A 102582-nucleotide genomic window follows, 5' to 3' on the forward strand; every position below is an offset into this window, starting at 1 on the left:
AAAAGTAAGCAATATAACTATAATTAACCACACCACGGCTGAGTAATATTAGCCACATTTATGTAAAAACAAAGAAATTAAGAGGGAACGATCATACATATTCACCTCCGCCATATTGGGATCGTGGACGGTAACTTTAGTTACCATCATCCGCTTAATAATATGCACATGTGACAAAAATAACATAAAACACATGTACATGTATTTGTTAAACGGCAACGAGAACATTTCATTAAGGACTGACGTTACGCACGGTATTGGTGCCACTTTGCGTTACATAGACGTTAAGCACGTTATTGCGTCAATGTTGTGAAATGCGACAGAGCAATTTGATAAATAGCTCTTCTATCAAAACTAACTAGTTCAGCTTTATGAAATTTATATCCATATAGATTAAGCAGGTATTACTGTTTCCAAAAATATTAAAAATATTCTTTAACTTTTCATAATAGTTTCAAATAATGATACATATATTACCAAAACGTCAAAAATATGCGTGTCAGACGTAACAAATCATTCGCAAAATCACCTTTGCGGGATTTTTTGTGGTCTAATAAAAAGTTTACAATCCGCGAAAATTCGCATGAATGATAAACGTCTAATATAATTTATGAAGCCATTGCTGTTTTTTGTGTTGATCGAACGGTAAAAATTTATTTTTTCAAAAATGAATAATCCTCGCCATGGTTAGGTTTCTGAAAATGGTAAGTTATCAAAATTTATCGCTTTTTAAAATATCAGATGATATAAAATTTTGTTTTTATAAATTATTCCTACAAATGTGCTTAGATAGACCATTTCAAATCCGGAATTTTACAGCACTCGCACCACAAATAAAAACGCATTGGCCTCGGGAAAATGTCTTGCAAGATTGTCCAATGTCTAATTTCGGCGCTTTTTACAAAAACACTGTCAGTTTCAACGTCTTTTTATCAAATATTCAATTTGTAGCATATAAGACAGTGCTTTTTCGTAATTGTGCTTTCACCCCACAATACGATAACATACTTTTTGATAAGCTGTTAAGTCGAAATGACTTCGTTTTTTAACAAATCAAATGTCTTGCAAGTTTGTCCACTGAGGCTGAGCAATTTTCTTTTCGATTCGGGACGCTATACATATATATGTGTTTTCAAATTATTTCTAAAAGTTTGTTCTTTGTTTTTGTGTTAAACACCACATCATGTATAAGCGACATTTGTTGTATTTTATTGACCTGTCATCAAAGGTAGGAGAAGCCGGACATCAGGCGACCTTAAGTTAAAATAGTTGCAATAACTGTCGATTAGGATCGGAGTCGAACAAATCTCGCCACAAGCGTATCTTAAAATTACCATGCTTTTTATCACTTTATATGAACTCATTGGGCCCTTTTCTTCTTAGGCCATCGAATTTGGAAGCAGTTCGTATTATCATATGATATATGAACGATAGTTCATTGTTTTTAAATAACAAGTACGGTTCGATTTTATGTTTTAAGATCAGAGGACAAAACAAAATAACCAAATTACAAATTTCGAAAATAGATAGAATCATAGAAACCACGATAAGAACTGCAATATATAAAAGTAGTTATAATCAAATAGAAAATGAATAATTATCTAAAATGAAAAAAAATTATGGTAATTTGTCAATAAAATAGGTAAAATATTAATTACAGAACAGAAGAATTTCATATCCGAGACAGAGAGAATTAAATATTGTAAAGAGATAAAGAAACTAAAAAGAAAAGAGAAAAAAAATAAAAGTTACAATAAATATAAAGAAAAATACAACACAAGCCGAATCAGAATTCCGAAAAGTTCATTTGCTTGCGTATCTACCAGTAGCAAATATTTCATACATATCCAAGACTTTGAAGTATCCATATCGGTCAAAAATGATTACAATCAAAACGAACAAAGTATACTCGATTACCGACGTAAAACGTCAAATTGACGTTACCAATTGGGACGCAATATCGTGCATAACGTCATAACGTTCCTATATATAAAACGACGTTTTGACGTTGTTCCACGAAAAGTTTCAAACGTTGACCTTCTACTCATGTATGTGAAAATGCCGCTTAAAGTACAGAGATTTTCGAAGTTACTTCTTTAATTGGTTTTATTTTTTTCAAGCCGGTGCAAAAACAAAATTCCATTGAATTAAAACAAAATTTTAAAATACATGAACAATCTTTAAATTTTTGCAAAAAATTGTAGATGCAAATATAACACAAAATAACAATTTGATGTCTTGTTAAATGATTTAAATATATAAAAAGATGTGATATGATTGCCAATGAGACAACTCTCCACAGGAGCCCAATATGACACAGAAATTAACAACTATAGGTCACTGTACGGCCTTCAACAATGAGCCAAGCTCATATAGATATTTGTCACATATTTTTAGAATCATGCCTCCAATATATTATGACCCACCAAGTATAAAGTATGAAATATTAACAGTTCTCGAGAGGTAGAGCGGACACAATTTGTTAAGAACAACGAACAGATGGACAGACTGATGGACTGACCTTTGACCTAGGATGCATACATTATGACACATTCTCTGGTGTTGGTTAATATATATGTTAAGTTGAAAATGTTTGTCAGGTAATAAAGTATGAAATAATAACAGCTGTCCTCTCAAAATATAGTGTGGATCAAATTTGTTAGCGATGGACAGACCAACAGACAGACATACCTTTGACCTAGGAAGTTGTACATACATCATGACACACCCTCTGGTGTTGGTTAAAATGGATGTCAAGTATAATATTTGAAATCATAACGGTTCTCAAGTTATAGAGCGGACACGATCTTCACCACAGGACACGGGGTTGTCAACTGAAACCAAAGGTTTTTTTTCCCTTGACCTTTGACCTAGGAAGTTGTACATACATCATGACACGCCCTCTGGTGGTGGTTAAAATGGATGTCAAGTATAAACTTTGAAATCATAACGGTTATCTAGATATGGAGTGGACACGATCTTCACCACAGGACACGGGGTTGTCAACTGAAACCAAAGTCTTTGACCTTGACCTTTGACCTAGGAAGTTGTACATACATCATGACACACCCTCTGGTGTTGGTTTATAAACACGTTAAGTATTAAGTATAAAATCATAACGGTTATCTAGATATGGAGCGGACACGATCTTCACCACAGGACACGGGGTTGTCAACTGAAACCAAAGTTTTTGACCTTGACCTTTGACCTAGGAAGTTGTATATACATCATGACACACCCTCTGGTGGTGGTTAATAAACATGTTAAGTATAAAGTATGAAATCATAATGGTTCTCTAGATATGGAGCGGACACAAAGTGTAACGGACGGACGGACAGACGGACGGACTGACAGACGGACGAACGGACTGACAGACGGACGGACGGACAGACTGATCACTATAGGGCGACCCGCCTTTGGCGGGGCCCTAATTAAAGTCATAAGAAACGAGTGACCGGTGAAAAATTATGTTCTTCCAATTCTTGAACCAATGCATACACATCATAAACTTAGACTTCTGTGCACGAATTTATCATTTTTTTCGTGTAAATTTCGTATAATCGTCAATTTTTTTTTTCAATCGGTCAGTGTTGTTGTGAAAATATGGCAGGTAATTAAAGTTCGTGTTTTGAAGCCGAAGTTTAACGATAGTCACCTGTTTGTCAACAATCGACAAAAAATAAACAAAAAAACATGGAAAGAGAGCACGTGTTTAACATGTGAATTCAGATAATAGTTTATTTTAAGGACATCCATGCGTATTGTGATCACCGGATTTTTACGAGATGGGTCACACTGAGGTCACTTTGCATACGGAAAATATGTCGGGGGAATTGGTTGCTGGAAGCAAGCATTTAAAATAAAGTAAACTTCTTCTAAATATGAATAAATTAAAGAATTTTCTTCAGAAAAAAGTATATGTACATAAGTTTTATAATGAAAACTATCCATTGAGTTATAAAAAACATATGCATTATTTTTTTTGATTTGAGGTTTCTTATGACTTTAAATGTATTTTTCATTCATATCAGTTAACAGGTGATTAAATTTTGAGATATAGTAGAATTTCGCTTGATAAAAAGCCTCTGAATTATTTTGTCCATCGGAACATTTTATTAATTTTTCTGATATTATCAAAATCCATTTTCGTATGTTATATTTTATGAAATTGAGGACAGAAAGTTTTTTATGGGTTGAGCAGCTAATTGGGACATTTTTTCTCTTTTTTATTTAAACTCTTCTGACGATCCTCCTACTCTTAAAGTTAAAAACGACTATTACTTCATTTAACGTTTAGGGAGCTACCATTTGATTTTTATGGGGGGGGGGGGGGCTGGCTAGGATGAAATTTAAAAAAAAAATAGGCAGGACAGGAGTTTTGATTTAAAAAACTAGATGCTCTCAAGAGCCTGTGTCGCTCACCTGTTACTGTATTTACTGATGTCGATCATCTTGGTTAGTAGGCGGGGTCATTAGACACTTTTTTTTTAAATAGATACCATAGTAATGATTGTGGTCACATTTAGTTTAATATGGCCCATAGTTTTAGAAAAGAAGATTTCAAGTTACAAAAATGACAAAAAGTTGTTCAAAATTGACTATAAAGGGCAATAACTCCTTAAGGAGTACTCTTACAATTTTATTCGTAGATCTTAATTTGCTGAACAAAATTGCTGTTTACAGTTTATCTCTATCTATAATAGTATTCAAGATAATAACAAAAAACTGCAAAATTTCCTTAAAATTACCAATTTTAGGGCAGCAACCCATCAACGAATTGTCAGATTCATCTGAAAATTTGTGAGGCAATAGATCTTATTCTGATTGACATTTAAATCTTGAAAGATTTGCCCTAAATGTCTTAGTTTTAAAGATATAAATCAAAAACTGCATTTTACCAGTATGTTCTTATCTTAGCCATGTCGGCCATTTTGTTTGGAAGGCGGTGTCATCGGACACATTTTTTAAACTATATGCCATAATGATAATTATGGCCAAGTTTGGTTTAATTTGGCCATGTAGTTTCAGAGAAGAAGATTTTTGTACAATTTACAAAAACTGACGAAAATTTGTTAAAAATTGACTATAAAGGGCAAAAATTCCTTAAGGGGTTGACTGACAATTTTGATCATGTTGACTTATTTGTAGGTTTTACTTTGCTGAACATTATTGCTGTTTACAGTTTATCTCTATCTATAATAGTATTCAAGATAATAACCAAAAACTGCAAAATTTCCTTAAAATAACCAATTCAGGGGCAGCAACCTAACAACGGGTAGTCAGATTCATCTGTAAATTTCAGGGCAGATAGATCTTGACCTGATTAACAATTCAACCCCTGTCAGATTTGCTCTAAATGCTTTGGTTTTTGAGTTATAAGCCAAAAACTGCATTTTACCCCTATGTTCTATTTTTAGCCATGGCAGCCATCTTGGTTTGTTGGCTGGGTCACCGGACACATTTTTAAACTAGATACCCCAATGATGATTGTAGCCAAGTTTGGTTAAATTTGGCCCAGTAGTTTCAGAGGAGAAGATTTTTGTAAAAGTTTACGGACGACGGACGACGGACGCCAAGTGATGAGAAAAGCTCACTTGACCTTTCAGGTCAGGTGAGCTAAAAAAGCAGGATGAGACAATTGCAAAAAAAAAGTCAGGACTACAATTTGGGAAAAAAAAAGTCAGAATAAACTAAAAAAAAAAAAAGAGGGAAGGACCTACCAGAGTAACATTTCAAATACATGCATGTGTTATCCTCTACATGTGTATGTGACGAAGTCAATAATGATTAAATATATTTTATTATGTAATTACAAAGTCAAGAAATATTCTAAAGTTCAAATGTTCGAATGTTTACAAACTGTCTTTAAAGTTGAATTGTTCGAATGTTCAATATCTCACACGGGCACGTGATCGTATAGTTTTATAAATGTTCAGTCCTTATGGATTACGTTCGGATATTAAGCGCATGATTTCCAGCCTACCCACGGTGGGGAAGACCTTGGCGGAATCTCCGGTACCAATAGCTTGTACCAATCTGTCCTCTTCAAGTCCAAAGCTGGATCTTATATAGTCCAGTCAGGTCCATAAACATCGGCCCATAGCTAATGGCCGGTTACGTATTCGTCTGGATGTTAAATAATTCTAGTCTATGGTTAATTGTCAAACCCTGAAGGATACATGTTATTTCACAGTAGACATGGTCATTTATTGGCTGCAGGGTATACATGGTATGTCTATAATATTTGAACAGATCGTTATTTAAAAGTGTCCAAAGTGTACATGATTGTAAAATAAAATCATTAAAAATTTACAATAAACAAAAATCAATTCGATCATTTTATATAACCCCTACACCTACATGATACTAATAAAAAAAATTACTAAAATTATATGTGTTACTTTGTTACCAATTGTAATAGTTTTTACTTATTTAAATTTAGTTCCTCATTAATTAATCTTAAGGCTAAACATAAAATACAGACCACATATGATCACATATTTATTCTCATCACTCTTAAAAATAAAATTAAGATTCCATTGATAAAAATTATAACTATATCTTGCGCAATTGGTTACTGACTATATTCCATATTTGACAACAACAACACCAACAACATCTTGTTGCAAAAAAAAATGTTGTTCTTAATCTTTTACATTTTTTCAAAAATAGTATAAAGTGTCCTTATCATAATGATCCCTTCCTTTTTTATATATCTAATAAAAAAAAAATTTTATTTGTTTTAAAATTTCCAACCTACTGCCTATCCTATTTATACATTTCAATACGGCTCAGCGTTAGGGTATAAATTGAAATCTGATTTTAAAACTTAACTAACATCTTAAAAACTAAAACAATTAAAAAAAAATCTATGCCTACTTATGAACAAACTGACACATCGTTAAGATTCTTTATCCAAATAGTATTTTTTCCTATTTATATGTATAGGTAAACAAATAAATCTCGCTGATATTTACTTGTTTATTATTTCATTGCTGATTATTTTATAACTTAGCTGTTAGATTATAATACTAATGTTGATTTAATATATTGATGCTTACCAGAAAACAACCCTGGATTTCTGGTATTAAACAAACAGGGACTCTTCACTGGTATGCTGGACTGGTGAGGTATATTGTTAACAGCAGAAAGTGCAATTTGTTGTTGAATAAAAATAAAAAAAAATAAAAGATTCTTTCTTCAACTCCTTAATTAATTATTTCCTTATTCTTATCTTAATTTCTAATATTAATCCTCATATTAAGGTGTTCATGAAAAATTTCAATTTTACTGTAAAGCTAGTTTTCCTTTAATATCAATTATCTATTTCACTTAAATTTTCTCGTTACGCTCGTATGTCTCTCTCTCTTTTTTTTTTTTAATTTAATATCAATCTACCACAACAATACTAGTATGTAAATCCCTTAGGGCAAAACATATTTATGTGCTATTTTCTGAAGATACGTCTCTTTTCCTATTTACAATATGTAAATATGGCGTAATCTAACACCATAAAAAAAAACTTGCACCATTTAATTACTAACATCACTTATGTTAATCAACCGAAGAAGGGGTTGGAATCTAAAATTATAGACTATTTGTTTTCTCTAAACAAATGTGCGTACACACTACCAACCTACGTAAATCCATACTTATCAATGGCTAAAATACGCAAACAATGTATCCTCAATGTACCCTTAACTTCATCTACCAAAGGTTCTAATTCAACCTTAATTTACACCGGTGCTCTACTAATTTTACGTAAAACATATGTTTTCAAGAATAATTGAGTGTATCTTCAAAAAAAACAACCCATAATATGACCAAAAACCACCATTAAATACGGAACAAAAAATGCTAATGTATCAGACATTTTATCTTTTTACAAATTTACTTTAAACGAAAAACTAGCTTCTCTTGAACTTCACAAAAAAAAACGGTTTATTTTTTTTTAAGAATCATATGTGTAATCTATCCTATTTCTTAAACAATACGTACAGCATAAAAAATAACACAAAAAAAATAACCTTTCATTCTTATCATGAAAAAAATATGTATTCATAATTTTTAAATTGACCTATATATATATATAGTACCTAAAAATACGTAATAACAAAAATCGTGCCAACCACATTTCGTGAAAAAAAAACATCAGATTTTAAGCCTTTTAAAAGTACAGCCTCAATCCCTTTAAAATTAAAAACTTTACCTAATATGTGTAACATCCCTTGAAAAGCCTTTTCTTCTTTTTGTACTGACATAGAAATATCTTGATTTTCCATTAAGAAAAATGAAAGTAACTGAGTTCTTACCTTTTGTATTCCTTCGCGTTATTTTAGACAATCCAAGTCGATCGTGGTCAAACGGCATCAAATCGTGACTTATGTGACGAAGTCAATAATGATTAAATATATTTTATTATGTAATTACAAAGTCAAGAAATATTCTAAAGTTCAAATGTTCGAATGTTTACAAACTGTCTTTAAAGTTGAATTGTTCGAATGTTCAATATCTCACACGGGCACGTGATCGTATAGTTTTATAAATGTTCAGTCCTTATGGATTACGTTCGGATATTAAGCGCATGATTTCCAGCCTACCCACGGTGGGGAAGACCTTGGCGGAATCTCCGGTACCAATAGCTTGTACCAATCTGTCCTCTTCAAGTCCAAAGCTGGATCTTATATAGTCCAGTCAGGTCCATAAACATCGGCCCATAGCTAATGGCCGGTTACGTATTCGTCTGGATGTTAAATAATTCTAGTCTATGGTTAATTGTCAAACCCTGAAGGATACATGTTATTTCACAGTAGACATGGTCATTTATTGGCTGCAGGGTATACATGGTATGTCTATAATATTTGAACAGATCGTTATTTAAAAGTGTCCAAAGTGTACATGATTGTTATTGAATTGTTTAATTCCTTTTTAATAAATTTCCTAATTAATACTCCTTGATAATTAATGATATGAAACACAATTGTGTTACATGTAGAAAAGTGTGGACGGACAGAGGACGTGGTTGTAAGGGGTAGAGGAGGCAGGGAGTTGGATCTGCGGGGATAAAATATCCTTGTCCCTGATAAAATGTCATATTAAAGAGTTAATGCATTTATATATAAACATAACATATTGGTATATATTCTGTTTTCATTCAAACCCGCTATTTTAATAATGTTTTCAATGGCTACAGGTGAGCGTGATTTCCACTGGTTTCAATAAAAAAAAACACTGTTAATTGTTAAAAAAAAGTCTCTCTATCCTGAAACCTATCTATGCGGGGGTGGACAGGGATGTCGAATCCCCGTTGCCCGCCCTTCTACCACCATTCTCCGGCACTCTCAACCACCGCACCCCCACTTTCCCATTTTTCCATTTTCTATTTACCCCGTTTTTTCGTCCGTTTTCTCCCCGTCCCTTTTGCCCCCGCTTTCCGCCCTTTGACCACCGTCCCCCTGTCCCCCCTCTTATCTACTGTATGTTGATTAACAAGGAGGCAGTTATTCCCACTTCCCGTCCCATCCACGATAATACCAAATTTATTAAATCTACACCCCCCCCCCTTTTCCCCTCCGCACCCCTTTATAAAAAAGAACATAAATGGTCAGTGCCTAATATTAACAAAGTGTTAAAAGGTTCTGGAATCTTTTTTCTATTTTTTTATCAATAATTGACACTGTGCATAGATGACTCCACTTAAACACCTGCATTATAGAATATTATAATTGGCATGAATGTATAATAAATAATTCATTGTAATATTTATTATTCATTCATGTCATATTTCATATTTCATATTTCACAATTTCATAAAATAAGGCGGATCATTTATACAAATTTATGCTAATTCTTCTTCTTTCGACTAATTCTTCTTCTTTCGTAAATCCCTCCAGTATTGAAGCCAATAAGATAAAACCATTTAGCAAAAGTAGGCGGACTATTGAAGATTTATTCTAGAAAGATCTCTGCCATGCTAACTTCCAAATTTCAATATTTTGTTCATAAAGGCAGAAAATCTGATACATCGTTTAATATTTTCTCTATTATCTCTCGAATATTTTAAAGAAATTGAATTGAAACTTAAGTGTAATGGATTCCAACCGAAACTCTGAGAGTCCAACAAGAGCCGGACGTAGTAAGTAAATTTAATTTTGATCTTTAACAGACCGCTTCATGAAATACGTATTATAATATTTATTTCATTTTGGTGCTAATACAAATTTATAAAGAACTCTTTACATAATATACGAGTTATATATACATAACATTGTTATCTTATTTTTTTAGGCCCCTTTAATAAATTTTATACTTCAACCCATGTTTAAACACTTGTTTTTAAAGAAGCACTAGTTTTAAGTTATCTCGTATTTCTCTATTGAAAGATTAGTGTTTTAAAAAGGCAGTTTCATTAAAATAAATTATTTTACAGTTACAAGTGGATTTGTCTGCAAAATTAGAAACAGAAAACGGTGTTTGCAAATATTTTCTACAGTCGATTTATTGATATTTTTTTCTGATTTTATAGTAAAAATTTGAAAAAAAATCACAAGATAATGATTTTCTAATCTTTAAATCAACAAAATATTACATTTAGACAAATTAATAAGAGATCCATTGGAAATGAGAAACAATTCTCTTAGTATACAGTATATATATATATCCACTTTGAAACGCTGTTTTGTATATTATCATATGATTTGTATTATATGTCTCTGGTAATGGAGAACACTTATTTTTAAGTTATCAAAAAGATTCTGATTGAATAGATTACATATTCTGATTAATATTTTTATTTTATTTTTTCATTTCTTTCTATTTTCTATATTATATTATTATTGATTTAATTACATTTGTAATTATGCATTTAATTCTGTACATGTTATTATAAAATTCTATTTTATTAAATTTTAAATTAAATAATTTCGTCATTAATAAATGTTTTATCCAAAAATTACTTTAACGATTCACAATTTCAACTTGACTTAGGGGACGACCATTTGATATTCTGGGGGGGGGGGGGGGGAGGGGGCAGGAGGATTTTGAAAATAAATAACTCAGCCTTGATAATCACAAAAATAAATGGTTTGTTCTTTGGTAGTTTGAAAATAAATTACTTGACTTGCAATGTATTGAAAATAAATAACTCAGCAGGTCTATAGCTTCTTCAGCCTTCAGCGGTTCCAAGACCCTTCAAAAAAAATTTTGTCTCGCTCCGCTCGGCGAAATATGCTTATAACAATACTTTTGAAAGACTTTAGAAGCTAGGTAAAACCAAACTTTAATACTATGTATGTATGCAATCCATGTAATGTGTATTATCTTAATATGTTTGTATATATTGTCCTTTTGTGCACAAATATGTTTACGAGGTTATGAATAAAATCTTGAATCTTAAAATTTCTGCAGGAGATAATGATTAATTTTGATTAAATGGTTCACAATAACTTGACTATATAAACAAGAAGATGTGGTAGGATTGCCAATGAGACAACTATCCACAAAAGACTAAAATGACACAGACATTAACAACTATAGGTCACCGTGTACGGCATTTAACAATTAGCAAAGCCCATACCGCATAGTCAGCTATAACAGGCCCCAATAAGACAATGTAAAACAAAACATGTATTATTCATAATTAACAAATATTTTAATAAAAATTGTATGTTTTTCGAATATCATAAATATAGTTGTGAAAATTAATAATCAGTCCCTTGCTTTAATGAAAATGAAAAATCTTGCTTCAATAGTGCAGAAAATGAATAATCTGTCCTCTCAATTTACAAAAATAAATAACCGATCAAAAACAAATCCTCCTGCCCCCCCCCCCCCCCTCCCCCCCCCCCCCCCCCCAGAATATCAAATGGTCGTCCCCTTAGGATAGGTTTAGGAGTTCCTAACATAAGATTCGTCTGAGATAGCTTCGAGACACAACTTAAGAGTGTCCTAAGTCGATCCTAAGTCCATCCTAAAATTGGTCTAAGATGTGTCTTAAGATTCTTAGGATACTTTCGAGAACACCACCACAGAGGCCTAGTTTGCGAAATTTTTATTATCACTTTTTTCTCATTACGTTACGTGAATATTTTCTAAATGATATTTATTGATTAAATTCCCTAAATATTCATGCAACAACCCTATAATATACCAGCAGAAATATACGGACATAGTAAAAATTAAATTGGCAGTGAACTATTTAAAAAAAAAGTCGATAATTTTACTTTTCATATCTCGAAATTTTTACTTCAACTTGAAACTTCCGACTTTAAACTCAAAATTTCGACTTTTTTTAAATTTAAAATTTCTAAGTAAACTTGAAACTTCCGTCTTTAAACTCGAAATCTCGACTTTTTATAAACTTCAAATTTCTACTTTTAGTTCTACTTTTTAAAAAATCGAAATTTCAACTTTTTTAAACAAAATATTTTAACCCTTTTATAATCGAAAATTCGACTTTGATCTCCAAATTTCGTTTTTTCAAATCTTTATTTTAAAGTTTTAAAATGATGACTTTTAAAACCTGGAAATTTTGACTTTTTGTTTTTAAATCAAAATATGGATTAACATTTAAACGGATAGTAGCTATGATTTTCATCAAAATTACCTTTTTAATCTATGCCGGATTTTGTACAAAAAGTGTAATAAAGATGATTAAAACAACAACTGGTTACTTTCCATTTATAATTTAGAAGCTTTTTAACGTTTAACACCTAAATTTATTTCTTGTCTATAGATAATAATTCGATGTTAAGCCCAACCCTTATTCATATGACCTATGTTGATTTGAACTCTTCAGTTCCCAATGCGCAATCGCACATTGTGCCTCGAAGGGAAACTTGTCGGACAGGGGAATGTTATCGCGGAAATGGTGCGTTAATTTACAGTTTCTGCGAGAAAAGAAACAAAAAGAGGTGCAGACAAATTATTGTAAATTATAAATTAAAAACGGCGATGAGATCGATAATTAAAATCACTCAAAACACCTGCGACGCAGGGTAAGTCAAACAGAAGTAGTCGACGGTTTGCGTAACTTGTTTACATTACTTAAAAAATCCAGATCATATGAAAATAAATCGCAGCTTGTTCATTATTGCCAAAAATAAGTTAATAAATTTACGGGCAGGAAATTAATCTCCCACCTTAGAAGAAATTGGAAATCAGCGGCTACAATTTAGTATTATTCTTCACGTGTATCCTTCATGGATGCCCCTATTCAACACACAAGCACGTGTATACGTTATCGGCATGGTTTGGTCCTGAGACTACTATAACTGTGTTATAGTAGTCTCAGTTTGGTCATACAAATGTAACAACAAGTGTATAATATCGCCATTGTTGGCGAATCTTGGGTTGGAATTATATACCGGTTTTTGTTATATTTTTTATTTACATAATTTGATAAATGGCGTCAAATATGTACGTTTAATATAAAGTAATTATCAAATACGTAAGAAAACAAAAAGCACGTGTTCATATCTATTTATATCTTGGTTAGCTCACTCGCTGTGTCGGCAAAGTTCGGGAAGTAAACCCGATGCATAATTAATGAGATGAATAGGCACGCAACACGATATGAATTATCAATTATTAACACTTCTGCAATTAATGAAAACATTCTAGCGATCTTATTGCTTATTTTTAGTACATATCTTTGATTTTTGCAGCTTAAAAACTTGTTCATAATTTTGTCAAGATCGTAGCTACTATCCCTTTAATATTAAAGAGTTTTATTCGGAAAGAACATGCATGTTGACAGAAAAAAAAATGTTTCCCATATTCCATGTTTCCATTCCACGACACTGTCATCGGATATTTGTTTTATAGTGGGTTTGACTTCAAAGGCCTATTTGGTTTCCCAAAAGCAAGTTACAGACTTTGCCCTTTAAACAATGGTAAATCAAGTGGCCAAAATGCCATGAATTATTCAGGACAACTAATGAGGCTTGTTTAGGGGGGGTATCAATATCCCATATCCCATTAAGTTTTTATCCCAATATCCCGTATCCCTATAATGTTTACCCCTAATATCCCAATAAATATTTTTTACAAATATCCCATATCCCTAAAACTATTTTGAAATATCCCAAAAAATCCATAAATTCATTCCCAAGCCCATTTTTTTCCTCATCATCACAACGTCAACAATTTTGACTGGGAAAACAAACTGTGCTAAAGGGAATTTACAGTGCATACTTCCAGTGTTAAATAAGAATATATGTGTCCAAAAGATGAAGTGTTCCATCTTAGAGCCTTGTATAACAATCTCTTTTTATGTGATCTTAAACGATAAATTTAGTGTAAGGGGTCTAATTTCAGACTTTTTTTTTAATTGTTCAAACCGTGATGCATATGACTGTAAAATTTCATTTTGATAGCATTCTTCTTTCATTGATAAGAAACTTCATCCTACATGTTAACCTATGTTGAAAAGAACAGAAGGACTCAACCCTGTCTCTTGTCCGAGATTGCTCTGACATCCAATGGCTGTTTCGCCAGACAAGCTGAGACTGTGGGACGTCAGAGCACGTCCATATAAAAAAGTGGATATTTAGCATGCAAGTTCAATAACTCAAAATTTAACAGAAGAAAGCTTTCTGCTAATGTACCTACATTACACTTAACTGTTGCAATATTTTTACAGCAGGCAAAATTTGCACAGCCCTTGTTTTGCAAAGAAATAACACAACATTTGACTATGTGATCTTGAACTTTATTAATTACATAGATCCCAATATTTTTGTTACTTTTTTTTTAATTTCCTTCCTCACAACAACAGTAAAAGATGTGGTATGATTGCCAATGAGACAACTCTTCACAAGAGACCATGTGACACAGAAATTAACAACTATAGGTCACCGTACGACCTTCAACAATGAGCAGAGCTCATATCGCATAGTTAGCTATAAAAGGTCATGAAATGACAAATGTAGAACAAGTTAAACGAGAAAACTAGCAGCCTAAATTATGTATAAAAAAATTAACAAAAAACAAATATGTAACACAGCAACAAACGACAACCATTGAATTAAAGACTCCTGACTTTGGACAGGTACATACATACAGAATGTGGCGAGGTTAAACATGTTAGCGGGATCCCAACCCTCCCCTTAATCTGGGACAGTGGTGTATTAGTACAACATAAGAACGAACTATACAAATCAGTTGAAAAAGGCTTAACTCATCAGATTGATACAAATAGAAATACATCTAACAAAAACAGAGAGTGGACGTGACCGAATACTTGTACATCTAATCAACAAAAAGACACTAAATACAGATCTGAGAGTACTCGCAGTTACTGACAGCTAGTTCAAAGCCAATTACAACTAATAAAAAGTAATGCATCTGAGACTAAATTATCAATCATTACACATCCAGCATCCAATGGCACGGTACCCATATCCTCACTGTTTAATATCTTCTAGCATTCAGTCCATGTTAAGTTATGGGGAGAAAACTCTGCAATATGAAACCGAATACTAGATGATAGCAAACATATAGACAAGGGTTTGGGAGGGGGGTTACTTTTTCAAAAATACAAATAACACCCAGCTTAGACTAGCAAAAGAATATCTTTTGAAATACCACCAATATGGAAAATGGTTAACACTATTGCCGAACCGTATTCTTACGGCCAACTACCGTAAACGTGGATATTGAAAGGATGACCATTCTACTATGGTCACATGTACATGTACTTCCGCTAGGTAAATTGGCCAATGAGGCTATACCCATATCCTCACTGTTTAATGTCTTCTAGCATTCAGTCCATGTTAAGTTATGGAGAGAAAACCGTCTGCAATTTACAAAATCATACGTGGTAAATCACATAAGAATTAGAAAATACTTCGCAATCACATAAATAATAACACTTTTATTCCCAATACTCAAAACAAAAATGTTTATGAACTTAAATCGTTTAATTGCCATCAATTACAAGACCAACATTAAGTTCAAAATATATAAGCATTAATTCTATAAATCATAGTTACACAACAAAATACAAATTGTATGAAATCCTTCAAATCACAATACTTAGATGCAAACATATGTATTCTAGAACCTATTACCATTAAGATTGTCATTTAAAAAACCCTTAAAAATCTACCTTCTCTCTATATTGTAGTTCAATATTTTCGGCTTGGCTAACAGACGCCGCAAGATTCGAAGCCACAATTTCAGAATCAATCAGTGTATTTACACGACCATAATATTCCGCACTTGCTTTACCGAACCACCCAATGTGATTCATCACTTCGTCAACATTGCTAGCTGAGTCAGACAAAGCCATAGTAACAGTACAACCAGACCGGAAACTATGAGGCGTTTCCCCTTCATATATACCCAGAGTCGACAGATAGTATCGTAATCTCTCATATACCATTATATATATTTTCAATGGCACGGTAAACAACATCGTAAAAATTGAGGATGTGCTATCCCATTTGAAAGAAGTTTTCTACAGGTAGAACCAAACTTCAAAACCAAATCTAGAATTTAGATCACCGTAAGATAGTGCCAAAGGAACATCCCGTACAGAAATTGCTAACAAAAGCACATAAGTTTCACATGTGAAGCACATGAGATGCAAGTAAGAATTGTATGCAAATCAGGTTGCTCATATGTGCAGTTTGGTAGTTCATATGTGCCCACAAAAATCTAACATAATGCTCACATGTGCAATTCAAACCTCAGGTGAGCTTTTATCATCCATGTTGGTTTTATGTTAGTTTTGTACTTTGAAAAGTTTTTCCATTCTTCTAACCATTCAAAACTAACCTACATCATTGCTCATATGAGCTTTTTCAAAATGACATGCCCAGTCATGTACTTCCTGTAAATTCAAATTCATGAAAAGCATGCAATAAATGGAGGTAGATGGATATGGAAAATGTTAAGTCCTATATTGTGCTATTTGAAGAAAGGCATTGTTGAAATCTGATAAAACCAGTGTGGCTGTGGTTAATTATTTGTAAGTTATCATTTCTATTTCATTATTTTCATTTTTGTCTCAGATTTTGAAATATATTACAATTTTAAGTCCTTTATGGGAATATATATACAGGTTGCTTCAAAATAAGTACTACATGTATAAATATTTTTCCTTTTTAAACTTTTTGAAATACAGTACTTATTAATCAAAGACATTCATTGTGTACTAAACTTGCAAGTCCATCTATTAGTTTTATAATGTAATGTTATGTTTTTAGTCATGATCATGATTATTGTTTAAATAAAAAAGAAAAAAAAAATGATATGAAAATCATAATTAACTGACAATAATTAATGAATAACTCTTTTAACATGATGTATCAGTTATTTTATTTTCAACTGAATTATTTAAGATTTTCATTTAAATTTGAAAAATATTCCTTTTTTAAAGCAGCCATTTTGTTTTGGTCAACTACAATATTCACGTGTGCAACATGTGAGCAACTGCTCCTATGAGCAATCTAATAAAATGCACATGTGAAACAAAAGCTCATATGAGCAGTTGCACGTGAGGTTTTTAACATGCAAATTAGGTTAGTTTCATATGTGTAATTTTTTTGCTCACAAAATGCTCACCTAATTTGCATGTTAAAAAACTCGTGTGCAATCATGTTAGTTTCTAACGTGAGCATCTTATGTGCAACTTATGTGCAACATGTTAGCACTTTTTGGTAAGGGTATCACCATCCAAAAAAGGAAAATTAACAATAAGGAACGAAGTATGGAAAGCAAAACAAATACTTTTAAAATTATCAGTACATATGAGCATATAATATCGAAAATAGATCAATACTTTTCGCTTGGGTTTGGATGACTTTTAAATAAAACGACAATAAACTCAATTAAAATCAACAAAGCACTAAAATGACCTTAAATATTAAACTTGTTTGGGCAATTTTATCAAGTGAGATGTAAATATTTCTGTACTTAACTTTTAAATTCCACTTATTTTTTTTTTTTTTCATGTTAAAAATTCAATATCCTTATAAATGCATCAATATCCCATATCCCATTTACTTTTAGGACAGATATCCCATATCCCTAAAATTAAAATGGAAAATATCCCGTATCCCAATATACCCTATACAAGCCTCACTAATGAGCTGCTCAGTTTTCTAGTTTTGAAATTTTGAGATGTTTTTTTTTAATTTGGAAAATTCCAGAAACTTTTAAAAATTGGTATTCTTATGACACAACTATTAACCCTTGTTTTTATATATTATATATAAGTTAACGTTATAACGTTACTGTTTGAAAACAAGATTTTATTTCTAAAAAAAATACCTCTTTAGAATAGTTAAGGGCATACGATACAATTTTGATCCCGTATTTACAGGATGCAAATTTCCATATCTAGACTATTTTTTGCCTGATTTAAATCAAATATTTAATAAAAAAAAATGTACCTCTATGTGCTACTTTTTGAGTTAAATGAGGTCGAAATTTTGTATATTTGCTCAAAATTCGGATTTGTGGCCGTATTTTTCCATTAATTTTTTGTTTTAGTAATTTGTAATTTCTGTATTTTATAAGTATCCTAAAAATTATGCAATTTTTATTAAATGAATGGCTATAGCTATTATTTATTTTGAATTTATTGACCCATATTTATACTCTTCACATTTTTCACACGGGGATGTATATAACTTCTTATTATTGGGTATACGGGGATGTGCCAAAAATATGGGTCATAATTTTGCGAGATTTTATTTTAAAATGAACCTCCTTTTTAATGACATCCTTATATTAAAATGCATTTACGTTTGATAACTGTATATTGATTTGAGGTATGATCATGATGATCTACATATCATATATAAATATGCTATTGAGAATCTTACATTATTAATATTTTATGATCATAATTTAAACTGATATGCATATAAGTAAAGGTTATTCTTTCTTAAATATTTATATAACTATAAAGTCCCCCCCCCCCCTTTTTGTGATTTCACATAATACGCTTCGCGGATTATTGATGTGAAGAGCCATACTGAACACATTAAAAATCCGCTTTTGTAAAATGTGAAGAGTCAAAAATTAATTTTATGGGTCAATAAATTCAAAATAAATTATTGTCACTCATTATAAATAAATTTCTATGGAAAATAAGGCTCAAAGAACTTTTATATGTTATATATAACAACGTACGTACACACATGTTGGCGTATAAATACACAACGTCAGAGTGGGCGTGTTGCCGTAAAAATTATATTGAAAATAAGACTAATACTTTTAACCAATCAGATGACAGTAAATACACCAAATTTATTTTATTCAGAAATAAGTTAACTCATATTTATCAAATGATCATGACGTATTTATTTGCTGTAGAACTATATCTATTAAAATTAAAATTGCACTATTTACAGTTTTATAAAACTTGGTCCACATAATCTGAGAAAGTGAAACAAAATGTCGTTTTAAAAAATAGGAGTCTATGCACTCGTTTTCAAATTAAATCAGTTTGAATGATAAAAATCAGTCGAAAATGCATCTTCTGCCGAAAATAACAATTTACGTTAGCAACGAAAATTAGATCTGGTTCTCTGCTTGCTGATATAATGACTGTGCAAGTGATCATCGCAAACGTATAAATACTGAGGAAAAATTAATTTAAAAAAGTCAAAATTTTGAGTTTAAAAGAACCCAAATTTCATGGTTAGAAAAGGTTGAAATTTCAAGATTATATTAAAATTTCAAGATTATAAAAATTAAAATTTTGAGTTAATTAAGGTGGTATGGGAGTCTTAATTAAAAATGACCGAATTTGTTCATACTTAGTATCTCTTAAATATATGCAAAACGTAGTATCTCTAAAAATATGTTTAAAAAAATATCTTAGAAATTATAGGTCACGTACCCCGCATTTTCTTAAAACATTACTCTTGTTTTTACAATTAAGTTACATTGAGTAGCGAGAGTATAAATACCCCAGTCCCTATTGTCCACAATCGCACTACGATCTGTGAGAAAAATGCAAATTTTGACGACCCTATTGCGATCGCAGTAAGGTCGTGGTGAGGTATTCTAGATAGGGATGAGCGTGGCGCCAACTTTATATATGTTCAAAATAATCGTGGTGCGGTCGTGGCAAAATCAGGTCGTATTAGAATCGTAGTGAGAGTGCACTAAGGTCGAGGTAAGTGCTCATATGCCGCTGTACTATCGTAGCGAGATCGTAGCGAAAGTGCGAGTCAACCGATTCGGAGAGATTGCACTACGATCTCACAGTCACAGCGACGTTACTACAACCTCACTACGACAACAAAATTATATACGCTTCCACTACGACTATTCCACGTTCACACCACGCTGTTCAAGACCACAGTAGACTACAATACTAGCACGCCTATGTCGTCCTTATCACGGGAAGTGTCTGCGTGAATCCACATGCGGGTACTTATAGCCAAATTGCCGTTCGTAGGTCGCTAAGCGTACCCGCATCTGGTTTTCTTGGATAGAACAATATGACAAATCAAACAAGTCCATGGGTTCACCCCTACCTCCTCATGTATGAATGTATGATATCTATTTAAATGTCGAGATCCCCATCCCCTCAACTATATATTTTCTTGCATGGGACAATAAAAGAAATCAAAATGAAATATAGGTGAAGTCCCTGGGGCCACACTTAAAAATATTTTTGTTGGCCCAAACCCTACCCAAAGGTTGAGATAGTGGGTAGGTAGGTAGGCATTTTCTTTTTCTTTTTCAAGTACCAAATGTTTATTAGTCTTCATGCCTATTTCATTAAAAAAAAACTTCTTCAAATCAGGACAATAAAAGAATTCAAGTAGGCAACTTTTTTCTGGGTAGGTAGCGTTTGGGTAAAGTTAAACAAACCTATTATTCATTATGGCCTGGAGCTATCCCATGCACACACTGCTGTTTGAAACAAATGGAAGTTTTTAACTACCTTGACTGGCTTTACAGCCCTTGAACGATCTGCAGTTGAGATCCCCACTAAACAGGTCCGCCGTTCTATCTATAGCTTCGCACCGAAGGAACGGGTTGGTGCCATTGTCACATTGGCATTAATTGGACGATTTTTACAAATTCAACGATTCGCTAATAACACTGTATTATTTAAATTTGGAGTAATTATTTAATATGGAATTTAACTAAATCATGGATTTCATGGATATTTACATGTCAGAACTTGTTACCATGGAAACAATAGACAACCAATTAAATATCACATCATGGAAAAAAATCCCATCCAGCACACAGACCTATTGGTAAATATAAATCCTTTGCACCACACATACCAAGTAAGGATTATTAATCATGTGCGGTGCACACAGCATATGAAGATTATAAATCCTGTGCGGTGCACAGACCTGTTAAAAACTATAAATGCTGTGCGGCGCACAGACCTGTTGAAATATTATAAATCCTGTGTGGTGCACAGACCAAGTGAAGACTATAAATCCTGTGCGGCGCACAGACCTGTTTAAAAAAAAAAAAAAAATCCTGTGCGGCGCACAGACCAAGTGAAGACTATAAATCCTGTGCATCGCACATGATTTGTGAAGATCACAAATCCTGTGCGGTGCACAGACCAAGTGAAGATTATAAATCCTGTGCGGTGCACAGACCAATTGAAGACTATAAATCCTGTGTGGCGCACAGACCAGGTGAAAACTGTAAATCCTGTGTGTTGCACAGACCAGGTGAAAACTATAAATCATGTGTGTCGCACAGACCAAGTGAAGATATATAAATCCTGTGCGTCACACAGATTAAGTGAAGACTATCAATCCTGTGCGGCGCACAGACCAGGTAAAGATTATAAACCCTGTGTTGCACAGACCAGACATAGTAATAAATCCTGTGCGCCGCAGAGACAAGTTGAGGGAACAAACATGAAAAATCCAGTATGCTACATACAACACAGACCAGGTGATAACAAATACTGTACGGTACATAAAATAGAAGACAATAATGTATCCTGTGAAATGCACTTAGTTGTAGTTTGAAATTAATATGAATTTTCATACTTAGGGTGTTGAATTGTCTCATTGGCAATTTACACAGCTCTCGATTTACTTTTTGATCATGAATGTTAAAATTATTTGGTTGTACTTTTAATGTACTAAATTACATGATGCTTCTTTGAACATAGAAAATTACAAAATGTCAGTATTATGATATATTTATTTCATATTTGTGTATTTTACTCTTAATATATAATTTTATTGTGTCACATGTTGAAATTACATAAAATATAGACAACTCTTACTGTAATTAGCATGATTATAATAAAAAAAAAGAATATGTCTTACAATAATAATGATCAGCATTAACAATTCACAGAAAATTCATTTCATCATCAAACTGGTGATGTGAGTTACATAGTAATTTATTTTAGGTAAAAATGCATACGCTGTTTGATCTAAGATATAAGCATGTGAAAATTTTCTAGGGGACATAATATTCAAGACAAAATTAAGGCTGTTTAATTTTTTTCTTATTAATGACTTTGAAAATAACAATTAACAAAACATATATTATGTTTTTAAAACAGTAGAAATGGCCACATGGTGATGTTGCATTATGAAAACACTACAAAGTAATCCAGTCTGAAAAGGGAAATGGTGAAACACTTTAAATATCTAAATCTACTGCATTAAGCTAAAAAAAACTAGCACATGGACCCCTATATTTTACTTTTGCAATAGGCTTAAAATTGCTTCAAAGATGTTAGATCAAACAGCTTTCAATATAATAATTCTGTATGTCAGACATGACAAAATATAGAAATGTAATGTATATCTTCATGTATTCACTGGAATCTCGATAACAGTTTTAGAATGAAAGAAATTAATAAAATATCTTTGAAAGTTAACCATTAAAACATTTTGTTCCTCTTTGCATGTTACAGAAGTTAACCTATAAAGTATTTTGTTTTTTTTTGCATATTACAGAAGTGCACATTAAACTTGACTTTCACTTAAAATTTTGAAAAAAATCTAATTGTAGGATCTTTACTGTGTGATGTGGCTTAAATTTCCAATGACCAAGTTTTTAATACATATTATAACATTTATGACCATTTCATGTAGATATATATGGGGAATGTAATGCGAGTTTAAAAATGAAAAGGAAATTACAGTATTTATTCTACTCTTACTATATACATCCCTGTTCATAGATCAAACAATTTATTGACATCTATTTAGCAAAAATAAATCTGTTTAAGACATTTGCATAAATACAATTATCAGCAAAGTATTTATAAATTAACTACATCTACAATGAATAAAAATATTACTGAATTGATAAGAAATAGAAAATTTCATAATTGACATGGATGTTAAAACTATTAACTATATATATGTACTGTGAGCAAAAAGCTATACTGCCTGCCCCTTGTTTTGTATTTGAAACCCCAAAATCAATTTGAACATAAATTAGAATAGGAGGTGCACAATGGCATTATAACTTGAGGAATTTGAAAAAGTGTCTATAAGATATGATTTGTGTGTTAGGAAGAGTTATGGATACAAAATGTTTATCCCCATCAAAGAAAATAGTCAAGTCCATAAAATTGTTATAATGTGTGTCTTCTTTTATGACAATAACAATGTTCATGTTTTTGGAAAAAATAAACCCCTAAAAATAACTTTTTTTTTCAAACAAAAAAGTAGGTGTACAAAGGTATGATGAAAGAAATAATATCTGAATTGAATGGCTTTGTTGAAATATTCGTATGAAGCATTGCTAAAGTTGAGACATTCATTTGGACAAAATTAATAATTTCCAAAAAATGCATGAAAAAATCTAATACTATAAAGAAATGTTATAAAATAAGACTACAGATACCTAACTCTTTAAAAAAAATCAGCTTAATACAAGTTATACCAGAATAAATGTTTATTTACAGTATTGCTAATTTGTACATTTTTGTCTTTTAAGTCCATTGAATAAAATATTTTTTTTGTTGGATAATAGCAAAAATTTTACGTGATTTCCACTGTTGATCCAAGCCATTTTTTTGTAAGAGCTTTATCTAGAATAGATTTATGAAAATCAATATATCTCTGGGCTTCATCAGTAATTACAATTTCCTATCCCTTAGTTTTTATATCAATATCAAAATTTTTAGGAGCTTTATCTAGAATAGATTTATGAAAATCAACAACTCTGTGGGCTTTCTCAGTAATTACAATTTCCTTTCCCTTAGTTTTGATTTATAAATTACATTAAAGGTTTATTTTACCCATCCAAACCCATTTCTTTTGTTAGAGCTTTATCTAGAATAGATTTATGAAAATCAACAACTCTGTGGGCTTCCTCAGTAATTACAATTTCCTTTCCCTTAGTTTTGATTTATAATTAAATTACTTTAAAGGTTTATTTTACCCATCCAAACCCATTTCTTTTGTTAGAGCTTTATCTAGAATAGATTTATGAAAATCAACAACTCTGTGGGCTTCCTCAGTAATTACAATTTCCTTTCCCTTAGTTTTAATATCAATATCATAATTTTGAGTTGAAGTTTTATGAGCAGGTGGTTGAGTCTCGGCTTCCGAGTCATCTCTATTAGCATTTTCTGGAGCAGGACATTGTGAATGTATATTTTTATCTGACTTTTAAGTCTAAATATTTTTGTCTTTTGTAAGAGCTTTATCTACAACAGATTTTGAGTTGAAGGTTCAGGAGCAGGTGGTTGTGTCTTAGCTTCCAAGTCATGTCTATTAGCATTTTCATGAGCAAGACATTGTGAATAAATGTATATTTTTGGAACATTTGTATCTGACATTTAAGTCAAAGTAAATATTTTTGTCTTTTGTACATGTTGTAAGGGCATTATCTGGAATAGATTTATGAAAATCAATAACTCTGTGGGTTTCCTCGGTAATTACAATTTCCTTTCCCTTAGTTTTGACTTATAAATACATTAAAGGTTTATTTTACTTTTCAAAGCCAATACTATTGTAAGACCTTTATCTGGAATAGATTTATGAAAATCAATAACTCTCTGGGTTTTCTCAGTAATTACAATTTTCTTTCCCTTAGTTTTGATTTATAGATTACATTAAAGGTTTATTTTACTTTTTAAAGCCAATACTATTGTAAGACCTTTATCTGGAATAGATTTATGAAAATCAATAACTCTCTGGGTTTTCTCAGTAATTACAATTTTCTTTCCCTTAGTTTTGATTTATAAATTGCATTAAAGGTTTATTTTACCCATCCAAACCCATTTCTTTTGTTAGAGCTTTATCTAGAATAGATTTATGAAAATCAATAACTCTGTGGGCTTCCTCAGTAATTACAATTTCCTTTCCCTTAGATTTTATATCAATATCAAAATTTTGAGTTGAAGTTTCATGATCAGTCATGTCTATTAGCATTTTCATGAGCAGGACATTGTGAATGAATGTATATTTTTTGAACATTTTTATCTGACATTTAAGGTGGTATACCCAACACTTTCACTAAAATTAATTTGGCTTGTTTAATTTTCATAAAATTTTGACACAGTATTTACTTTGACCCTTTAACAAAAATATAAAAAATTCAAATAATTTGAACCATCTGTTTAATCAGAAAAATTACACTGGTTATATAGCAGTTTGACAAACACTTATTTTGATCATTGAGATGCTTAATATTCCCTTAACAACACAACGTAATTAAAACGTTCTGCTGATTTTACAAAGTTATCTCCCTGTAGTATTAGGTACCACCTTAAGTCAAAGTAAATATCTTTGTAAGAGCTTTATCTAGAATAGATTTAAGAAAACCAATAACTCTGTGGGCTTCCTCAGTAATTACAATTTCCTTTCCCTTAGTTTTGACTTTATAAATTGAATTAAAGGTTTATTTCATTTTTCAAACCCAGTTCTTTTGTTAGAGCTTTATCTAGAATAGATTTATGAAAATCAACAACGCTGTGGGCCTCCTCAGTAGTTATAATTTCCTGTCCCTTAGTTTTGACTTATAAATTACATTAAAGGTTTATTTTACTTTTCAAACCCAGTTCTTTTGTAAGAGCTTTATCTGGAATAGATTTATGAAAATCAATAACTCTGTGGGCTTCATCAGTAATTACAATTTCCTTTCCCTTACTTTTAATATCTATATCAAGTTTTGAGTTGAAGGTTCAGGAGCAGGTTATGTCTCAGCTTCTGAGTCATCTCTATTAGCATATTCAGGAGCAGGATATTGTGAATAAATGTAAATTTTTTGTCCGTTTTTATCTGACATTTAAGTCAAAGTAATTTTTTTTTTAAATTTTGTGGGACAATGTAAAAATGATTTCCACTGTTGACCCACTCAAAATTACATTTCAAAATAAGTTTGTCAACTCCTATCTACTAGTGTAGTCCTCGCTTAATCTTAATTGATTATTCTATTTTTACAAAGAAAATGATATTTATTTTCAGATTATTTTTTTAATCTATTACACTACAGTGTATATAATTGAGGACAATATAATGAAGCTTTTAGAAAATTGTTTAGAAGTGAATTATAAATTACATTAATATTTAATTATTTTACTCTTCCAAAGGAAGTACTTTTGTAAGAGCTTTATCTAAAATAGATTTATGAAAATCAATAACTCTCTGTGCTTCCTCAGTAATTACAATTTCCTTTCCCTTACTTTTAATAAAAATATCAATCTGAAAATTTTGAGTTGAGGATTGAGGAGCAGGTGGTTGTGTATCAGCTGCTGCTGCTTCATCTATGTCGACCTGTTCTGGAGCAGAAACTTGTGACTCTTCACCATTGTTACACACTGTCACTGGTATTGTTGTCAGTGAGTTACAGTAGGCAGTAAAAACTTCTGGTACAAATTTGCGTCTGATTTTTTTTTCTGAAATAAAAGATAAGTATCTAACTCATTTGTTCAAAACCAATGTCTAGATCTTATTTACAGCTCTTCCATAAAAGCATGTAAAACAAAACTTTGATCAACTTGCTTGCTTATGATGTTTGCTTACAATAGGTAGGCAGAGTGTAATTTGTTGACAATAGACAAGCTGAAAATACAAATCTTTTACATTATATTGTGTTTTTTACTTTTAGTTAATTGTAAGGACTCAACTTAACTATAACAGATTTAAATGTGTGATGAATGCGCAAGAAATAAAATTATCAGTAATTCGTATATTTTCTCTTTGATCTTACTGCCTAATATATTCAAGTATCAACTTACTGGCTGTATCACTGAAAATATCAGGCAATACATTGTGTGACGTCATAATTACCGATAAACAGAATAATAGGTAGTTTCGTTTTTGATAATGACGGGCTCGTCTAGATATTCCACATGATATAGTCAGTATCAAAAATGAAACTATCTACTGTTCTATATTTAGCTGTTTTTCTTTTTCTTGATGCAACATTTAGTTTGAGTACAGTTTCTTAATTCAATCCAAACGTCAAATTTTTTATTATGATATGAATATCAAAACCCATAATGCCTCTCGTGCAAGTTACTTTCAGTGTTTTCGGTATCGGTTGTTTACTTTTCCATTGTGACGTCAGATATTTTTTATGACAACGTCAAAATTTACGGGCACTTTTGTGGAGATAGTTGAGAACTTGCTAACAAATCATGCAAATGCCATCGACACTTATAAAACATTTTATAGTACAACAAACATGGAGTAATAATGATCATAAAACTCTTTCAAATTTTCAATGTATCAAAATGCCTCTTTGGAAAATGCTACCATAAATATATATGGAGGTAATGATGCTGTTGTTGGACAATTATGGTATATTTGATTAATAATTTAACTTCTTGATAAAGTTTTTGGCTGTTTTAGTTATTGCATTTTTTTATTTGCCTTACATAAAACTATTGTCAGAAGTATATGATTAAGCGATTAATACATGGCTTTTTCCATATCAGCCTGGGTATCATCCCGAGACCCATATCAACATCTCGACTCAGTCTCGGGCTGATATGGAGGTCTCAGGATGATACCCAGGCTGATATGGAAAAGGCCATGCATTAATCTATATACATTACTTGTTATATAAGTTACTTTGATGTATAGTTCTTACAAAAAAATAGAATTTTCTTATTTAGAATATAAACTATACATTGTTGTTGATGTATGTACAGTCAAACCTGCAATGGCCACCACCTTATGTATGCAATATCATGTGTAAAAATGCTTTAATCAGATACCCATTGTAGTGTATTTTATCTGAAATAAACCCATAAATATAAAGACCACTTACAGTACAATATCACCAGATGTTTGCTCTCCCTTGGAAGATCATGATTATTTAAAACAGGTTTGACTGAACATATGATTCCTATATTTAAAAATAGTTATGTTCTTACCAACTAGTTCTTCAATTTTACTTGACACCTCAGGGTATGTTTTGTAAGCCTCTTCCCAAGTGTTTATTTTTACTGTCTGACATAAAAATGTCTGTAAGCTTTTTCGAGCCTTAATCCTGTCAACAGTTCCAGCTGTTTTTTCCAACCCCTCTTCGGCAGCAAGGCTTAAGTAGGAAAATGTGGCCTCCTCAGAAAGACCTTGTAAAGCCCGAAATAGCTGTAACAGAAAATGGTTTTAAAGGTAATTTAATTAACAAAATTGAATAATTCAGATGATTTAAATAAAAGTTATAGGGTGTAGTAAATTCTTTACATAGAGTGTCATGTGGTGACCGTGTTACCCCTATGGTTTAGTAGGGGTTAGTAAATTTCATAGTGGATTCATGACGTCACTTCTATTGATGTTATCGTGTTTTATTGTTTATTTTTCTACAAATTGCAGCATTAATCAGTGCACAGTAGACATATTTTCTTTTTATTTATATTGTTGGCAGTATTTCATTCCTTTTTTATTTCACATACCTTGTTTCAGCTTGATTTACAAATCAAAGTGTAAAACCATGAACAGTTTGGGTAGGTTTTAGATTATATAAAAAAAATACCATGTCTCAAATTAAATCATTGACACATCATATGTTTGTGAGACTTTGCCAATATGATTTATATACATTTATAGAATGTACAGGTAATAAGTAACAACCTTAGACAGTACAAATCTAATCCAGCCAATTTTGTGAAAGGCACAAACTTACTGATTTTGTTAGAAAATAAACATATATTTTACAAACCTTTTGTGGAATATTCTTATGACATCCCTGCTTAGCTTCAAATCTTTTCACTAAACTTATAAAACAAATATAACATCTCTCAGAGTATGACGCCATACTTTTAATTGTGCTGCAGCTGTCTTCAGTTAAGTTCTGGAGGAAAAAATAAAAATATAACATTAAATGCCAATGTAGAATTAACAAATTTTACCTTCATCCTAAAATTTGCTACAAAGGCTATTTCAGGTAAATACTTCATAAAACTAAGTAGGAGTTATTTGATCCAACTGATTTTAGTTACATATTGTACACATTCATTTTTTATATAAATAAGGCTGTTAGCTTTCTCTTTTGAATTGTTTTACATTCCCATATCAGGGTCTTTTATAGCTGACTATGCGGTATGGGCTCTGCTCATTGTTGAAGGATGTACTGTGACCGATAGTTGTTAATGTTTGCGTCATTTTGATCTCTTGGACAGTTGTTTCATTGGCAATCATAACACATCTTCTTTTTTATATGACCCTTAATATTATGATCACTCTTGTTTAAAATACTGGAAGACTTACATGGACCATGTTCTATACACTCTTCAAAACTTTGACTTCTTGGGAATTTGTCACCATATTTTCAGACTCATGAAATTTATCTCAGATATTTATTATGCATTCTTATGCGAAGTTATTATTTTGCTTTTTGAACAAAGCCATATTCTTATTCCCATAAAACGGCAACACAAGTTGTATTTCGACAAACAGACAGATGATGATTCAAGCTAAGAAATTAAATGAAATCATTTTTGAGACAAGTTCACCTGTTTCAATTAATTTCTAACATAGGGAAACAGTTCCTTTTTTATGACATTTGTGTTTCATATAAAAATAGCTACTGTGTTATATGTGTTTGCCTTGATGTACAAATATTCAAATTTGTTTTATAAAAATTGAAATAACTATATCATGCCATGCTGGGTATATTTAAATCTTGACATGGACAGGCATATCATTTGTCAACATTTCCTCGATATAAATATATTGAAAATATAATGTCTATTCCCATGTTGAATGGACATATATAGATCACAGTATGATACAAGTTAAACTATGAGCTTCTGCTCACTGATGATACCTCCTCCGCAAGTGGATAATTTAGTCTAAAAATAGGTATTAGTGGAAGCAGGAACAGGAAGTTTGAATCTGAAACTGATCACAGTGCATAGCTGACTTATATAAAGATAATTTGTCTCATATTCATCTTTTTCTCTCTCTAAAATGTCGGTCAAAAATTTCTCAGTGACTGCCTAAGATCACTTACTGTTTTATTGATATCTGTCTGCATATTTATTTTTCTTATTTGTTCCACCAAGTCTTTTCCTTTGGAACCTGCTTTAAAATACAACCTGGCCTGTTCTACTTTTTGCTACAATATAAGAAGTAAACCTATTAAACGCTGCATTCTAATGTTTATATAAGGAATGACTGTAATATTTTTTCTGTCTATGAAGAAATAACATAAAAAATTTGGTGCACTGAATAAAACGAGTAGCAGGTTATTTAACAGTGTGCATAACATTTATTATGTTATTTCGAATTGACAGAAAAAGTATTACAGTCATTCCTTATAATTTAATTCTAAATTCCATTTTAAACTGTAGAAAACCATGAAAAAATGTTGATGACGTCACAGTCACATGACTAAATTATGTCTATGGGCTGATGACAAAATAACGTCAGCTAATCAGAAGACATGTTACATCCAAAATTAAATTATTTCTAATTGGTATTTATAGAATAACTAATCGAAGAATTGAAATAGAGAAAAAATTTCAACGAGTGACCGAACAACACATTTATTTACGAATGCTCGATTTCTTTAATTAGTTATTCTTTTGATTACAGTGTCTATTTATTTTTAAAGAAATTAATGTAGAAAATGTAAGGCATATATCTTTTTCCTACTTATTGACAATTTGTTTTGATCCGACGTTATCGACCTCTTGACAACGCCTATAGTTGTATGACGTCAGAGAGTTAAATAACCATGTTTATTTCACATGTGAAATTATCGGTTTTTATTTAACTGGGAGATCAATGTAATTCATTGCAACCAATGTAATAATATTTGTTAATGATTTTTCTTCTTCATTGTATGCTACATGTGTTTCTTTTAGTGTTGGTCCATGCAGTACTGTAAATTATTTGCTATGCACTTCAAATTTTGGACTGAAACTATATGAAGTTCAATTTTGCTATGCTTTTACGAAATATGAAATCTAAAATTAAGTTGATTATAAGAGTGAAATTGGTTATTGGTAAAAAGACTTACTTGCAATGTCACTGGCAAAGTTGACATTTGAAAGTTATGTCTGTTGCCTAACAGTCTTGCTTCCTCTGGTGTTAAACCTACATAAACTGACACATCCAATTCTCTGCAAAGGAATTACTAAATAAATAATTAACATCCAATATTTGTGAGCTAGGCATGAGTCCTGTCTTGCTCAAGTTATGCATGCACACTCTTTGAGTGTTTTTCTATATTTTAAGAAAACTTTTGTGTGTAAAAATCTAAAAACCCTTATCTTATTTTATTAAAAATTCAGCTATATTCATATGCTTATTTTCAAATCAACTCATTTAAAACTCATTGTATGTCATGTTATCATGCATCAGATTACATATAATATAGATCTGATATTGTTGGATTGATGTTTAGAAGAGTTGTATATATATATATATATATGTAATAATAACATAATTAAATTAATTCATAAATTACATGGCTACTGTAAAAGTTAATGAACACAAAAAAGTGATAAAACCAATTTACCCAATTCCTTTAATTCCTTCTTCTTGTAATCCCTTTATAGCAGCCACAAGGTGATTACCACCAAGCAAGTAAAGAGTAAAATCAGTAGATTTTATCTCTGAATTACTCTCTAGAAGTTGTCCTCTAAATTTCTCAGGATCTGAACACTGAAATAAATGTTAATATGCATATCAAAATTTTCTCATCATTTTTATGGTGTATATGACAGCTTAAGTAGTAGAAAAGAATTTTGTATTTTGAAACAGTCGTGTGTGTATTTTAGTTATATTTTGTACTTATTTTTAAAAAAACTTAACCATTAAACAGTGTAAATTATTAATTTACAATCTGCAATCCCGTAACTATGTACAGAGAGATCAATACACTTACACACCCAGGCTTTACAATGATTGTTGTTTTTGGCCCTGAATTCATTAACTGTTGGCCCCATAACCCCTGAAATAAATCCCAACTTTCTACTTGTGGTATTAAACATTGTGGTATAATTTCAGAGCAATCAAAATACTTATACACAAAATATCATCCTGAATCTTGAAAATCACTTAAACTAAAGTTATTGTCTAGAAACCAATGTTTCTTTGGACGACACAGATGATGACATCATATCATTATATTTTGTATATATTGTAATTGATCTACAATTAGAGTGGGCAACCGTAAATTAGATTACAGAAACAAACCAAAAATTCAGCAATTTTTCAATTTGTAAAGGGGGCATAACTCTAGAACGGCAAAAGTGTTGTGACACCACTAAAATTCTATATTAAACTGTGTTTTCTGGTAATAAGCATTAATTTTGTGTTTAAGTTTTACAACAATATGGTTAAGGCAAACTGAAGTTGGAGATCATAAACAAAATTTAGGTTATACAAACTGACAAGGATAAAACTTATTGCTACAGCGAGGCATTAAAAAGTACAACAACATGTATTACATGCCTGGAGTGCAAACCATAAATATTACAATTTTTGTTTCAAATTTTAGTATTTAAAAGTACCTGAGATGGGTCCACTAGCACAGGCAGATGTGTCCCCTGTGGGATTGCTGCTTGCTCACGTATCTTATTTCTTATCTCCACAACCCAGTCCTCTCTTACTGTCCTGCATAAATATTCCTGTGGTGGGCTAGAAAGGGTCTGAGCATCAACAGTAAATTCACCTATTAAAGTACAAATAATTATTTGATAATGACTTACAATAAATTGCATGTAGTACAAAATTTCTATGATTTACACCTTTGCATGCTTTTTAATATGTCCACAGTGATATTATAAAGTCAATTAAAAAAGCTTTATAAAATTGAGAATGGAATTATATAATAAAATACCATTTTATATGCAGATCACAAAATCCATGCAAATATATTTTTGTACATTATCAACTTATCATGCTTATAATGATTAAAAAAAATACAACTAATTGTCTTTAATTTCAGATAATATAATGAAATACAATTACATACATGAATATAAAACTGTAAGAACCAAATTATTTTTAAAGTTCCTACTGTTCATATGCTAGTTCAAAATTTCAAATAAATTACCAATCAATTTATCATCTTCAACAGATTTACCAAAACTGGGCTCAATATGGGTCACTGCTGGCAGCCTGTTCTCTTTTTCTTTGGTTATTTTTCTGGAGGGTTTGGCCTGAAACTTTTTGATTACTTCAATGGAACCTGTATATTTGTCTTTCCCCAGTTTTAGTCCCTTCTTCTGACCAATGAAATAAATCTACAAAAAAAGGAATACATATGCTTATCATGATATGTTACATACACATTATAGAATACAGAATTGAATCAGGGAATGTGTCAATTATGTATATATACCATTTACTGATTTTTTGTTTTCAATAATCCTAATTAATAACAAAATTATACATGTATCTATTGGTCTCTGTGTGTCATTCAAATGCTGTATCCATCAAGTATACAATACTTTCCCTTAGACAGAGTGGTGATTTATTTGTTCTTTTGCATTCGTTTATTTGTTTGATGTTGCTATTGTACTTGTAGAAATAAATTTTAATTTTTGATTTATTACTATCTGTATGCCCACCAAAACATATTCAGAAGATTTGTTTACCATATGATAAAATTGTAAATTTTTTAAAAGAGCCTATGGCTTAACAAATAGTCCCAGTACAGAGGGGGAGAACAGGGGTATCCTTCTCCCTTCTCCCACCCCTCTTCTCCTTTCCCTCTTCTCCTTTTTTTATTTTAATTTACCGGAAAAAAGAGATATTTAATTTTTTCTCCTTTCTCCCAGCCTTCCTCTCCTTTACCCCTGTCCTCCCCCTCAGTACAAGTTTTCTAAAATATAGAAGAAACCAGCATCGATTCGACATTGTATTAATTTAAACAACTACACTTTTAATAATTGTGTAGATAAGGCCACACTTTAAAATATTTTGGTTTGCCCAAACCCTACCCAAAGCTTGAGACAGTGGGTAGGTAGGTAGGCATTTTCTTTTTTCAAAAAAAGAAATTGAAGTATCAGATGTTTACTAGTCTTCATGCCTATTTGATTAAAAAAAACTTCTTCAAATCAGGACAATAAAAGAATTTGAGTAGGCAGCTTTTTTCTGGGTAGGTAGCGTTTGGGCAAACAAACCTATTATTTATTATGGCCTAATTTGCCAGGAATAAACTTCCAAAAGAATTAACATTACATTTACAAATTAATTAACGTGAGGGTTATGTATATCTTTTGATATTTATATATCTTCTAAAAATAGAACTCCATAATAAACCCATGTAAAAATACTTGTTGCTTTATACGATGTAGTCCGGAAACTCCGCCCACATGGGGCTTTGATCTGTATATATATATATTTATTCTTTATTATATAAAAATAGCCTCATATATGTACAGTGATCATATTATCATCAAATTCTTTAACTTTTGTACATCATTAAGGGTGTTATCTTCTTGTTAATAAAGTATGCAAATCAACTAAATGTATGTGTTGCGTACAATATTTTTATGTAGGCACGCCTACTCGGAATTTTTGTAAGTTTAATTTTAACTTTTGACACATGCGCAGGTCTAATTGTTGAATGTTGTCTAACAAGACGACATTCATTTCGACATCTAAAAAGTAGCGATGTCCTGTACTTTAGAATCAGATTATAAATTGGACATTTAACATTTTTTAAAGTTTAATAGGATAAAAATATACTTGAATACTGTGCGAATATTGATAGTTGGGAGCCGATAGTTGTAAATGTAGCGAACTCGCAAGTTCGTGGGCTAAAGCCGATTGATTTCTAAATAATTCTTACCAAATAGACAAATTTACTCCCTTTGACGGATTTAACCTTCGGGTATTTCTTTCCATTTTCATCAACTGCTTGTTTGCCACCAATTTTTAAAACCCCTGCGTCTATCTTCCACATCTTGAGTTGGATTGTTGACAGACGATCAGCTGCACGTGACCGATTTACAACCACAACACAAACAAAGCGAGCAAAGTAGTTCCATCAACAATGCGCGAATTCATATGCTGTTTCCGACATTTAGCATGTTTTGAAGTAAAACGCAAACAATTTATTTCATTAACTTTATCACAATTACATCAAATATATATCTGGAGTAATAATATCTTTAGAAATTACTTATATTACTCCACGAACGAAAATAGAATCTGGAAATCCGCACGCGATTTGACTTCCAGATCGTCTGAACAGCTGAAGGAATATGGCAGATTCTGATGATTATTTCAATTCTTTAGAAGATGCAATAGGTAAGGCTTGGTTCCCAAAAAGCATTTACACATTTAAAATACTGGTATTTCAAATAAAAATAATGTATGGCCAATTAAGACAGTTTGCAATATTCCTGTGGGTAACATTTGATACCAGATACACCGTAAATCGACAACTTGCAAGGACTGAAAGTTCCAATATTTTCCTACAAAACTTCAGTAAATAAAATTTGCTCCTGCCTGTTACAGCTACAAAAAGTTTTTCTCATCCATACAATTAAATTTTCCATCAAAATTTACAATGACGTACATGTAATTATTAAAACCAAACTTGGACAGAAGCTTCTTAATACTGTCAAAAGATAGTATCTAGAGGAAAATATGAAAGAAGCGAAAAAACCTTAGTTACAAATTTTTATAAAAAAAATTGAGGTTATTGCAATATAGCTCTGGATGAATTTTTCACCAAATAAAAACTTAAAAGCAAGAATTATTTGCTTATTTAGTTTAAAATACCCAAAGTCAATGTGCTGATTTGAAATAATTGAAGAAAAAAAACCTGCTAAAATGACCACATGTATAAAACAAAACATAGAAAAAAAGACCTATAAGCCACACTATCTTCACATGTACAAAAGAGGTAAATTTTCCACGTACAGAAACAATAAAAAAAAATGTGCTTTGAAACATAAAAAAATATATGTTTCTAACTCCATAATTTTTTAATGCAATGAAATGAAGGCTTACGAATTGTGTGTATCTTTTAACATGCGCTCCCTTTTGATTAACATAAATTTTACATTTTACATTTTAGAGTTATGTGATTTAATTTTGCATTTTTTGGTTAATGTCTTGCTTATTATAATTGATAGAAATAAACTGTAAACAGCAAAATTGTTCAGCAAAGTAATATCTACAAAAAAGTCAACATGACCAAAATGGTGAATTGACCCCAAAAAAGTTATTGCCCTTTTAAGACAATTTTTAGAATGTTTTGTAAATCTTAATTTCTTATGACAATCTTCCTCTTTGAAACTCCTTGGGGAGGGGGAGTGGGAGGGGTAAATGCATTTTTTGGCTTATATCTCTGAAACAAAAGCATTTACATCAATATGAAATTGGAAAAAAAAATTCATCACTTCAAGTTCTATCTGCTCTGAATTTTAAGACACATCAGACAACCTGTTGATGGGTTGCTGCCCAAAATTGAAAATTTAAGTAAACTTTACAGTTTTTGGTTAATTTCTTGAAAATAATGTTAAATAAAGAGACCGCATGCCCTGCAGGGCACAGCTTTATATGAATGCAAAGGTAAAAATGATAAATCAATTAACCCCACCCCCTTTTTCCATTTTTATTTTAACTCCCCTTCTAATTTCTAATGGAGTTGGCAACATATTCATTTAACTACTCATTTAAATACATCATAAATTATAAAATGTTATACAGTCATGGTTAAAAGTAATATTAATTAATACAGTAAACACTTAAAATCATACAACAAATGATCAGCAAGGCAAGATCTCTTATGTAAGTAAAAAAAAACCGAATAGACTAAGAGATCAGTAATACAAGATCAACAAAATAAGATTTTTGTCATGAATAAAATTGAAAATGGAAATGGGGAATGTGTCAAAGAGACAACAACCCGACCATAAATCAGACAACACAGAAGGCCGCCAATGGGTCTTTGTTGCAGCAAGTAACTCCAGAAGCATCCTTGAGCTGACCCATAAACAAATATATATACTAGTTAATTGATAATGGACGTCATACTAAACTCCGAATTATACACAAAAAATAAAATTAAAAATCATACAAGACTAATAAGGCCAGAAGCTTTTGACTTGGGACAGGCACAGAAATGCGGCAGGGTTAAACATGGTTTTTTTAGATCTCGATCTTCCCGCTGTACCTCTAGACTATTATTGTCTTCAATGTTGGAGAGTGTTCTTGATGTTTGATTTGCACATAGACCAAGGTGAGCAACTTGGGTGTCTTGGCCTGCTTTTTTCATATTTCCTCCTTATCCACTCACCCTGGAAATTAATTGGTAGCTCCTTAATCACATACAAATGTCAAAATCAATGTAATATTTTGTTCTGCCCCTTTATGGATACATTGTATATTGATTGATGTTTTTATCTGTTCAATAGATTCAGATTATGTAAATATCACAGATACATGGATGATGGAAATGAATAGGCCTGATGAAAGTGATAATGGTGAAGGTAATAAATTCAATTAAGGATTTTGATTATTTAACATGATTAACTAAATCAGTGGGGGATCCATAATTTTTCATAAGTGGGGGCCCACTGGCTGCCTAAGAGGGGGTACTGCTTTATTCATGCTTCAGTGATTCCTTATATAATCATCCAAATTTTTCCAAAAAAAAAAAGAGAGTCTCGGACCTCCTGGAAAATCTTCTAAATCTGCCTCTGTAAATTTTTGAATATGTACAACTAATTGATTAATTGAACATATTGTTTAGCCCCAAACTCAATATCACAAATTATATTTTGGTTTGAGTATTCAATTACCTTATTTGACGATATTGTGATATGAATGCATAAAAAAATTAATTAAGTCATGCACAGAAGACTTATTATATTATATGGAGATAAATTTTACTTTCTCGATGTCCAGCTTGGATGAGGCCATTTTAATATTATAAAACGTCAAGGTCATAAAAAAGAGAAATCTTTAAGCTAAAGGATGTCAATTCCTGTCATACGTCGCAGTTGATTACAAAACCATACAGAAGCTGACAATGACAACATTGTTGGGTTGATGTTTAGACGAGTTGTATATACATGTATATATATATAGATATACATTGTAGGAGGATGTGGTATGAGTGCCAATGAGACAACTCTCCATCCAAATAAAAATTCATAAAAGTAAACCATTGTAGGTCAAGGTACGGCCTTTAACACGGAGCCTTGGCTCACACAGAACAACAAGCTATAAAGGGCCCAACAAATTACTAGTGTAAAACCATTTAAACAGGAAAACCAATGGTCTTATCTTTTAAAAAAATGAGAAATACATTTGTTCAAGAGTGGAGCAACATTATTTTTTACCAGTCAGGCCACAATTAAAAATATTTTGGTTTGCCCAAACCCTACCCGAAGGTTGAGACAGTGGGTAGGTAGGTAGGCATTTTCTTTTTTTTTTCAAAAAGAGAAATTGAAGTATAGGGTTTTTATTAGTCTTCATGCCTATCTGATTAAAAAAAAAACTTCTTCAAATCAGGACAATAAAAGAATTTGAGTAGGCAGCTTTTTTCTGGGTAGGTAGCGTTTGGGCAAACAAACCTATTCTTTTTTATGGCCTCACTCATTTCATATAATTTATGAAATGTATGCTATAGGTATAGTTATGTTTTAATCTGTTCAATAATTCTTTAGATTCAGATTATGAAAATATCACAGATACATGTATGATGGAAATGAATAGTCCAGATGAAAGTGATAATGGTGAAGGTAATAAATTTAAGGTGGCTAGGGCGTCTTAATTAAAACTGACAGAATTTTTTGATAACTTGTCAAAATGAAGCTTTTATCATGCTTTTTTCAAATTGTCAGATTTTGTATAGCTTATTCATGGAAAATCAAATTTTGTGTGATAAAAAGAAAACGTTAACGTTCTATAAGAACTTTAAGATAAAATGTGAGAATATTGTTCATATAACATGCTTTCAAATAAGCAAAAGAAAAAATGGGGTCACCGAACATGTTTTCTTGCTACATATTGAAATAGGTAAATTCATAACACTTTCTATTGTAAAAACTACTTTATCAGAGTTATCTCCCCTTATTTGGCAAATTTTGAAAAAATCTAATGAAACAGAAACAAGGTGTTTTTGCAAATTACAACTGCAATTATGTTTAAACACACAATTTTCTTTATTCATATCAAAAGTCTTGTACAAAAATTACATACAACTCTCAAAATTTGCACATTTCACCAAATATATAGACCAAAGATATCTGCTTATTCAAAATCCAAGATGGAGGAAGACACCCGAGTCTCCTTAATTAATGATTTTGATTGTATAAGTAGCAAAAACTTAAAGTTTGTAGCTCCCAATTTGTAATATTATAAGATTTATTCCATTCATAAATATCATCCCCAAATGCATGATTTCCTTGGATTATGCTTTCATGCAGATTACACTTACTACCTTATAACAATTTATACTGCAACTAGTTTGTTTCCTAAATATAGTAATACAGCTATATTTTGTGCAATGAGAATTTCATCATGCAACACTTTTCCACAATCAGGGGTTCCTTAAAGGATGAAAATAAGTTTGAATTTAGTTTTACAATTTTAATAGCTATCATTGTATTAATTTAAGTTGCAGTATAAAAACAATATATAGTCAATTTAAAACAAATATAAATTAACTTAGAGATACTCCTGCTTGGTTACAATTTCTAAAGTAAATTTCTAAAAATTAATTTACTATTTTGAATTACTGTAAGTGAATTTATTTATTTGTCCAATTTCAGACAGCTATCAAGATACAGATGATTCTGACCTAGAATGTGAGTCAGGAGATGAAGTTGTGGAAAATATTGAAGCTTCAGGTATATCCTTTAAAGATGTATGTCTAAGGTTCTATGTTACACAATTAAATAGAAAAAACACAAGGTGTTCTCCTATTTTACCGATTTTTTGTCAAGCCTGCAACTTTTTTTGCAGAAAGCTCGACATAGGGATAGTGATATGGTGACGGCAGCAGTAGTGTTAGCTAACAGTCTTAAAAGCTTTATATTTTAGAAGGTGGAAGATCTGGATGCTTCATACTGTGTATATACATTTTGTAGATGCCTCATGTTACAAATTTTCCGTCAGTCACATGTCCAATGTCCTTGACCTCATTTTCATGGTTCAGTGAGACTACTTAAAAAAGAAAAAAAAATGGTTAAGATTTTTTGTAATGTTAAATTCTCTCTAATTATAAGTAATAGGATAACTATATTTGGTATGTGCGTACCTTGCAAGGTCCTCATGTCCGTCAGACAGTTTACTCTTTACCTCGACCTCATTTCATGGATCAGTAAACAAGGTTAAGTTTTGGTGGAAGGACTTTAAGGTGAACATGCCCAGCTAGCAGGTGTCATCTGACCTTGACCTCATTTTCATGGTTCAGTGGTCAAAGTAAAATTTTTGAGTTTTTGTCTATTTTTCTATTACTATATGCAATAGGTCAACTACATTGGGTGAATGGAAATATTTTATTATCTATATGTCAGTCGCACAAGTTTAATTTGACCCTAACCTCATATTTGTGGTTCATTGCTTAGTGTTAAATACATGTATTTGTGTTTTAGTCCTCATGTTATCATGGTAATGTTTGCATTTCAGCACATAGAAAAAGAGGAAGACCATTTGGGTCTTCTGTTGACTGTCATCTGAATTATCCTGGAGATGAAACTATGGAAACTCCTGTGAGAAAAAGTAAGTAGCATGTATATATAATTATATATATATAGATTTTAACATGGCATTTTTCATTTCAGACCCCTTATCAGCCCTATGTCAACTTGGATGCAGACCATTAATCCCCCCCCCCCCCCTTTATTGCATGTCTACCCATTATCACACACAAAAATTGGAGAATTATTTTTCTCCAGTGGTTCCAAAATGGAACAGTCGTTACAGCATTTTTCTTAAAACATCACAGTCTTCACATAAAACCAAAATTTAAAGGCCCAGCAGCCCAGGCTTTTAAAATTGCTCTTGGGCCTGTAAAAATCATATCTTCAGGGCAAAAGAATGTAACTAAAAAATTTCAAAGATTGAGCTCCAGGTCTGTAGATTTAAAAGTTCATCCATCGTAAAGATTGACATCATTATTTGGCATGTGACGTAAAGCTTTTATATTATCTGGCACATGAAATGAAATCATTATTAAAAAAAACGGGCAAGAAGAGGGTTAAACTAATTAGTAAATTTAATATTTCAAAGGTACATATTTTTCTTACCAGTGTTAAAGAAGTCTTTTCTTTATATCAATATACTTGTTATCAAATTGTTGGAGGGTACAAGGAATGTGGCACCAAATTCATCTGTGTGTCCAATGTAAGACATTCTATGTTTGTGCTTATAATTGCTGGATGCTTGCCTAAGGGACATAAACCAACAACCGTTTTGCACGTGTTTAAAATATTTAGAATCTCTCAAAGGCAACTCATTGACCCACTCAATATATTTTGATATAATATTATATGAAAGTAAAAGTGTATCACATGTTTATGTGCATAAAGCGAGATGATTATTTCTGATGTTTTTAAAGGGAGATAATCCAATTTATGGCTTTTATGTTGTCACTGTGTGGTAAGCTCGTTTTCATTCCATTTATTTAAATTTTGCAGAAAGAAGAAGCCTGAAAGCACTGACATCTTTCGCATACATGGTTTGCTGTTCAATGCTTTGCATGTCAGGATTGGACATTATGACCGCAGAGACAGTTAGAAATAATTTTCAATCCCTGTCTACAAATGAAAGAAGTCAGTTCATTCTGAATTGGCTACAAAGCCATTCTAGGTATATATTCATTGATGCACAATTTTCATCTTTCATCATGTTTATATTTCAATATAAGAAGATTTGAAATGATTGCCATTCAAAATATCAGCAATTACAATACAATTTGTTTGTATAAATGGTTCTGATTGTATGACAGTAAGCGTAAAAATTCCTAATCTCCTATGACATCGTTTATCTAAGGGGCCAAAGAATACAACATCTTTTCATGGAATTTTCTTTATAGATCTCTTAATTATAAGTCAGTCACATTACGGCATTCAAAGTGGAGCCTTTATTCACACAGCTAAGTAATCTGTATAGGACCCAAAAATGACAGTGTAAAACAAGACATGACAATTAAATCAATGTCCAGATTTACATGATAACATATGAATTGAAAATCAAAAATTAAAAAACAACAACAATCCACAGCCATCAAAAATACAGACAACTTAATTGATTATTTGTAATAGGTACATATAGTAATATGCAGTGAACTAGGTAAAATATGAGCTAACAATGACCAATTTTTCAATGGGACTACCTGCTGTATGAATTAAAATGCACTACGGTCACTGATGAGTCTTTTGTAGATGAAACGCGCCTCTGGCATATATAAATTTTAGTCCTTGTATCTATGATGAGTTTATTTTATTATAATTACTATGTGAAATTTTTCCAAGAACACATTTTTCGTGATTTCCTTATAACATGAATATTATAAATACCACACTTTTTAAGTGTTAACATATTTAAGCAATGAATCTGCCGGATGAGTTCCTTTAAATATGTTAATGAGTAAGGCAAGGTGTACATGTTTTGTAACAGCATTCAAAAGTGGCCTGGTGATTTTTATCTAATAAAAAAACAGTGGGAGTGTTGTTCTAGTCCCCTGCTTTGCACATGCATGAGAAAATCTATCCAGTCAATTTTTCGAAAATCAGCAGGTTCAATCAGAAATCCTTGTCCTTGTGCATTCACTTAACTGTCAGTGACTTGGAGTTGTAACTAAGAGGTGGAGTTTAAATCACAATGCCATATTATGTTACAAACATGTTTTATAATGACAAAAATATCTTTAACTTATGACAACATAAAAATGAAAATGAATACTGATTAAATAAAACATGTTCTTATTCTCTTTTAGGATCAATGAGCATACTTGCAAGTATGAGTTCAAGTACCTGATAGGTACATCTTCAGTGTGTCTCTCAGCCTTTCTACTGGTTCTTGGAATCCCCAAATCAACGTACTATAGTATTCAGAAAAAGTTTTATGGTAAATATATAATTGCATCACACAACTTAAATTGAGTATGCTTTCATTTTTCTGATTGCTAGCAGTTATATATTTAAGCCCACTTTTGCTATTTCATCCATTCTAGGAACACCTCTGTTTTACTAAGACAGAATCTTGTAGATTCAAACTTCTATTAAAGAAGTAATGAAAAAAAAATCCAAGCTGTCAACATAACAACAGTTTCAGAATTATAAACCCAAATTGTTTTAACAACATTAACCTTTTAAGTAATACACACAGGTATTTTATCTGGTAAAAAAAAATGTTATGTATGAACATGTTTGAAGTTTCTTGTGTCTGATTGTAGCTACATGAGTAATATAATTCTTATTGTCCATTCCATTCAATTATAGATGGATCAGTTGTCATCAATAAAATTGGTAATCGTCTTGGTAGAATGAAAGCTTCTAGCCAAAGTGCAATGACATGGTTGCAAATGTATGCAATCCAGTTTGGTGAGAAATTACCCAACCAGGAGAAAATACACCTACCACCATGTGTGACAAAAAAGTCAATTTACAGTGAGATGGTTGAATACCAACATGACAAAGGGGAACCAGAAGTTATTTCCATGTCACATTTTATGTTACTCTGGAGAACATGTTTGTGTCATATTGCCATCCCTAAGGTAACAAATCCATTTGGCCTAAAATAACATATCCCCAATCCCAACCGACCCTGCAAAAGCGGTCCTACTCATAAAATTTTATTGTCCAAACTTAGTCAAATATTATTTTATTCATTTCTGATTTTCATGCTTACCAGATTAACCGGCATGGTTCCAGCTTTTAGGAAAAAATAAAATTATTTCCCTACCTACCTACCCACACCTTGCTTGGCAGGGTCGGCATTGGGGAAATAAACAGTATATTAATTTAGGCATAAATTAATGACCTGAATCATTATTTGTATATAATTCTTATAAAACTTGCAAATTAGGGAATACATCGACATTAAAAAAAAAATGAAGTTATAAGTTTTAAAAGGCGAAATTGTTTATTGAAGTGATAACTTAGGAAAGAAAGTATGAATTAGAATTCACAATCAACTACATTTTTATGTTGATATACAAACAAAATCATAACAGAATTAACATCCCATCAACGACATCATTTAACCCTGTGCGTCAGCACTAATTTTGATGATAAACTTGTTATATTTAAATAATAAGAAATTTTATATTCTTGGATCATATATTTAAAACTACAACATATCAAGGTTCAGAAAAAAGAAATTGCCTTTGAACTGTAAATAAAGTTTTTTTTATGTTTCCATGTGATAGATGCAGACACTGTAGAGCCTTCAATAGTGAGCTTATTTACAGAGTTGATTTTTTTTTTCAGGTATCAAGATTTTCCAAATGCAATAAATGCATCAAAATAAAAACTAAACTTTCCTCAACTAGAAGCAAGACAAAAAAGCAAGAACTACAAAGAAGGAGAGAAAAACACTTAAAACAACAAAAGTTAGTGTTGTAGACTTTTCATAATTTCTTAATAATAATAAAATTTTCTCTTGAAATGTTTTAGTTATTTCAGAGATAAGATGGTTCATTCTCTTTGTACATTCATGATTTATACATCATGTACATAAACTTGTTTTGTAAATATATAAACAAACTTATTTCTCCGGTCAAATGTTTAAATCAATTTTGAAACTGGCTTCGATATAACAAGGCACTTAACCCTGGCTTTAATTTTATTCATAACATAACTGGAATGATGTAGATTTAAAATCACTACTTTCCAAATGTGAAAATAAGTTGATAATTGTCAAGAAACTTGTTGCTTTGAAATTTTTTTTTTATATATTACAATTTAATTGAACTTCAAAGTACATTGTATGTTTAATATATTGATATATATTTTTTTTTTTTTTTTTAATACGATTACACAATATTTTTTGCTATTATCAATTGAATTACTTTAACTTGTTATAAAAAATGTGAACATTTACATATGAATGTCAATTACTTAAATAGATTTTATCAAAATCAATCAATTATGATTACAATTACCCCATCCCTTCTTCATTTCCTTTTATTTATTTTTTCAGCATGGAAAGAAGGAAATATTACAAGCATATTCAGAAAGCCAAAGAACAACCGGGAAAATATTTATCTGTTATTATTGACTCAATGGACCAAAGCAAAACTCAGCTTCCACACTTCCTGTATAAATCAAAGTTTACAGGTAATATGTGGAAGCTGAGGGTCCACTTAATTGGGGTTTTGCTTCATGGAATAAGTACATATGGATTTTTTGACTTGTTTGAATATCCTCACTCAGCAAATCTCACAATCTCAACATTGATAAACATATTGGCAGGTTTGGAAGACATCCCACCTGTCCTTTACCTGCAAATGGACAATTGTTACAGGGAAAATAAGAACAGGTTATTTACTTTTATTTAACTCTATGACCATTGATTGAAAGAATGTTACGAAATAACCAAATTTAAGGAAACATATACATAAAAAATGCTGAAATTTGTGCTTTGTGAATTAAATTTATGAAATCTTCAATGAAATTTATCAATTTAAAGTTTGAAAATATGATATGTCATTGTAAAAGCACTGTTTAAAATACAAAAATGCTCAATAAAAAAATGTAACTTGTATTTTTAAGTTAAAAGAGATGAAGAACCTATCGGAAGATATTTTGTTGAGTTCAAATACTGTTCGATGTAGAAATTTATTTCTTATGTTTATTGATATCAAATATATGTATTACAGATTTGTCTTTGGATTCCTATCATTGTTAGTGGAGCTGGGTGTATTTAAAAAAGTGAAAGTATCATTCCTTATGGTAGGACATACACATGAAGACGTTGACCAGGTATTTTCAAGGTACGTAATATATAGCATAATGTTAAAATTTCCTTTTTGCTATCCTTGACCAGAAAAAGGTGTACATGAAAATTCTGGAGATGGAATCAGTAGTGGTCTTAGTAAGGTATTATGCCGAAACCAGTTTGTATTGCCCATGATTAAAATAGAAGAATCGAGTTCCTAGGATATTTCATCACTTGTTTATCAAAAAAAGAGGAGAGTAAATTATAATTCCAAAATATTTTCCTAGGGCTTAAACATTAACCCCAGTCTTCACACTTAACCACAAGTCCTACATCCATGATGTTAAAATGCTGTCTGGCAGGTGAAATTATCCTCTACAAGCCAACATTATCCAACTAAAAATTTGGTAAAATTGAGCTTCCGCTTGTGGATTGAAATGTTTCTCGTGAAAACTGTCACCCTAAATAAACTACTTCTTAGGGTCATGTCTGCATAAATTATTTGCACCTTACATCAATAAAAATGTTTTTTCCTTAGGGTTTCTATGTATAAATTGACTGTCTGTGACAACCATTCCGAATTTTTGATCTGCATCAAATTAAATAAATTGGGGTAAAATTGTTGATCAGCTCAAGATCTATCTGCCCAGAAATTTTCAGACGAATCGGACAACCTGGTGTTGGGTTGCTGCCCCTGAATTGGTTTTTTTACGGACATTTTGCAGTTTTTGGTTATTTTCTTGAATACTATTAATAGATCTAGAGATAAACTGTAAACATCAATAATGTTCAGCAAAGTAAGACCTAAAAATAAGTCAACATGACCAAAATGTCAGTCAACCCCTTAAGGAGTTATTGCCCTTTATAGTAAAATTTTATCAACTTTTCGTCATTTTTTGTAACTTGAACAAAAATCTTCTTCTCTGAAACTACATGGCTAAATTTAACCAAACTTTGCCACAATTAACATTGTGGTATATAGTTTAAAAAATGTGTTCGCCTACCAAACAAAATGGCTGACATGGCTAAAATTAGAACATAGTGGTAAAATGCAGTTTTTGATTTATATCTTTGAAACTAAGACATTTAGGGCAAATTTTTCAAGATTTAAATGTCCATAAGAATAAGATCTATCCCCTCACAAATTTTCAGATGAATCTGACAACTTGTTGTTGGGTTGCTGCCCTAAAATTGGTAATTTTAAGGAAATTTTGCAGTTTTTGGTTCTTATTTTGAATACTTTTAAAGATAGAGATAAGCTGTAAACAGCAATAATGTTCAGCAAAGTAAGATCTACAAATAAGTCAGCATGTTCAAAATTGTTAGAGGACCCCTTAAGGAGTTATTGCCCTTTATAGTCAATATTGAACAACTGTTCGTCATTTTTGTAACTTGTACAAAAATCTTCTTTTCTAAAACTATGGGCCAAATTTAACCAATCTTGGCCATAATCATTACTAGGGTATCTATTTAAAAAAAAGTGTTTAATGACCCCACCTACCAACCAAGATGACTGACATCAGTAAATACAGTAACAAGTGAGCGACACAGGCTCTTGAGAGACTCTAGTTAAGATTAGAATATGAAAAGTAAATAAAGGCACTACAGACACCAAGTGATGGCAATAACTCACACAAACCTTTAAGGCTAAGGTCAGATAACACAAATGTTAACTGTTTTACACATGTCTGTCATTCTGTCCATCTGTTTTATGAATACTTTGACATATTTTTCTGAGCAACTGAATAATAAGCTTTTCTAAAATTTGATATCGTTTATATGAGTGAGCTAGACCGTAATGCTTTTTTCAGATTGACCAAACAGCAACTTCCTGTTTAACGAACACTAACAATTTCTACACATGACCAAAAAGAAAGTAAAATATGTTCTGATGTATGGTTGCTGTTTTTCTTCATGCTACAATTCTGTCTTAATTTAATTGCAGATTTTCTTCCTGGCTGGCAAGACAAGCAGTTCTGACATTGCCCAAACTTATGAGAGCTTTTGAATTTTGTACCACTCCAAATCCAGTGTCTGTTCAAACATCAAAAGTGTGGGATATAGCTGGCTGGATAACTCAGTATCTGAACAAAATGTGTAACCATTCGTACCCCCACATATTTAAGATAATCAAGAAAGATGAGAAAACAAGACTGTTTTACAAAAAATGGTCAACTGACAAGGTATAATTAAATACTTTCAAATACTAAAAAATTATGTAATAAATGAATTAGTTATTTATTTTGTTCGAATGTAATGATTTGATTTAAAGTACTTGGAATTCATCAGTGTAGAATCTTTTGCTGTTTGTCAACCACAGCATTTTCATTTCAACATGTATCTTTAGTGATGGAGGATCCAAGACTTGAAAAGGGGTGCCCACTACTTTTTTTTATCCTGTAAGCAGTAAGGGGAATAAATGGGGGCATCCCGTACAAACTTTGTATAACACTATTTATGAACTTTTAGAAAATACACTTTCATCCTTTTATTTATTTGGACCAACATATGTGAAAGATCTGTAATACTTAAAAATATTCTGTCAAGACAGAATGCCTTAAATTTCAGGAAACCTGGAGCACTTTTAAAGATGTATTATTATTATGTATTTGAAGCTTTGTGGATGTCCATTGGTAGTTTTACTGTAAAAATTTAGTTTATTTGACAATGCATAGTGAAGACAGGTAAACATATTTGCGGCAGTAAAATCACCAAATAACGTTTGCAAAACTTCAAGTTCAATACAGTTAATATCTCTATTCTAATGCAAAAAAATACATAATTCAATTTAAGTAATTCTTTCAATAAAAAGTTTTAAATTAAAAAAATTCTATTTCCCCTACAGTACTTATTGTCATCGGTATGGTTCAGGCATCAAACGTAAAAAACATTCTTTCTTTTTTGCTTCTTGGCCACTTCAGAATTTAATAGAATTTGATGAAAAGAAGGTATTAAGGGGCATCATTTTTTTTTGTTTTTTTTGGCTTATAATTGTAGAAGTTACATGTCAATACATTCAGTAATTTAAAAATGTCTGCTTCCTTATATTATGCTTACTGTCATCCAATCAGAACCCTTGATACACAAATTGCCTTATAATGATTTACATACTGTAACAAATGGGGTTAAAAATGTCAAATATATTTCAGACTTGGCAAGAACCAGAGGAGCAGCTTTTACTTGGTGTTCCAACAGACTCTCCAAAAATAATAATTCCTGACTACAACAAAATAGACCTGACCAAGCTAAAAAAAGATATCACTGGTTCATTTTCATTTTTCAAGAGAGAGGAAGATAAAAAGTGGTGGAATGATTTTTTCACAGATCTTTCTAGTAATGGTCAGTACTAATTTAAGTTTATTTGATTAATTAACAACAAAAAAAATGATTTCTTTATTAATATTCATAATTTTGAAAAATCCTACAGACAAAATAATTTTGGAATATAAACTTGTCATTAGGGCCAAATTGTATGATGTATTCCTTCAATACTACTGTTTGCTCTCCCAAAAAATAAGTGGCAGGTATTTATATTTATACTGTGGATTTTTCCTTGTGCAAATACAGTGGTTAAACGAAACTATCTGCCAAAAAAAGTATCATGTAGCAGAGATTTTAAGATTGAAAACATGTGCTACAACACAACTCAGTATTATTAAGCCTTAATGATATATAAATAAATTTTTCCATGTTAGATTGTTAATATCAGTTGATGTCAGCTACCTTTAGAATTTTATAAATTTTCGATTTTACTGTAATTTTTCTTTTTCATTTATAAAAGGGGGGATTTTTCAGTTTGCGACAATAATTGAAAAATGCTTTCAGCAATTATCAATAATTGTTGGTGAATTGTTTATATCTGTTGATGTCATCTCCCTTTTGATTTTCATAAATTTCAAATTTGACATTGATAAGTAAAAGAACTTTGTTGTTTGAAAATGTGAGGGTGTATCAATATGCTAATGGCGCAGCTGTTTATTCTATTTTAAACATGTAAAGAAAGAATACATATATTTTTTTTTTTGGGGTCACAGAATCTCCCGAAGAAGCAGTGTGGCCGATAAGTGATTTAATTGAGAAAGCCAAGGAACGGGATATGAAAGAAACTTCTGACACTACACAGTTGAGTGACTCAGAGTTGAGTGATGTGTCAGATGAAGATGAACCAATTCCTCAGGTAATTCCTTTTGTATACTAGTATACAAAATTTTAAATTTATAAACTTTTACCAATATTTATAAGAAGACATACGTGACAAGGAGACAAATCTGTATCTAAGACACAATGTAGTATAAAGTATTAAAGCAATTATAGGTTACAGTACTATCTTCAATGGTTAGTCTTTGTTCACATGGAGCCACAAGCTATAAATTTTTAAGACCAGTGTAAAACTATACAAACAGGAAACCCAACAGTCTAATTTACATACAAAAGGAGGAACCAAAAAAACATCTACTCAAACTACCGAAACAAATTTTTACAAGAAATGGAAAGACTCACTAATGAAAAATATTTAATTTAAACAAGAATAATGCGAACATATGTTCTTTTTTCTTCAATAACAAAAAAATGCATTTCAGGAAGTATGCTAGAACAGATAAGGCCTGGTCAGTTACAAACTATATTTGGTTTATATTAAACCTCCTCTCTTCCACAAACAAATGTATTCTTTAACATAGATTTAAACAACAATAATGCTTATCAGGCAATACGTTGATATAATTGGTGGTTTTGAAGAGGACTTATGGAAGTCGTTTTAGGGGTTGTTTATTTTTCCATAGACAACATTGATTGAACTTCTTTTTGTAACCAAAGTAAACAATGTATATATTCATGCACCAGGCCAATACAATGACACGAATACACAATAGAGGTGACAAGTGTGTAAAAATTAATTCTTTATCTCTTCTGTTTAGAATTTAAAAAATGAAATACATTTTAAAGAAATTCATTTAAGGAATGACTGTAATATTTTTTCTGTCTATTCGAAATAACATAAAAAAATTGGTGCACACTGAATAACGCGCGTAGCGGGTTATTTAACAGTGTGCACCACATTTTTTTATGTTATTTCGAATAGACAGAAAAATATTACAGTTATTTCTTATAATTTAATTCTAAATTCCATTTTAAACCGTAGAAAACCATGAAAAAACGTTGATGACGTCACGGTCACATGACTAAATTATGTCTATGGGATCATAACAAAATAACATCAGCCAATCAGAAGACGCGTTACATTCAAAATTAAATTATTTATATATAAACTAGACCAATTCAGACTTTAAAGTTGTTGGCGATTGAATAGGTTGAGTTTATACACTAATAAATTCCCTTGAAAAGGCTTTTAGTCCTATAATAATTTTATTCTAAATTTATGGAAGTTTATAATGTTCTAAATTTTGTTTTAGCTTGTTGTTGGAAAAAAGAAATCTGGTAGCCAAGGAGATAACAGTACAATTACTGTAAGTGTTGGGGAGATGGTCCTTTTAAACTTAGAGGAATATGAAAAGGAGTGGCCTCAAGTTGCCCAAGTCATCAATTTTGATGAGGAGACCTGCATGATCCATTGGTTCAGAGGATCCAAAACCAAACCATGGAAGCCATGTAGTAGAGCGATACAAGGGAAAAAAGGAAAACGGGAAGCCTGGACACAGACCATCAATATAACAGAAATCATAAGGAACAGTTTTTGTTTAACAAAGGGGGGTTTCTTACCTAAAAATGTCAAAGAGTTTTGTAAAAGTCATGAACTTCAAGCCAAGATTTAAGAATTATCAATGCTTAATATTATAATTTAATATGCATATTTACTTTTAGACCAAAACAAAAAATTTGGAAAAACAGTTATTTTAAATTTTGGAAGTTTATCAATATTATCAAAAAATAAATACTTGCAAATAACATGAACATTAACTTTAGAAACCATCATACCTTATAAAATAATTTTAGAGTAAGCTTATATATTATGTGTCCTGCATTTTACCTTCCCAATTGTTTAAGGAGACGAGTTCTTGTCTGTTGAAGATCAATTGGTTGCCTTAAGTTGTTTATACCTTTCGGTTGGGTAGCTGTCCCCAATTTCCATTCCTATTTGATTATTCTTGAATTAAAATATTGTAGCACAAAACTTTAAATTAACTCATATCATATTTATTTCAATAATTTTCTTACCATGTTTTGAAAACAATCTTTTCTATATCAGTCAATGTGGGGAGACAAATTGTTTTTGTCAGGTTCACCCGCTTATTTTCCAAATGATTATCTCCTATATAAATATGGAAAAACTATGAATTTTATACTGTTAGTAGTACAATGCAAATATGTAGGCAATACTGACCCATTCATTTTTGGAATTTCCCACTTCATATTTATATAACGTTTAACTCATTTAAAAACCAAATTTGATGTCCCGTTTTTTGTCAGATATCATTTTCAACATGGAAAAACAGCAAAACTTCCTGCTTTTTTTATTTTAATTTGCATTTGTCATTCTGATTTACAAGAGTATGAGTGCAATCAATTTTTTAATAAGAATTAATTGCTAACATGGTTTGATGATGCAAAAAAACAGGTCTTTTGTATGATGATATCAGGTTGGTAGGCATGAAAAATCAAAAATCTGACAGTTAGACAATATACTTATAGTGTCTTGAAATATGAAATTTATTTGTATGAGGCTTAGAAACGGGAAAATGCGAGGTTCTACCAAGCATTTTCCCGTTTCGTGCCGAACACAAATAAATTTCATATTTCAAGACACTATACGTATATTGTTTTTATACTGAAACGATAAAATAATAAAAAAATAATAAAAATATGAAACAAATATTATTAAAAAAAAGTATTTGGAATTTCCCCCTTGGGGTACCATTTTGGGGTATTTCCCTATGAGCGTAGTCTAGGCGGTAAGCATTGACAATTTACGGAATTAGAAAGGGAAAATGAATTTAATTGATAGCATTTAATAAACATGGTATATAAATTACCAATTTGAAGACATAACAGGTTTAAATTCATAAAAGTTTGACCATTGTTACTACACGTTGTCATGGTTGTGACGTGACGTTGTAAGTAGGCGGGGCTTATAGGTGAGTTGAGGTCATTGACGTATAAAGCTAACAGCTAACGTTTATACGTATAGCTTTATCTGTATAGTAAAATAGCTGATTGCAGTATAATATGAAGTACAAAATGCATTTAATATTAAATTTCTGTAAGGGATTTCATCTAGGTGAAGTTTTTAAAAATTTAAAAAAACCTTTTTTGTCCATTACTTCACTAGTGTTAAAAATACTAAAATGAATTTTCCTATGCCCAAACAAGGATGTTACTGGTAGAGGGGCATTAGATTTTTGGACTGCGTAAGCCTGTCTTTTCCCTTTCATGGTTACACCTTTTTGGGCAAGGTAGTTTTAGAGAAAGTTGAATTTCAATCAACTGCAAAATTAGTACACAATTTGAGCTTGATAAGTCTTTCTAATCTTTATAATCCCTATAGAAAACGATAATGAGAGTGGGGTATCTGTGTACTATGAACAGATTATACAGATTATACTTAATATGCTACATGTTAATGAATGTATTGTTTAATCCTAAAATATATGTTGGTAAATTCCTATTCTTGGCATAAATGAATTGCCTGCTGGAATGATGTTCATATATTTAAATGAAAGCTTTATTATGTAGATGTATATTATGTTAAGAACAGTGTTAAGGGGAGAAAAATTTAGGTAATTTTTATTAGATTAAAATTGTTATACTTGTAAATCTTGATATAACTAGTAAACAACATGTGCTTCATGTTTATGCACAATATTTAGCCTGTGTATTATTGTCATCATTTTCATATAATTATTGAGAGAAAAAAATATGTTATAAAACTACAACTGCATATGGTTTATTTGTTGGCTATTATCATGTTCCAAGAAAAACTTCACATAGAGAATGTCAACAATAAAGATTTGACTACATCATCAAGCATGAATCATTAAAAATACAACCGTAACACTTTTTGAACAAAGATCTAGCAAGTAAATTAGGTAGATGTGGAAAATTCCAATAAGACAACACAGCAAAGTAGAGGACTAAGTACAAACTTACATTTTAGTACACAAAAGAAAGGGCTAGTAAATCAGGAATATGTTCAAATCCCAATGAGTCTAGAATGCAAACTCTTAACTTTTAAATGTGCATCATTATCACTGTAGTACAAATAACTGGCAAGTGATTACAAGGAAATCAGGGATATGTGGTAAATTCAAATGAGACAACATAGCAAAGCTTTTAAATTTTTAAAAGAACAACAATTAAGTTTATTTAACAAAAACCTGGCAAATAAATCAACTTATCTGGATATATGTGTTACCAGTTTAGAAAATTCAAAATGGACAACAAGAAGGGCTTCTAATTGCAAATCAAGTACAACCACGTGCTTTAACAGGATTTGTTTCAACATTTTCTGATTTTGTAGTTGTTATTTGAGTTCTACACAGTATTTATTACCATTCTCACTTCTGTGAATTTGCTGACATCTCCTAATTAAATCTATAAGGAGCACAATATATGTTGTCTTCAATGGCTCTATGCGAAACAATATGTAACTTTACCCTGGTCTGTGCGCAGCACAGGATTTATAGTCTTTAATGAGTCTGCAGCGCACAGGATTTATAATCTTGACTTGGTCTGTGCGGCGCACAGGATTTATTATCTTCATTTGGTCTGTGCGCCGCACAGGATTTATAATCTTCACTTGGTCTGTGCACCGCACAGGATTTATAATTTTGACTTGGTCTGTGCGGCACACAGGATTTACAGTTTTCACTTGGTCTGTGCGCCGCACAGGATTTATAGTTTTAACAGGTCTGTGCGCTGCACAGGATTTATAATCTTCATCAGGTCTGTGCACCGCACAGGATTTTTTGTCTTCACTTAGTCTGTGCGCCACACAGGATTTTTAGTCTTCACTTGGTCTGTGCGCTGCACAGGATTTTGTTTTCAACAGGATTTATAATCTTCACTTGCTCTGTGCACTGCACAGGATTTATAATCCTTACTTGGTATGTGTGGTGCAAAGGATTTATATTTACCAATAGGTCTGTGCTGGATGGGATTTTTTTCCATGATGTGATATTTAATTGGTTGTCTATTGTTTCCATGGTTACAAGTTCTGACATGTAAATATCCATGAAATCCATGATTTAGTTAAATTCCATATTAAATAATTACTCCAAATTTAAATAATACAGTGTTTAATACAATTTGACCTATTATAGTGATAGGAAATTGACCACAAATGTTAATACTGTGATGCCGCAAAATAAATAAGTATTTGTTAATTAACCCCATGGTGGTAGCGCAGATAAATGACCAACAAGCGTGTTAACATGTTCTTGAGAAACTGAGCCGGTATCTTTATAACAGTACACCATATTAAAGAACCAAGTTCAGGTTTAGCTGATTTTTTTTTTGTAGTTTCAGTAGAGCAGATTATTAAAAGTTGTCAAATATGATGAACAAATTGTGTAAAATTGTCTTAAAAGGATGGTAATTGGTAATATATTTTGTCAATCATCTGACTTATTTGAAGGTTCTACTGATTACAGTTTATCTTCATCTATAATAATATTCAAGATAAAACCTGTATAATTTCATAAAAACGAATTAAATATTGCAAGTCCCACCCTTTGATTGGAAAACATCAAACCCCCCCCCCCCCCCCCCAAGGTCAGAGTTTTTTTGAACTGTGCAGTATATATGAGGTAGTTAATGCACACATTTGCTGTGCGTTATCCAGATTATCATGATTATAGTACAAGAAGAACAAAGTGATTTTACCAATGTCATGTGTTAATATAATGTTAAGCAATGTAAAAATCTCTAGTATAATAATATTTTAAAAAGCATTCTCATACTATTACATTGTATTTATGAACAATATTATATTATAGGGAAATATTGTCGATAACCAAGGATTGTCAATAACAGAAGTTAGAGCTTTGCAAGATAAGGAATATCTTGCAAGTCTCACTGCTGACAGGAAGAAGGTATAATTGATTATATTTGTTATTATTTTATCTATGATTGAGTAATTGAAGAATGTCTCATACAGAAATTGCTAAGAAGAGCACACAAGTTTCACATGTGAAGCACATGAGATGCACGTAAGAATTGTATGCAAATCAGATTAATTTTTGCTCATATGTGCAGTTTTTGGTAGTTTATATATGTGCACAAATAAATCTAACATAATGCTCATATGTGCAATTCAAACCTCAGGAGAGCTTTTGTCATCTATGTTAGTTTTATGTTAGTTTTGTACTTTGAAAATTTTGTCCATTCTTCCAACCATTTAATTTTTAATAACATAGAAAATTGCTCATGAGTTTTTCAAAATGACATGCCCAGTCATGTACTTCCTGTAAATTCAAACTCAAAGCATCATTTTGGAGGGAGATGGAGATGATACAATTTAAGCCAAATTTTGTGCTATTTGAACATGATGGAATTGTTGGAATCTGATAAAAACCAGTGTGACTCACAGTGGTTAATTATTTGTAAGTTATCATTTCTGTTTCTTTTTATTTTTAATTATTTAAGATCTTCATTTAAATTTAAAAAGTATCCTATTTTGAAGCAGCCATTTTGTTTTAATCTATAGATTAAATTTAATTATCATCATCTGGAACTAATTTTCACGTGTGCAACATGTTAGCAGCTGCTCATATGAGCAATCTGATAACTGCGCCATGAGCGCATGATACGCCTGACGTCTTATGTGGAAGTTATATGCAATAATCATAAATAGTTTCTGAGAAAGTTTTAAGCAATAACCATATATAGTTTTTGAGACATGGCGGGAACCCCCCCACCCTGGTTTTTTTTTTACAAAAAACTTAATATCACTAAAATAAAATTTTGAATCATCACCAAAAAGTATAAAGATCTTTAGATCAATATAACAAAGAAGTGTGTAAAGTTTTAAGCAATAATCATAAACTGTTATAGAGATACAGCACAACATGTAAAATAAACAGCTGCGCCATGAGCGCATGATACGCCGGACGTCTTGTGTGGAAGTTTTATGCAATAATCATAAATAGTTTCTGAGAAAGTTTTAAGCCATAACCATATATTGTTTTTGAGACACACTGGGACATGTGAAACACCCAACCCTGGTTTTTTTTTTTACAAAAAACTAAATATCACTAAAATAAAATTTTGAATCAAAACCAAAAAGTATACAGATCTTTAGATTAATATAACAAAGAAGTGTGTAAGGTTTTAAGCAATAATCATAAATTATTTTTGAGATACGGCGTGACATGTTAAAAAACCTTCCCCTGTTTAACAAAATACTCAATAACTCAAAAATAAAGTTTTAAATCATCACCAAAAAGTATACAGATCTTAAGATTAATATAACAAAGAAGTGTGTAAAGTTTTAAGCAATAATCATAAATTGTTTTTGAGATACGGCACAACATTTTAACCCCCCCCCCCCCCCATTTTTTACAAAATACTCAATAACTCAAAAATTAAATTTTGAATCATCACCAAAAAGTATACAGATATTAAGATCAATATAACTAAGAAGTATTTAAAGTTTTAAGCCATAATCAAGAATCGTTTTTGAGATACGGTGCGACATGTGAAAAAAACACACCCCTGTTTTAGTTACAAAGTGCCGCAACTCAAAAAGTGTTAATCTTATTTTCACAAAAAAGTATACAGATCATTTGACCATCATAAGAAACAACTATGTGAAGTTTCATGAAATTTGGATAAGTCGTTCTCAAGTTACGGTACTACATGTTTACGACGGACAGACACCGGACATTTGTATACCATAATACGTCCCGTCAAAATTTTGACGGCCGTATAAAAACCCTCCCCCTTTTTTTTACAAAATACTCAATCACTCAAAAATGAAATTTTGAATCATCACCAAAAAGTATACAGATATTAAGATTAATATAACTAAGAAGTGTTTTAAAGTTTTTAGCCATAATCAAGAATCGTTTTTGAGATACAGTGCAACATGTGAAAAAAACACACCCCTGTTTTAGTTACAAAGTGCTGTAAATCAAAAAGTTTAAATCTAATTTTCACAAAAAAGTATACAGATCATTTGACCATCATAAGAAACAACTATATTAGGTTTCATGAAATTTGGATCAGTTGTTCTCAAGTTACGGTGCGACATGTTTAAGGTCAAGGAACAGTATACTATAATTATTACATTGGTTGCAATGAATTACATTGATTTCCCAGTTAGATAAAAACCGATAAATTCACATGTGAAATAAACGTGGTTATTTCACTCTCTGACGTCATACAACAATAGGCGTTGTCAAGACGTCGATAACGTCGGATCAAAACAAATTGTCAATGCGTAGGAAAAATATATAGTTCCTTACATTTTCTACATTAATTTCATAAAAAAAAGCCATTTGCCAATGTAATAAAAGGAATAACTAATCGCCGTATTTGAATATAAAAAATAAGACCACGCGTGACCGAACGACGCATGGATTAAACGAGTGCGCACTCGTTTAATCCATGCGTCGTTCGGTCACGCGTTGTCTTATTTTCGATATTCAAATACGGCGATTAGTTATACTATAAATATTTGTATAGAAAGCACATAAAATCGACGAAAAACCTTCTAAAATTTGTCTTTAAATCGCCAAATCTCTAATTCCAATCCATAGATTTTTCTTAAAAAACTATATATTGTTGACACATAAATTTCTGTTTTAATGACATAAAATAATCATAGGGTCACCGACTTCGTTTTTTGGCTAATAATCAATTTGTTACCTTGTTGGTGGTGAAAAACGTCAAAAATCAACGTAAAACGGCCTGCAACGCGATAACGTTACGATTATTTCGACGTTTTGTAAGATTTTTCCACATAGAACGCAACTTTAAATGAAGTATACCGTAAAAACGAAGTCGGTGACCCTATCTTTATTTTGCATCATTATAACGAAAATTTATATACCAACAACATATAGTTTTTTAAGAAAAATCTATGGAGTAGAATAAAAGATTTGGAGATTTTAAGACAAATTTTAGAAGGGTTTTCGCCGATTTTATGTGCTTTCTATACAAATGTTCATCCATTTTGTAAAAATTCAATCAGTAATATTTCAAATGATAATTGAGATAAATGCAATATTTTTTCGATTTTCAGTTGAAGTTCATCGAGCCAGAGTTGTATGCCAAATTTTACTGAAATCTGTGACATAGCTCATTTACTGTAACTTGACCTTAAGCCAGACAGACTGACAGACAGATGGACGGACGGACACCGGACATGTGTATACCATAATACGTCCTGTCAAAATTCTGAGGGGCGTATAAAAATGCACATGTGAAACAAAGGTCATGCGAGCATTTGCATGTGAGGTTTCTAACATGCAAATTAGGTTAGTTTCATATGTGCAACTTTTTTGCTCACAAAATGCTCACCTAATTTGCATGTTAAAAACCTCATGTGCAATCATGTTAGCACGTTTTGGTAAGGGATTTCAAATTTTAGAACCACTTGCATGTATTAAGAAATATAACAGTCATAAAAATTAATTTGAACTTGTTTATTATCAGTCTACATCTCCTTAACGGTTATTATTATAGAAGATATCTGGTAATCAAGTACAGCAGGAATGACAATTTAGGAGAAAGTGAAAAATACAAAAAAATATTTTTTTACTTGTTAAACTTCCTTTTTCATAAAATGAGGGTGGTTAATTGTTTTACCTTGAAAAATCAGTAAAAACAAAAGATTTTTTTCTCTCATGGAAAGATTGCAATTTTATTTCAAGTTCTTCTTTGCTTTACATCTCTCTATTAGTGTTTCATTATATTTTTTGTAATGATTGTTAGGATGAAGATAGAAGAATTGGAGATGAAAGAATACTGCAAAAGCAGAATGATGGGATAGAACTAGAAGAGGTAAAATGAAACTAAGTCTAAAATGGCCCTGTTGTTTCAGTGTTTGTATAATTTGTAAAATATCTGATATAAAAACATAAAAAGGTGTTGCGCTTCTCCTCTAAGTCATGAAAAAAGGGTAAAAATGCATCTCTTTGAACAATTATATGTATGTTCTATGAGTTTGAGATGTATTTGTTTAGACTGTTCTTATATTGTATTGAAAATATTTCAAGACAGGTCAATACAAAAAAATGAATTGTCCCTCCTACCATTTAAAATTTTCAACTGGCTTTAAAAAAAAACTAATGTATATGTGAATGAGTAATGTGGAAAACTAAAATTGAAAAGCACAACAGAAAAATATCTGAATTCCAAAAAAATCCTGAATATTTCACACATTTCCAAAATTGAATATACTAAGATAAGAATAGATCTCATACATCAATGAGGACTGGAAAAAAGACCATAGCAGAGGTGGATTCAGGGGTGGCCCGGGCCACCTCTTTTTAGAAAAAAATTGGTTGCTTATATTGGGAATCATTGAACCGTGACTGGAGCGGGCCCCCTCTTAGGTCAGTCAGTGGGCCCCCACTTATGAAAAATCCTGGATCCGCCACTGCATAGTGTAGTCCATCTTATAGTCTAAAGGAAAATATTAAGTATCAAAGATATTCAGATACAAAAATTTCTGAAATGGATATTTCAATTATTATTTTTTTACAGTTGATTAAAAGAAGAAAGCAAGATCTTCAAGTTGAACCAGGGACAGGTTTTATCATTAAGTTGAGGACAGGAGAAAGGAGAAGATTTAGGAGGACAGATTCGGTCCAGGTACATAATAAGTCCCTCTCTATATTTCATCATTTCAGAAAGGTTAAATGCGGTCTCTGAGAAATCATGAAAATGCTTCAACCCCATTGAACCCATTTGAGGAAAGTGTGTCTTTGTAGAAGTCTGCGTTTATCACATGTAAAAACTGCAGATTCTTTGCATAAACATTTCCTATCCATGCATATAATTAAGGTTTATGTACTCTTCTGTAGCCATTTTTGTACGAATTCTTCAAACATCAATTGTATCAAAACTATGGATATAATGAATAATATAATGAATAATAGAGACAGGCCATTTTGAATATATACTAGGGGGAAACTTGATGCAAAGCATTATTATTTACTGTTGCGTTGCATTTAATAGAAAAAGAGTACTTTGTGACAAATTGAAATAAATCAAGATTTTTATAGAAAATCTACAGCCTTTAATACAGGGATTTTTGTTATAAAATTTGAAACATAGATTACTCACTTGCTTTTCTGTGATGTGCTTGTGTTTATTTTTTGCAAAAAGTTCTAAACAACCTGTATATTCCAAAATACCTCTTGATGAGTCACTAAAGTCGAGCACACCCTAAAAGGTGTACTTGATTTGGTCCATATCTTTATTAACTACATTAATAAACTTGTTTTAAGGAAATCAATGCTAGCACTGCATGCAATAATCCTATATCTATCAGTCATCAAATTGCCAAATATGATAGAACAAGGATAAAGGCTGTGGATTTTCTATAAAATTTCCATATGATTATCTTTGAAGCAAAAGAAGGGTACATAATCCTTAATCTACAGATCCACTCCTGACCATTGTTACAGTAAATCTAAAAAAGCTTCTTTGAGGTACCTGATGTATTCAATGGGTCATCGATCACCTATCAGTTAAATGTATGTCACTGATCAGTCAAGTTCACTCCAGACCGTTGTGAATGAGATTGCAAGTGTAAAGCAAAATAATGTCCTATGAAATATTTTCCAACAAGACAATATATCATGACTATGTACTATGAAACTCTGTCCTCATCTATAAAATTATGTCTTGAGATGGACAAATTTTTATAGTGGAATTTGGTCTGTTTAATTACAATAATTCACAGATAAATAGTATGAAATTTTGTCCTGCTAAAGGGAAGTAATCATTTGTTTATATTAGGGAGCAACCATTTGATTTTTAGGGGGGGGGGGCTAGGATGAAAAATTTTGTCCTGCATTTTTTTTAGTTGTAATCTCTGTCCTGCCTTTTTATTTTTCACTCTATCCGGTCCTGCTTTTTTTTTTAGTTTATCCTGACTTTTTTTACATAAATTGTCATCCTGACTTCTTTTTTTTTGCAAGTGTCTCATCCTGCTGTTTTTTTACTCAAAACTCGTGTCCTGCCTATTTTTTTCAAATTTCATCCTAGCCCCCCCCCATAAAAATCAAATGGTAGCTCCCTTAAGACAATATTTCATAAAAAATTTGTCTTATGAAGGGGAGGTTGTCATCATATATCATTATGGTTAAAAATATCATTAAAGTGTTTTTCTTCAATTGAAAACAACAAAAAAGAAATAATAATAAATAGATACAGGTATAAATAGAAAACTAGTTTTGTCATCATGGATGGCAAGGAATATAAAATACTTTTCTCAGTCTAAAAATGTTACTGGAAGGAATTTCACAAAATCAGAAGAGAGTAATTAGAAGAAAGTCTAATTCCTTTTGAATAGAGAGCAATGAAATTTATTTCAAATGTTTTGATAAGAAATCAAATGAAGTTATGAAAAGACTTGTGATTCATGAAGAAAAATTAGAAGGAGTGATGTATCTATATAAATATATATACAACACGTCTAAACATCCACCCAATATATCCGATGGATAAATCTGTTGTAGAGTTGTCACTGACTCAGACGTACTTATAAATATATATAAATATTAATAACCAAATAACAAAATATTTTTTTAATATTATTCAAAAATCTGCATGCTGCATGTTTGTGTAATGTAACTTGTATTAATTTGAACAAGAATTTTTATTGTGGACAGTATTCTATAGGGAAAATTAATATTATGCTGTTGACATATAATATTAATATATAATATTGTTAGCAGACATGTTTTCATTAATGATATATTGTCATAGACAGAATTTTTTAAGGCGGTGACAAAATTTCATGAACAAGCACAATATTTCATAATGAAATGGTGTCTTAAGACAATATTTCATATAAAATGACAATATTTCATGGAGGACAATATTTTAGGTTACACAAGTACTGTAATTCTACGTTATTTTAAAATACAGAGGGTCTGTCTGCTAACACATATGTATTTAGGGGATACCTGAATTTACTTTATGTAAAAGGAACAGTTTTAAGATTTCAAATTAAAACCAGGAAAATTCTATCTAATTGATTTCAACATTGACAAGCTTCCAAAATGTTTATTGTGTCGACTCTTGTAGTGCAGCATTCAGTTTACACTTCAGTGTGATAAAAAACTTACTAATGTGTAACCATTACATTTTATAAAATTTTGTTGAGTCCTACATAAAATATATAACATTAAAGACTATAGCCTGTGCATTAGCAATTTTGTCCACAATTTTAAACAAAACAATTAATTGTACCATGGCGAAAGTCTTGCAAAAGTATGATTGATGAAGCCAAAACACAACATTAAAATATATTTGAAGGCCCCCCATGAAGGTTTTGTAAGACTATATGAGCTACAATGTATCTTGCACGTAAAACAACCTTAGGCATTTTGAAAAGTTGGCATGTATGGAGTTGTCACTTTAACTTCCATGCATGATTCTTACATGGAGCTGTACTTACATGCATTTTGTCTAATATATCAAAAAAAAGTTTTAAAGCAAAATAATATCAAAGTTCATTTGTTTTGGGACATATGACAAAAGGACAAATAAAGCAATTATTTTAATCTCCATTTTTTCTGAGGGCCTTTAAACACTTATATGGTATATAAATGATTTCATAATGATTGGTTAATCTAAATGTTTTTTTTTCTTTTACAAATTGTGACTTGGATGGAGAGATGTTTCATTGGCAATTATACATCATATTCTTATATTTATTGAAGACTACATAACTTCAGAGAGTAAATGAATTGAAATTAATCATTGCAGGAACTGGTGAATTTTGTTGGTTCTCACTCTTTTTCAACAAAAGGTTTTGAAATAAGTGTAGCTGAAACTGATAGAAAAATCAATTCTTGGACAAGCCAAGGACAACTTATGGAATATGGGATATGCCACTCTGCCGTTGCTGAGGTTCTGTGGAATGTTGACAAACCATCAACACTGATGCCAATAATAAGGTTTTTTATCAAACACATTTTCAAATAGGACAATCAGTATAGATTATAACATGCATGCCCTTTTCCATATTGGCCCTGGTATCATCCAGAGACTCCCATATTGGCCTCAAAGCTTTAGCCAAGGTCCGATATGGTCAAGGGATGATACCAGGGCCAATATGGAAAAGACATGTTATAATCTATTTATCACATATTTAAGTTCTGCAGAATTGAAAGCAAAACAAATCAATTATAACTTATAATTGATATTAACAATTTAATGAAATTAACTGGTAAAATCTTAAATTTCTTATCACAAAAGTGTTAAAAATTGTTGTTATGTACACAATGACATCACATCATTTGGAATAAGGGCACAATATCCAAAAACCTCTTTTTTTTGCCACAGACAATTTTGAAGTTATTGCATATACGTATTCGTAACAAATATGTGATAATATAGGGAATATTGGGGAATATTGTCCTGATAAGAATTTTATATTGTACGAGCTTGTGAGTGCAATATATATGTTCTACAAGGGACAATATGTATTGGGGAATGTTGTCCTGAGTAGAATTTTATATTGCTCGAGCTTGCAAAGGCAATATATGTTCTTAGAAGGACAATATTCATGCAATAACCCTTTTATTGTTTATCAGTATAATATTTGAAAGTAAAAATTGGTTTAAACTAAGATTTTATCGTTGATGACTTCCATCAATTTTGAAGATTTATTGCACTAGTGCAATATTGGAATTTATTGCTAGCTAGCTTTTGGTTACTTTCTGTGGGAAATATTATATTGCTATGCAATAACACACAATTCAACATAATCTAATTTGGATGCAAACATGTATATATACTTATATTTACTTGTATATAGAAAACAATACATGGCAAAATCCTTATCATATGTCGTATCATCCCGAGACACCAATATCAGCCCAAGGGCCTTCAGGCCCGAAGGATGATATTGGTCGAGGGTGATACAGCATGTGATACAGATTTTGCTATGTTTTATACGCTTTATGATATATTTCAACAGGAGAGTATTATATCATATATATGAACTGTTTTCTGACCCATAGCACTGGGTTAACTTCAGTTCTACTTTTGTCTTGTTTCAAAGACCTTACAAGAACTTCTCAATTGCTTATCCAAAGCACCTGGGTTACCTTACAAATTGCGTGCTGATGTTTTAAAAATATTTTGTTTATTATTGTATTTTTTTGTGTGTTTTGTATTTTTTATAGTTCCATTTAGTGTGCCAAAAAATATGAAAACTTGATGTCACAAACGTCATATATTAAACAATGACGTCATTCAATAAATTGCGTCACGACCGAAAGACCGTTCTATTGGACTTATTTCGAGGAAAATTTTTCTTAAGCAAAAAAAAACCAGACTTGTCGTTTGTTTATGTGTTACATATTTGTATTTCGTTCATCTTTTTACATAAATAAGGCCGTTAGTTTTCTCGTTTGAATTGTTTTACATTGTCTTATCGGGGCCTTTTATAGCTGACTATGCGGTATGGGCTATGCTCATTGTTGAAGGGCCTTCGGGCCAGGTGAGCTAAAAAGGAGGCATGTGATATATGTGATGTAAAGGGTTTGCGATAAAATGTGCGCATCAAAGTTGCGGGATAAAGATTAAACAGCAGGCTATTTATCAAATATGCAAAACTACTGTATTTACTACTAAACATATGATAGATATATATCTTATCTCTGTGTTAGCCAAGGTTATGTGTTGAAGACCTATGATTGTTTACTTTTACAAATTGTGACTTAAATGGAAAGTTACCTTATAGCGGGTTATTTTCGCGGGGTGCAAAATTTCGCTTATTTTCGCGGACAGAACTTAATCGCCAAAATAAATTCCGCCAAATTAAAAGTGTACATACAAAGGTATTAATAAAAGTTTTTAATCCGCCAAAATAATAACCGCCAAAATATTTTGTATACCTTGTTCAATTAAAATCGCGAAATTTTACACCCGCGAAGATAACCCGCTATACAGTATTTCATTGGCACTCATACCACATCTTCTTATAACTATATGGTCGATATATTTGTATTTTTATAAACATGTCATTGTTCATATCAGATGTATTATCAAGCCTTGATCAATATCAGCCCTTATTAGTCCTTTGTTTATGTTGTTCTTGGTCTGATATTGAACACAGAATAGAAGTTCCTTCATAATATAAGTTCCGATTGGAAAAACTATTCTGGAATATTATTTCCACAGGAATAAATATTACAATAGATGTTCCTAACGGAATAAATAGTATAGAATATTTGTTCCGACAGGTACAGGTATTATGACATTGTTTATAATAAAGTTTCCACTGGAACTTCTGTTAGGTGGAACAAATATACGTTGACAGAACCATGGGCCGCTGATACATCAGATAAATCATGAGACAAGTTATTACCATGTTTATCCTTAGTATATGATAATACTAGTACATTCAAAATTGTGTCTGAAATTATTGATGTTCATACATATGAAACCCAATTAAAAAAGTATGGAAAATAAATCACGATAAACATAATATTTAATTAAATTTTAAGAAATTATAAATAGTCTGCATCTTTATTTATGAAGTATTGTTTTAAGGACATATGAAGATTTGATGGCAAGTACATATGACAGTGATGATTATGAGATGTATGATATTGCTGCTAATAATGAGCAAAACCAAGATGATATTGCTGTTAATTATGAGCAAAACCAAGTAACAACTGAAAGGTATTTTTCTCTTATTTGCATTCTTATCAGAAATGATTGCATTATGACTTAAGTCGTAACTCATACTTGATATTAGGTTGTCCCAGTCAAGAATATGTATGAAATAATAATAACAACCAACAATCAGTTAAAGGATAAACCAACATGCAGACTGGATAACATCATGCCCCTCTTTACTATCATAGGTTGGGATAATAAAACTGTTCATAATCTAGAATAACTATATACTAGGATATACTTGATGAGAAAAGATCTAATTAAAGCATCAGGATTATGACATTAATGTTGAGGATTTCCACAGTCACTGGTTAATTTATAGACAAGAGGAATATTGATTTTTCTTGTAATATGTTAAAAAAAAAAATTTGGGGGGGGGGGGTAAACAATATTCTGCATTTTTGTTGGGATATCTTTATTAGATCCAATCCTTCATAAATATATGTCATCCCTCAAAAATCTTTTAGGAAATTAACATATGTGTATTTAGTTTTGTGGGATTTTGTTTTGTAACTTCAGTGTGTGCTAAATGTTAACTTGCAAGAAATTATATTGACTAGCTTTGCTTAAACGAAACTCGAGCTCTTATTCAATTACAATAGGTCAGAAGAAAATACAAAGGACCTCTTGATTGATTGGAGAATTAGGACCATTGATTTAGAGAACAGTCAAAAAATAGTGGTTTCGAGACAGCCCAAATCTTTATGGGACCACTCTTTAAGGTGTTTTAACAGAGAACACTTTAAAATAGACAAAACATTAAAGGTATGTCAGTTACTATATTAAGGTGGTATGGGTGTCTTCCTCCATCTTGGATTGAATAAAACAGAGAACCAAAGGTCCATATTTTCTATCAAGTTAGCTAAGTGTGATGCACGAATGCAGATTTTTAATGTGAATTTTCATTTAAAAGAACCAATTTATAAGAATATAACTTACAAATATTAATATTTATGCAAATGTTGATAAGTTTTGGTTGTTTTTATTTAATTTTTTTAAATTGGCATTTCAAGGGGAGGTAACTCTAAAACAGTGCATTTTCTGAAGGATTCTACATGAAATTTTCCTATTTTGTATTTTAGCTGGAAAAAACATACAGTGACCCTATCTTTTCTTTTGATATTGGCAAAGTATGAACAAATTCTATCATTTTTATTTTAGACTCCCATACCACCTTAAACGTCACAGTAGGTCCAAGACCACAATTGTCGTCCCTTAATTTTCGTTGTTCACGAATACAGTCCCTAGTGTTAACAGCGGGTTACTTGCCATTGACTTTTATACCCCTTTCAAATTTATATCTCTATGTTTAATACCTCAAATTGCAAGAAGGGTGGTGAAATTAAACTGTAAAAAAATTGGGTCCCGAATATTAAGGTGGCTCGTGGGTACAAAAATTTTAGCAAAAAATTAAACCTTTATTTTTTCATTACAAATTTTATTTATTACACTATTAGTTGTTACTTTATGATATGTTACAAAAAACAACCCAAAAAAATGATTTGGTTTGGCCCCAGATGACTTTAAAAATTGAAAACGCTCCAAATTATCTCCCTTTGGTGCAAAAATGCCATTTTTTGGCCTTAAATTTGAAATATCTTTTTTAACTCTTCGGTGACCTACATTTTTTATTATTGTTTTCAAATAAGCTGTACATAAACTAAATAATTGTAAAATTTAAGCGATTTCTTATATTATGTTATTTTTTTATTTCCTGTTTTTCTCCTATTAGTTCAACAGAAAAAAAGGACATTAACAAAAATGTATGCTTCTTCCAGAGGCAGATTTTAGCTTAAACAAACGGTGACCCCATTTTTTTATTTCATTTTTCTTTTAAGTATAGGATAAAGTTCATTTATGAAAAAATATAGCGAAATCCTACATTAGAAAAAAAAAATCATTTATACCCAGGAGCCCCCTTAAAGGGAAGTAGTGATTTGGTCCAGCTGAAAAAGGTTAAAAATTAGCACTTTGGAAGCTGTCAAAAGATTTCAAGAAGCCCTAAACATAAAATTGTCTATATTTTGAGTTAGAGCCGATGAAGTTTTCTATAATTTTGATATAATTTGTTCCAAAAGTAGTGCAAGACTCTGTAAACATTTCATTGAGAAAGCGCCGGTGGGATTTTTTAAATATCCATTTATGTTCTAAAAGAAATGCACTACAAAATAAATGTGGTCTTGGACCAATAGCAAAATTGCCTTTGTACCCAAATATACCTATTTTAAACTAGAAGCTCTCAAAAGCCTGTGTCACTCTCCTTGTTCTATGTGCATATCAAACTGTATTCAAACAAAGGAAGCAGATGGATTCATGACAAAATTATGTTTTGGTGATGGTGATGTGTTTGTACATCTTACTTTACTGAACATTCTTGCTGCTTACAATCATCACTATCTATAATGAACTGCCTATAAAGGACAATAACTCCTTAGGGGGTCAATTGACCATTTTGGTCATGTTGACTTATTTGTAAATCATACTTTTCTGAACATTATTGCTGTTTACAGTTTATCTTTATCTATAATAATATTCAAGATAATAACCAAAAACAGGACAATTTCCTGAACATTACCAACCCAGGGGCAGCAACCCAACAAAGGATTGTCCGATTCATCTGAAAATTTCAGGGCGGATAGAGCTTGACCTGATCAACAATTATAACCCTTGTCAGATTTGCTATAAGGCCATAATAAATAAAAGGTTTGTTTGCCCAAACGCTACCTACCCAGAATAAAGCTGCCTACTCAAATTCTTTTTTTGTCCTGATTTGAAGAAGGTTTTTTTAATCAAATAGGAATGAAGACTAATAAACATCTGATACTTCAATTTCTTTTTTTGAATATAAAAGAAAGAAAATGCCTAACTACCTACCCACTGTCTCAACCTTTAGGTAGGGTTTGGGCAAACCAAAATATTTTTAAGTGTAGCCTAAAATGCTCTTTGTCTTTTGAGTTATAAGCCAAAAACTGCATTTCACCCTATGTTCTATTTTTAGCCGGGTCACCAGACACATTTTTTAAACTAGATACCCCAAATATGATAGTGTTCAAGTTTGGATTAATTTAGCCCACTAGTATCAGAGGGAAAGATTTTTGGAACAGATTACTAAGATTCATGAAAAATGGTTAAAAATTTACTATAAAGGGCAATAACTCCTTAGGGGGTCAATTGACCATTTCGGCCACATTGACTTATTAGTAAATCTTACTTTGTTGAACATTATTGCTGTTTACACTTTATTTTTATCTATAATAATATTCAAGATAATAATCAAAAACAGTAAAATTTCGTTAAAATTACCAGTTATGGGGCAGCAACCCAACAATAGGAGTCGATTGACCAATTTAATCATGTTGACTTATCGATAGGTCTTATTATTACTAATTCTGGAACAGCTACCCAACAATGAGTTGTCTGTTTTGTCTGAAAAATTCAACCAAGAAAATGCTTTTTTGGGCCCTTTTTGACCCCTAATTCCTAAAATGTTAGGACAAAAACTCCGAAAACCAATTCCAATCTTCCTTTTGTGGTCATAAACTTTGTGTTAAAATTTCATGGATTTCTCTTCACTTTTACTAAAGTTAGAGTGCGAAAAATAAAAGTATTTGGACGCTAATTTTTTCAATTTTTGCGGTCGTATAAAAATAAATACTTTCTAAAATGTTTTTTTCATGGTATACCTTGCATTTGCATACACAAACACAATTTATGAGAAATGCTGCATAATGTATCTCACCCTCACTATACTGTACACGAATAATGTTGCAAAATCAAAAACTTGGTTATAAGGAGTGTTTCACTTAATTCTACCATAATATACATTTCAGGTTGAGTTCCGAAATGAGTGTGGAGAAGATGAGGGAGGACTTAGAAGGGAATACTTAGAAATTCTTCTACGTCAAATGATAAAGTCCTCTTATTTTGAAGGTTGTATAGTTTACTCTTTCAATACAAACACTTTGTTTTAATTATATTTCATGTACTTAGAAATTGATGAATGTCTCAATTTTTTTAAGCACGTACATTATTTAGACAGTCACACACACAATGCTATCACAAGGTTTTCTGGAAACATTTTTTTAACTTGCAGGCTACATGGGACATCAGAGCATAAATCATATAATGTTGGTGCTGCTTAATAAACTTTATATTGTAAAATTACCAAGTTAACAAAAAAAAAATTCCTTCATGTCAGACCTATGTCTTTCATCCTATTAGAGGTATCAACAAGTTGAAACTTGGTACACATATTCATTAGGGATATGCTCTTTCTAAATTATTATGTAGTTACTAATACAATAATGTTTACAATACAGCCTATTGAAATTTTTGGATAAATTATTGTTTGTTACATTGTATTAAAAAATGAAAGTGTAAATGGGGCATTAGTGTGCTATCCGAGCACAGTTTTCTTAATATATTCTTTATGCATTTAAATAATGAAATACAAAATAATTACTTTTTTGCTATGGTCTTTTGAATGCATGTAAATTAATGATTTAAAGCAACAAATTCTTTGTTAATTTTCAGAAATAGGCAGCAATGGTCAGGAGCTGACATTCAATATGTTGGCCTTCATAGAAGGAACATATAAAACTATAGGGAAAATGCTTGCAACCATAATAATACAAGGTGGAGCATTTTCCCCTATTCTGACACATGCTATGGTTACCTATGGCTACATGGGTGCAGATTCAGCAACTATTGACACGCTGGATGACGAGAAAAAAAAACTCATTCAGAAGGTGATTTAAGTTTTTTGTACCATTGTGTTGATTCAATACTAAACATATGAAAATTTTATAGAAAATCCACAGCCTTTTTTCTGTATCTGTATTAAACTAAATTAGGCTGTGAATTTTCTATAAAAATCTTGGTTTATTTGCAACAAAGTCTTTTTCTATTAAATGCAATGAAACAGTAAATAGTAATGTTTTGCATCAAGTTTCCTGGGGCCCTTTGGATAAATACAAAATGGCCTACCTCTATACCTGTACAGAAATTGCTAACAAAAGCACATGAGTTTCACTTGTGAAGCACATGAGATGCATGTAAGAATTGTATGTGTTCCAGACCATATGAGTATTTGGACCGTACATGTATGGTCCAGACCATTTGAGTATACGCGGATGGTCCTTTACCAGCTGACTATACATGTTATTGGATCATATGGGTTCAATTTAAACCAGCATTTATCACAATCTTTATTTTAAGTTTTACAAATTGTTATGATTACAATTAGATGGATAAAATGAACAAACAAACAATTGGAAATAAATATTTGTTAAATTGTATCTGAATCCTATTTAAGTACTCTCGTCCAAGGTGACACAAGTTAGGTAATGTCTTTACATTATCATGTTTGCAGTTCATGCATGTCCCTTTGCATTTGCATTTTTTGTAAAGTTGCTAAATATTCTAAAACAATTGTTCTCCCACATTACGTTTACTTTGATATCTTCAATTTCAGTGATCAAAATCCAATTAATGTATTACAGATCCATATACTAAATACAAGTAGAGATTAACAGATTTTAAGTTTTTATTTCAATTAAAATTGAACTATTTCTTTTATTAATTTGAGAGTTATATGTTATGTTGATCTGTTATATGCATTTGCATCTAATAAACTTGACCAACTTATTTTGAAAAAGTATGCATACGGTCCAGACCGTACTCGTACGTACTAGTACGGTCAAAATACTCATATGATCTGGAACATATGCAAATCAGATTGCTCACATGTGCAGTTTGGTAGTTTATATGTGCACAAAAAAATCTAACATAATGCTCTTATGTGCAATTCAAAGTGATCTTTTATTATCTATGTTAGTTTTATGTTAGTTTTGTCCCTTCTTCTAACCATTTAAAACTATCATTGATAATTGTTCATATCAGCTTTTTCAAAATCACTTGCCCAGTCATGTACTTCTTGTAAATTCAAAGTCATAGCATCATTTTGGAGGGAGATGGAGAGCAATTATTCATTATATCTCAAGTTTTTATACTACTGAAGTTTGAAAAGTTTGTACAAAAATGGCTACTGAAAAGGTCATTAACCTTAAAGAAGAACCATTTCTGTCATTTTTATTACTCTTATATTAATGTACACAATTAGAATTGATAAATTAAATTATTTGGTAAATTGCAAACAACAGATTATTTTCCCAAAAACAATCATTTTCAACATCAGATCATGACTATAACATACAATGGTAAGAGTTGAAAGAAAGGTTTCCTTGCCTCAATTTGGAATGTGAGATATTACTAAAATCCCAATCTTTCTTTTGAGGTATTGAACCTTCTTATTATATTCAAAGTTAGGACTATATAAATTTCAAATCCCCTCAACTTTCCTTTATAAACTTTTAACAAAAATATTCAAACCTGGTAGATTTTATGAGTTTTTATGTTTGGCTACTTAAATATTTATCTTACAAATGTCTTTAATATGTAAATAATATATTTATCAATTTTTTCTTCAGATCCAAAATGAACCACTTGATGACTTAAATAAAGATGATGAAGTGTTATCAGCAATGGAAGAGTCGGGAATAACATCAAGGTTATCCCCAACATCCCGACTATCCATTGCAAAAGCTTTGATAGCCCATTTTTCTAGAATCACCTCCAAAAAAGGAATACTTGACCAGTTTTGGGAAGGAGCGGAAGAATTGGGTCTACAGTCATTGCTGAAATCTAACCCAGGTAATTTAAAAAGAATAATTAATAATTCTAATATGATTTGCCTTTAATATAACAAATACTTGAATATATTATAGGTCTGTTACTGTTTTTTATGAACACATTGATATAGATAGATACAATAATATGTATATAAAAACTATCGCTAGGGATGAAGGGTCTATCAGATTGATTTTAATTTGCAGTTAAACTATGCAACTTACTTTAAAGGACTTTATATTAATTGAAGAAGACACAGAATTTCTTATTTTTGGCCCAGAATTCCTGAACCTTAAAGAGCAATTGCCCCAAAATTCAATCCCAACCTTCCCTTTGGGTATGGTATCTTTAATTACAGTTTCAGAAGCATATACCCTTTAACCCAAGTTATTGTCTGGAAACAAGAAAAAGGCTTGTTTTTGGTAACTTTGTGGTCCTTATTTCCTAAACGCTTTCTGCAATTACTCCCAAACTTGATCCCAGCCTTCCCTTTGTGATATAGAACCTTGTGGTACAATTTCAGAAAGATCCATACACTTACACACAAGTTGTTTGGAAACTAGAAAAATGCTTATTTTGACCCCTTTTGGGCCCCAAATTCCTAAAGTGTTGTGACCAAAACCTTAAAATATATCCAAACCTTCTACAATATCAGAGCTATTCAAATACTCATACACAAGTTATTGTCATGAAACTAGATAAATGCTTGTTTTTGGCCCCCAAACTCAATTCAGACCTTCCTTTAGTAGTTTCAAATCTTGTATTGAAATTTAATAGAGATCCATTCACATAAACTGAAGTTATTGTCCTGAAACCAAATGTCTTTGGACGACGTGATACCAAAATACTTTGCGGTTGTATAAAAACTAGAAACGAGAAACACGTAAAAAAAAAATCCACAAACAACACCACTAATCATCAGGATCCTGACTTAGGACAGGTGCAAACAATTAATTGGGGTTTTCATGTTTAAATAGATACCGACCTTCATCCTTTACTGAAACCAGAGTGTAACATCACAACATGTTTTTTTTTTAAACCATTGCTACTGCCTTTTTAAATATAACACTTGTATTACAATTGCTATTTTAAAAATTAAACTATATTTCAGGAACAATCAGAAGAATGTTATGCAAATGCTGTGGCAAAACACAACAACTCACTGCCGACCATCTGATTGACATGATCAAAATAAAAAGTTTTGGTGACAGGGGCAGCAATAATAGACAGTTGTCTGAGGACGTTGCTCAACAATTTGAAAGCTTTGTTTTTGATTGCCAAGGTAATATAAAGCTTTAATTTTAATGGACATTTATACATGTATTTTCCATATAAATCAGGGGTTTATACAAAAATTGAAGATAAAAGAGATGATTTTTTTTCCTATAGTCATGATCATCATTTTTTAGATGGTGACTTTCCCTTGTAACCATCTAATGGAGTTAAGTCTTTAACCTGAAGCGGGATGTACCGACGTAAGAACAGATGGACAGATGCACATGTATTTTTTATAATCAAAGTACCTAACGATAGTTATGGCTAAATTAAGCCCTCAGAAGTTCAATTAACCAAGTAGTTTAAACAAAACTTAAAATAGAGAGGGGGAGGGGGAGGTACAATTCTCATCTTAAACTGATGAACATTTTTGTTTTTAGTTTAGAGCTACAATTGTATAATATAATAATCAAGATATAAATCTTAAAAAAATTATTCAGGGGTATCCTAACATTCGCCCAGTATTTTCAGAGGGGTTTTGGTCAAAAGAAGGGAATGAGTTCATAAAAAATGTTGATGACAGATGACTGATGCCATTAGTGATTCCAAGATGGATGAAAATAAAAAAATCATCAAACAATAATATGTCCATAGTACACTCACTTTATCATTACCTTATCATTTTCTATGTTCAGTCAACCATGAAATTGGCATAAAAACTGTAATTTGGCATTAAAAATTGAAAGATCATATCAATGGGAACATGTGTAGTAAGTTTCAAGTTGTTTGGACTTCAACTTCATAAAAAACTATAAACTCGACCAAAAGCTTTAAACTGCAGCAGAACAAAAGAAAATGAAACATGAGGACGCACAGACCAGAAAACAAAACTCTATAATCATAGCTAAAGCATAAAAATCATCCCATCATTATTAAACAGATCCACATGTACACTTTAGTGAAATATAAATTGAACCATTTTATAACATGAAATAAGAAACACGTTCCCTCACTTAATCTTGTTTAATACAACGAACATATATATGTACAAATGTACATGTACACAGTATGCATGTTGCTTCGTGTCCATACATCTTGAAAATTCAAATAGACACTAAAAAGGTTTAAGATTTTAACATGGCTAAAAAAATGATGTGGGTTTCCTATTACCATGATTACATTTTTGAAAAATAGTAGGGTAGGTTAGGTTGGTAGGGATTTTTTTTATTTTACCATTTTTTAAAGTTAATATTGAGTTTATTGAGTGCTTATGGAACAAGTGAAACTGCGAGCTACTGCTCACTGATGATACCCCCGCCGCAAGTGGATAATATTAATAGTGTAAAAATATGCAAGTGTTCGGTAAACAGGAAGTTGTCACGTGATGAATCTGAAAACGCATCACACGGTATAGCTGACTTATATAAATCCTGAAACCAAATTTCAGAAATCCTTGTATTGTAGTTCCTGAGAAAAATGTGACGAAAATTTTCAACTTGGCTATCATGTGTAAAATCATACAAGTGTTCGGTTAACAGGAAGTTGTCAAGTGATCAATCTGAAAACACATCACACAGTATAGATGACTTAGATAAACCCTGAAACAAAATTTCAGAAATCCTTGTATTGTAGTTCCTGAGAAAAATGTGACGAAAATTTTCAACTTGGCTATCATGTGTAAAATAATACAAGTGTTCGGTAAACAGGAAGTTGTCAAGTGATCAACATGAAAACACATCACACGGTATAGCTGACTTACATAAACCCTGAAACCAAATTTCAGAAATCCTTGTATTGTAGTTCCTGAGAAAAATGTGACGAAAATTTTCAACTTGGCTATCATGTGTAAAATCATACAAGTGTTCGGTAAACAGGAAGTTGTCAAGTGATCAATCTAAAAACACATGACACGGTATAGCTGACTTAAATAAACCCTGAAACCAAATTTCAGAAATCCTTGTATTGTAGTTCCTGAGAAAATTGTGACGAAAGTTTCATGGGACGGACTGACTGACGGACGGATGGACTGACGGACAGACAGAGGTAAAACAGTATACCCCCTCTATTTTAATGCGGGGGTATAAAAATGACTTGGAGGCATATATATATTTATAATACATTGGTGATGGGTATCAGAGCAACTTTTTACACTATAATTCTCAATTACAATTGTCTGGGTGGCGGGTGCTGACAAAAACTAACTCCCCCCCCCCCCCCCCCCCCCCCTACATTTTTTTTTATTTCATGGAAGTGTTAGTCGGCTAGTCCAAGATTACTATGACATCCAGCAGCTGTTTTGCTAGAAAAGCCTGGCCAGGGTAGGAGTAATCTAAGAATCTAAGACTTAACAAATAAGAAGCCACCATTAGATTTAAGGGGGTAAAACATTTAACAGAAAAAAGGCAGGATGAACTTGAAATTTTGTACAATTGTTTGTACATAAATTAGGCCATTATTTTTCTCATTTTATTGTTTAACAAGGTTATTTCTGTGCCTTTTATGGGATATGGGCTTTAATTGCTCATTTTTGAAGGCCGTACAGTGACCTTAAGTTAATTTGTGTGTCATTTGGTCTCTTTGTGGAGACTTGTCTCATTGGCAATCATACCACATATTCTTTTTTATATTAACTGATAACACACTATTCATTTCTTAAACTAGGTAGAACAATATAAAAAAGAATTAATAAACTATTGTTCAGAGAACAATTGCAGGTCTTTCCAACCATAAACATTAATTTTGATATTTTCCCAATAAAAAGGGTTCAGGTAGTTTAAAAAAAAAAAAAAAAAATATCAATGAAAAGATCCCAGGTCTCTATCACTATGGTTTAACCTTGAGCTCAATTTCAAGGTCATAAACCAAATGAAATCAAATTACCCTAGGAGTTTTTTTATACTTGATAAATGAGTTAAACCACCATATATGAAATTTCAAAGTTAAAAAGGAACGAAATCTCCTTTACCGTCAACATACCTTCATAAATGTTTAATACATGTCTCAACATTGAACCAAGGATTTGTATAGTTAGACAACTATACAAATCCTTGATTGAACTAACAATTTAGTGAAAAAATTATTGATATATCTTAAATTTTTGGGGGGATTTTTTTTAAAATAACCCAAATTCAAAACATAATTTGACCTTGCCCTAGTTTTTAGTCTTTTCCTTCTGTTTTTTTCAGTTAAAAATGCATATCACTTATATCAAATACAAAAGGGGAAGTAAATCTCATATGGAGTCTTCGTAACCCTTCATTCAAAATAAAACGTAACATTCAAAATTTCTGAGGATATAACAAGCAATTTAAAAAATAAATTTGTTGCTTTCTGTCTTTCTGTTATGATTGTGATGGAAATTTTATAACATAAAAACAGTGTTTGGGGGGATAACTCTTACAAATGAAAGTGGTCAGTGTCAAAAGCGTATAGACTATATGTTATCATAAACCAAAATTCTAAGGGACATCTTTTGAAACAAAAATTCAGCGCAAAAAAAAAAATAATCGGAACAAAATCAATAGGAAAGTTCAAGACCTAAGTAAGGGACGACATCAAAAGTTCAATGAAGGATAAAAAACTTAATTCACATAGTTTTTTCACTGACCCCCACACTTAACTTAATTTGGAAAAAATTGATTGACCAATAGGGACATATGTAAAATCGATTTTAGATTAACACAACTTGTAGCATTGTTGACCCCCCACCCCCCACCCCAAACTATTTGATTTAAGTTTTTTATCCTCCATCGATCTTTTGATGTCCTCCCTAATAAAAACAGTTTTTACTTATTTTGAGCTGAAATAATTTAAAGGCAAGATACCAGTTGTCTTAGGCAGCAACCATTTAATTTTGGGGGAGGGGGGCTATGGATATTTTGTCCAGACAATTTTTTTATTTTGCCTTTGGCAAAACCAATCTATTTTGTTTGCGACAAGTCGGAAACATCTGTCTCTCAGTCATTTTTGTCGAGCCTTCAACTTTATTCGAAAAAGCGAGACATACTGATAATACATTCCGTCGGCGTCACCAAATATTCACTCTGGGGATATTTTGTTTTTAATTTTAATAACTCTTTATAACTATCCTGTATTTGTACCAAACATGGACAGAAGCTTGTTTATGATCATAAGATAGTATCCCGAAGGAAATTTTGTAAAAATAAATTCAGTTCAATGATTTTACAAATTCCCTGAAATTTCAGTGATTTTACAAAATTCCTGGTTTTACAAATCCCCTGTAACATATAAATATGCTTCTGCCAATTAAGGCGGTTACGATCAAATCCCCTTCTCCCCACATACATATGGCCCGAGAACACAGTTATTTCGTAGTGCATTTCTTTTAGACAATAAATTCAAATTAAAAAAATCGCACCTGCTCTTTCTCCAAAATATTTTTACAGTGTAGTGTACTACCAGTGAGACAAATAATATCAAAATTATAGAAACTTCTACCAGCTCTAACTCAAAATATTGACAATTCTGTGTTTAGGGGGTGTGAAATTCAGTTTGACAGCTTCAGACGTGATAAAATTTTACCTTTTAGAACTGGACCAATTCACTACTTAACATAAAGTTTCAGCACCCAAATTTTTTTGACATGTAATTACATCCCCCTACTATATATTTCATGCATTTAATATAAAGAAATAAATTGGGAAAGTGTATTAAATAAAACATGCAAGTTATACACTGTTTACACTAGGGACTATATTCGTAGGACGATAACTGTGTCCTTGGACCATATGGAGAGAAGGGGAGTGGATCGTAACCATTGGCTAGCAAAGATGGGATTTAAAGAACCGCCCTATACTTAAGTTAAAGAACAAGAACATATTTGATCATATAGTTTAGAGTCAACATGCAGCATAATGTTACTTATACATGTATTAATAGAAAAAATAATATATCGGTAAGCAAATGCTCTAGTCTATAAAAATCATATGGTCGCTCACCTTAGAATCAACGATATTGTGAGCAACAGTCAGCTCTTATATATATAAAAAAAGCTTCTTATTCGTACTCTGTAAGTAAAAATTCCATTAAAAATATGAGATCCAATGTTAACTTCATTAGTGTTTATGTCAAGTCTATATGAATATATATTAATTTCAGATGGGAAATGCCAATACGAAGATGGATCGGTCAAGACTGAGGATGTGCTACAATTTATCACAGGATGTAGCAGCATACCACCCGGTGGATTTGATTCCAATTTTACCATTCATTTCACCAATGACAAATGCTACCCTACTGTGTCGACTTGTTCATTCGACATCACATTGCCATTACACTTAGGGGATTACAACAAATTCAAAGAGGTTATGATTGAGTCCATAATATCTGGACCTGGATTTGGGTTGATTTAATTTGTATTATCTGTATCAATGTTTCAATAAACCATCGTTTTAAAAAGATATGTACAATATCTACATAGTTTAATAATCTTTGCTTTCTTTTTAGATGACATCAATAGTTTATACTTTAAGATATTTGGTTTGGTGTAACTTCATTTATGTATGCTATAATTCCTATCATGTAAAAAAAAAATGACATTCCAAGATAAAGTGAAATTCATCCCCGATTTCGTTTGTTTTAAACAGAGCTCATTTTCAATTTTATCTGTTGGAATTATACGATCTACCAACTTCAATAGGTTATTTATGAGTATTAGTTCTAAATATGCAAAATTCTTCAAGACTGTTTTTTTTTTTAATAAATCATCTAAATAAACTTCCGGAACTAAACTATCTTTGAACACTCTGTAATTTGCAGCTTTATGTCATTCTTCTCACCGTAAGTGCCAATTCTGTTAATCTTTAAGATTTCTACTAACTTTAAGACGCAGCCAATTCAAATTAACAAAAAAGTGTGAATTCCAAATATCTGTTAAGCAACATTCATTCTTTTCTGTTATTTTAACAATAAATTTGTTTTCTGGTGTCTTAACAATAAACCCGTTCTCTGTTAACATAAGACAATTGGAAACAAAAACTATAAGCAATTTTTGACAACTATTACCCTATTCCAGAAGAAAATGATATTCTTTTTTATGTCAATTTCAGAGGATATGTTCCAAGTTTGCCATAAATCATATACGATGGTGTAGAAGATTTAAAATGTTACAGCAGTGTAACTGTTTGTAAATAAGTTGTTTAAGTTTATGTGGACTCTATCGATTATTTTGTTATTATTAATGAAACCCAAAACTTCGCCCAAAAAAATCATTATCAAAATTCATCAATGGATACATCGAGTTTTAATGCAAAGCGGTGATTTCTACATAATTTTTGAACCTTACAGAAAGTCTTCTGACTGTTTCCTTTTGAATCATAATTGTAATTTCAAACAGAAATAAAACCGAACTCTCCGGGACAACACTGTTATAACAAAAATATTAAATAAATACATGTAGTTGTTCGTAAATGTCTATATTTTTTTTTGTCTTGACATACTCATGTACAATTAAATCCTCCCCGTAGGACTTATTGTTGTTTTCTTCAAAGCTTTTAGATAAAAAAAAAAAATATTTCGTCTTTTTAATTGTTACTGTTTATACTTTCATTTTATTTTTGCTTAGATTGAGAAAATTAACTATTTCCAAATTTGGGGATGTCACAAAATAGAGTATTTTAAACAATTAATCATGTTTAAAAGTATTTTTATTATCGCATGTAGTTGACTAAATAATCTTGTAAAAATATAGGTATTTTCAGGGAGCATATATAGGGTTAAACGTAGTTTTCAATTTAGACTTGTTTATATATATATATATATAAATACTATACCTATAACAATATCTTGATCTTAATTTAAAAGGTCAAATGAGATTTTGAATTAAAGCACATATTGATAATGTGTAAGTAGTGGGTTTATTTCTATTTTGTAACCGAGAATGATTTTTTTCGAGATTCAGCTATAGATTTTCAATTTTTCATCTGAAATTCAAACTCTTGTAGCTAGAGTGGGTCAAAATCATAATTTTTTCAAGTTATTTCTCATAAACACATTACATATTTTTCTTATTAAGGATGTAATTAGGTGAGGTAAGGTATACAAATTAAAACATTAAGAAATTAAAATTGATACTATCAGCTGGTATAGCATCAATTATGGATAAAGATAAGCTAAAAATATTAATAGGTTAAGGACATTCTTTTCGAGATATTTGAGATTGAAAATATGGCGGGAAATGGTTGACTCGGACTTTAACCTTATATTTGCATTGGTATTATTTAGGTCTCAAAACAAAAGAAAGAAAATCAAGAATTTTAAAATCAGTTGTAGTTCCTGAGAGCCTTGCAGAGGTTTCGATACTTGAGAGGCTTTGAGAATCAAGTTTGTGTAAACTTGACGTCTAAAGAAGTTTTAACGATTCGCTTAAGCCAATTTGCATTATAGTGCGGGACATAAGTGTAGTATGGACACACATGTCTTGGTTAAAGGTCAAATATATTACCCACGCAGGCAACACAAAAAAATACTAAGTTTATTTTTGGTGATTATTTGTAGTACTTTATTACAAATTTATATGTCACTACCAAGAGCATTGATTAGTTAAATTAAAAAAAAAAATAGGTTCTTAATTCATACTACCAATTTTAATATGCAAAGTCAAAATTTTTAAATTGGAAATCACAAAAATAAGGACTAAGACAATATAATTTCTCAAATATACGACAAGAGGATAAGTGGCTAGAATTTTAAACAGGAAACCGTACAGGAAAACAACTCATTTATAAAAGACCAGATCAATGTTATCTATTTCCTTAATCTGTAATGCATTTTTAAAACGTCTTATGGATAGAAGGGAAAAAAGATCTACAAAATAAACAAATATTACCTATCTTTAGCTTTATACTTTTAAGTAAAACCTTCCTGTTAAAACACAAGAGTTCAATGTTTGTATTCGTCTTTATTATAAAAAGTTTCGAAGTATCATTATTGGGAAAAACTCAAACAATATTCGTCTCACCTCGACGTCCGTCAACTTTTACAATTATCTTCTTCTCTAAAACAACCGTATAGGCAAAATAAAATCAAACTTGGCTTAAATCACACTTAGGGTATATAATTTCTCCTCTTATCAAACAAGATGACCGACATGAATAAATATAAGACATTAGGAGTAAGTAAGGGCGGTAAAATACAGTTTTTGGCTAATATCTGTGAAATTAAAGCATTTGTAGCAAATCTGTTGGCAATGAAATGTTTTTTTATCTGCCCTAAAATTTGAATATGAACCAGAATTTGTTATTGGGTTGCTGACAGTCCCCAATTTGGTAGTTATTGTTCATCACAGATAGATCTAGAAGAAAACCAAAATAACAAAACTAAATGTCAAAAAGAGTTACTATGCTCTTTGAATTTTTTTTGGTAAAATAAAATAACCAGATATTGACTTATTCATTCTTTAAAGTTTGAATGAAACTAACGCTTACGCTCAGGATAAAATTCGAATATCACGGCCCAGGCCATGTGTAAATTTCCAACAAATATATGGCTTCCATGAATTATTTCTTAAGTAGATACAGGTAATCTCTTGATACGATCTTCAGTTGTTTCATGTTGAAACCTTGTCTGCCAAATAAGGTAATAATTAATCTCATCTTGTTAAAATGAGGCATAGAACAGAGTGTTAAGTTTTTTTAACTTATGTTTCTGAAATGTTTTGTACATCAATCCATGAATGAAATGTGTTGTACATGTTTTAATAACCTATAACTAGACTATATCATAGTGTCATTTGCCTTATGTGATATCTTTTGAGATAAATAAATTATATAAGGTAATTGATTTGTGTTTTTATTGTTCAGTATAAGTAAAATTATTCCTCTAGAAAATGAAATGCAAGAATTAAAATTCAGTGACTGATTGGCTGAAGAGATTGACAAAGAGAAATATACATATCATAGTTATGAAATTAATAAAAAAAAAACAAAAAAAAACAGAAATTCATTCAATACAACTGCTTTCAATGAAGACAATGGCTTATCCGACTATGTGCTCCTCTCTTAATCAATATACAAAAAAACCGTAAGTAGGTATTTTAACAGATCTATTTGGCCAGAAGCAACATTACAATGTATCGGTAAAATTGAAATATACAGTGCATTTCTTTGTAACGAAAATTTTGTAAACTTTGTGTGGCGTTTGTTATTGTTTTCTAAACGCTACAAAAGTAGAAACAAATAGATCGTTTAAATAAGTCTTTACTGAACCTACATGTTTGAACTTTCAATAATGCATGCACATGTTGTTGGTATTTTATTTTATTTTATTTTTTTAAATACAGCCTTTAATCAGTTGATGGAAACTTGGCAAACGTATGTTTTAAACAAATGGGTTAAACATGTACACGCTTTGCCGTTTGCATCCTTTTTGTTTTAAAAGAATTGCAGCCTTTACAACTCACCTTAACAGACAGAATGACACTCATATTTAAGCAAATATAAAACAACAAACACTCTTCAAATGATCAGATTTTCGAAAAACAAATGCAAAATGATCAACTGAAAGCTCATGCACTTCTTACTCACAAACCAAAGAATGGATTAAATTGTTTAGTTTAGAATGAAAATCATTGCAGATTACTCTATCAGAGGGAAAGTGTCGCCACATAAACATTATAGCTATATTAGTGCTAAGGGGTCAGATAAAGCCCGCCACTGGTGCTTGATTTCTTGTGGCGTTTGTTTTGATTTTTGTAGGATTGTTGTCTTTTTGGCATATTTTAGTAAAATCACAATATATTTTACTCCAAGGGAAAGTCTCTAATTACATGATAAAATCAAATGAAAAACATATCAAAGACGACTGGACAACAACTGTCATAATCCTAACTTGGTACATGCATTTTTAAATGATGGTGGATTGAACCTGGTTTTATATCCTCAAACTCCTCCCTTGTATGATCATCAAGTTCCGTTATATTTACAACGATTCGTGAACAAAACAGACATAATAAATAAAATAATCAAAATATGGGTAGAACATAGTGACAAAAATAGTCAAAATATGAGTACAGTATAGTGACAAAAATAGTCAAAATATGGGTTCAACATAGTGACAAAATATGGGTACAACATAGTGATAAAAATAGTCAAAATATGGGAACAACATACCTCTTCATGTCTTAGGTCCTTATGTTATTTTTTTACAGTTTATATCAATAGTATATTCACCTGTTACCTATTACCTTATCTGTACGTTCCGCATCTGACAGGCGCACCACCAAAAGGTGTATTTAGGATTTTGCTATATATACGGGTCATACTCACAGTGTTGGCACTTCTTTATTCGATCATTGTCAAATTATTTTCCTATTGTAATATTTTGATCAGTAAGACTTTCTAAGATAACAATACGAATACTAGAAATCTGAACTTGAAAGAAGGCGTATAGGTATAAGAATTTAAACTTGTTAACGGGCATGACGTGAAACAGCGAATAAAAGAATTCAACTTTATGTATAACTTATATAGGACAATGTTGTTGATTGAAAAATACTTCATTCCAGGACCTTTTGTTTTCCAAGTAATTAATATTACTTTAGTACAAATAATTGATAAGTTCCAGGTCGACGGGTTCAAACAGAAAGAAGATGATTATTCTACCTGTTTTATGTTTAAGGCAAACACAATATAGTTTGATTATTAGCCAACTGCATAGCTAGTGCCCCTTTAAGACAACCAACTTGCTTTAAGCCACATGGTACAATAAAACAGGTTTAAAACACATGTCTGATGTTTTTGTTTTGAATGGAAGGATGTTAAACTACTCGACATTCTTTATACTTCATTAGTTTAAACATATTTATTTATAGTGGATTGGGAAACACGTTTTACAACTTATATTAATCCCTTTCCACTTTGCGGGTGCGAGTGCTGCCTTGTAGCGGCATTAGCCTACTCTTTTTCGAAATCTACAAGGGTGTCTTTAACGTGCAAGAGATATGGCTCTCTCTTAACACGGGCCAGCCATTTATCGTCCCCGTCCGACGGACTATCATCGTTTCCTCAAGACCATACTCGCAAATGGTGTCAACGGAGAGCCGAAAATTAAGTTCCTGAAATTTTCATCCCAAACGGGAATCGAACCAGGAACCTTTGTGTTAGTAGTCCGATGCACTAACCACTACACCACGGCTCTCTACAACGGCTCTTATACTTCATTGAGTATTTTATAGTTTAAAAAAATAGAAGTAATGTAACAGTTATTATGGTCCGGTAGTAAAATGTGTCCGCCAGACATTTTTTCCTAGTTAATCAAGTACATGTCCATAATTTTACTAGGAGAAGTCCTAGGACAAATGTGTCTAAAAAAATAAGTCCATAATACTGAGTAATAAAAATATGTCTGGTACCCATTATAATAGGAAAAATTGTCCCAAGACTTGTTTTTCTATTAGTTTTCATGTTTATATGACATGTACGTTATTACCTAATAGATATAGGAAGATGTGGTGTGAGTGCCAATGAGACAACTCTCCATCCAAATAACAATTTAAAAATTAAACCATTATAGGTTAAAGTACGGCCTTCAACACGGAGCCTTGCTCACACCGAACAACAAGCTATAAGGGCCCCAAAATTACTAGTGTAAAACCATTCAAACGGGAAAACCAACGGTCTAATCTATATAAACAAAACGAGAAACGAGAAACACGTATATATTACATAAACAAACGACAACTACTGTACATCAGATTCCTGACTTAGGACAGGTGCAAACATTTGCAGCTAAACATGTTAATGACATGGACATGATATTTTCAAAAAATTATCTGGGACATACATTAAAGTTAACTAAAATAGCTATACACAACTGTAAAATAATATTAAACACAGCAGTTTAATTTACCTTTTTGAAATAAACTATAAAGAGCATAATCACTTTTATGGAATACATGGACATGATTTCCTAGGAAAAGTAGTCTGGGGACAAAAATTCTATTAAAAGTGAATGCACGACCCTTTACCAATATTAAAAGATGAAAAGTGAGTTTCCATTGTTTATAAAAATTTCCCATTGAAAATAATGGACATGGACATTTTTACATAGGAATTTTGATAACATGGACATGATTTCCTATGAAAATTTGTCTGGAAACATACATTTATTAGAAAACAAGAATGGGTCCAAAGTACACGAATGCCCCACTCGCACTATAATTTTCCATGTTCAATGGATCATGAAATTGAATAAAAAAAATAATTAGGCATTGAAATTAGAAAGATAATATCATAAGGAACATGGGACAGGGTACTAAGTTTCAAGTTGATTGGACTTCAACTTCATCAAAAACTACCTTGACCAAAAACTTTAACCTGAAGCGGGACAGACGGACGAACGGACAGACAGACAGACGGACGGACGAACAGACAGACGGACGAACGGACGCACAGACCAGAAAACATAATGCCCCTCTACTATCGTAGGTGGGGCATAAAAACCCATAATATCTTCATTCTTCTTAATTTGTCTGGAAACATACATTTATTAGAAAACAAGAATGTGTCCAAAGTACACGAATGCCCCACTCGCACTATAATTTTCCATGTTCAATGGACCATGAAATTGAATAAAAAAAAATATTAAGCTGGGGTCACACATTCACGATTTTTACTGCCGTCCTTGACAGGACCATTCCCGATTAAAATTTATCAAAAGTCTGATCAAGATCCTATGAATCGTGGATGTAAATTCAAACTTTAAAAATTTAATCACGACAACAATCAGATATTGTTCAGGAAGCGTCGATATTCAACCGTTTCCAAACGAATTTATCCCGATAATCCCGTTCTTAATCCGCTTCTAATCCGATTTTTATCTTTCGCCAGGTAAAATTCGACCGAGTCTGTCACGACTGCGACCCGATTCTACCGAATGTGATCCGACAGAGATCAGATAGTGACAAGACAGTGAACCGACGCTGACGGAAGTTATCCGTTCGAACAAATTTCTCCAGATCATTCCCGTTCCACAGGACACCGTCCCGAATACACAGAACATTGTTAGGAATTCGATCCGATACAGCAGAATCTGTCACGACATAGGCACGATTGTAATACGACTAGACAAAATCGGCTGAGTTTCCCCGAATGTTACGGGACGCACCTAACTGTCGGGGTGCTTTGCCGAACTATTCGAACCCTTCCCGACCAGTAGGAATCTGTTACGAACTAAAACGACTGCGTTCAGACAATAATAGGACATTCCAGATAATTGAGGATACTAATCCGACTTTTTCACTTTTCGTGTCGTATCGCTGTCTGATCTCAAACGGGAGTAATAATCGGCAATGTGTGAACCCCGCATTAGGCATTAAAATTAGAAAGATAATATCATAAGGAACATGGGACAGGGTACTAAGTTTCAAGTTGATTGGACTTCAACTTCATCAAAAACTACCTTGACCAAAAACTTTAACCTGAAGCGGGACAGACGGACGAACGGACAGACAGACAGACGGACGAACAGACAGACGGACGAACGGACGCACAGACCAGAAAATAAATGCCCCTCTACTATCGTAGGTGGGGCATAAAAATCCATAATATCTTCATTCTTCTTTTAAAATTAAGAGCATGAACGTTTTTTTCCTATGAATATTACTGACACGCATTTGATTTCCTAGGAAAATTAGTCCGGAGACGTAATTTTAACAAGGATATAAATATGCAACTCTTAAAACAACATTAAAATATATCATATAAATTTCCCTTACTCATGTAATTGAATTTATTTTTAAGAATTATTTACTGAAGTCAAACGGAGCTTAAGGGAGCTACAATTTGATTTTTATGAAGGGGGGGGGGGGGGGGGGGGGGGGCTAGGATGAAATTTGAAAAAAATAGGCAGGACAAGAGTTTTGATTAAAAAAAACCAGGATGAGACACTTGCAAAAAAAAAGTCAGGACGACAATTTAGGTAAAAAAAAGTCAGGATAAACTAAAAAAAAAAGGCAGGACCGAACAGAGTGAAAAATAAAAAGGCAGGACAGAGATAACAGCTAACAAAATGCAGGACACAATTTTTCATCCTAGGCCCCCTCCCCCCCCCCCCCCCCCCCCCCCACATCCCTCCACATAAAAATCAAATGGTAGTTCCCTAAGTCTTTGATTGTGTACAATAAACAGAAAATTTCACTGATTACATAATGTTTAAAGCGTACTAGAATGAACTCTTCTATAGTATTCAACATTAGTACTTTAATAAGTGATTATGAATGGAAAACATTGTGTATTTAAAATTACATGCATGCCATACACAACATTAAAAAAAATAATTTCTAAGCTCCTCCCTTCCTCTGTAAAATTGGCGATATGGATAAGCTCTTCCCACAATCTGCAATATTGACATTTGTTAAGTCCTTCCCTATCATATTCTTTATTATGACAGACACTTTTACTAGCCCTTGTATGTGAATGCATTTGCAAAATAAAATTGAAGATAGTGCAAATGCTACAATTTGTTGCTTTTGCTATAATTTACTTTTGACCCTATTGATACGCGAGAGTATAGCAAATGCTACATTTAAAACAAAAATAGCATTTGCAGTTTTAATTTTCGCATTTGGAGTTACAACTGTCGCATTTGCAGTTACAATTGAAGCATTTGCAGTTACAATTTGTCGCATTTGCACTTACAATTACCGCATTTGCACTTACAATTACCGCATTTGCACTTGCAATTACCGCATTTGCTATATCTATTATAGCATTTGCGGTATTTAATATAGCATTTGCAACAAAATATACTTTTGACCCTAATGATACGCCATAGAGGCATTTTGCCTCAATGAAGTTACTGTCGGCCCTGTTAAAATAAAAGTGAGGTAAGGTTTTTTGAGACAATATACCTCAAGTTAAATGAAACCAATTTTCAGACATTTCAAGTATATTTAAATAATATTTATACTTTTATTATTAAAAAAATGTGTAGTGTTTCCCGATTTTTTTTTTTTTTTTGAAAAACGATGAAGAATCTGGTGATATCTCATACTTTCGATTAGACCTGCTGAGTTAATTATTTTCAATACATTGCAAGTCAGGTAATTCATTTTCAAAGTACCGCAGAACAAACCATTTATTTTTGTGATTATCAAGGCAGAGTTATTTATTTACAAAATCCTCCTGCCCCCCCCCCCACAAGGCTGAGTTATTTATTTACAAAATCCTCCTGCCCCCCACCCGAATATCAAATGGTCGTCCCCTAATTGTAACTCCAGAACATGATATTGTGTATGTAGATATGACCCCAATCAAATGACAAACAACCATAAGCAACGAAAAATCCAACTGGATAGAAGAGCTAAATGAGACAGCATAAAAGAAGATACTTAGATAGTATGATGAATAATGAGCTATGTAAACAAAGAAAAACAAAATGACAATTTTTTGGATATGAAAATAGCATAGAAGAGCATAAAGAGACAGCACCAAAGAAGATACTAGACAGTATGAATTTGCTCTAAGAGAAGAAAATCTGAAAAAAGGATCAAAACTTCATTACTCTCTGGCAAATGTTCAAGGACGGCCTTGAAAAATGAAAGCTTCACTCTATAAATTCCATGCATGCGTTCGAAACGTATTTCTGGATCCAAATTACCTGATCAGGAGCGCTGAAATCCTTACATTTGAAACCAGACACAAGTTGTTTCCTTTTTCCATTTTCGATATTCAAATTTTGAAAAAATATTACAAGTCCAAACTGATTTTTTTTTTCCCTCAAAATTTTTTTCACAATTTTTTTTTTCCTAAATTTTTTTTTCCTGAAAAATTTTTTTTTCAAATTTTTTTTCCTCAAAATTTTTTTTCCTCAAAATTTTTTTCCTCAAAAATATTTTCCTCAAATTTTTTTTTCCTCATTTTTTTTCGTTTCCTTATTCGTTTTCTATTCCCTTTTTCGATTTTCATTTCCTTATTCTGTTTCTATTTCCTTTTTCGATTTCATTTCCTTATTCGTTTTCTATTTCCTTTTTTGACTTTCATTTCCTTATTCGGTTTCTATTTCCTTTTTGATTTTCATTTCCTTATTCGGTTTCTTTTCCTTATTCGGTTTCTTTTCCTTATTCGGTTTCTATTTCCTTATTCGATTTTCATTTCCTTATTCGGTTTCTATTTTCTTTTTTGATTTTCATTTCCTTATTCGGTTTCTATTTCCTTTTTCGATTTTCATTTTCTTATTCGTTTTCTATTTCCTTTTTTGATTTTCATTTCCTTATTCAATTTCTTTTTCTATATTCGGTTTCTTTTTCCTTATTCGATTTTCTTTTCCTTATTCGGTGTCTTTTTTCCTTATTCAATTTTCATATCCTTATTCGGTTTCTTTTACCTTTTTCAATTTTCATTTCCTTATTCAGTTTCTATTTCCTTATTCGATTTTCATTTTCTTATTCGGTTTCCTTTTTCCTTTTTCCATATTCAAATTATAAAAAATATTACAAGTTCAAACTGATTTTTTTTTTCCCTCAAATTTTTTTCACAAATTTTTTTTTTCCTTAAAATTTTTTTTTCTCAAAAATTTTACCCTCAAAAATATTTTCCTCAAATTTTTTTTCCCTCATTTTTTTCGTTTCCTTATTCGTTTTCTATTTCCTTTTTCGATTTTCATTTCCTTATTCGGTTTCTATTTCCTTTTTCGATTTTCATTTCCTTATTCGTTTTCTATTTCCTTTTGATTTTCATTTCCTTATTCGGTTTCTATTTCCTTTTTCGATTTCATTTCCTTATTCTAATTCTATTTCCTTTTTCGATTTTCATTTCCTTATTCGGTTTCTATTTCCTTTTTTGATTTTCATTTCCTTATTCAATTTCTTTTTCTATATTCGGTTTCTATTTCCTTATTCAATTTTCTTTTCCTTATTCGGTTTCTTTTTCCTTATTCAATTTTCATATCCTTATTCGGTTTCTTTTACCTTTTTCAATTTTCATTTCCTTATTCAGTTTCTATTTCCTTATTCGATTTTCATTTTCTTATTCGGTTTCCTTTTTCCTTTTTCGATATTCAAATTTTAAAAATATTACAAGTTCAAACTGAATTTTTTTTTTCCCTCAAATTTTTTTCACAAATTTTTTTTACCTTAAAATTATTTTTTTTTCAAATCTTTTTTCACGGTTTCTATTTCCTTTTTCGATTTTCATTTCCTTATTCGTTTTCTATTTCCTTTTTCGATTTTCATTTCCTTATTCAGTTTCTTTTTCCTTATTCGGTTTCTATTTCCTTATTCGATTTTCATTTCCTTATTCGGTTTCTATTTCCTTTTTCGATTTTCATTTCCTTATTCGGTTTCTATTTCCTTTTTCGATTTTCATTTCCTTATTCGTTTTCTATTTCCTTTTTCGATTTTCATTTCGTATTCGGTTTGTATTTCCTTTTTTGATTTTCATTCCCTTATTCGGTTTCTTTTTCCTTATTCAGTTTCTTTTTCCTTATTCGATTTTCATTTCCTTATTCGGTTTCTTTTTCCTTATTCGATTTTTATTTCCTTATTCTGTTTCCTTTTTCCTTATTCGGTTTCTATTTTCTTATTCGATTTTCATTTCCTTATTTGATTTTCATTTCCTTATTCAGTTTCTTTTTCCTTATTCGGTTTCTATTTCCTTATTTGATTTTCATTTCCTTATTCGGTTTCTATTTCCTTATTTGATTTTCATTTCCTTATTCGGTTTCTATTTCCTTTTTCGATTTTCATTTCCTTATTCGTTTTCTATTTCCTTTTTCGATTTACATTTCATATTCGGTTTGTATTTCCTTTTTTGATTTTCATTCCCTTATTCGGTTTCTTTTTCCTTATTCAGTTTCTTTTTCCTTATTCGATTTTCATTTCCTTATTCGGTTTCTTTTTCCTTATTCGATTTTTATTTCCTTATTCTGTTTCCTTTTTCCTTATTCGGTTTCTATTTTCTTATTCGATTTTCATTTCCTTATTTGATTTTCATTTCCTTATTTAGTTTCTTTTTCCTTATTCGGTTTCTATTTCCTTATTTGATTTTCATTTCCTTATTCGGTTTCTTTTTCCTTATTCGGTTTCTATTTCCTTATTTTAATTTCTATTTCCTCATTCGGGTTTCGGGAGAAAAACATTTTGATGAGTTTATTTTCTTTTCCCTTATTCGATTTTCATTTCCTTATTCGGTTACTTTTTCCTTATTCGGTTTCTATTTCCTTATTTGGATTTCTATTTCCTTATTCGGTTTGCGGGAGAAAATCGTTTCGTAGTGCTGGGACACTACAACTACCATGGCATGCAGTCGTTTTGTATACTCATTTTTCAATTATATTTGTACAAAACAATTAACAAGGGTTAGTACCATGTAATTTTCAGTATGTTTTTATCAATTTAATATTGAGTTGATATCAAATACGACACAATTTGTCCACTACGAACGGTTTTGTAAACTACTAAACTCATCAAAATGTCCACTAAGTAGCATGAGACTAACTCATCAAAATGTCCACTAAGTAGCATGAGACTGAGTTGTTTCTTGTATGTAAAGTACTGTCTAATACCGCAGTCCCACTAGGCCACGATCGCACTACGATCTGTTAAAAAAATGCAAATTTTGATGATCGTAGTACGATCGTGTAGATCGTAGTAAGGTCGTATCACGGTCGTGGTGAGGTCTTCAAGATCGTGATGAGCGTGGACAACTTTGAACATGTTCAAAACAATCGTTATAAAGCTGAACAAACAGTAACATACCTTAAAAAACATGCAAGATTACAGATCAAAACCAATGTCTAATTCAGGAAAGCATGCAAAATTAAAGATTAAAACCCATGGATAATTCAGGGGGAAAACACGTATGAGACAAGAGACCGAAGCTGCAATCATACCGGACCCAAAATCAAACAAACTCCTAAAATCAAATGCAAACATAGCAAACGATGAGAGAAAATCAAAACAAACTTATTGGACATATACGAAAGACATAATAACTACAAAAGACAAGTCCATCTACCAACGAAAAGTATATATAATATGGGCCTACTTAATATATGAATATTCATTTTTTTTTATTGTATTCTATATTTTAAAGAAATCGATATCTTTTATACGCTGACCCAGAACATGAACTTTCAATTATTTGTATATTCCGAAGGCATACTGGTTATTTTACGGAGGGGCCAACTTAACATGCATTGCATACGTCTTCTTAAAATAAGTAGTGTCGAATTAATTGAAGTTTTTCTTCTAAAACTATCGGCCAATAAATTACGTTTCTTTAGGATGTTCGATTGTCATGTTTTTTGGAATTTTTGTCAGATTTCAGAATCCTCTGGGTTTATCTATTTGAATGCTTTAACAATTTGCCCATTGACCCCCATTTTTCTTTTTATGACCCACCTACGATAGTAGAGGGGCATTATCTTTTCTGGTCTGTGGCTCTGTTCGTTCGTTCGTCCGTCCGTTCGTTCGTTCGTACGTCCGTCCGTCCGTTTGTTCGTTCGTCTCACTTCAGGTTAAAGTTTTTGGTCAAGGTAGTTTTTGATGAAGTCCAATTAACTTGAAACTTAGTACAATGGTCGCTTATGATATGATCTTTCTAATTTTAAAGCCAAATTAGACTTTTGACCCCAAATTTCACGGTCCATTGAACATAGAAAATGAAAGTTGGAGTTTCAGGTTACAGATTTTGGACAAGGTAGTTTGTTATGAAGCTGAAGTCCTATCAACTTGCATCTTCGCTAGCCAAGGGTTACGATCCACTCCCGCTCTCTTCACCCTTGGCAGATTGAGCCAACATTTGTGATATCAATGTTGCGCCATCTATCGGAAGATTAAAGTCACGCCCATTCCGAATACATTATTCTTGACCAATGGTAGCACTTGAACTCTTCAATTTGGAGGTAAAAACACTGTAGAGTCTAGATTCTACCCACTTGGCAAAGCCGAAAACGAAAATATACGTCAACATTCATGCATTTGTGCATGAAACATACACAGGAACTTCTATTAGTTGATTAAAAACATTCAAGTTGTCACTAAATATAGTCGTATGTTTAGTGATGTAAAGACTTGTTGCACAATAAACACGTGGCAATTGTTTACAAACACTTTCTACATTTACACGTGATCATGTTATAGGCGCTTTTTGATTGGATGCAGCGAGTTTCTACTGCAACCAATAAAAATCCTTACCTTGTGTCTCCGAAATATTATCTCAATCCGCCAAGGGTGAAGAGAGCGGGAGTGGATCGTAACCCTTGGCTAGCGAAGATGATCAACTTGAAACTTAGTCCACTTGTTGCTTATGATATGATTTTCTAATTTTAAAGCCAAATTAGACTTTTGACCCCAATTTCACGGTCCACTTAACCTAGAAAATGAAAGTGTGAGTTTCAGGTTAAAGTTTTTGGTCAAGGTAGTTTTTGATGAAATTGAATTCAAATCAACTTAAACTTAGTACACATGTTCCCTATAGTCTAATCTTTCTAATTTTAATGCCAAATTAGATTTTTACCCTATATCACGGTCCATGGAACATGAAAAATTATTGAGTGGGGCATCCGTGTACTTTGGACACATTCTTGTTATTAATCTTTTACATATATAAGTATAAGCCATCTGTAATAGTCTTATGAAATTATTGTTATATCTCGAAAACAAGTGTATTGACCTATATATTTTTTTGCTTTTTTTGCTTCCTTTATTATCCCCTATCAATATACTAGTGTTATGAAAAGCTTATTATTTTGAAACTGAGTAGCGAACTTCCTTAAGGAGAATATAACAAAAAGAAGTTGTGTGCATATGTTTCTAGCTTCCGTTATGCTTGTACGAATAAAAGTAGATGATGGGGAAATTTGACAACATTTCCAAAAGATATTATGATTACTATATTAATTAGAGCAACGTCATTTAGATATAAAGGTGACAGTGTATATCAGTGATGGCTCTTAGGGTATACATCTTACTTAATCAATTAAATGTGTTGCAGGAAGGCATTTAGGCTCATTAAACATGGTATCATTTACTAGTAACCACTTTCAATAATGAAACAGTAACGTTAGTTTCTTAAGACCGCAACAGAAAAAAGAATTACAGTAAGAGGTATTGTATTGTGTTGTATTGTATAATCGTATCGTATCGTTTCGTATCGGATTACATGGTTAGCCATTAATTGTATTGTATTGTATTGTATTATTGTAAATTGTATTGTATTGTATTGTATTGTATTGTATTGTATTGTATTGTATTGTATTGTATTGTATTGTATTGTATTGTATTGTATTGTATTGTATTGTATTGTATTGTATTGTATTGTATTGTATTGTATTGTATTTTATTGTATTGTATTGTATTGTATTGTATTGTATTGTATTGTATTGTATTGTATTGTATTGTATTGTATTGTATTGTATTTCATACACATTACTTTTAAATTCCTATACATTTAAGATTCAGAAAACTCACATACATCAGTTCATTGACTCATACTTCAAGAATTATGCAAAACTACCCATACGATCCAACCAACTGTCTTAATATTGATATGCCGGGGAGATAATGAAATTACTAACAGTCACTGCTTTGTACAGTTAAAGAATAAATGAGGTGGTATCTTGAAAGTATCTCATATAGTATTTCCATGCTATTACCAAAATTTAAATGTATAATGAAATACGATCGACACGTGTTGTATACGGTTTTTCGTGTTTTACATAATATACTGTATCAATCATATGACCAATGACGTTCTACTGTACTTTTAGGTGAAAGGATACACATTGAACAACACCTTTTAAACCTGTTTTCCGGATATACTACGCAGTATTTACAATAGATGAATTGGATGTTTACCTTGTAAAACAAAACATAAATGCAAAAAAAAAAAAAAAAATAGGTGAATTGATTGTTTAAAAAAAACGACACGAAAACGTAGTTCACGGTTTAATGGATTGATTTATATAAGTCGGTTAACAATTATACTGTACTGACAACTAGAACATATTAATTACTAAAATGTTGAAAAGGCATCAAAACTGCATTGAACAGGTATATATCGACTGACAACGATTGATTTATCCACCTGTGAGTCAAACTTGTTTTCTATAAAGTTATTGGTTGTAGGATGACCAATTGTTTGCTCTATTTATACCTCTTTCTGGAATGTTGATGAAAATAAAATGAAGAACGAGAGACTTAGAATTTTGTTACATTTTATTATGTTATTGTTCTTCAGAGGGAAACATCAAGTCATCTGCAAAATCCAGGAATAAAGAAATAAATGGGGGGTTGAAGCTGTTTTATGGCTTGCCAAACCTCCCGCATATATGGCAATGTAAAAAAATATCGCTAAACTGAAAATACTACGTGACAGAAATACAACACAAACATGCACACGTAAGAACACTCATCACAGAGAAACGCACAAATAAATGATATGATAGTATTAACAACATGTAAATCGCCGAAAAACAACGAAACTACAGGATATTGTATAACGTGTCGTTTACTTTTTGAATGCTGTTCCAGTTTGTAGGTCTGTTTTCGGCTGTTCAACAAATTACCTGATAGTATATAGAATGTTGAGGGGTTAAATGTTTATGTACGCGCATCCCTTCCCTAACCTGAGACAGTGGCTATACAGCACAACATAAAAAACAAACTGTAAATAAAGTCAGTTGGAAATGGATTGAGTAATAAGATCGACACGAACGACCAGCACCTCTAACATAAAGACAAAAGATCCACAGTGCCGTTCTAAGAGTAATCGAAGTTAATGAAAGCGTGTTCAAACCCAATAACAACTAAATTATAGAAAAATCATCTTATTCCAGACGATTAATCAGTATACATGCGTCGAATTTGATGTGAAGACGTCATAAACAGTCCGTTTAAGAATAAATTTGTGCTAGAATTAGTGAGTTCAATTCGATCGTATTCAAATTCACGAGCTTTATAAACAATATAACCGTAAAAGATTGGATGAAACATCCTATATTTTTTTTTAGGAGAAATGATATAGTAGTAAGCATTATAAATTCTCAACTTGTCAATTTATTTGTCTGAAAACTGTTTATTTTCCTGTAGATGTCTTGTTGGGTTGCTGTATCATTGACGTAAAGTCTTTAATTCCCTTATTTCATTCTGGACATTTTGGAGGTAGGGGTTTGGTGTTGTGTGGTTTCATTGGCGTACACTTCACATTATTTATTGTTAATTCGTTTGTTGTAATTGCTCTATCATGCTGCAAATACGTTTAATGTTACAAATGAACAAATATAAATATTTTGTAGAAAAAATTATTGAATTGATAATTGTTCACTTAATACTATTCAGAAGGAAGCATTCAGTTATTTCGATCAAGACGACAAAAGACAACATAGAATCATAGTAGTATGAGCAATTAATGGCAATTTATGGAGTGTTTCTTCTAAAGAGAAAACATCTTTAATTAACTAGATTAAATGCTAGCACACATGAAACCCAGAACAAATAAGACATATTTAATTGATAGATTAAAAAAATGGACTCACAATACTACCACATTAAGTATCCTGTGAAGGATCATCTACAAATACCTTATAACATTTTCATTGAATAAAGTAGATTTTAAAAAGACAAATTAAAAATCAATAAAATTCAATATGTCATTAATGTCACAAAATATAAGATATCATATCTTGACTATTTTCGTTTTATCTAAATCAGATAAGAACTTAACATAATTTTTCCAGTTATGAGTTTTAATAGCGACAAAAAAAAAAGCATCAACATGGAGTCTCACATCTAAAATAAAATAAGGGTTATCATAGCCAATCAAATTTCAGGAAATGCATTATTTGGTTTCTTGGATAATTTTACAAAACGGCGGTTGCACATTACCAATAATATAAATTTGGAGATCCTCACGTTTGACAATGCCATCAAAAATACCAAAACATTACATTATACAAATATAGATTATGTTTTATGTTTTCAAATATGTTGCATTATTTAATAATATGTCAGTAAATAAATGACCTTTTCAATTTCATATATTTTTGTTGTTCAATTTCGATTTCATCAACTTTGGTCGGCTTTACTATGTCACAGTAAGTGGAATGATTTGATACTTATACTAAAATAAATTTATAATGTAAAAATAAGATGTGGTATGATTGTCAATCAGATTGAGTATGTAAACAACTAAAAGTTACGTAGGGTCTTGGAAAATTTATGCTGCATTTTTTTAAAGCAAAGTTTTTAGACTGACACACCTAGCTCTTTTAACACGACCCTCAACTTATCTGCATACAAATTCTTTGTTAGGATGTTTAATATATTTTTTATCATATTTAATAACAAACACTAAAATACCGAAAACGTATTAGAAAAAAATGCAACATGAGGAACTTTGAGATAACTTAGCGTTTTAGATATGTGCAGTGTTGAAAATGAATACATATACAAATAAAGAGATGTGGAATAATGATAAAAATATCAATCAGAGTGCAGATTTAAGCAACTTTATTAAAGTGTCGGCTGGGATCAAGATTTTTCAAGTGATTTGACATGTGATTACGTTTTTTCTTCTTTCGAGTAAATCTGATCCCAAATGTAGACAAACAGACTTCTTTTCTCGTAAGACCTAAACTATATGCTTTAACTTAATGTACAAGATCATACAAAGTAAATTCGTATTTGTTATAAAAAATATCATCATTTCATTATTTTGTGTTATAAAAGTTATTATTTTCTTTTCAATGCTTTTTTTTTTTTTATCTAAAAATATAAAATACAGCCATTTTTTATCAAGACATTAATGAAAATGTCAATGAAAAAGTATACATATTTATAAAAAGAAATCATCGATTTATTAAAACCCTCACCACTTGGACAGTTATAATAGGGCCCGACATGGCAAAATGTGAATAAATTCAAAGGAAAAACCCCACGGCATGATTTGGGAAATAAACAATAGACAAATATGCCTGATAATAACAAACGACAACCACTTCATTACTGGCTCCTGACTCAGAACAGCCGTATCAACATTTCAAAATAAGACCATTCCAGACTATTTAAGTGATAAACTAGAAAATATGCAACTTGAAGCGGCTAGGATAGTAACTGGTGGTACTAAGTTATCGTCCATAAATAAATTATACGACGAAACAGGATGGGAGTTACTATCAGAAAGACGTAAAAAACACAAAATTATAAAATTTCATGAAATGTTTCATAACAAAACCCCTGATTATTTAAGCGATATTTTCCCTCAACAATTGTTTAATATTCATAATTATGACACAAGACGAACAAATGACACGCAACATATAAAGTGTAGAACTGCATTTTACCAGAAATCTTTTCTTCCCTCAGTTATTCGATCCTGGAATGCTATTCCGGACGATATCAGACTAATTCCATCTAAGTTTACACTTAAACGTTACCTTAATCAAAATGTAAGTAAATTACCAAATTATTATTTTTATGGAGACAGGAAAGGACAAATACTTCATGCCAGACTTCGGTTGGATTGTAGTAATCTGAACGAACATTTATTTAAGAGAAATCTTATAGAAAGTAAAAACTGTACCTGTGGTAGAATCGAGAGCAGTAAGCATTTTCTTCTCAAGGGTAATAATTACTCCCTTGTCAGAAAACGTACAATAGAAAAAATTCCGTTCCCATACAATATAGAAACACTCCTATTTGGCTGCAATAACCTCAATCAAGAGGAAAATCTACTCGTGTTTAAACAAGTGCAACATTTTTTGGTAGATTCGAAGCGTTTTGGCTTATAGTCCTTCGTGCATGATTAGGATCGTAATTAGGTGAGACAGTCTTGACAAAGTCCTGTAAACACACTCCGCCGCCGGTACATAAGATAAGATAAGATAAGATAAGATATTTTTATTTCCAATTATGGGCCCCAAAGGGCATAAACATTACAACATCAATAATTTTTTCATAATACAATACAAACAATGAGATAAAAAAAAAAAGAAGTTAAACGAGAACTATTTAAGTTCTTAAAGAATACGTAGATAAAGAATCTATAGTATGTTGGTTTTTTTTAATACTAATGCATTTTATTACAAGTGTGGTTGATATAGATAACAAACAAGCAGCCCAAAAAGAAAAAAAAAAGAAAAATAGATATCCACATATGTATAGTACACAAAAAGTTGGATCAATTAAATATATAATAATTAGCCAAAAAGAAAGTAGAAATTAAACATGTCCATGACTCATCCTGTGTCAGCAGCAAATAGGAAAGCATTATGGTTTCCTAAAGGCAGCTGACACCAGGGGACGATACCTTATGGGCCATAGGCATGTAAAATGTGTGTAAATGTCTCTTTCCTACCTGTATCAAAAGCAAACAAGGAAGCATCATAGGTAACTTGAATGCAGTTGATACCAGGGGACGATGCCTCAAGGATATAAGAGAACATTTGAATAAATAATATATCTTAACAATTATTTTTTTTTTTAATCGGCTAGTATGTTTGTGATATTCAGATGAATATAATTTTCTATGTCCAATCAAATGTATATACACACATAGATTTCCTTTAACTAATCTTCACTAAGGAAGATGTTTGTATATAAAATTACATATTATTTTAAGTAACTCAACATTTTCTACACTAAATAACCAGATAATTTTGCTTTGACTGTTCATATGATTAAAATAAGAATTATATTGTGCAATACTAGCTAACATACAATTTCTATCATCCTCAAATTTGTTACAATCAAATAGAAAATGAGCCTCATCTTCGACAGTATTGGAAGAACATTTATTACATATTCTGTTAATTCGGGGAATACCCTGATATCTACCAAAATTCTATTTGTAATCTATGAGAAGATACACGTAATTTAGTAAAACTTCTTCTAAGTTCAAAATTCTTGATCAATGTTAGATATTTTTCAAAACCAAAATTTGTTTTATATAAAAGGTAGGTTTTCAGTTTAATTACTGTCTGAAAATTTATCTATTTGTTTTTTCCAACAGCTAATAAACAATATTGATAGCTTGGTTTGTATATATTTCTTAAATTTGTATAAGGATTCACAAAATGGAGCATTTATGGCATTTGTATAGTCAATACCAAGTATTTTAAAAACAACATTTATTGAACCATACCATGATGTTATATTCATGTGATGTAGTGTCTTTGATTGTGTATATGCCTCTTTTAATAGAGGAAAATTATTACCTAAATTCTCTAATCTATACCAGTACAATAACATTCCTTTTATAATATTAAAATATATTGGAAATCTTCCAAGTTCAGATAACACTGCAGCATTTGTTGTTTTCTTGTGTACCCCAAGTATAAATTTACAAAATTTTATATGAAGTTTCTCACAGGGTAAACCTGAATATAATTTTTCAAAAGATATATCTTCCTTCTTACATTTAGAGGAAAGAGAATTAAACATCCCCCATATTTCGCTACCATATAATAAAATAGGTTTTACAGTGTGGTCAAAAACATGAATACTTGTTTTTACATCAGGATTAAGTGATAAAAGATCTTTCCTTAATTTGAAATGAGCTTTCAGGGATTTTTTGTATAGTTCATTTTGAGCATAACTGAATGAACCAGATGAGCTTAAATATAAACCTAGGTATTTGTATTTTGAAACACATTCCAG

The 102582-nt window shown here is 31.4% G+C and overlaps 4 protein-coding genes across 4 annotated transcripts; 3 read left to right on the forward strand and 1 right to left on the reverse strand.

Moving 5' to 3' along the window:
* Positions 1-26300: 26300 nt before the first annotated feature.
* Positions 26301-35298, reverse strand: LOC139522688 (uncharacterized). Its single transcript, XM_071316156.1, has 10 exons — positions 35185-35298; positions 34129-34212; positions 33442-33631; positions 32897-33057; positions 31900-32045; positions 31399-31501; positions 30388-30492; positions 29095-29226; positions 28307-28523; positions 26301-26821 (listed from the first exon to the last, which is right to left on the reverse strand). Exons 1-10 carry the CDS (start codon positions 35296-35298, stop codon positions 26502-26504), a joined length of 1572 nt encoding a protein of 523 aa, XP_071172257.1. The 3' UTR covers positions 26301-26501.
* A 271-nt stretch (positions 35299-35569) lies between these two features.
* On the forward strand, positions 35570-42632 carry LOC139522689 (uncharacterized). Its single transcript, XM_071316157.1, has 7 exons — positions 35570-35645; positions 37763-37837; positions 39020-39094; positions 40127-40204; positions 40986-41078; positions 41996-42167; positions 42623-42632. The coding sequence occupies exons 1-7, from the start codon at positions 35600-35602 to the stop codon at positions 42630-42632; spliced, it is 549 nt and encodes a 182-aa protein (XP_071172258.1). The 5' UTR covers positions 35570-35599.
* A 616-nt stretch (positions 42633-43248) lies between these two features.
* LOC139522889 (uncharacterized) lies at positions 43249-52965 on the forward strand. The gene is made up of 9 exons (XM_071316521.1): positions 43249-43427; positions 43802-44076; positions 44792-44913; positions 45504-45842; positions 46183-46296; positions 48187-48424; positions 49391-49580; positions 50276-50418; positions 51653-52965. The coding sequence occupies exons 1-9, from the start codon at positions 43277-43279 to the stop codon at positions 52010-52012; spliced, it is 1932 nt and encodes a 643-aa protein (XP_071172622.1). The 5' UTR covers positions 43249-43276; the 3' UTR covers positions 52013-52965.
* A 3008-nt stretch (positions 52966-55973) lies between these two features.
* LOC139522890 (G2/M phase-specific E3 ubiquitin-protein ligase-like) lies at positions 55974-83764 on the forward strand. The gene is made up of 11 exons (XM_071316522.1): positions 55974-56287; positions 60132-60200; positions 60906-61013; positions 64143-64333; positions 66939-67070; positions 67670-67832; positions 70898-70997; positions 71601-71815; positions 73556-73778; positions 74866-75036; positions 80088-83764. Exons 4-11 carry the CDS (start codon positions 64251-64253, stop codon positions 80339-80341), a joined length of 1341 nt encoding a protein of 446 aa, XP_071172623.1. The 5' UTR covers positions 55974-56287; positions 60132-60200; positions 60906-61013; positions 64143-64250; the 3' UTR covers positions 80342-83764.
* Positions 83765-102582: the final 18818 nt, after the last annotated feature.

This window comes from Mytilus edulis, chromosome 5, assembly GCF_963676685.1.
Source record: "Mytilus edulis chromosome 5, xbMytEdul2.2, whole genome shotgun sequence".
Lineage (NCBI taxonomy): Eukaryota > Metazoa > Mollusca > Bivalvia > Mytilida > Mytilidae > Mytilus > Mytilus edulis.

Bases quoted from the DNA above. Each gene is read 5' to 3' on its own strand.
- LOC139522889 (XM_071316521.1), top strand. From the start codon at position 43,277: ATGTTCTTATTCTCTTTTAGGATCAATGAGCATACTTGCAAGTATGAG. The intron at 48,425-49,390 runs GTATAATTAAAT...AATATATTTCAG, and splicing joins AAAAATGGTCAACTGACAAG to ACTTGGCAAGAACCAGAGGA. The intron at 50,419-51,652 runs GTAATTCCTTTT...ATTTTGTTTTAG, and splicing joins AAGATGAACCAATTCCTCAG to CTTGTTGTTGGAAAAAAGAA.
- LOC139522890 (XM_071316522.1), top strand. From the start codon at position 64,251: ATGGAATATGGGATATGCCACTCTGCCGTTGCTGAGGTTCTGTGGAAT. The intron at 67,833-70,897 runs GTATGTCAGTTA...TATACATTTCAG, and splicing joins AAATAGACAAAACATTAAAG to GTTGAGTTCCGAAATGAGTG. The intron at 73,779-74,865 runs GTAATTTAAAAA...ACTATATTTCAG, and splicing joins ATTGCTGAAATCTAACCCAG to GAACAATCAGAAGAATGTTA.
- LOC139522689 (XM_071316157.1), top strand. From the start codon at position 35,600: ATGGCAGATTCTGATGATTATTTCAATTCTTTAGAAGATGCAATAG. The intron at 37,838-39,019 runs GTAATAAATTCA...ATAATTCTTTAG, and splicing joins TGAAAGTGATAATGGTGAAG to ATTCAGATTATGAAAATATC. The intron at 41,079-41,995 runs GTAAGTAGCATG...TAAATTTTGCAG, and splicing joins GGAAACTCCTGTGAGAAAAA to AAAGAAGAAGCCTGAAAGCA.
- LOC139522688 (XM_071316156.1), bottom strand. From the start codon at position 35,298: ATGTGGAAGATAGACGCAGGGGTTTTAAAAATTGGTGGCAAACAAGCA. The intron at 33,058-33,441 runs GTAATTTATTTG...GTACTTTAATAG, and splicing joins TGAAGATGATAAATTGATTG to GTGAATTTACTGTTGATGCT. The intron at 32,046-32,896 runs GTACTTTTAAAT...CATTTATTTCAG, and splicing joins TGCTAGTGGACCCATCTCAG to TGTTCAGATCCTGAGAAATT.